The 144,179-nt window shown below is 43.3% G+C and overlaps 2 protein-coding genes and 1 pseudogene across 2 annotated transcripts; all 3 read right to left on the bottom strand.

Moving 5' to 3' along the window:
• Window positions 1-19,464: 19,464 nt before the first annotated feature.
• On the bottom strand, window positions 19,465-23,872 carry LOC121546933 (gastrotropin-like). Its single transcript, XM_041858098.1, has 4 exons — window positions 23,767-23,872; window positions 22,873-23,033; window positions 22,621-22,710; window positions 19,465-19,709 (listed from the first exon to the last, which is right to left on the bottom strand). Exons 1-4 carry the CDS (start codon window positions 23,831-23,833, stop codon window positions 19,650-19,652), a joined length of 378 nt encoding a protein of 125 aa, XP_041714032.1. The 5' UTR covers window positions 23,834-23,872; the 3' UTR covers window positions 19,465-19,649.
• A 26,335-nt stretch (window positions 23,873-50,207) lies between these two features.
• Window positions 50,208-56,403, bottom strand: LOC123481739 (alpha-1D adrenergic receptor-like). Its single transcript, XM_045206590.1, has 3 exons — window positions 56,385-56,403; window positions 52,274-52,307; window positions 50,208-52,012 (listed from the first exon to the last, which is right to left on the bottom strand). The coding sequence occupies exons 1-3, from the start codon at window positions 56,401-56,403 to the stop codon at window positions 51,586-51,588; spliced, it is 480 nt and encodes a 159-aa protein (XP_045062525.1). The 3' UTR covers window positions 50,208-51,585.
• Window positions 56,404-57,466: 1,063 nt separating this feature from the next.
• Window positions 57,467-114,116, bottom strand: LOC121544765 (annotated as a pseudogene).
• Window positions 114,117-144,179: the final 30,063 nt, after the last annotated feature.

Below are 144,179 nucleotides of genomic sequence, written 5' to 3'. Positions count from 1 at the left end.
ATGGAGAGGAGGATCTGATGGTTCACAGTATCAAAGGCAGCAGACAGGTCTAGAAGGACAAGAGCAGAGGAGAGAGAGTTAGCTTTAGCAGTGCAGAGAGCCTCCGTGACACAGAGAAGAGCAGTCTCAGTTGAATGACCAGTCTTGAAACCTGACTGGTTTGGATCAAGAAGGTCATTCTGAGAGAGATCGCAAGAGAGTTTTTTGAGAAGGGGTGCAACTCTCGCTCTCTTGAAGAAGGAAGAGACATAGCCAGCAGTCAAGGATGAGTTGATGAGCGAGGTGAGGTTAGGGAGAAGGTCACCGGAGATGGTCTGGAGAAGAGAGGAGGGGATAGGGTCAAGCGGGCAGGTTGTTGGGCGACCGGCCGTCATAAGTCGCAAGATTTTATCTGGAGAGAGAGGGGAGAAAGAAGTCAAAGCATAGGGTAGGGCAGTGTGAGCAGAACCAGCAGTGTCATTTGACTTAACAAACGGGGATCGGATGTCGTCAACCTTCTTTTCAAAATGGTTGACGAAGTCATCCACAGAGAGGGAGGAGGGGGGAGGAGGATTCAGCAGGGAGGAGAAGGTGGCAAAGAGCTTCCTAGGGTTAGAGGCAGATGCTTGGAATTTAGAGTGGTAGAAAGTGGCTTTAGCAGCAGAAACAGATGAAGAAAATGTAGAGAGGAGGGAGTGAAAAGATGCCAGGTCCGCAGGGAGTCTAGTTTTCCTCCATTTCCGCTCCGCTGCCCGGAGCCCTGTTCTGTGAGCTCGCAATGAGTCATCAAGCCACGGAACAGGAGGGGAGGACCGAGCCAGCCGGGAGGATAGGGGACATAGAGAGTCAAAGGATGCAGAAAGGGAGGAGAGGAGGGTTGAGGAGGCAGAATCAGGAGATTGGAGGGAGAAGGATTGAGCAGAGGGAAGAGATGATAGGATGGAAGAGGAGAGAGTAGCGGGAGAGAGAGAGCGAAGGTTGCGACGGCGCATTACCATCTGAGTAGGGGCAGAGTGAGTAGTGTTGGAGGAGAGCGAGAGAGAAAAGGATACAAAGTAGTGGTCGGAGACATGGAGGGGAGTTGCAGTGAGATTAGTAGAAGAACAGCATCTAGTAAAGATGAGGTCAAGCGTATTGCCTGCCTTGTGAGTAGGGGGGACGGTGAGAGGGTGAGGTCAAAAGAGGAGAGGAGTGGAAAGAAGGAGGCAGAGAGAAATGAGTCAAAGGTAGACGTAGGGAGGTTGAAGTCACCCAGAACTGTGAGGGGTGAGCCATCCTCAGGAAAGGAACTTATCAAGGCGTCAAGCTCATTGATGAACTCTCCAAGGGAACCTGGAGGGCGATAAATGACAAGGATGTTAAGCTTGAATGGGCTAGTGACTGTGACAGCATGGAATTCAAATGAGGAGATAGACAGATGGGTCAGGGGAAAAAGAGAGAATGTCCACTTGGGAGACATGAGGATTCCTGTGCCACCACCCCGCTGACCAGATGCTCTCGGGGTATGCGAGAACACATGGTCAGACGAGGAGAGAGCAGTAGGAGTAGCAGTATTTTCAGTGGTAATCCATGTTTCCGTCAGCGCCAAGAAGTCGAGGGACTGGAGGGTAGCATAGGCTGAGATGAACTCTGCCTTGTTGGCAGCAGAACGGCAGTTCCAGAGGCTGCCTGAGACCTGGAACTCCACGTGGGTGGTGCGTGAAGGGACCACCAGGTTAGAGAGGCAGCAGCCACGCGGTGTGAGGCGTTTGTATAGCCTGTGTGGAGAGGAGAGAACAGGGATAGACAGAGGCATAGATGACAGGCTACAGAAAATGGCTACAATAATGCAAAGGAGATCGGAATGAAATGAACTAAACATCTGGGAAAGGAGAGAGCGGTGCCTCCCTCACTTACGTTTCACTGAAACGCCCAAATATAACTCTCCCAACTTCCACCTCAGAAACTATAATTGTTGTAAACTACAGCGGTTCAATGTTTTCTAGGAATAGACTAACTTAGTTTATTCAGCTAGCTAACTTGGTACAGTATTCTTCCGTGAAAAATGTCCAGGGCACCTAGTCATATGACGCCACAGACAACTATCATGCCGGACTCCAACAACACGGTTTAGCACCAATACTCGGCCACAACAAACCACCAGTGTGTCAACACGCCAAGCAGATCATTCTTGTCCGTGTCTAACGTTGTGGGTTAGTCTCGACAGCTTGAGCGAGTCCGTCGTCAACTTATTCAACCACGGGGCTGCCCGTCAGGAAGTCCAGGTCCCAGTTGCACAGGGCGGGGTTCAGACCCAGGGCCTTGAGCTTAATGATGAGCTTGGAGAGTACTATGGTGTTGAATGCTGAGCTATAGTCAATGAACAGCATTCTTACATAGGTATTCCTCTTGTCCAGATGGGATAGGGCAGTGTGCAATGTGATAGCGATTGCATCGTCTATGGATCTATTGGGGCGGTAAGCAAATTGATATGGGTCTAGGGTGACAGGTAAGGTAGAGGTGATATGATCCTTGACTAGTCTCTCAAAGCACTTCATGATGACAGAGGTGAGTGCTACAGGGCGATAGTCATTTAGTTCAGTTACCTTTGCTTTCTTGGGTACAGGAACAATGATGGCCATCTTGAAGCATGTGGGAACAGCAGACTGGGAAAGGGAGAGATTGAATATGTCCATAAACACACCAGCCAGCTGGTCTGCGCATGCTCTGAGGACGCGGCTAGGGATGCCGTCTGGGCCGGCAGCCTTGCGGGGGTTAACATGCTTAAATGTCTTAATCACGTCGGCCAGGGAGAAAGAGAGGCCACAGTCCTTGGTAGTGGGCCTCGTCAATGGCACTGTGTTATCCTCAAAGCGGGCGAAGAAGGTGTTTAGCTTGTCTGGAAGCGAGACGTCGGTGTCGGCGACGTGGCTGGTTTTCCTTTTGTAGTCCGTGATTGTCTGTAGACCCTGCCACATACGTCTCGTGTCTGTGCCGTTGAATTGCGACTCCACTTTGTTTCTATACTGATGTTTTGCCAGTTTAATTGCCTTGCGGAGTGAGTAGCTACACTGTTTGTATTCTGCCATATTCACAGTCACCTTGCCATGGTTGAATGCGGTGGTTCACGCTTTCAGATTTGCGCGAATGCTGCCATCTATCCACGGTTTCTGGTTAGGGTACCGTTTCAGTGTATTCGTCTAAATTATTTTTGGAAGCTACCTGGAACATATCCCAGTCCGCGTGATCAAAACAATCTTGAAGCGTGGATTCCGATTGGTCAGACCAGCATTGAATAGTCCTAAGCACGGGTACTTCTTGTTTGAGTTTCTGCCTATAGGAAGGGAGAAGCAAAATGGAGTCAGGTCACATTTGCCGAAAGGAGAGTGGGGGAGGGCCTTATAACCATCCCGGAAGTTCAAATAGCAATGGTCGAGGATTTTGGCAGCGCGAGTACAACAGACGATATGTTGCTAGAACTTCGGCAACCTAGTCCTCAAATTTGCTTTGTTAAAATCCCCGGCTACAATAAATGCAGCCTCAGGATATGTGGTTTCCAGTTTGCATAAGGTCCAGTGAAGTTCTTTGAGGGCCGTTTTGGTATCGGCTTGAGGGGGGATATACACAGCCGTGACTATAACCGAAGAAAATTATCTTGGGAGATAATACGGTCGGCATTTGATTGTGAGATATTCTAGGTCGGGTGAACAGAAGGACTCGAGTTCCTGTATGTTACTACAATTACACCATGAGTCGTTAATCATGAAACACACACCTCCGCCCTTCTGCTTCCCGGAGAGATATTTATTCCTGTCAGCGCGATGAACTGAGAACCCATCTGGCTGGACCAATTTCGACAGAATATCCCAAGAGAGCCAAGTTTCCGTGAAACAGAGTACAGTATGTTACAGGCCTTGTCCAATTACCAATCCAGAGTAGATATGTTAGAGTGAGCATGTGTTAGGTACGTTTTATATTTAGGTTAGTGTATAATATTATAAAAGGACTAAAATGGAGAATATATTCAAAAATAGGATATACAGGCCCCTTAATTTGACATTGGTTTAACAGATGTTAAACTGTTCACTAGTCTATATGTTGATGACAAATCACCATGGCAGACACAAGCATCAGAGGCAAGGTTTTTGTGCTGCAGAACATGTCAAGTATATTTAACAAATCAGTTTAATGCAATTCTGACTCACCCGTTGAATATGGCCGGTGTAAGTAAACGTTGGCAAAAAAGCGTAATTAAATTGTTGCCAGCAGCACAGTTGGAGTCAACAACACTCTGGATAACATAAAAACAGCCTAACTAGCTCTGCTAGGGCAAGTAAAATGGTCAGAGTAAGCTGTTCCCTCATTTGTGTCTGGAAGTAGCTAGCAAGCTAGCCAACGTTAGCCAGTTAGCTTGGGTGCTTGACTGCTGTTGTTAGGTCAGAATGCTCGGATCAACCCTACTCCTCAGCCAGAGCGTCCAGTGTGCGCTCTGAACGCTCCGAGAGCAAAATGCTCTGAATTTAGGAACGGACAATCTGACAACGCTCTGAGTTTACAAATGCCCAGAGCACACTCTGAGCACACTCTGGCACTCCAGATTGAATTTACGAACACACCCGTAGTATAAACCAGCCTTTAGTCTTAAAATCTTTGGTTGTTTAGTACATGGCCTCACATGTGAATCCTTAAAGAGCTGGGTGGGGCTAAAGCTTAAGAGGGTGTGAACGATGATGAATGGGTGTAGACAAAGAAGAGCTCTCCAGTAGGTGTACCAAAACATTCAAGGGCCATTTTCTCAAAAGTGAAATTACAAGTTTATCAACTTTCAAAGCAAAATTATTTTCCCTTTGTTCCTCAGCTGTAGTGTATGATATGCCATTTTCAAGCTCTGAGTCTCTACTTTTATCCAATGTAAAAAACACAATTTCAAATGTTGCTGCATAAGACTGAATCGAGCCAGTCGGTCACAAATGGCTAACTGAGTGACTGTCAGTGACTGACCTAACAAGAGAAAAATTGCTTATGAAAAACCTAATTTAGAACTTGCACCTTGTGTAATCTACTATTCTAACTCTGAACAGTAAGTTGAGACTTCCTAAAAAAAAAGGGGGTTGGGGGCCCCCTAGCGGCCTGGGGCCCTAAGCGACTGCTGATGTCGCTTATGCCTGAAGCAGGCCCTGTGACTCACCACCCACCCATCCATCAGAGTACAGTGCATTTGGAAAGTATTCAGACCGCTTCCCTTTTTCCACATTCTGTTACGTTACAGCCTTATTCTAATATTGATTAAATAAATAAAAATTCCTCATCAATCTACACACAATACCCCATAATGACAAAGTGAAAACAGTTTTAGCACATTTATAAAAAATACAAAACAGAAATACCTTTAAACAAGTATCCAGATCCTTTGCTATGAGACTCGAAATTGAGCTCAGGTGCATCTTGTTTCCATTCATCATCCTTGAGATGTTTCTACACTTGATTGGAGTCCACCTGTGGTAAATTCAATTGATTGGGCATGATTTGGAAAGGCACACACCTGTCTTCAGTTGAAGTCGGAACTTTACATACACCTTAGCCAAATACATTTAAACTCAGTTTTTCACAATTCCTCACATTTAATCCTAGTAAAAATTCCCTGTCTTAGGTCAGTTAGGATCACCACTTTATTTTAAGAATGTAGAGAGAATGATTTCTTTCAGCTTTTATTTCTATCATCACATTCCCAGTGGGTCAGAAGTTTACATAAACTCAATTAGTATGTGGTAGCATTGCCTTTAAATTGTTTAACTTGGGTCAAACGCAGGGGCGGTGTGTTCAATAGGGCGATATGGGCGACGCACTGCCAAACGGGAAAAGGAAGGGATTTTTTTTCTAATCAATTATATCACGGCAACAGTAGTTATCAGTGTTGTAATCTAGACGTCTGATCTGCCACAGTGCCACTAAATGTCCAATCAGGCTAAAGTCGTGCTTCAAATGCCCCCCCCCCTTTTGGGGCGATTTCAGTCAGGTTGAAAATCGCCCAGAAGTCTGTCATAGACTCCCATGTAAAATCTATTTTTTTCAAATATCAGAGCTTTCAATACAATCTCTATGGGTTTCTGAGGGCTTGCACTTACGCGCTTTCGTCATACGTAACGTAACCATGAACGTAACTAAGAAAAGAGCGGGTAGCCTCATCAATCAATTCACGTACTACTATCAAGATGGCTATAGCGTTCAGTGCAACTCGATTGTCTCTTTGAAATAAGTTACTTTTTGTCGGCGAACAAATCAAGATAAATTGGCAACGAAACAATTAGGACCTCCCAGACCAAATGTAATAATTCAACAGGTTTCTACTAAAGGGGGGAAGTCCTACACCCGAGGATTTTCCAAAAATTGGTACGAACGAAAAACCTGGCTAGAAGGCTGCGATGTAGCTAATGCAGTCCTCTGCTACCCCCTGCTTACTCTTTCACCCTGAAGGCGGCACGGCAGACAGCACCGCTTGGACAGCGACTGGTGTGTAACGGACATGCACCATCTTTCAGGAAAGATTAAGAAACATGAGCTGTCAAAGACCCACATGGATAGCTGTTTGAGATTGTCTGCTTTGGGGAGAGTGAACATTCCCACTCAACTGGATGAGGGATACAGGCTAGCTGTCCGCCGCCACAACGATGAGGTTAGTGTTGATAATCACAAGTTTACTGGAGAACTGAAACTGACAAGGCTGACAAGATAGGACCCTTTTGTCCATTGTTATTGGATAGGAACATAACTTATAACCAGCTCCTGACCTAAATAGATCTTAGCACAACATTTTACTCAACATATCATATTCCATATTCACTATAACAAATATATTTACTACGACATTAGCAAGAACCGCCACATCCTCAGCCGGCTAATCCAGTGTGTGAAGTTTTGCGGAGTGTTTGAGTTAGCTTTGCGAGGCAAAGATGAAACTGAGGGCTCCACCAACCCTGGTAAGCCAACACTTTTGAGATCAGTCAATAAATGCTTCTGGTATTGACTTATATGCTGCCCCTGTCTTCATGTTGTTGCTGGACATATCTTTTTTAAAATGTGTGTAGGTCACCTAAATCATCAGAAAAATTGCCCCCCCTGAGAATTTTTTCAGGAGCCGCCACTGGTCAAACGTTTCGGGTAGCCTTCCACAAGCTTTCCACAATAACTTGGGTGAATTTTGGCCCATTACTCCTGACAGAGCTGGTGTAACTGAGTCAGGTTTGTAGGCCTCCTTGCTCACACACGCTTTTTCAGTTCTGCCCACAAATTTTCTATAGGATTGAGGTCAGGGCTTTGTGATGGCCACTCCAATACATTGACTTTGTTGTCCTTAAGCCATTTTTCCACAACTTTGGAAGTATGCTTGGGGTCATTGTCCATTTGGAAGACCCATTTGCGACCAAGCTTTAACTTCCTGACTGATGTCTTGAGATGTTGCTTCAATATATCCACATAATTTTTCTTCCTCATGATGCCATCTATTTTGTGAAGTGCACCAGTCCCTCCTGAAGCAAAGCACCCCCACAGCATGATGCTGCCTCCCCCGTGCTTCACGGTTGGGATGGTGTTCTTCGGCTTGCAAGGCACCCCCTTTTCCCCCAAAACATAACGATGATCATTATGGCCAAACAGTTCTATTTTTGTTTCATCAGACCAGAGGACATTTCTCCCAAAAGTACGATCTTTGTCCCCATGTGCAGTTGCAAACCGTAGTCTGGCTTTTTTATGGCGGTTTTGGAGCAGTGGCTTCTTCCTTGCTGAGCGGCCTTTCAGGTTATGTCGATATAGGACTCGTTATACTGTGGATATAGATACTTTTGTACATATTTCCTCCAGCATCTTCACAATGTCCTTTGCTGTTGTTCTGGGATTGATTTGCACTTTTCGCACCAAAGTACGTTCATCTCTAGGAGACAGAACGCGTCTCCTTCCTGAGCGGTATGCCGGCTGCGTGGTCCCATGGTGTTTATACTTGCGTACTATTGTTTGTACAGATGTACATGGTACCTTCAGGCGTTTGGAAATTGCTCCCAAGGATGAACCAGACTTGTGGAAGTCTATAATGTTTTTTCTGAGGTCTTGGCTAATTTCTTTTGATTTCCCCATTATGTTAAGAAAGAGGCACTGAGTTTGAAGGTAGGCCTTGAAATACATCCACAAGTACACCTCCAATTGACTCAAATGATGTCAATTATTGTCACGGTTTCGGCCGAGGCTGCCTCTCTCCCTTGTTCGGGCAGGCTTCGGCGTTCGTCGTCTCCGGAATTCTAGCTGCCACCGTTCTATGTTCTGTGTTTCCTGTTTGATTAGTTTTGTCTGTTAGCCACACCTGTTTTGTGTTAGGTCTCATTATGCACCCTATTTAGTTCCCTGTTTGTGTGTATAGTGTTGTGTGTAATTGTCGCTTGTCAGATGGTTGCGTAGCTGTGTTATTTTTCCAGTACGCCAGGATTAGTAGTGTCCTCCTCTGTTTAGGAGAGTTTTGCGCACTGTGTTTTCTTGCGATCGTGTGTTGACGCCTGTGCGCGTCTGTTTGGCCTCCTGCCGTTTGTGGATTATTTTTGCATAGTAAAGTCTTGTTGGACTGTACCTCTGCTTCTGCGCCTGATTCCCCACCACACCATCACTACATCGTTGACAATTATCCTATCAGAAGCTTCTAAAGCCATGACATCATTATCTGGAATTTTCCAAGCTGTTTAAAGGCATGGTCAACTTAGTGTATGTATACTTCTGACCCACTGGAATTGTGATACAGTAAATTATAAGTGAAATAATCTTTCTGTAAACAATTGTTGGAAAAATTACTTGTGTCATGCACAAAGTAGATGTCCTAACCGACTTGTCAAAACTATAGTTTGTTAAAAATAAATTTGTGGAGTGGTTGAAAAACGAGTTTTAATACATTTACATTTACATTTTAGTCATTTAGCAGACGCTCTTATCCAGAGCGACTTACAGGAGCAATTAGGGTTAAGTGCCTTGCTCAAGGGCACATTAACGTCATTTAGCAGACGCTCTTAGCCAGAGCGACTCACAAATTGGTGCGTTCACCCTATAGCCAGTGGGATAACCACTTTACAATTTGGGGGGGTTAGAAGGAATACTTTATCCTATCCCAGGTATTCCTTAAAGAGGTGGGGTTTCAAATGTCTCCGGAAGGTGGTGAGTGACTCCGCTGTCCTGGCGTCGTGAGGGAGCTTGTTCCACCATTGGGGTGCCAGAGCAGCGAACAGTTTTGACTGGGCTGAGCGGGAGCTATGCTTCCGCAGAGGAAGGGAGCCAGCAGGCCAGAGGTGGATGAACGCAATGCCCTCGTTTGGGTGTAGGGACTGATCAGAGCCTGAAGGTACAGAGGTGCCGTTCCCCTCACTGCTCCATAGGCAAGCACCATGGTCTTGTAGCGGATGCGAGCTTCAACTGGAAGCCAGTGGAGTGTGCGGAGGAGGGGGGTGACGTGAGAGAACTTGGGAAGGTTGAACACCAGACGGGCTGCGGCATTCTGGATGAGTTGTAGGGGTTTAATGGCACAGGCAGGGAGGCCAGCCAACAGCGAGTTGCAGTAGTCCAGACGGGAGATGACAAGTGCCTGGATTAGGACCTGTGCCGCTTCCTGTGTAAGGCAGGGTCGTACTCTCCGAATGTTGTAGAGCATGAACCTGCAGGAGCGGGTCACCGCCTTGATGTTGGCGGAGAACGACAGGGTGTTGTCCAGGGTCACGCCTAGGCTCTTCGCACTCTGGGAGGAGGACACAGCGGAGTTGTCAACCGTGATGGCGAGATCATGGAACGGGCAGTCCTTCCCCGGGGAGGAAGAGCAGCTCCGTCTTGCCAGGGGTTCAGCTTGAGGTGGTGATCCGTCATCCATACTGATATGTCTGCCAGACATGCAGAGATGCGATTCGCCACCTGGTTATCAGAAGGGGGAAAGGAGAAGATTAGTTGTGTATCGTCAGCGTAGCAATGATAGGAAAGGCCATGTGAGGATATGACAGAGCCAAGTGACTTGGTGTATAGGGAGAAAAGGAGAGGGCCTAGAACTGAGCCCTGGGGGACACCAGTGGTGAGAGCACGTGGTGCGGAGACAGCTTCTCGCCACGCCACTTGGTAGGAGCGACCGGTCAGGTAGGACGCAATCCAGGAGTGAGCCGCGCCGGAGATGCCCAGCTCGGAGAGGGTGGAGAGGGAGGATCTGATGGTTCACAGTATCAAAGGCAGCAGACAGGTCTAGAAGGACAAGAGCAGAGGAGAGAGAGTTAGCTTTAGCAGTGTGGAGAGTCTCCGTGACACAGAGAAGAGCAGTCTCAGTTGAATGACCAGTCCTGAAACCTGATTGGTTTGGATCAAGAAGGTCATTCTGAGAGAGATAGCAAGAGAGTTGGCTAAAGACGGCACGCTCAATAGTTTTGGAAAGAAAAGAAAGAAGGGATACTGGTCTGTAGTTGTTGACATCAGTGGGGTCGAGTGTTGGTTTTTTGAGAAGGGGAGCAACTCTCGCTCTCTTGAAGACGGAAGGGACATGGCCAGCGGTCAAGGATGAGTTGATCAGCGAGGTGAGGTAGGGGAGAAGGTCACCGGAGATGGTCTGGAGAAGGGAGGAGGGGATGGGGTCAAGCGGGCAGGTTGTTGGGCGGCCTGCAGTCACAAGTCGCAGGATTTTATCTGGAATGACTCCAACCTAAGTGTATGTAAAGTGTATGTAAACTTCCGACTTAAACTGTATATAAGGTTGACAGTGCATGTAAGAGCAATAACCAAACCATGAGGTCAAAGGAATTGTCCGTAGATCTCCGAGACGGGATTGTGTCGAGGCACAGATCTGGGGAAGGGTGCCACATCATTTCTGCAGCACTGAAGGTCCCCAAGAACTCAGTGGCCTCCATAATTCTTAAATGGAAGAATTTTGGAACCACCAATACTCTTCCTAATCCAAACTGAGCAATCGAGGGAGAAGGGCCTTGGTCAGGGAGGTGACCAAGATCCCGATGGTCACTCTGACAGAGCTCCAGAGTTCCTCTGTGGAGATGGAAGAACCTTCCAGAAGAACAACCCGTCTCTGCAGCACTCCAACAATCAGGCCTTTATGGTGGAGTGGCCAGACGGAAGCCACTCCTCAGTAAAAGGCAGAAGACAGCTGGCTTGGAGTTTGCCAAAAGGCACCTAAAGGACTTTCAGACCATGAGAAACAAGATTCACTGGTCTGATGAAACCAAGATTGAACTCTTTGGCCGGAATGCCAAGCATGGTGTGGGGATGTTTTTCAGCGGCAGGGACTGGGAGACCAGTCAGGATCGAGGGAAAGATGAACGGCGCAAAGTACAGAGAGATCCTTGATGAAAACCTGCTCCAGAGGACCTCAGAGGTCCTCAGACTGCTCAGGACCTCAGACTGGGGCGCCTGTTCACCTTCCAACAGGACAACGACCCTAAGCACACAGCCAAGACAATGCACAAGTGGCTTAGGAACAAGTCCATGAATGGCCTTGAGTAGCCCAGCCAGAGCCCGGACATAAACTTTTTACGGTCTCTTAACCAACTGTGCTATTTTGTGTGGTTTTTTTTGTACATAATGTTGCTGCAACCGTCTCTTATGACCAAAAATAGCTTCTGGATATCAGAACAGCGATTACTCAACTCAAACTGGATGAAGATTATTTCTTTAAAGAATCTGACGCGAAGGATATACTGCTTCTCTGAGACCAGGCCCAAATCCCTGTAATTCGCGTGAAGAAAATACAAAAATACAGGGGTTGAAATCGGGTGCCTTGTGAGAATTAGTCGGCGAGTGGGTAACCCGCCTCTACCATCCATTCTATTAGCCAATGTGCAATCACTGGAGAATAAACTGGATGATATCCTTTCGAGACTATCATACCAACGGGACATTAAAAACTGTTTCACGAGTCGTGGCTGAAAGATAACACAGATAATATACAGTGGGCTGGGTTTTCTGTGCATCTACAGAACAGAACAGATAGGTCTGGTAAGACGAGGGCTGGTGGTGTGTATCTATTTGTCAATAACAGCTGGTGTGCGATGTCTAATATTAAGGAGGTCTCTAGGTATTGCTCGCTGGAGTACCTCATGATAAGCTGTAGACCACATTATCTACCAAGAGAGTTTTCATCTGTATTTTTCGTAGCTGTCTATTTACCACCACAAACGGATGCTGGCACTAAGACCGCACTCAATGAGCTGTATAAGGCCTTAAGCAAACCAGCTCATCCAGAAGCGGTGCTCCTAGTGTCCGGGGAGTTTAATGCAGAAAAACTTAAATCAGTTTTACCTCATTTCTACCAGAATTTTTTATGCTCGCTTCGAGGCAAGCAACACTGAAGCATGCATGAGAGCACCAGCTGTTCCGGACGACTGTGTGATAACGCTCTCTGTAGCCGATGTGAGCAAGACCTTTAAACAGGTCAATATTCACAAGGCCGCGGGGCCAGATGGATTACCAGGACGTGTACTCTGAGCAAGCACGGCCAACTGGCAAGTGTCTTCACTTACATTTTCAACCTCTCCCTGACCGAGACTGTAATACGAACATGTTTCAAGCAGACCACCATAGTCCCTGTGCCCAAAAAAGCGAAGGTAACCTGCCTAAATGACTTCTGCCCCGTAGCACTCACGTCGGTAGCCATGAAGTGCTTTGAAAGGCTGGTCATGGCTCACATCAACACCATCATCCCGGAAACCCTAGACCCACTCCAATTTGCATACCGCCCCAACAGATCCACAGATTACACAATCTCAATCGCACTCCACACTTCCCTTTCCCACCTGGACAAAAGGAACACCTATGTGAGAATGCTGTTCATTGACTACAGCTCAGCGTTCAACACCATAGTGCCCACAAAGCTCATCACTAAGCTAAGGACCCTGGGACTAAACACCTTCTTCTGCAACTGGATCCTGGACTTCCTGACGGCCACCCCCAGGTGGTAAGGGTAGGCAACAACACATCGGCCACACTGATCCTCAACACGGGGGGGCCTCAGGGGTGCGTGCTTAGTCCCCTCCTGTACTCCCTGTTCACCCACAACTGCATGTTCAAGCACGACTCCAAACACCATCGATAAGTTTGCTGACGACACAACAGTGTTAGGCCTGATCACGGTCAACGATGAGACAGCCTATAGGGAGGAGGTCAGAGACCTGTCAGTGTGGTGCCAGGACAACAACCTCTCCCTCAACGTGAGCAAGACAAAGGAGCTGAGGGCCGAACACACTCCCATTCACATCGACGGGGCTGTAGTGGAGCAGGTCGAGAGTTTCAAGTTCCTGTGCGTCAACATCACCAACAAACTATCATGGTCCAAACACACCAAGACAGAGGGCACGACAACACCTTTTCCCCCTCAGGAGACTGAAAATACTTGGTATGGGTCCCCAGATCCTCAGAAAGTTCTACAGCTGCACAATCGAGAGCATCACCGCCTGGTATGGCAACTGCTCGGGATCCGACCATAAGGCACTACAGAGGGTAGTGCGTACGGCCCAGTAGAAGCCAAGCTTCCTGCCATCCAAGACCTATATAGTAGGTGGTGTCAGAGAACGACCCAAAAAATGGTCAAAGACTCCAATCACCCAAGTCATAGACTGTTCTCTCTGCTACCGCACGGCAAGCGGTAACGGAGCGCCAAGTCTAGGTCCAAAAGGCTCCTTAACAGCTTCTACCCCCAAGCCATAAGACTTTTGAGCAATTAATAAAATGGCCACCCGGACTATTTACATTGACCCCCCCTTTCTTTTTACACTGCTGCTACTCGCTTTTTATTATCTATGCATAGTCACTTTACCCCTACCTACATGTACAAATTACCTTGACTAACCTGTACCCCCGCACATTGACTCCATACCGGTACCCTCTGTAGCTCAGCTGGTTGAGCACGGCGCTTGTAACGCCAAGGTAGTGGGTTTGATCCCCGGGACCACCCATACACCCCAAAAAAATTATGCACGCATGACTGTAAGTCGCTTTGGATAAAAGCGTCTGCTAAATGGCATATTATTTATATAGCCGTGGTATTGTTATTTTATTGTGTTACTTTATATGTAATTTTTTACTTTTGTTTATTTAGTAAATATTTTCTTAACTCTATTTCTTGAACTGCATTGTTGGTTAAGGGCTTGTAAGTAAGCATTTCACGGTAAGGTCTACACCTGTTGTATTCGGCGCATGTGACCAATAACATTTTATTTTATTTTATTTGAACCCGATTGAACATCTCTGGAGAGACCTGGAAATAGCTGTTCAGCAACGCTCTCCATCCAACCTGACAGAGCTTGAGAGGATCTGCTGAGAAAAATGGGAGAAACTCCCCAAATACAGGTGCCAAGCTTGTAGCATCATACCCAAGAACACTGCCAAAGGTGCTTCAACAAAGTACTGAGTAAAGGGTCTGAATACTTTTGTAAATGTGATATTTCAGTTGTTTATTCTTTATAGATTTGCAAAATGTTTAAAAACGATTTAAACAATTTCAGAATAAGGTTGTAACGTAACAAAATATGGAAAAAGTCAAGGGGTCTGAATACTTTCCGAATGCACTGTATGTATGCACTAGCTTACATGAGACGTGACAGTTAGGGGTGTCACATTTACAACCCTTTCATGGTGCTCCTTGGTGGTAGCCATTTCTCAACTGATTTTGATCATATAGCTATGTAGATACATGTAGGCCTATATATGTAGTGGCACAGAACTAAAACATGAATCATCTGTTGCATTGTAAACTCCCTTTACTTCTTTCCGAATGGAGCATACTAACTTGACAACATGATCGTTTTCTAACGATGAACAAGGTATCTCAATTTGCCTCCAACACAGCCAAAGAAATCATGAAAATATGTTTGCTGTACAAAGAGGGGAACTGTTGTCTGGAAAGTCTTACAGGACCTTAGCCATGAGACATGGGTCTTGATGTTGTTGTTATTAGGTTTGGGTAGCTGAGGGTTGGTTCAGTAATTGTGTCTATAACAAAGTAAATCAGAAGGAACATAATTTGTTCATAGCTTGATTTAATTTGTATGAATACTGTGAGAAAATGAAAATAGGCTATAATTGACTTATCCAACTTCATTGTATCAATTGAATGCTGGTGATCAAAAAACTAATTTCAGTGGCAAATAGAGTTTGTTTTCTTCTTACTGTCTTTAAGTAATCTGGTAGCACTGTTTAGAGGATAAATTATTATTTATTTCATTTTGTAAAGGATCTCAGTTGTTTCAGTAGTAGAGGAACAGTGGCAGGATGTCTCCCCCTAGTGGTTATAAGGAGACATTACCGACCTGTCTCTAGCCAGAGGTTCTTGCCCAATCCCAAATCAACCCTTAATCCCTACACCCTATGCAGCTGTGGAGATCTGAGATTATTTGACGGGTGTAAGCAATATGGTAATAGCTCCACCTTAGGCCAAATGGAAGTTTCACCATGTTGTTTATACCAATCATATCCTCTCAGATCTCCACAAGGAGGAGAGGCCTGCTGGTTCGATTTAGGTGGCGCGCACACCACCCTCCGCGTCCAAGTATACTACTCGCTAATGTTCAGTCTTTGGATAACAAAGTCGACAAGCTCAGGGCAAAGATTTCTTTCTAAAGAGACATCAGGGCCTGTAACATACTTTGTTTCGCGGAAACATGGCTCTCTGGGGATATTCTGTCGACATCGGTCCAGCCGTGCTAAGGACTATTCAACGCTGGTCTGACCAATCAGAATCCACGCTTCAAGATTATTTTGATCACGCGTACTGGGATATGTTCCGGGTAGCTTGTGAAAATAATTTTGACGAATACACTGAAACGGTGACTGAGCTTATCAGGAAGTGTATAGGAGATGTTGTGCCCACTGTGACTATTAAAACCTACCCTAACCAGAAACCGTGGATAGATGGCAGCATTCGCGCAAAACTGAAAGCGCGAACCACCGCATTCAACCATGGCAAGGTGACTGGGAATATGGCAGAATACAAACAGTGTAGCTACTCACTCCGCAAGGCAATTAAACTGGCAAAACATCAATATAGAGACAAAGTGGAGTCGCAATTCAACAGCTCAGACACGAGACGTATGTGGTAGGGTCTACAGACAATCACAGACTACAAAAGGAAAACCAGCCACGTCGCCGACACCGACGTCTCGCTGCCGACAAGCTAAACACTTTCTTCACCCGCTTTGAGGATAACACAGTGCCACCGACGCGGCCCACTACCAAGGACTGTGGGCTCTCCTTCTCCGTGGCCGACATTTAAGCATGTGAACCCCCACAAGGCTGCTGGCCCAGACGGCATCCCTAGCCGCGTCCTCAGAGCATGCGCAGACCAGCTGGCTGGTGTGTTTACGGACATATTCAATCTCTCCATATCCCATTCTCCTGTCCCCACATGCTTCAAGATGGCCACCATTGTTCCTGTACCCATGAAAGCAAAGGTAACTGAACTAAATGACTATCGCCCCGTAGCACTCAACTCTGTCATCATGAAGTGCTTTGAGAGACTAGTCAAGGATCATATACTACCTTACCTGTCACCCTAGACCTATTTCAATTTGCTTACCGCCCCAATAGATCCACAGACGATGCAATCGCCATCACACTGCACACTGCCCTATCCCATCTGGAGAAGAGGAATACCTATGAAAGAATGCTGTTCATTGACTATAGCTCAGCATTCAACACCATAGTACTCTCCAAGCTCATCATTAAGCTCGAGGCCCTGGGTCTGAACCCCGCCCTGTGCAACTGGGTCCTGGACTTTCTGACGGGCTGCCCCCAGGTGGTGAAGATAGGAAACAACATCTCTACTTCGCTGATCCTCAACACTGGGGCCTGCAAGGGTGCGTGCTCAGCCCCCTCCTGTACACCCTGTTCACCCATGACTGCGTGGACAAGCACGCCTCCAACTCAATCATCAAGTTTGCAGACAACACAACAGTAGTAGGCTTGATTACCAACAATGACGAGACAGCCTACAGGGAGAAGGTGAGGGCTCTGAGAGTGTGGTGCCAGGAAAATAACCTCTCACTCAATGTCAACAAAACAAAGGAGATGATCGTGGACTTCAGGAAACAGCAGAGGGTGCACCCCCCTATCCACATCGACGGGACCGCAGTGGAGAAGGTGGAAAGCTTCAAGTTCCTTGGTGTACACATCACTGACAAACTGAAATGGTCCACCCACGCAGACAGTGTGGTGAAGAAGGCGCAACAGAGCCTATTCAACCTCAGGAGGCTGAAGAAATTTGGCTTGGCACCTAAAACCCTCACAAACAGATGCACAATTGAGAGCATCCTGTCGGGCTGTATCACCGCCTGGTACGGCAACTGCACCGCCCGCAACCGCAGGGCTCTCCAGCACCCGATGTCACAGGAAGGCCAAAAAGATAATCAAGGACATCAACCACCCGAGCCACTGCCTGTTCACCCCGCTATCATCCGGAAGGTGAGGTCAGTACAGGTGCATCAAAGCTGGAACCGAGAGAATGAAAAAACAGCTTCTATCTCAAGGCCATCAGACGGTTAAATAGCCATCACTAGCACATTAAAGGCTGCTGCTGCCTATTGAAATCACTGGCCACTTTAAGAAATGGAACACTAATTACTTATATATTCTTAAATTCCATTCCTTACTTCGATTTGTGTGTATTGGGTATATGTTGTGAAGTTGTTGGATATTACTTGTTAGATATTACTGCACTGTCGGCGCTAGAAGCACAAGCATTTCGCTACACCCGCAATAACATCTGCTAAACACGTGTATGTGACAAATAACATTTGATTTGATTTGATTTGAAGTGCATAGGGTTTAGGGGTCGGACTTGTCCAGTGAGTGGGCTCTGTAATGATGGAACAGTGTAAGGTCAGTTCTAGATCTTCTTGCTGATTTTCTTCATGGCCACACTATTCTTTCCATGGGTTGTGGTGTGCTGGAATGCATGAGAAGAATGAGAGAATGGACGAAATGAGAGTCAAATTAAAGTATCTCTCTCTCTCTCTCACCTCGATGAGCTTGTCTCCGATGACAGTGAGGACAATAAAATCACTTTGAATAAAGGCTATCAATTTTAATATCCTTTTTTAAACCTATTTGAGTTCTAGGAACAGAAGGTGCGACTAGGCGACCCTTATGATAGGAGGGAACGGGACAGGGGTGACTGTCAACAGGACTTAGGGTGGTGGTGGTGCTGTATTTAAGGTAGCAGGGTGGTACTCATCTTTACCTGTCTGCTCTCAGCAGCACCTCACCATAATCCTTGTCTACTCATCGCTCCACACCGCAGCACTGCCATGGCCTTCACCGGGACCTATGAGATGAAAGATGTTAGATTGCAAAGTACAACGTTTTATCTCATAGTAGAGAGAGAATACGTTTTGTCATTATTTTATTCCTCAGTAGATGTGTGTTTGTCCGTATATTATTGCATATAATAATCATAATAACTCAAAAAAAGAGATAATATGACAATATGAGTCGATAATTCTATAGAAATAGAAAATCAATAGAAAAATAGGAAATAGACCTATATGATGGTATATTACCTCTATCTTTCACAATGATTATCCAAGGAAATGGTTGAGGACATGGTTGAGAAAGGCTATGAGTTGAAGATTAGGACTGAAATGGAGCAGAATGGAGACGAGTTCACCTTGACCAAGGTCCTCCCCTACAAGACCTGGACCAAAAAGTTCACCCTCAGCAAGAAGAGCGAGATGGAGTCAAAGTCTTAAATTAAGAAACTGTTCTTGAGAAAATTGGAATTTTACTGTGTATGTTTCAAACAGGTTTGAACATTTTTGTTTAACCATTTTTTTTCTTTGTACATATTTTTGTCCTTCTTTGACCACCGTCACCATGGAAGGGGGCAAGATTAGGATCCAATATCCCCTGTATCTTTCTTTACACTGCTGAGGTGGATGGTGACAAGCTCATTGATGTGAGAGAGAGAAAGAGAAAGAGAGAGAGAGAGTTACTACCACAGATGTTACGATTCCCAAGAATATACATGATGAGATGGCATAGATCACTACTTACTTTGATCCTCTCTGCCTTGTGTCATGCCCTCCAGATCTCCACATCCGCGAAGAGAATCAGCAAGAGGGCCTAAAGCTACCCGTCTCTTCGCTGAGCCTCATTGAGCTAAAAACACATCTGCATCTCCTTTTAACCAGTAGGGGGAGACTGACTGCAACTGTTCCTCTGACAGCAACAACTGAGCTCAGGATTTAAATATAAATAAGTCTGGTTTCTCTTGCATTATTTATTTCGCTTTTATTTTACACAATCAGCTGGTACAAATAAATTGGGCATTACTTTATTCACAAAAAAGTTGATCATAGATACCAATTTGCCACTACAAACAGTGAATAGGTTGAATACCAGAAAGTTGCATCGATTGTAGTTGATATGTTTATTTTATTTTGTATAAAGATGGACAGAGGACTGTTGCTGGACATGTAGCCTACTGGAAGAGGCATCCAACAGATATGAGTCATCCAGGTCTCTCTGGACATGTAGCCTACTGGAAGAGGCATCCAACAGATATGAGTCATCCAGGTCTCTCTGGACATGCCAAGGTCAAACAGTATAATACGGGTAGTTTATGAGGTATTGGGAACATTTCCAGTTACAGTGCACACAGAAGACATCTGCATCAACACATTGGATGTTTGATTTCAGATCCTCTTGCTGATTCTCTTCATGGTCACACCCTTCTCTCCTGGGGTTGTACAGAGCTGTATATTAAAGAGAAAGGAGGATAGTTGAGAAAGGGTTTATCAGAGAGTATTGGAGCATCATCCTTTGGAATGAAGATGATACCAAAGGATGATACTCTGTACTAATAGTACAACATGCTATTTAATATGTACTGTTTAGTAAAAACATATGAAGTAAGCAACAAATATCAAAATACTACTCATCAATACTGATATGGCGTCATCTAATGAGCAATCGTGCCTGTTCCCCGCCATTCGTGAATATTTGTAGAGCGCATCCCCTATTCTGATTATCAGCTGTTGTCAAATACATATGGGTGCGAAAAGACGATTAATTGCCTCAATAGTGTGCAGCGAATTCTACTAGATGAAAAGCCTAAATGAGTATGACATCCAGGCATTTATGACATACTGTAGCGAATTTGGGGGTAGTCCCTACTCAAACCCGGGTCTAGCCAACAGCTTAACGCTAGAGTCCTTAATTGAAACACTAACTAAATTGTAACCCGCCTCTGTTTTGGTAAAAAGCTGTGTGATGGGAGAAATGTAACCACTCTCAAATTCGTAGACAGAGACATGGATGCAAGGACTGACCATCCATGATATCAAAAGTATAGTTTTAACCATGTTTTGAGGCTATATAGTGTTTGTTTACTTTTACATTGTTTACAAACATTGGAGTAAAACAAGCTTATATTTTGCGGTCTGATAGGGTATGACAGTTGAACTAAGCTCATGAGGCCTTCATAAGGTATATATAATTAATAAAAAGTCCAAAAATGTATGTAGCAACTAAGGATTCTAGCTTTAACCATTACGCCAAAAGGTCCAAACCTCTTGACCAGGTCTCTAGATGTTGAGTTAAGGTTGTTACATTACCCCCTTCATTCGGGAGAGCATGTCCCTCTATACCAAGTTCCTTGTGTGTACACGCCTCTCCGATGGCTTTACGGGCACCATCCCACTTCTGACACCAACTTAGCGAATGACGGGGAAGGAAAGCGAACCCTGGTCACTGGCGTGAAAGGCAAACACCCACTTGGTGGGAATTGTAACATCACTCATATAACCAGGATCGCTACAATACTATAAAACGTTATATTTTCAAATTCCCAAAAAGCCTACTATTTAGAATGCAATATGGGTATTCGGACACTTCTTCACTCTATATAAACTCAGCAAAAAAAGAAAAGTCCCTTTTTCAGGACCCTGTCTTTAAAAGAGAATTAGTAAAAATCCAAATAACTTCAAAGATCTTCATTGTAAAGGGTTTAAACACTGTTTCCCATGCTTGTTCAATGAACCATAAACAATTAATGAACATGCACCTGTGGAATGGTCGTTAAGACACTAACAGCTTACAGACGGTAGGCAATTAAGATCACAGTTATGAAAACTTAGGACACTAAAGAGGGCTTTCTACTGACTCTGAAAAACACCAAAAGAAAGATGCCCATGGTCCCTGCTCATCTGCGTGAACTTGCCTTAGGCATGCTGCAAGTAGGCATGAGGACTGCAGATGTGGCCAGGGCAATAAATTGCAATATCCGTACTGTGAGACGCCTAAGACAGCGATACAGGAAGACAGGATGGACAGCTGATCGTCCTCGCAGTGGCAGACCACGTGTAACAACACCTGCACAGGATCGGTACATCCGAACATCACACCTGCGGGACAGGTACAGGATGGCAACAACAACTGCCCAAGTTACACCTGGAACACACAATCCCTCCATCAGTGCGCAGACTGTCAGCAATAGGCTGAGAGAGGCTGGACTGAGGGCTTGTAGGCCTGTTGTAAGGCAGGTCCTCACCAGACATCACCGGCAACAACGCCGCCTGTGGGCACAAACCCACCGTCGCTGGACCAGACAGGACTGGCAAAAAGTGCTCTTCACTGATGAGTCGCGGTTTTGTCTCACCAGGGGTGATGGTCGGATTCGCGTTTATCGTCGAAGGAATGAGCGTTACACCGAGGCCTGTACTCTGGAGTGGGATCGATTTGGAGGTGGAGGGTCTGTAATGGTCTGGGGCGGTGTGTCACAGCATCATCGGACTGAGCTTGTTGTCATTGCAGGCAATCTCGAGTGGCGCAGCGGTCTAAGGCACTGCATCTCAGTGGTTGAGGCGTCACTACAGACCCCCTGGTTCGATTCCAGGCTGTATCATAACCGGCCGTGATTGGGAGTCCCATAGGGCGGCGCACAATTGGCCCAGCGTCGTCCGGGTTTGGCCGGTGTAGGCTGTCATTGTAAAATGAATTTTGTTCTTAACTGACTTGCCTAGTTAAATAAAGGTAAAATAAAAATCTCAACGCTGTGCGTTACAGGGAAGACATCCTCCTCCCTCATGTGGTACCCTTCCTGCAGGCTCATCCTGACTTGACCCTCCAGCATAACAATGCCACCAGCCATACTGCTCGTTCTGTGCGTGATTTTCTGCCATGGCCAGCGAAGAGCCCTGATCTCAATCCCATTGAGCACGTCAGGGATCGGAGGGTGAGGGCTAGGGCCATTCCCCCCAGAAATGTCTGGGAACTTGCAGGTGCCTTGGTGGAAGAGTGTGGTAACATCTCACAGCAAGAACTGGCAAATCTGGTGCAGTCCATGAGGAGGAGATGCACTGCAGTACTTAATGCAGCTGGTGGCCACACAAGATACTGACTGTTACTTTTGATTTTGTTCAGGGACACATTATTCAATTTCTGTTAGGCACATGTCTGTGGAACTTGTTCAGTTCATGTCTCAGTTGTTGAATGTTGTTATGTTCATACAAATATTTATACATGTTAAGTTTGCTGAAAATAAACGCAGTAGACAGTGAGAGGATGTTTCTTTTTTTTTTGCTGAGTTTATGTCTTTCATTTAATCTCTTTCTTACTTAGTCACTCTCCTCTTTCTTTCTCTCTACCTCGCTCACTTGCTCTTACCATGATAAGCTTCTCCCCACTGATCTCAGCAGTAAAATGGTACTGGGGGAACGGAATAGCAATCTTGCCTCCTTCCATAGTGACGGTGGTCTAAGAGGGACGTAAAGAGTTCAGCACATGAAACAAGTTCAGATGCAACATACATATGCTGTACATCTTTGAAATGACAACTTCTAGAATACTTTAGCTGATATTCGATGATTTTAATGAGCATATTCATTCGTTCACTCACTCATTCATTCATTCCCTCACCGTGAATTTGGAGCGTCTCATGGTCTCTAACTCACACTCCTTTCCAATGGTGAACTTGTTAGTCCAGGTCCAGTTTGGGATCATCTGAGACCAGGTGAAATCATCCCCCTCCTGAAGCACCTCTGTTATCACCTTGAAGTCTGTCTTGGCATTGGCAAAACCTATGGGAAGAGTACAGCAGGTGTGGGTTAGAATGTATCAATAATATCTATCTATCTATCTATCTATCTATCTATCTATCTATCTCTCTCTCTCGGTCGGTCGGTCGGTCGGTCGGTCGGTCGGTCGGTCGGTCTGTCTGTCTGTCTGTCTGTCTGTCTGTCTGTCTGTCTGTCTGTCTGTCTGTCTGTCTGTCTGTCTGTCTGTCGTCTGTCTGTCTGTCTGTCTGTCTGTCTGTCTGTCTGTCTGTCTGTCTCGTCTGTCTGTCTCGTCTGTCTGTCTGTCTGTCTGTCTGTCTGTCTGTCTGTCTGTCTGTCTGTCTGTCTGTCTGTCTGTCTGTCTGTCTGTCTGTCTGTCTGTCTGTCTGTCTGTCTGTCTGTCTGTCTGTCTGTCTGTCTGTGCTGTCTGTCTGTCTGTCTGTCTGTCTGTCTGTCTGTCTGTCTGTCTGTCTGTCTGTCTGTCTGTCTGTCTGTCTGTCTGTCTGTCTGTCTGTCTGTCTGTCTGTCTGTCTGTCTGTCTGTCTGTCTGTCTACTGTATCTGTCTGCCTGCCTGCCTGCCTGCCTGCCTGCCTGCCTGCCTGCCTGCCTGCCTGTCTAGGGTTCGGTTGGGCTAAGGTTTGGTAAGGTTATGTTTAGGGTTAGGGTTAGTTGGGAAATATTGATGATATTTTGACGTTAACAACAATGTTCTGTGCAATACCCTAATTCAAAATATTGTTGAGTGTTTTGACTTACCAATTGCCTCTAGAAACTCATCGTAGTTTTCCTGACTTTCGAGCTTGTACTTCCCAGAGAATGCCATGGTGTTGAAGCAATGTGGAACGGTGAAGAACTGAGAAGAGCCAGGTGAGACCTGACAGGAACTCTAGAGAGGTGTGGCATTCTCCTTGTTTTGAAAGAGCTGTATTTTTCCCTATCCAACGTTCAGTGGCTCACTGCCAAAAGAGCCTCATTCTCTTCCTCCACACATAGGCCTACCTGACAGCAGCACAGAAAGGCCCAAAGAAGAAGTATGTAGAATGCATGCCAGTGACGCCAACTTGACGTTCTATTGCCAATGCAATGACGGAAATGTTGTTGTATGCAGAAACAGTCAGGTACTCAAGTGTTGTGTTCAGAAATGTGGATTCCACCTATCCTATTCAGTATTGGGTTGCTGTTGCTTTAAAAAATGAGTGAGCTTGAGGTGTTGATATTATATGGGATGTGATTGAGTCATACAGAACAGAGCAAGTATTTGTGCAAGTTTGTGCAGTATGAGAGACAGAGGTTACTGCACATAGTGCTTATGTAACACCCCTATGGCGGTCTCTCCCGAACCATATATTTAATTTAGGGATCTGGTCCATGTTATTCCGTGGTAGGGTCCCAAGTCAGTATTGATGATAAAGATAACCTTGGTTTAGAAGCCGATATAAACACGTTGTTGAGATAAAAACAACAAAAGTTCAAGGTTTGATGACAATGCTGTACTGACGACTAGTTCCAGAGTCGTGCTTTTCAGTGAATATCCACCTGGTGGCGAATGTCACCACTGGTCGTCCTCAGCATACAGAACAAGCAAGGCAGCAGCATGCTCTGCAACTCCAGCTCCCTCCAACAACAGGCTAGCGTGGGCGAATTCAAACTGAATAGGTAAACTAGAGTGCTGTTGGGAGCTGTAGTTGTAAATATTGTAGGGTGAGCTGTAGTTCTAAATATGACCACCAAAATACACAACATGAAACATGCATGGTGATTGTTACAATCTTACAATCATCAGTATTTGAAGTCTCTGTGATGTGACAACCACTATGCTAGTCTACATCATTCACCACCCATCTGGGTTCAAAGCACCGTCATCTTCCAGATTGCCTTTATTTGCCTTTAATTAATAATGAAATAAGAGCGTTTTAAATGATAAGAGTGTGGGGTAGGTTTAAGGGAGTGTGGGGGATATAGGGGTGGGGTATCGGGGCCTTTTTTTTTTGGAAAATAGGAGGGGTTCATGGTGGGATGGGTCATATGGGAGTGGGGTAAAGGCAGCTTCTTTTTTTGGGGAAAACTCTTTCCGACTCATTTGTGTTGTCTGGGAATCTGAAAGTGGAAGAAACAGTACAGTTATTTCTATAGTTTCCATAGTAACAACATCACTACTTTGAGGTGGTTTATGCATCCAAACAAGACCTGGGGTCCATTCAGTCTCAGCTGTCCTATTGCTAATGTTAGTGAATAGTGTAAGTGGCTGTGGCCATAGAGGTACCTGTATTGTTATTCTATAAGTGTGGATCTCAGTCTCTCCTGGCCCATAGACTGCTGCCAACATAAGGACAAATCTGAGTGTTTAGCTCATCATTTCCTCCTCTTTTAATTTCTCCTCCTTAAAGCTTCTCTCCAACTCATCTCTCCTCTCCTCCACATCCTTTCTCATCCCATCCACCTCTTTCTCTCTCCTCCATCCTCTCCCTCACTCCTTCCAACTCTTCTCTCACTCTCTTGAGGTCCTCTCTTCTTTCCTCCAAGGACTCTTGTGGTCCTCTGTAGCTCAGCTGGTAGAGCACGGCGCTTGTAATGCCAAGGTAGTGGGTTCGATCCCTGGGACCACCCATACACAAAAAAATATATGTATGACTGTAAATTGCTTTGGATAAAAGCATCTGCTAAATGGCATATTATTATTATTTCCAAACTCTGTACCCACACTCTCAATCTCTGTATTCCACCTCTTCTTATACTCCTCCCTTGCCCTCTTCACATCTTCCTCTCTTTCCACCTCACCCATCATCTTTTGAATCATATAATCTCTCTCAGTTAACCTCTCCTTCAGTTATTTAATCTCAAATGTAACTAGTGATTTCGTCCTCCTTGCTCTCCGTCACCTATCTCATCAACTCCAACTTCTAACTTTCTTCTCCCACTTGGCCCTCTCGTCCTGAATCTCTTCCCCTCTCTTCACCTTCTCCTCTACCACTGTCATCTTCTCTTTCATTCCCTCCAACACCTCCCTCACTCTCTCCACATACTCCTTTTTGTTCTTACCCATCTCCAATGTGATATTCTCTATTTCCTCCTTGTGTTTCTGGTTAATTTCATTCATTATTTTCTCCACCTCATGCCTTCCATTCTACTCCATATCCAATGTTACTTGCTTCACCACCTCTTTTAGCACCACTCTCATTTGCTGCAATTCCTCCTTCATCTCCATCTTGATTTTTTCCTTTTCATCCTTGTGTTTGTGCTCAATGTCCATCTTTGTTTTCTGCAACTCCTCCCCTTTCAGTACCTCAATCTCCATCTTGATCTTTTCCATTTCCACCATATGTCTTTGCTCCATTTTCCGCAGCTCCATTCTTCCCTTCTCCTCCATCTCAGTTTTCACTTGCTCCATCTCATTCTCACACATCTTGATGACAGTTCCTGCTCTGTTGATCTCCTTCCTCATCGCCTCCATATCTTATTTTAACCTATTCACTATCTCCTCCTTCTTCTCCAACATCTCTCTCTCCTTTTCAAACTCTTTCTTTGTCATTTCCCTATGGGCTCCCGAGTGGCGCAGCGGTCTAAGGCACTGCATCTCAGTGCTTGAGATGTCACTACAGACCCCCTGGTTCGATTCCAGGCTGTATCACAACTGGCCGTGATTGGGAGTCCCATAGAGCGGCGCACAATTTGGCCGGTGTAGGCCGTCATTGTAAATAAGAATTTGTTCTTAACTGACCATAGGATTACTAGAATGGACCGGTGGCCGTATTGGGTGTACCACAGACATTTAGTATTCAATACAACTTTATTAACAACTAACTCAATTGATATTGGAATGTTTGGTAACACTTTACTGTAAGTGTCCTTATAAATGCATTCATAAAGCCTTTATAACATATATTTAGCACATTATAAAATGTGTCATAAGCTGTCATAAGTAATTTTAAATAGTTATGAGTCACCGCATAAGAGGTTATAAAAATTGTTATAATGGGTGTTAAAAATGACTGTTCATACTGTTGTCATATGCTCTAATGTCAATTGTTAATAAAAACTGCTATTAAACCGTCTGCATGACAACTTATGTCATATGTTATTACATGCTGCATAAGAGTCTACATACCAGATGTTATAACAGGTTGTTATGTATTTTACCAACCTCTGTGTCACATTATTACATTGAATGGAATGATGGGCATCATAACCATGTCATATGACCTTATAGAGTGTGCACAGACACCTTAAGTAAAGTGACAATAATTTGAAGTGTTATAAAACAGTTATGAACGTGCTTATACCACAGTATGAGTTGAGAGTATGAAAAACTTAACCATTCAAAGGATCTCCAAGAGACAATGGCAAATGGGAGCACAGATGTACTTAGGATTTGTATTTATTTTTAAAGAGGACACATTATAAAACCAACAACTTGCCAAGAAAACACAAACGTTGAAATGAAACTGACAACAAAATCAACATTGCTGGGGCACAACGGGATTTGTGACAGCTGTGAAAAAAGGAAGATGTGCAGGCTACTGTAACAATGACAGCTATATTATGAAAGAATTGCTAGTTAATCAGGTAAAAGTAGCTAGCTAGTTGATGTTGCAATACGGTATGAACGTACTTCCTACTTCCTGTTGCAAGTCCTGTACTGTTTTTGAAGGGCTTCAAGCTTATATAATCAAATTCATGAACATGTGGTCATAAATTATATTCGTATTCCTCTATTGATTTGCTCATACCCTATGCCTTTAATTTAAAAACATTTGATGCTCAAGAAGTAAGACACATTGCCGAAAGTTAGAACAATCTCAATTTAACTACATGCCAGAGCATGCCTGGACAGTAAGAACCCGTAACTTTTTTTTTTTACTGAACGTTGCCAGACAGCTGTCAAAATTGTATTTGTTCATGTGTGTAGTTTTGATTAAATTGATGTACGTTTTTGGTTTCGTGTTCTTCTTGGCCGTCAAATACATAGAAAATTGGCCTATGGTAAGTTAATTCGCTCGGAAACACTTATACAATTGAATATATATCTTAAATGGCCACGTTTTCATGACTTTGATGATGCAAATTTGAGGCTAATTCTAATTAACGAGTCACTTACACATCGTACTGCAACATTTATTTGGCCCACCGATGGCTAGCTGGCTATCTATCTAGCAATCTGTTAGCGCCAGCTAGCTAGCTAACGTCACTAGCTACAGGTGGTATTCAAAAATGAACTCTGGCACTCTTTTTTAGATTTAGTCTAGTCTTAGTCATTTGGACTAAAATATCATTCAGTTTTAGTCACATTTTTGTCATTTGAAAAAGGATGTAGTCTATGCCCTTTAATTTTAGTCACATTTTATTCACACCACCTTTGTATTGCCTCATTAACCCCCTAGAGCACCGGTGTGTCAATCTAAGTTACAGAACAAAACAATCCCCATCAAAATCCATCAGTTTAAGCTAGAAATATCTGTTTTCTTGCATTGGATACGTCTCAATCCACCACATCTGCATCCAGTGATGCCAACTTAGCATTTTGTTGCTAGATTTAGCAACTTTTCAGACTACCCTGGCAACTTTTTTTTCAAACAGCACCTAGCAACTTGAAAAAATGTATTGGCACACCTGTATTTGGGGAGTTTCTCCCATTCTTCTCTGCAGATCCCCTCAAGCTCTGTCAGAGATGTTCGATCGGGTTCAGGCTGGGCCACTCAAGGACATTCAGAGACCTGTCCCGAAGTCACTCCTGCATTGTCTTGGCTGTGTGCGTAGGGTCGTTGTCCTGTTGGTCGGTGAACCTTCGCCCCAGTCTGAGGTCCTGAGCACTCTGGAGCAGGTTTTCATCAAGGATCTCTCTGTACTTTGCTCGATTCATCTTTGCCTTGATCTTGACTAGTCTCCCAGTCCCTACCACTGAAAACCATCCCCACAGCATGATGCTTCCACAACCATGCTTCACCATAAGGATGGTGCCAGGTTTCCTCCAGATGTGACGCTTGGCATTCAGACCAAAGAGTTCAATCTTGGTTTCATCAGACCAGAGAATCTTGTTTCTCATGGTCTGAGAGTCTTTAGGTGGCTTTTGGCAAACTCCAAGCGGGCTGTCATGTGCCTTTTACTGAGGAGTGGCTTCCGTCTTGCCACTCTACCACAAAGGCCTGATTGGTGGAGTGCTGCAGAGATGGTTATCCTTCTGGAAGGTTCTCCCATCTCCACAGAGGAACTCTAGAGCTCTGTCAGAGTGAACATTGGGTTCTTGGTCACCTCCCTGACCAAGGCCCTTCTCCCCCGATTGCTCAGTTTGGCCGGGTGGCCAGCTCAAATTTTTATAAATTAGCAGAACTCTGCAAAAATATCCTCAGTGTACAATGTAAAACACCAAATAATGCATCCATATCAGAATTAGGGCGATACCCGCTAACTAGCAAATTCCAGAAAGGAGCTGTTAAATTCTATAACCACCTAAAAGGAAGTGATTCCCAAACCTTCCATAACAAAGCCATCACCTACAGAGAGATGAACCTGAAGAGTCCCCTAAGCAAGCTGGTCCTGGGGCTCTCTTCACAAATACAAACAGAGCCCCAGGACAGAAACTAAATTAGGCCCAACCAAATCATGAGAAAATACAAAGATTATTACTTGACATGTTGGAAAGAATTAACAAAAAAACTGAGCAAACTAGAATGCTATTTGGCCCTAAACAGAGAGTACACAGTGGCAGAATACCTGACCACTGTGACTGACCCAAAATTAAGGAAAGCTTTGACTATGTACAGACTCAGTGAGCATAGCCTTGCTATTGAGAAAGGCCGCCATAGGCAGATGTGTGCACACTGCCCACAAAATGAGGTGGAAACTGAGCTGCACTTCCTAACCTCCTGCCAAATGTATGACCACATTAGAGACGCATATTTCCCTCAGATTACACAGACCCACAAAGAATTCAAAAACGAATCAAATTTTGATAAACTCTCATATATATTGGGTGAAATATTACAGTGTGCTATCACAGCAGCAAGATTTGTCACCTGTTGCCACAAGAAAGGGCAACCAGTGAAGAACAAACACCATTGTAAATACAACCCATATTTATGTATATTTATTTTCCCTTTTGTACTTGAACTATTTGTGACTCATTTCAGGAAACTAGGCATATGTTGCAAAATGTGTTTTTTGGCAGAAATGCCTTCTGGAACATGTAAACTTTTATGTGCCTTAATAACAAACTTGTATGCCATCTGTAAATACGAATAAAATTGTTAAATTACGAGCCTAGTTGGTTTAGCCAAAGAGAAAGACAGCAACCTTCCCACTAGCCATGATTGGCTGAGATAATGAGTGGGCTGGACATGCCGAGAGAGGAGTATGGATTGTGCTGCCATATAGAAGGCTTCTGTCTATTTGAGCTGGTCAGTATGTGTAGGTAATCCTGTCTAATGTGGCTTTTTTTTTAATGTATCATGTAGTGGAGCTGCATAAGTGTTGCTCTCCACTTTCTGGAGGATATAGTTTTGAAATCAGTGGAATTAGAGATGATAGCTAAAGAGATGGAGAAAACAGCTCAAATGAAATGAAATCACATTTTATTTTCCACATGCGCCGAATACAACAGTGAAATGCTTTCTTACAAGCCCTTAACCAACAATGCAGTTTTAAGAAAAATAAGTGTTAAGTAAAAAATAGCTAAGTAATGAACTGGGCCGTACGCACTACCCTCTGTAGTGCCTTGCGGTCGGAGGCCGAGCAGTTGCTATACCAGGCAGTGCTTTCAGTGGTCGACCGTCCAACTGCTCCAACTGGAGAAGATTGTTGGCTTCCACCGAGGTAACCCTAGGAAGACAGAGAAAAATATCAGTGTTAGGGAAACTAAAACTAGCTTTAGGTTATTTTGTGTGCAAATGCAAATAGTTATTAACTGAGATTTTATATATTCACCTTAACAGATGGTGACCCCAGCTAGGAGCAAAAGAGCAGCGAGGTTTCCCAGGTCTCGCCTTCCTTTCATCCTTCTTCCAAAAGTAATTCGCCCGGATGTCGTAGCACATGTCCCCTTCTTGATTCTGCTCCGGTAGCTCTCCTTCTGTTTCTCCTGCGACTTGTCCTGTCACGGTTTCGGCCGAGGCTGCCTCTCTTCCTTGTTCGGGCAGGCTTCGGCGTGCGTTGTCTCCGGAATACTAGCTGCCACCGTTGTATGTTTCATGTTCGTTTGCTTTTGTCTGATTGTTTTCACACCTGTTATCATTTAGTGTCATTAGTGTCCTATTTAGTTCTCGTTGTGTTTGTCAGGTGTTGTGTGTTATTGTTTCGGTACTGTCGTATTTGCTGGTCGTTTGACTATTTCGCTCGGGTTGAGCTTACTACTCCACTGCGCTGGAGCGTATTTACGCACCTGTTTTCGTGCGCCTTTATTTTGGTCGCCTACGTGCGTCGTTCCGCTTTCGGGCGAGTTTTCCTGTTTGCCTTATTGGTAATTTTGACTAAAGTCTTTTGGATTATTGACTTCAGTGTCCTTGCGCTTGATTCCACCCATACACCCACCTACAGCCAACCTTGACAGAATAACACACCCCTAGTATGGAATCAGCAGGAGCCGCTGCAGCCCAGGCGACGCTGGAGGACAGGGTCCTCCAACAAGGCGACCAGATCCAGCAGATGGGGACCGCACTGCAGGAGGTGATCACTACCATCAGAGGCTGGGGAACGCCGCCACCACCACCCTCCCTGCCAGCACCATCGGCCAGTCAGCCCTCGAGGAGTCCGACTCTCGCTCCCGAGGGCTTACGATGGGACCGCGGCCGGGTGCCAGGGTTTCCTTCTCCAGGTGGAGCTGTACCTGGCCACCGTGCACCCGGCGCCCTCGGGACATGAGAGCGTGTCCGCCCTGATCTCCTGCCTGTCCGGGAAGGCGTTGGCATGGGCCAACGCGGAGTGGAGGAGGATCGACGCGGACACTATAACCTACGACGAGTTCTCCCGCCGCTTCAAGGCGGTATTTGACCATCCCCCGGAGGGGAAAGCGGCGGGGGAGCGTCTGGTCTTCCTCCGGCAGGGGAGGAGGAGTGCCCAGGAGTTCGCTCTCGAATTTCGTACTCTAGCGGCGGATGCAGGGTGGAATGATCGGGCTCTCGTCGATCACTACAGATGTAGTCTACGAGAGGACGTCCGTCGGGAGCTGGCCTGTAGGGACACCAGCCTCACGTTCGACCAGTTGGTCGACATGTCCATCAGGCTGGATAACCTGCTAGCTACCCGCGGACGTCCCGAGGGGGTCCGTCCATTTCACCCTCCAGCGCCTCCGAGCCGTGCCCCATGGAGCTCGGGGCGCTGGCGCCAGAGAGAGGAGGGGGTCGGCTTACTAGGGGGTCCATCCCCTGCACCAACTGTGGTCGGGGAGGACACACCGCGGCTAGGTGCTGGGGATGGCCTCCTAAGGGAGAGGACGACAGGTCCCGCACTGGGGATTCCTTCCAGGTGAGTAGGCGCCCACTCACCCAGAGCTCTCTGCTACACATTTCTGTATGCCTGTGAGTTTTCCACAGGTAGCACCTCATTCCCAGCATAAGGCGCTGGTAGATTCAGGCGCGGCTGGGAATTTTATTGATAAGAAGTTTTGTTTAGCTTTAGGGATTCCCCTTCTTCCTGTTGATGTCCCTTTCCCCGTTCATGCCCTAGATAGCCGTCCGTTGGGGGCGGGCTTGATCAGGGAGGTCACTGCGCCACTTAGGATGTGTGCGCAGGGGGGTCATCAGGAGATGATTCAGCTATTTCTGATTGCCTCTCCTGCGTATCCGGTGGTGCTGGGCCTGCCCTGGTTGAGTACCCATAACCCATCTATTTCGTGGCAGGAGAGGGCTCTGATGGAGTGGTCTGCCCAGTGTGTGGGTAGATGTTTAGGGCGTTTCCGTAGGGGCTACCTCGGTGGAGAGTCCAAACCAGGTGCCCGCATTGCACGTTCCCCTGAGTATGGGGATTTGGCTATTGCGTTTAGTAAGTCGAGGGCGACGCAGTTGCCGCCCCATAGGCAGGGAGATTGTGCGATAGACCTCCAGGCAGGAGCTGCGCTCCCGCGGAGTCATGTGTATCCTCTGTCTCAGGAGGAGAAGGTAGCTATGGAGACTTACATAGACGAATCTCTGAGACAAGGATACATACGGCCTTCCACTTCCCCTGCGTCCTCGAGTTTATTTTTTGTGAAGAAGAAGGATGGTGGTTTGCGCCCGTGCATCGATTACCGTGGTCTCAATCAGATCACGGTGAAGTATAGTTATCCACTCCCGCTGATTGCGACCATGACTGAGTCCTTGCATGGGGCGCGTTTCTTCACGAAATTAGATCTCAGGAGCGCGTACAACTTGGTGCGCATCGGGGGGGCGATGAATGGAAGACAGCCTTTAGTACCACCTCGGGCCATTACGAGTATCTTGTCATGCCATACGGGTTGATGAACGCTCCGTCAGTTTTCCAATCATTCGTGGATGAGATCTTCAGGGACATGCAGGGGCAGGGGGTCGTTGTGTACATTGATGACATTCTCGTGTACTCGCCTACCCGTGTCGAGCATGTGGCCCTGGTGCGTAGAGTGTTGCGGAGGCTGGTGGAGCACGACCTGTATGTTAAGGCAGAGAAGTGTCTGTTTTTCCAGGAGTCGGTCTCCTTTTTGGGGTATCAGTTGTCTGCGTCAGGGGTGAAGATGGAGGTAGACCGTGTGTCGGCCGTGGTAATTGGCAAACACCAACCACTGTGAAGGAGGTGCAGCAGTTTTTGGGGTTTGCGAATTACTACCGGAGGTTTATCCGGGGTTTTGGACAGGTGGCAGCTCCCATCACGTCTCTCTTGAAGGGGGTCCGGTGCGTCTGCAGTGGTCGGCCGAGGCGGACAGGGCGTTTGGGAGGCTGAAGGACCTGTTTACCCTCGGCTCCGTGCTGGCGCATCCGGATCCCTCTTTACCATTTCAGGTAGAGGTTGACGTGTCTGAGGCCGGTATAGGAGCCGTGCTTTCACAACGGTCAGGCGCGCCACCTAAACTCCGCCCCTGTGCTTTTTATTCAAAAAAGCTCAGTCCGGCGGAGCGAAACTATGACGTAGGGGACAGGGAGCTGTTAGCCGTGGTACAGGCCCTAAAGGTGTGGAGGCACTGGCTTGAGGGGGCTCAACACCCTTTCCTCATTTTGACGGACCACCGTAACCTGGAGTACATCCGGGCAGCGAGGAGGCTAAACCCTCGGCAGGCTAGATGGAGTATGTTTTTGACCCGGTTTACGTTTAAGATCACGTACATCCCTGGGTCCCAGAACGGTAAGGCAGATGCGCTGTCTCGGCGGTATGACACGAAGGAGAGGTCCGTGGAGCCCACTCCCCATACTGCCGGAGTCGTGTCTGGTGGCACCGGTAGTGTGGGAGGTCGATGCTGAGCTCGAGCGGGCGCTACGCACCGACCCTAGTCCGCCACAGTGCCCGGAGGGTCGGAAGTACGTTCCGCTCGAGGTTCGGGATCGATTGATCTATTGGGCTCACACGTCACCCTCCTCTGGACATCCGGTATCGGGCCGGACAGTGCACTGTCTTAGTACCAAGTACTGGTGGCCCACGTTGGCAAGGGATGTGAGGGTTTATGTTTCCTCCTGCTCGGTGTGCGCCTAGTGTAAGGCGCCTAGACATCTGCCTAGGGGTAAGTTACTACCCCGCCCGTGCCACAACGACCATGGTCCCACCTCTCGGGTGGATTTCCCTTACTGACCTTCCTCCGTCACAGGGGAATACCACTATACTGGTCGTTGTGGACCGGTTTTCTAAGGCCTGTCGTTTGCTCCCCATGCCGGGCCTTCCTACCGCCCTGCAAACTGCCGAAGCCTTATTCACCCATGTGTTCCGGCACTACGGGGTACCCGAGGATATTGTGTCTGATCGAGGTCCCCAATTTACCTCCAGAGTCTAGAGGGCCTTTATGGAGCGGTTGGGGGTCTCGGTGAGCCTCACCTCGGGTTACCACCCGGAGAGTAATGGGCAGGTGGAACGTGTAAACCAGGATGTGGGTAGGTTTCTAAGAACATACTGCCAGGACCGGCCGGAGGAGTGGGCAGATACGTTCCCTGGGCCGAAATGGCCCAGAATTCCCTACGCCATTCCTCCACTAACCTAACCCCCTTTCCAATGTGTGTTAGGTTACCAGCCGGTTCTGGCACCCTGGCAGCAGAGCCAGATCGAGGCTCCTGCGGTGGATGAGTGGGCGAGGCGCTCGGAGGAGACATGGAACGCTGCACACGTCCACCTGCAGCGGGCCCTCCGACGTCATAAGGCGAGCGCCGATCTCCACCGCAGTGAGGGACCGGTGTACGCACCTGGTGATCGAGTCTGGCTCTCTACCAGAAACCTGCCCCTCCGCCTGCCCTGTCGGAAACTGGGTCGGCGGTTTGTAGGGCCATTTAAAGTCCTGGGAAGGTTGAACGAGGTGTGTTATAAATTACAGCTACCTGTTGAATATAAAAGTATTAACCCCTCGTTCCATGTGTCCCTTCTCAGGCCGGTGGTAGCTGGCCCACTCCAGGAAAGTGAGATCAGGGAGACTCCTCCGCCCCATTGGACATCGAGGGGCACCGGCGTACTCCGTGAGGTCCATCTTGGATTCGAGACGTCGGATGGGGGTCTCCAGTATCTAGTGGAGTGGGAGGGGTACGGTCCGGAGGGAGCGGTGCTGGGTGCCGAGGAGAGACATTTTGGACCCGTTCTCCTGACGGAATTCCATCGTGGGCACCCGACGCACCCTGCTCCAGCGTCCTCCGGGCCGTCCCGAGGCCGAGTCGGCGCACGTCTGGAGCCGCGCGTCAAGGGGGGGGTACTGTCACGGTTTCGGCCGAGGCTGCCTCTCTTCCTTGTTCGGGCAGGCTTCGGCGTGCGTTGTCTCCGGAATACTAGCTGCCACCGTTGTATGTTTCATGTTCGTTTGCTTTTGTCTGATTGTTTTCACACCTGTTATCATTTAGTGTCATTAGTGTCCTATTTAGTTCTCGTTGTGTTTGTCAGGTGTTGTGTGTTATTGTTTCGTGTACTGTCGTATTTGCTGGTCGTTTGACTATTTCGGCTCGGTTGAGCTTACTACTCCACTGCGCTGGAGCGTATTTACGCACCTGTTTTCGTGCGCCTTTATTTTGGTCGCCTACGTGCGTCGTTCCGCCTTCGGGCGAGTTTTCCTGTTTGCCTTATTGGTAATTTTGACTAAAGTCTTTTGGATTATTGACTTCGGTGTCCTTGCGCTTGATTCCACCCATACACCCACCTACAGCCAACCTTGACATGTCCATGTTCAGTCTCACCTTGACTGATAATCTTGGTGGGCCAGAAAATAAATTAACAGCGGACAATCATTTTTACCTGGTCAAAAACCTCCACATCCTTCTCAGTCCGTGCCTGAAGGTTGTCCTCGAAGGCGTTCTGATCTGGCCCTCCAACAGTAATAGACAAACATCAACACTAAGTCAATTATGGGTGAACCATGGGTTGAAGATGTCCATCATCGCCTTGGAGGTGGCCTCGCCAGTCTCATCCTTGATGGGTATCATACAATACGAAAATCTATTTTTGGTTCCAAGCACCCTTTTTAATGGGTTACAGAAGGGAATTTAGAGTTAAGCACGTACTCTTCATTTACTGACCTTTAATGGATATTGCCTCCACCCACTTGGTAAAGTGATCGGTTGCCGTCAGACACCAGCTGTTGCCATTCCTGGATTTCGTGAAGGGTCCGATGAGGTCCACCCCTAACATTTAAAGTGGTCCGATAAGGTCCACCCCTAATATTTAAAGTGTTAGAGAGAAGATTACTTTATTCTTACCCGTATCTGTGTCAAACAGTATGCATATTTTCATATTTGTAAGGATACTGACACACATACACATTCTATAATATAGAACTCTGCTGTGGTCAAATAAAGCAACCATTACAAAACAACTTATCAGGGCAAAATTTGAATTGGGACACTTACCGATCATGTGCCATGGTGAAACAACTTTGATGGGCTTCAACTCCAGCGCCACAGTCTTCGCCCTATCAAACTTCTGGCAGGCTAGACAGGGTACTGACTGACCTTTTAAGCAAAAAGGGACAAATTAAAACATTGTGTGCTCTCTGATATGACATTCATTGAAATCATAATCATTTCAGATATAATAGAATGTGATTGATAAACATAAGGTTATTTCACTTGCCCAGCTGTCCACCTTGACAATTCCCCGTAAGAAGAACGTAGGTTGCTTCACTCCGAAATGGCCAGCATGCATCTCGGTCAGCACGGCCTCCTTCTCCTCCTCAGTAAAAATCATCCTTCCCCCGTAGGTACATACAGTGGGGAGAACAAGTATTTGATACACTGCCGATTTTGCAGGTTTTCCTACTTACAAAGCATGCAGAGGTCTGTAATTTTTATCATAGGTACACTTCAACTGTGAGAGACGGAATCTAAAACAAAAATCCAGAAAATCACATTGTATGATTTTTAAGTAATTAATTTGCATTTTATGGCATGACATAAGTATTTGATACATCAGAAAAGCAGAACTTAATATTTGGTACAGAAACCTTTGTTTGCAATTACAGAGATAATACGTTTCCTGTAGGTCTTTACCAGGTTTGCACACACTGCAGCAGGGATTTTGGCCCACTCCTCCATACTTCTCCAGATCCTTCAGGTTTCGGGGCTGTCGCTGGGCAATATGGACTTCCCTCCAAAGATTTTCTATTGGGTTCAGGTCTGGAGACTGGCTAGGCCACTCCAGGACCTTGAGATGCTTCTTACGGAGCCACTCCTTAGTTGCCCTGGCTGTGTGTTTCGGGTCGTTGTCATGCTGGAAGGCCCAACCACGACCCATCTTCAATGTTCTTACTGAGGGAAGGAGGTTGTTGGCCAAGATCTCGCGATACATGGCCCCATCCATCCTCCCCTCAATGCGGTGCAGTGGTCCTGTCCCCTTTGCAGAAAAGCATCCCCAAAGAATGATGTTTCCACCTCCATGTTTCACGGTTGGGATGATGTTCTTGGGGTTGTACTCATCCTTCTTCTTCCTCCAAACACGGCGAGTGGAGTTTAGACCAAAAAGCTATATTTTTGTCTCATCAGACCACATGACTTTCTCCCATTCCTCCTCTGGATCATCCAGATGGTCATTGGCAAACTTCAGACGGGCCTGGGCATGCGCTGGCTTGAGCAGGGGGACCTTGCGTGCGCTGCAGGATTTTAATCCATGACGGCGTAGTGTGTTACTAATGGTTTTCTTTGAGACTGTGGTCCCAGCTCTCTTCAGGTCATTGACCAGGTCCTGCCGTGTAGTTCTGGGCTGATCCCTCACCTTCCTCATGATCATTGATGCCCCACGAGGTGAGATCTTGCATGGAGCCCCCAGACCAAGGGTGATTGACCGTCATCTTGAACTTCTTCCATTTTCTAATAATTGCGCCAACAGTTGTTGCCTTCTCACCAAGCTGCTTGCCTATTGTCCTGTAGCCCATCCCAGCCTTGTGCAGGTCTACAATTTTATCCCTGATGTCCTTACACAGCTCTCTGGTCTTGGTCATTGAGCAGAGGTTGGAGTCTGTTTGATTGAGGTGTGGACAGGTGTCTTTTAAACAGGTAACGAGTTCAAACAGGTGCAGTTAATACAGGTAATGAGTGGAGAACAGGAGGGCTTCTTAAAGAAAAACTAACAGGTCTGTGAGAGCCGGAATTCTTACTGGTTGGTAGGTGATCAAATACTTATGTCATGCAATAAAATGCAAATTAATTACTTAAAAATCATACAATGTGATGTTCTTGATTTTTGTTTTAGATTCCGTCTCTCACAGTTGAAGTGTACCTATGATAAAAATTACAGACCTCTACATGCTTTGTAAGTAGGAAAACCTGCAAAATCGGCAGTGTATCAAATACTTGTTCTCCCCACTGTATGATTGCCTAACAAGAGAAGAGTTGTTGAAATACTCTAGTCTAAGTACATTTGCACTGCTGTCTTTCTCTCTCTGTTTCTCTCTCTCCGTCTGTCTTCCACTCTCTTCCCACCTCTCTCTACCTTTCTCACTTTCATGCTTTCTTTCTCACTTTCTTCCTCTCTCTCCCTCCCCCTCTCGCTCTCTGTGTCTGTCTAGCGAAGACACCTAGTTAAGGGCATTTGGAATTACCATAATTGCTTACACCTATCCATTTGATTGATCAGGATTAATTTATAGCTAGATACCTCAATATGACAGACATATACAGTGGGGAAAAAAAGTATTTAGTCAGCCACCAATTGTGCAAGTTCTCCCACTTAAAAAGATGAGAGAGGCCTGTAATTTTCATCATAGGTACACGTCAACTATGACAGACAAAATGAGAAAAAAAATTCCAGAAAATCACATTGTAGGAGTTTTAATGAATTTATTTGCAAATTATGGTGGAAAAAAACTATTTGGTCAATAACAAAAGTTTCTCAATACTTTGTTATATACCCTTTGTTGGCAATGACACAGGTCAAACATTTTCTGTAAGTCTTCACAAGGTTTTCACACACTGTTGCTGGTATTTTGGCCCATTCCTCCATGCAGATCTCCTCTAGAGCAGTGATGTTTTGGGGCTGTCGCTGGGCAACACGGACTTTCAACTCTCTCCAAAGATTTTCTATGGGGTTGAGATCTGGAGACTGGCTAGGCCACTCCAGGACCTTGAAATGCTTCTTACGAAGCCACTCCTTCATTGCCCGGGCGGTGTGTTTGGGATCATTGTCATGCTGAAAGACCCAGCCACGTTTCTTCTTCAATGCCCTTGCTGATGGAAGGAGGTTTTCACTCAAAATCTCACGATACATGGCCCCATTCATTCTTTCCTTTACACGGATCAGTCGTCCTGGTCCCTTTGCAGAAAAACAGCCCCAAAGCATGATGTTTCCACCCCCATGCTTCACAGTAGGTATGGTGTTCTTTGGATGCAACTCAGCATTCTTTGTCCTCCAAACACGACGAGTTGAGTTTTTACCAAAAAGTTCTATTTTGGTTTCATCTGACCATATGACATTCTCCCAATCCTCTTCTGGATCATCCAAATGCACCAGGGTTCTTCAATTCCGTTCCTGGAGGGCCGAAACACCTCTGTTTTTCATCCTCTCCTTCTAATCAGGGGCTAATTCAGACCTGGGACACCAGGTGAGTGCAATTAACTACCAGGTAGAAATAAAAAACAGAAGTGTTTCGGCCCTCCAGGACCGGAATTGAAGAACCCTGAAATGCACTCTAGCAAACTTCAGATGGGCCTGGACATGTACTGGCTTAAGCAGGGGGACACGTCTGGCACTGCAGTATTTGAGTCCCTGGCGGCGTAGTGTGTTACTGATGGTAGGCTTTGTTACTTTGGTCCCAGCTCTCTGCAGGTCATTCACTATGTCCCCCCGTGTGGTTCTGGGATTTTTGCTCACCGTTCTTGTGATCATTTTGACCCCACGGGGTGAGATCTTGCGTGGAGCCCCAGATCGAGGGAGATTATCAGTGGTCTTGTATGTCTTCCATTTCCTAATAATTGCTCCCACAGTTGATTTCTTCAAACCAAGCTGCTTACCTATTGCAGATTCAGTCTTCCCAGCCTGGTGCAGGTCTACAATTTTGTTTCTGGTGTCCTTTGACAGCTCTTTGGTCTTGGCCATAGTGGAGTTTGGAGTGTGACTGTTTGAGGTTGTGGACAGGTGTCTTTTATACTGATAACAAGTTCAAACAGGTGCCATTAATACAGGTAACGAGTGGAGGACAGAGGAGCCTCTTAAAGAAGAAGTTACAGGTCTGTGAGAGCCAGAAATCTTGCTTGTTTGTAGGTGACCAAATACTTATTTTCCACCATAATTTGCAAATAAATTCATTAAAAATCCTACAATGTGATTTGCTGGATTTTTTTTCCCTCAATTTGTCTGTCATAGTTGACGTGTACCTATGATGGAAATTACAGGCCTCTCTCATCTTTTTAAGTGGGAGAACTTGCACAATTGGTGGCTGACTAAATACTTTTTTTCCCCACTGTAACTATATCAGTGGAGGCTGCTGAGAGGAGGACGGCTCATAATAATGTCTGGAATGGAGTCAATGGAATGGTATCAACCACATTGAAACCACGTGTTTGATACCATTGCATTTACTCCATACCAGACATTATTATGAGCCATCCTCACCTCAGCAGCCTCCACTGAACTATATGTATAGCTAGCAACATGTAGATGACCAACTAGCTAGATGGAAAATGGTTGTTGAAAAATGGTTGTACATCCAGTTATCTAATAGAAGTTAACTGCTTAACGTTACCCTGAATTGTGAATTTCTCTGAATGTTGCGCCTCTTGTCGAGATCAGTGGTGCCTTCAAAGTACTTTGCCTGGTTGGAAAGATAGAAGAAAATCTCCTCGAGGGATACCATTGAAGTGCAAGCTACAGTTGAAGTCGGAAGTTTACATACACTCAGGTTGGAGTCATTAAAGCTTGTTTTTCAACGAGCATGACACAAGTAATTTTTCCAACAATTGTTTACAGACAGATTATGTCACTTATAATTCACTGTATCACAATTCCAGTGGGTCAGAAGTTTACATACACTAAGTTGACTGTGCCTTTAAACAGCTTGGAAAATTCCAGAAAATGATGTCATGGCTTTAGAAGCTTCTGATAGGCTAATTGACATCATTTGAATCAATTGGCAGTGTACCTGTGGATGTATTTCAAGGCCTACCTTCAAACTCAGTGCCTCTTTGCTTGACATCATGGGAAAATCAATTGATATCAGCCAAGACCTTTTTTGTAGACCTCCACAAGTCTGGTTCATCCTTGGGAGCAATTTCCAAATGCCTGAAGGTACCACGTTCATCTGTACAAAGAATAGTACGCAAGTTTAAACACCATGGGACCATTCAGCCGTCATACCGCTCAGGAAGGAGACGCGTTCTGTCTCCTAGAGATGAACGTACTTTGGTGCGAAAAGTGCAAATCAATCCCAGAACAACAGCAAAGGACCTTGTGAAGATGCTGGAGGAAACAGGTACAAAAGTATATATATCCACAGTAAAACTAGTCCTATATCGATATATATATCGGGGGGACAGCCCCCTCCTGTACTCCCTGTTCACCCATGACTACGTGGCCACGCACACCTCAAACTTAATCATCAAGTTTGCAGACGACACAAAAATAGTAGGCCTGATCACCAACAATGACGAGACAGCCTACAGGGAGGAGGTGAGGGCCCTGGCGGCATGGTGCCAGGAAAATAACCTCTCCCTCAACGTAAAACAAAACGAAGGAGCTGATCGTGGACTTCAGGAGACAGCAGAGGGAGCATGCCCCTATCCACATCGACGGGACAGCAGTGGAGAAGGTGAAAAGCTTCAAGTTCCTCGGAGCACACATCACTGACAATCTGAAATGGTCCACCCACACAGACAATGTGGTGTAGAACCTCAGGAGGCTGAAGAAATGTGGCTTGGCTCCTAAGACCCTCACAAACTTTTACAGATGTGCAATTAAAAGCATCCTGTCGGGCTGTATCACCGCCTGGTACGGCAACTGCACATCCCGCAACCGCAGGGCTCTCCAGAGGGTGTTGCGGTCTGCCCAACACATCACCGGGAGCACACTGCCTGCCCTCCAGGACACCTACAGCACCCGATGTCACAGGAAGGCCAAAGAGATCATCAAGGACATCAACCACCCGAGCCACTGCCTGTTCACCCCGCTATCATCCAGAAGGCGAGGTCAGTACAGGTGCATCAAATCTGGGACAGAGAGACTGAAAAACAGCTTCTATCTCAAGGCCATCAGACAGTTAAATAGCCATCACTAGCCGGCTCTCACCCAGTTACTCAACCCTGCTCCCGAGTGGCGCAGTGGTCTAAGGCACTGCATCTCAGTGCTTGAGGCGTCACTACAGACCCCCTGGTTCGATTCCAGGCTGTATCACAACTAGCCGTGATTGGGAGTCCCATAGGGCGGCGCACAATTGGCCCAGCGTCGTCCGGGTTTGGCCGGTGTAGGCCGTCATTGTAAATAAGAATTTGTTCTTAACTGACTTGCCTAGTTAAATAAAGGTAAAATAAAAATAAAAAATAAAATAAAAAAGAGGCTGCTGCCCTATGTATATAGACATGGAATCACTGGTCACTTTAATAAAAAAAATAATAATAAAAATAATGCAAGCAACCCCCTTTTTCCTCCAAACATAATGATGGTCATTATGGCCAAACAGTTCTATTTTTGTTTCATCAGACCAGAGGACATTTCTCCAAAAAGTACGATCTTTGTCCCCATGTGCAGTTGCAAACCGTAGTCTGGCTTTTTTATGGCGGTTTTGGAGCAGTGGCTTCTTCCTTGCTGAGCGGCCTTTCAGGTTATGTCGATATAGAACTCGTTTTACTGTGGATATAGATACTTTTGTACCTGTTTCCTCTGTTTAAAGGCACAGTCATTTTCCAAGCTGTTTAAAGGCACAGTCAACTTAGTGTATGTAAACTTCTGACCCACTGGAATCGTGATACAGTGAATTATAAGTGAAATAATCTGTCTGTAAACAATTGTTGGAAAAATGACTTGTGTCATTCACAAAGTAGATGTCCTAACCGACTTGCCAAACTATAGTTTGTTAACAAGAAATGTGTGGCTCCAACCTAAGTGTATGTAAACTTCTGACTTGGGGTATGTCTCTATAAGCTTGGCACATCTAGCCACTGGGATTTTTGCCCATTCGTCAGGGCAAAACTGCTCCAGCTCCTTCAAGTTGGATGGGTTCCGCTGGTGTATAGCAATCTTTAAGTCATACCACAGATTCTCAATTGGATTGGGGTCTGGGCTTTGACTAGGCCATTCCAAGGCATTTAAATGTTTGCCCTTAAATCACTTGAGTGTTGCTTTAGCAGTATGCTTAGGGTCATTGTCCAGCTGGAATGTGAACCTCCATCCCAGTCTCAAATCTCTGGAAGACTGAAACAGGTTTCCCTCAAGAATTTCCCTGTTTTTAGCGCCATCCATCATTCCTTCAATTCTGACCAGTTTCCCGGTCCCTGATGAAAAACATCCCCACAGCATGATGCTGCCACCACCATGCTTCACTGTGGGGATGGTGTTCTCAGGGTGATGAGAGGTGTTGGGTTTGCGCCAGACATAGCGTTTTCCTTGATGGCTAAAAAGCTCAATTTTAGTCTCATCTGACCACAGTACGTTCTTCCATATTTTATGGGAGTCTCCCACATGCGTTTTGGTGAACACCATATTGCTTATTCTTGTCTTTAAGCAATGGCTTTTTTCTGGCCACTCTTCCGTAAAGCCCAGCTCTGTGGAGTGTACGGCTTAAAGTGGTCCTATGGACAGATACTCCAATCTCCACTGTGGAGCTTTGCAGCTCCTTCAGGGTTATCTTTGGTCTCTTTGTTGCTTCTCTGATTAATGCCCTCCTTGCCTGGTCCGTGAGTTTTGGTGGGCGGCCCGCTCTTGGCAGGTTTGTTTTGGTGCCATATTCTTTCCATTTTTTAATAATGGATTTAATGGTGCTCTGTGGGAAGTTTTGGATATTTTTTTATAACCCAACCCTGATCTGTACTTCTCCACAACTTTGTCACTGACCTGTTTGGAGAGCTCCTTGGTCTTCATGGTGCCGCTTGCTTGGTGGTGCCCCTTGCTTAGTGGCGTTGCAGACTCTGGGGGCTTTCAGAACAGGTGTATATATATACTGAGATCATGTGACAGATCATGTGACACTTAGATTGCACACATGTGGACTTTATTTAACTAATTATGTGACTTCTGAAGGTAATTGGTTGCACCAGATCTTATTTAGGGCCTTCATAGCAAAGGGGGTGAATACATATGCACGCACCACCTTTCTGTTATTTATTTTTTTGAATTTTTTGAAACAAGTTATTTTTTTCATTCCACTTCACCAATTTGGACAATTTTGTGTAAATAAAAATCCATTTAAATTACAGGTTGTTATGCAAAAAAATAGGATAAACACCAAGGGGGATGAATACTTTTGCAAGGCACTGTACATACAGTATCTATCTGAAATACCTCGTACCTCTGCACATTGATCTGGTACTGGTACTCCCTTCATATAGCTCCATTCTTGTGTATTTTATGTTATTCCTCTTGTGTTACTATTTAATTTTAATGATAAACTCTGCATCGTTGGGAAGGGCTCATTAGCAAGCATTTCACGGTGTCTGCATCACTTCCAATCCCCCATGTTTTTTATATATATACTCCCCTTTATTACTTTTCAACCCCGCCATCCTTTCCCTACTTGGAGTAAATTAGTGAACAACAATGCCCAGGCCTCTACTTCCGGTCTATACTTACTATCTACTACACCTTATGGACACAGTTAATTTTACAATAATTCTATTATATATATATATATATACAGTGGGGAGAACAAGTATTTGATACACTGCCGATTTTGCAGGTTTTCCTACTTACAAAGCATGTAGAGGTCTGTAATTTTTATCATAGGTACACTTCAACTGTGAGAGACAGAATCTAAAACAAAAATCCAGAATATCACATTGTATGATTTTTAAGTAATTAATTTGCATTTTATTGCGTGACATAAGTATTTGATCACCTACCAACCAGTAAGAATTCCGGCTCTCACAGACCTGTTCGTTTTTCTTTAAGAAGCCCTCCTGTTCTCCACTCATTACCTGTATTAACTGCACCTGTTTTGAACTCGTTACCTGTATAAAAGACACCTGTCCACACACTCAATCAAACAGACTCCAACCTCTCCACAATGGCCAAGACCAGAGAGCTGTGTAAGGACATCAGGGATAAAATTGTAGACCTGCACAAGGCTGGGATGGGCTACAGGACAATAGGCAAGCAGCTTGGTGAGAAGGCAACAACTGTTGGCGCAATTACTAGAAAATGGAAGAAGTTCAAGATGACGGTCAATCACCCTCGGTCTGGGGCTCCATGCAAGATCTCACCTCGTGGGGCATCAATGATCATGAGGAAGGTGAGGGATCAACCCAGAACTACACGGTCAATGACCTGAAGAGAGCTGGGACCACAGTCTCAAAGAAAACCATTAGTAACACACTACGCCGCCATGGATTAAAATCCTGCAGCGCACGCAAGGTCCCCCTGCTCAAGCCAGCGCATGTCCAGGCCCGTCTGAAGTTTGCCAATGACCATCTGGATGATCCAGAGGAGGAATGGGAGAAGGTCATGTGGTCTGATGAGACAAAAATATAGCTTTTTGGTCTAACCTCCACTCGCCGTGTTTGGAGGAAGAAGAAGGATGAGTACAACCCCAAGAACACCATCCCAACCGTGAAGCATGGAGGTGGAAACATCATTCTTTGGGGATGCTTTTCTGCAAAGGGGACAGGACGACTGCACCGTATTGAGGGGAGGATGGATGGGGCCATGTATCGTGAGATCTTGGCCAACAACCTCCTTCCCTCAGTAAGAGCATTGAAGATGGGTCGTGGCTGGGTCTTCCAGCATGACAATGACCCGAAACACACAGCCAGGGCAACTAAGGAGTGGCTCTGTAGAAGCATCTCAAGGTCCTGGAGTGGCCTAGCCAGTCTCCAGACCTGAACCCAATAGAAAATATTTGGAGGGAGCTGAAAGTCCGTATTGCCCAGCGTCAGCCCCGAAACCTGAAGGATCTGGAGAAGGTCTGTATGGAGGAGTGGGCCAAAATCCCTGCTGCAGTGTGTGCAAACCTGGTCAAGACCTACAAGGTTTCTGTACCAAATATTAAGTTCTGATTTTCTGATGTATCAAATACTTATGTCATGCAATAAAATGCAAATGAATTACTTAAAAATCATACAATGTGATTTTCTGGATTTTTGTTTTAGATTCCGTCTCTCACAGTTGAAGTGTACCTATGATAAAAATTACAGACCTCTACATGCTTTGTAAGTAGGAAACCTTCAAAATCGGCAGTGTATCAAATACTTGTTCTCCCCACTGTATATATATATATTATTTTTTTTGCTCCTGAACTTCTTCTACTCTCAACCTCTCCGATCATTTTCATGCTGTCCATCCGGTTTGCTTCTATATGCCATATATTTCTAACTGTGCTCTTTCCCAAAAGCTCCCAACATACAACCTATATACTTATTATGGACACAGTATGCTTACATTATTAGCTATCTTTGTTATTATTTGTTGTTATTTGTTATTAGTCCCATCCTTCAACTCTATTTAATACCTCCCATCTATCTCTTAACACCATCCATATAGGATTTCTATTTGCCATACAGTGGGGGAAAAAAGTATTTAGTCAGCCACCAATTGTGCAAGTTCTCCCACTTAAAAAGATGAGAGAGGCCTGTAATTTTCATCATAGGTACACGTCAACTATGACAGAAAAAAAGAGAATTTTTTTTTCCACAAAATCACATTGTAGGATTTTTAATGAATTTATTTGCAAATTATGGTGGAAAATAAGTATTTGGTCAATAACAAATAACAAATACTTTGTTATATACCCTTTGTTGGCAATGACACAGGTCAAACGTTTTCTGTAAGTCTTCACAAGGTTTTCACACACTGTTGCTGGTATTTTGGCCCATTCCTCCATGCAGATCTCCTCTAGAGCAGTGATGTTTTGGGGCTGTCGCTGGGCAACACGGACTTTCAACTCCCTCCAAAGATTTTCTTATGGGGTTGAGATCTGGAGACTGGCTAGGCCACTCCAGGACCTTGAAATGGTTCTTACGAAGCCACTCCTTCGTTGCCCGGGCGGTGTGTTTGGGATCATTGTCATGCTGAAAGACCCAGCCACGTTTCATCTTCAATGCCCTTGCTGATGGAAGGAGGTTTTCACTCAAAATCTCACGATACATGGCCCCATTCATTCTTTCCTTTACACGGATCAGTCGTCCTGGTCCCTTTGCAGAAAAAACAGCCCCAAAGCATGATGTTTCCACCCCCCATGCTTCACAGTAGGTATGGTGTTCTTTGGATGCAACTCAGCATTCTTTGTCCTCCAAACACGACGAGTTGAGTTTTTACCAGAAAGTTCTATTTTGGTTTCATCTGACCATATGACATTCTCCCAATCCTCTTCTGGATCATCCAAATGCACTCTAGCAAACTTCAGACGGGCCTGGACATGTACTGGCTTAAGCAGGGGTACACGTCTGCACTGCAGGATTTGAGTCCCTGGCGGCGTAGTGTGTTACTGATGGTAGGCTTTGTTATTTTGGTCCCAGCTCTCTTCAGGTCATTCACTAGGTCCCCCTGTGTGGTTCTGGGATTTTTGCTCACCGTTCTTGTGATCATTTTGACCCCACGGGGTGAGATCTTGCGTGGAGCCCCAGATCGAGGGAGATTATCAGTGGTCTTGTATGTCTTCCATTTCTTAATAATTGCTCCCACAGTTGATTTCTTCAAACCAAGCTGCTTACCTATTGCAGATTCAGTCTTCCCAGCCTGGTGCAGGTCTACAATTTTGTTTCTGGTGTCCTTTGACAGCTCTTTGGTCTTGGCCATAGTGGAGTTTGGAGTGTGACTGTTTGAGGTTGTGGACAGGTGTCTTTTACACTGATAACATGTTCAAACAGGTGCCATTAATACAGGTAACGAGTGGAGGACAGAGGAGCCTCTTAAAGGAGAAGTTACAGGTCTGTGAGAGCCAGAAATCTTGCTTGTTTGTAGGTGACCAAATACTTATTTTCCACCATAATGTGCAAATAAATTCATTAAAAATCCTTCAATGTGATTTTCTGGAAATTTTTTTCTCATTTTGTCTGTCATAGTTGACGTGTACCTATGATGAAGATTACAGGCCTCTCTCATCTTTTTAAGTGGGAGAACTTGCACAATTGGTGGCTGACTAAATACTTTTTTTCACCTCTGTATATATATTTTAACCGTACTGTGATGTTTTACAAAAGTTCTGAACCTTTCTATTCTCATTGCTTCTACAGATTGTGAATTAAAAATAAACATTTTTGCTAAAAGTATTATTATATTATTGATCGATTGACTATGACTTTTCAGATCACCCAGTAATGCTATCTGCAAGGTTAGCTCCAGGTAAATATTGCAATCCTTTAGCCATTCCTGGACCTGTGTCCAAAAACAAGCTACAAATGGACAGAACCAAAACAAATTATCTAATCATTCTGTCTCTTCACAGCAAAACCTGCAGAGCTGGGAAGATTGTATCCCCATATATATAACATTCTATTGGTAGCAAGAATTGTATATAATAATTTAAATTGAAAGATTCTAATTTTTTGAATCCGGTGTCGTTTTGCGTGTGTTACTTGGGCCATTCTTGCAAAGATTGAACAATTGTGCAAAGAAGTTTTGCAAACATGCAGAAGAGGTTCACATTTATTGGAGTAATTTGTATCAGCTGTGAGCAAATGTTTTAATTTTGGTTGACTTGATTTACTCAACTGACTTTTGCATCTTTTTGAGAGTTGTGTTTACTGTTTTGCAAAACAGTGCTTAGCATTTGCATTGTGTGAAAGCAATGAGTAAATAATACTGTTGTCCTCATTAGGTTGTGATGGAGATCAAGTGGACCCCAGTTTCATTAAAATTGTCTTAGCAATCGAGAAAAACTATAACACCTCCCAGGAAACTTTCAGGAAACAATAGTAAAATGTTCTCAGAACCTCCTGCAACCAAAAAATGTACGTTCCCAGAACAGGCGGAATGTCCACTTAAATTCTCAGAACGTTAAAAAAATATATCTGTTTTACTGGTCAGAAAACGTATGGCTTCGTTCCCAGACCGAATGGGAAACCAAAAAGGTATGTTCCCACAACTTTCAAGGAACTAAATGTGCTAGCTGGGAAGTTGATAGCATAATGGCAGTTACCATGGCAATTCATCAAGCATTCCAAAAGGGCCTACACAATATGGCCAAAGGAATAATAAATAAACTAAATGTTTATTATTAGCGGCACCCCTCCCTTACGGCGGTAAATCATTGGAAATTAATCATTTGATTCAATGCAATTCCCCCCTCCTGCAGATCCCACATCTGTTTTTTGGTCTCTGGCTACCAATATTCTCAACTCCGGAACATTAAAAAAACTCCCATATTTCCCGTGGGATCATGCGCTTGCTTTCTCCTTAAAATTCAATTGTGATAGGCCTACCATGAACCCATGTTATCCATAGATAAAAAACAGTATAGGCACACAGACACACATATTGTACAATATGGACATTTGTTTTATTTATTTGCTAAATCAAACATCAGTGGTCATTGGCATATGACAGTTCAAGTGTTAAGGGCTCGATTCAATCCGTACCGCGATAGATCTGCGCTGTAGTGCAATTGACATTTAAAGGCAACGTTACCGCGCTCGCAAGACTGCATTCACGGTAAACGCTGCAAATGTCGGCTCAATCGGAAATTACCTTAAATGTCAAGCGGCTACAACACAGTTCTTCCACGCCACGGATTGAATCAAGCCCTTAATCTAAGTACGCTATATACAGTATCTTATCTTTGACATATGAATGACAGTTGGGGTAATATTTGAAAAAACATTTATTTATGGAGTGTATCACATTTTTCATAGATGGGTTAGTGCGTGTAACCATAGCAGTGGTTTTATAATCTCCTCTTAAATCAAAGCACACCTCAATGTTCCCGTTACACTTCTTTTTTTTTTTTTTACCCACTATATTTATGATGAGTACACTGAATAACCAGGTTATACTTTATTTACAAAAACATTCAATAAAGATATTGAGTGACCGTAACAGAAAAATTATCATCAGCTCTTTACATGTAACACAAACCTATTCTCTGACTGACCACAGACCCAGCAGAGAAGAGGCATTCACAGATCAGGCAAACTGAAAGAGAATTGATGACAGCTTAGGGTGCAGTTCCACACGTAGTCCCAATGTGGCATGAATTTGTCTCTGTCAAATCCATAGTGTACAGTTTATGTGGTTTATCACATTACTTCACTATTGCCCTTGATCATCTCTTTGAGAAATACAGTACAGCCTTATCTGTCGTCGTTTTCCTCTGACAGTGAGAGTTCCATTGAACAGATGCTGGACTGATCCTGATGCTCAGTAATGCCGGCTAACATACAGCAGAGGGCAACTTAAACCATTTCTCATGCCAACAATACAAAACCATTGACCGTTCAAGGATCATTTGACTTGACTTGAACCATTGACAGCGAATGGAACCATATATCACTCCCCTGGATTGATCCTGATGCTCAGTAAAGCCGGCTAACATACAGCAGAGGGCAACTTAAACCATTTCTCATGCCAACAATACAAAACCATTGACCGTTCAAGGATCATTTGACTTGACTTGAACCATTGACAGCGAATGGAACCATATATCACTCCCCTGGATTGATCCTGATGCTCAGTAAAGCCGGCTAACATACAGCAGAGGGCAACTTAATTTATTTCTCATGCCAACAATACGAAACCATTGAACATTCGAGGATAATTTGACTTGACTTGACTTGACCCACTGACAGTGAATGGAACCATACATCACTCCCCATTCAGTCAGGGACTGAACATGATTCAAATCCCCATCAAGAATCATTCAACAACAACTCATGAGTCTGTAAGATTCCCAGACAGTCACACCTTATCCTCAGGTATGTCCCCTCCACACTCCCGGTTCTGCCCCCCACAGGGGAACGAGAACACCCCCTGACCGGACTCCCTGTGAGACATCACGCCATGGGTCCCTCCACTCCTCACACCCCCCTCCAGTGTCTCCAGCTGGCAGCCAGCAGGACTCACAGGCAGCAGGGAGGGGGACCTGGAGGCGGCGGAGGCCCAGCAGGTGTAGAGGGTCTCCCCCTCGGGGCAAGCCAGCAGGTAGCTCGGGCTGGGGCTGGCTGAGGAGGACAGGGTGTGCTGGCTCCCGTTGAGACAGGCAGAGTTCTTCTGTGAGTGGCTAGACTCAGCAGAGTTCTTTCGTGAGTGGCTGGAGGAGTTGAAGTGGGAGGTACGGTAGTTGTAGGCCCGCCAGCCTGGGCGTCTCCTACGGTGGCACTGGCATCTGAAGATGGGGAGGTGGGGGAAGGATTAAGTCCAAATTAAAACACTTTATTGTCCATTAAGGTTTAACATGGAGATTTGGATTTGGCTTATACATGGCTCAGATCAACAACCACAACGTACAGAACTTTAGACACACAAAAGGCTACTACGAATAATACTTGGCCACTCTCGGAGTAAATCGTAATACAAAAGGCCAATCGGAAGATGCAGAGGAATGAAGGAGTACTGTAATATGACAGGTAGTAAGTAATAGACAAACCTGAGGATGCGTATGAAGGCCAGTTTGAACTCGGCTGTAGCAGGGGTAGATGATGGGGTTGAGACAGGAGTTGAAGTAGCCCAGCCAGAAGATCACCTTGAACAGTGTCTCAGGAGGGCGGAAGTCTGGGTTGAAAGACCCTGGGGGGACAATAACAGATAAAGGTTATACATTTTTATATTCCTTTAAAAATATTATTTTCAAAAGAAATCTAAAATTATTTTACAATAAAGAGTAAAAGCAGGTGAGCTGGTTGTAATGTTTTGGGCCATTTTCTGGTGTTCTGTGGTGGAAAACTGAGCGTAACACTTCAACCCTGTTACCCAGACAGGCTAGGAAATGTTTTAACAGCTTGTCTTCAATTGCCACTCCCTGTTAAACACAGCAAGTTTCCACTCCCCTCTGATTTATGGCTAATTTAAGAAGAAATTGTCAACCCTGTTACAGTAAACCCTGTTACTTTATTTGGCACTTATTAGGCACTTACCATAATATTTTTTTATTTAACCTCTTGAGATAACAAAACATGTTTTTTATGAGGTTGAACGTGTGCTATTTATGACAGAATGTTAAAATTAAGCAGACTTTATACAGAGTCAGTGCCATTACCACATTTCTATGTGCAGGGCTGCTGGAGTATTTGAGGTAGATATGGACATGTAGGCGGGGATTAGGAGAAGGTGACTGGTAGCAGGATAAATAATAATAATAATAATAATAATAATAATAATAATAATAATAATAATAGTAAACAGTACTGCGGCAGCATAAGTGGTGGGTGGATTTGAGCTTGGTGGTGGGTGTGTGTATGTAAGTGTAAGTGTGTAGGTGTTAGTGGGTGTGAGTGTGTGTGCCATAGTGATAGTGTAGGTGTGATAGGCGGATATACATGTAAACAGGGCTGAAAAGTGACTGGTAGCAGGAATATACACATACTTATGGTAATATACTAGTAGTAATATATACAGTACATGTAAACAGGAGTAATAGTGACCAGTAGCATGATAAATAGATATATACTAATATATACATGTAAACAGGGCTGAAAAGTGACTGGTAGCAGGGATATATACAGTGGGGAAAAAAGTATTTAGTCAGCCACCAATTGTGCAAGTTCTCCCACTTAAAAAGATGAGAGAGGCCTGTAATTTTCATCATAGGTACACGTCAACTATGACAGACAAAATGAGAAAAGAAAATCCAGAAAATCACATTGTAGGATTTTTAATGAATTTATTTGCAAAATATGGTGGAAAATAAGTATTTGGTCAATAACAAAAGTTTCTCAATACTTTGTTATATACCCTTTGTTGGCAATGACACAGGTCAAACGTTTTCTGTAAGTCTTCACAAGGTTTTCACACACTGTTGCTGGTATTTTAGCCCATTCCTCCATGCAGATCTCCTCTAGAGCAGTGATGTTTTGGGGCTGTCGCTAGGCAACACGGACTTTCAACTCCCTCCAAAGATTTTCTATGGGGTTGAGATCTGGAGACTGGCTAGGCCACTCCAGGACATTGACATTATTCTTACGAAGCCACTCCTTCGTTGCCCGGGCGGTGTGTTTGGGATCATTGTCATGCTGAAAGACCCAGCCACATTTCATCTTCAATGCCCTTGCTGATGGAAGGAGGTTTTCACATTCTTTCCTTTACACGGATCAATCGTCCTGGTCCCTTTGCAGAAAAACAGCCCCAAAGCATGATGTTTCCACCCCCATGCTTCACAGTAGGTATGGTGTTCTTTGGATGCAACTCAGCATTCTTTGTCCTCCAAACACGACGAGTTGAGTTTTTACCAAAAAAGTTCTATTTTGGTTTCATCTGACCATATGACATTCTCCCAATCCTCTTCTGGATCATCCAAATGCACACTAGCAAACTTCAGACGGGCCTGGACATGTACTGGCTTAAGCAGGGGGACACGTCTGGCACTGCAGGATTTGAGTCCCTGGCAGGCGTAGTGTGTTACTGATGGTAGGCTTTGTTACTTTGGTCCCAGCTCTCTGCAGGTCATTCACTAGGTCCCCCGTGTGGTTCTGGGATTTTTGCTCACCGTTCTTGTGATCATTTTGACCCCCATGGGGTGAGATCTTGTGTGGAGCCCCAGATCGAGGGAGATTATCAGTGGTCTTGTATGTCTTCCATTTCCTAATAATTGCTCCCACAGTTGATTTCTTCATACCAAGCTGCTTACCTATTGCAGATTCAGTCTTCCCAGCCTGGTGCAGGTCTACAATTTTGTTTCTGGTGTCCTTTGACAGCTCTTTGGTCTTGGCCATAGTGGAGTTTGGAGTGTGACTGTTTGAGGTTGTGGACAGGTGTCTTTTACACTGATAACATGTTCAAACAGGTGCCATTAATACAGGTAACGAGTGGAGGACAGAGGAGCCTCTTAAAGGAGAAGTTACAGGTCTGTGAGAGCCAGAAATCTTGCTTGTTTGTAGGTGACCAAATACTTATTTTCCACCATAATGTGCAAATAAATTCATTAAAAATCCTTCAATGTGATTTTCTGAAATTTTTTTCTCATTTTGTCTGTCGTAGTTGACGTGTACCTATGATGAAGATTACAGGCCTCTCTCATCTTTTTTAAGTGGGAGAACTTGCACAATTGGTGGCTGACTAAATACTTTTTTTTCACCTCTGTATATATATTTTAACCGTACTGTGATGTTTTTACAAAAGTTCTGAACCTTTCTATTCTCATTGCTTCTACAGATTGTGAATTAAAAATAAACATTTTTGCTAAAAGTATTATTATATTATTGATCGATTGACTATGACTTTTCAGATCACCCAGTAATGCTATCTGCAAGGTTAGCTCCAGGTAAATATTGCAATCCTTTAGCCATTCCTGGACCTGTGTCCAAAAACAAGCTACAAATGGACAGAACCAAAACAAATTATCTAATCATTCTGTCTCTTCACAGCAAAACCTGCAGAGCTGGGAAGATTGTATCCCCCCATATATATAACATTCTATTGGTAGCAAGAATTGTATATAATAATTTAAATTGAAAGATTCTAATTTTTGAATCCGGTGTCGTTTTGCGTGTGTTACTTGGGCCATTCTTGCAAAGATTGAACAATTGTGCAAAGAAGTTTTGCAAACATGCAGAAGAGGTTCACATTTATTGGAGTAATTTGTATCAGCTGTGAGCAAATGTTTTAATTTTGGTTGACTTGATTTACTCAACTGACTTTTGCATCTTTTGAGAGTTGTGTTTACTGTTTTGCAAAACAGTGCTTAGCATTTGCATTGTGTGAAAGCAATGAGTAAATAATACTGTTGTCCTCATTAGGTTGTGATGGAGATCAAGTGGACCCCAGTTTCATTAAAATTGTCTTAGCAATCGAGAAAAACTATAACACCTCCCAGGAAACTTTCAGGAAACAATAGTAAAATGTTCTCAGAACCTCCTGCAACTCAAAAATGTACGTTCCCAGAACAGGCGGAATGTCCACTTAAATTCTCAGAACGTTAAAAAAATATATCTGTTTTACTGGTCAGAAAACGTATGGCTTCGTTCCCAGACCGAATGGGAAACCAAAAAGGTATGTTCCCACAACTTTCAAGGAACTAAATGTGCTAGCTGGGAAGTTGATAGCATAATGGCAGTTACCATGGCAATTCATCAAGCATTCCAAAAGGGCCTACACAATATGGCCAAAGGAATAATAAATAAACTAAATGTCTATTATTAGCGGCACCCTCCCTTACGGGCGGTAAATCATTGGAAATTAATCATTTGATTCAATGCAATTCCCCCTCCTGCAGATCCCACATCTGTTTTTTGGTCTCTGGCTACCAATATTCTCAACTCCGGAACATTAAAAAAACTCCCATATTTCCCGTGGGATCATGCGCTGCTTTCTCCTTAAAATTCAATTGTGATAGGCCTACCATGAACCCATGTTATCCATAGATAAAAAACAGTATAGGCACACAGACACACATATTGTACAATATGGACATTTGTTTTATTTATTTGCTAAATCAAACATCAGTGGTCATTGGCATATGACAGTTCAAGTGTTAAGGGCTCGATTCAATCCGTACCGCGATAGATCTGCGCTGTAGTGCAATTGACATTTAAAGGCAACGTTACCGCGCTCGCAAGACTGCATTCACGGTAAACGCTGCAAATGTCGGCTCAATCGGAAATTACCTTAAATGTCAAGCGCGCTACAACACAGTTCTTCCACGCTACGGATTGAATCAAGCCCTTAATCTAAGTACGCTATATACAGTATCTTATCTTTGACATATGAATGACAGTTGGGGTAATATTTGAAAAAACATTTATTTATGGAGTGTATCACATTTTTCATAGATGGGTTAGTGCGTGTAACCATAGCAGTGGTTTTATAATCTCCTCTTAAATCAAAGCACACCTCAATGTTCCCGTTACACTTCTTTTTTTTTTTACCCACTATATTTATGATGAGTACACTGAATAACCAGGTTATACTTTATTTACAAAAACATTCAATAAAGATATTGAGTGACCGTAACAGAAAAAATTATCATCAGCTCTTTACATGTAACACAAACCTATTCTCTGACTGACCACAGACCCAGCAGAGAAGAGGCATTCACAGATCAGGCAAACTGAAAGAGAATTGATGACAGCTTAGGGTGCAGTTCCACACGTAGTCCCAATGTGGCATGAATTTGTCTCTGTCAAATCCATAGTGTACAGTTTATGTGGTTTATCACATTACTTCACTATTGCCCTTGATCATCTCTTTGAGAAATACAGTACAGCCTTATCTGTCGTCGTTTTCCTCTGACAGTGAGAGTTCCATTGAACAGATGCTGGACTGATCCTGATGCTCAGTAATGCCGGCTAACATACAGCAGAGGGCAACTTAAACCATTTCTCATGCCAACAATACAAAACCATTGACCGTTCAAGGATCATTTGACTTGACTTGAACCATTGACAGCGAATGGAACCATATATCACTCCCTGGATTGATCCTGATGCTCAGTAAAGCCGGCTAACATACAGCAGAGGGCAACTTAAACCATTTCTCATGCCAACAATACAAAACCATTGACCGTTCAAGGATCATTTGACTTGACTTGAACCATTGACAGCGAATGGAACCATATATCACTCCCCTGGATTGATCCTGATGCTCAGTAAAGCCGGCTAACATACAGCAGAGGGCAACAATTTATTTCTCATGCCAACAATACGAAACCATTGAACATTCGAGGATAATTTGACTTGACTTGACTTGACCCACTGACAGTGAATGGAACCATACATCACTCCCCATTCAGTCAGGGACTGAACATGATTCAAATCCCCATCAAGAATCATTCAACAACAACTCATGAGTCTGTAAGATTCCCAGACAGTCACACCTTATCCTCAGGTATGTCCCCTCCACACTCCCGGTTCTGCCCCCCCACAGGGGAACGAGAACACCCCCTGACCGGACTCCCTGTGAGACATCACGCCATGGGTCCCTCCACTCCTCACACCCCCCTCCAGTGTCTCCAGCTGGCAGCCAGCAGGACTCACAGGCAGCAGGGAGGGGGACCTGGAGGCGGCGGAGGCCCAGCAGGTGTAGAGGGTCTCCCCCCTCGGGGCAAGCCAGCAGGTAGCTCGGGCTGGGGCTGGCTGAGGAGGACAGGGTGTGCTGGCTCCCGTTGAGACAGGCAGAGTTCTTCTGTGAGTGGCTAGACTCAGCAGAGTTCTTTCGTGAGTGGCTGGAGGAGTTGAAGTGGGAGGTACGGTAGTTGTAGGCCCGCCAGCCTGGGCGTCTCCTACGGTGGCACTGGCATCTGAAGATGGGGAGGTGGGGGAAGGATTAAGTCCAAATTAAAACACTTTATTGTCCATTAAGGTTTAACATGGAGATTTGGATTTGGCTTATACATGGCTCAGATCAACAACCACAACGTACAGAACTTTAGACACACAAAAGGCTACTACGAATAATACTTGGCCACTCTCGGAGTAAATCGTAATACAAAAGGCCAATCGGAAGATGCAGAGGAATGAAGGAGTACTGTAATATGACAGGTAGTAAGTAATAGACAAACCTGAGGATGCGTATGAAGGCCAGTTTGAACTCGGCTGTAGCAGGGGTAGATGATGGGGTTGAGACAGGAGTTGAAGTAGCCCAGCCAGAAGATCACCTTGAACAGTGTCTCAGGAGGGCGGAAGTCTGGGTTGAAAGACCCTGGGGGACAATAACAGATAAAGGTTATACATTTTTATATTCCTTTAAAAATATTATTTTCAAAAGAAATCTAAAATTATTTTACAATAAAGAGTAAAAGCAGGTGAGCTGGTTGTAATGTTTTGGGCCATTTTCTGGTGTTCTGTGGTGGAAAACTGAGCGTAACACTTCAACCCTGTTACCCAGACAGGCTAGAAATGTTTTAACAGCTTGTCTTCAATTGCCACTCCCTGTTAAACACAGCAAGTTTCCACTCCCCTCTGATTTATGGCTAATTTAAGAAGAAATTGTCAACCCTGTTACAGTAAACCCTGTTACTTTATTTGGCACTTATTAGGCACTTACCATAATATTTTTTTATTTAACCTCTTGAGATAACAAAACATGTTTTTTATGAGGTTGAACGTGTGCTATTTATGACAGAATGTTAAAATTAAGCAGACTTTATACAGAGTCAGTGCCATTACCACATTTCTATGTGCAGGGCTGCTGGAGTATTTGAGGTAGATATGGACATGTAGGCGGGGATTAGGAGAAGGTGACTGGTAGCAGGATAAATAATAATAATAATAATAATAATAATAATAATAATAATAATAATAGTAAACAGTACTGCGGCAGCATAAGTGGTGGGTGGATTTGAGCTTGGTGGTGGGTGTGTGTATGTAAGTGTAAGTGTGTAGGTGTTAGTGGGTGTGAGTGTGTGTGCCATAGTGATAGTGTAGGTGTGATAGGCGGATATACATGTAAACAGGGCTGAAAAGTGACTGGTAGCAGGAATATACACATACTTATGGTAATATACTAGTAGTAATATATACAGTACATGTAAACAGGAGTAATAGTGACCAGTAGCATGATAAATAGATATATACTAATATATACATGTAAACAGGGCTGAAAAGTGACTGGTAGCAGGGATATATACAGTGGGGAAAAAAGTATTTAGTCAGCCACCAATTGTGCAAGTTCTCCCACTTAAAAAAGATGAGAGAGGCCTGTAATTTTCATCATAGGTACACGTCAACTATGACAGACAAAATGAGAAAAGAAAATCCAGAAAATCACATTGTAGGATTTTTAATGAATTTATTTGCAAAATATGGTGGAAAATAAGTATTTGGTCAATAACAAAAGTTTCTCAATACTTTGTTATATACCCTTTGTTGGCAATGACACAGGTCAAACGTTTTCTGTAAGTCTTCACAAGGTTTTCACACACTGTTGCTGGTATTTTAGCCCATTCCTCCATGCAGATCTCCTCTAGAGCAGTGATGTTTTGGGGCTGTCGCTAGGCAACACGGACTTTCAACTCCTCCAAAGATTTTCTATGGGGTTGAGATCTGGAGACTGGCTAGGCCACTCCAGGACATTGACATTATTCTTACGGCCACTCCTTCGTTGCCCGGGCGGTGTGTTTGGGATCATTGTCATGCTGAAAGACCCAGCCACATTTCATCTTCAATGCCCTTGCTGATGGAAGGAGGTTTTCACATTCTTTCCTTTACACGGATCAATCGTCCTGGTCCCTTTGCAGAAAAACAGCCCCAAAGCATGATGTTTCCACCCCCATGCTTCACAGTAGGTATGGTGTTCTTTGGATGCAACTCAGCATTCTTTGTCCTCCAAACACGACGAGTTGAGTTTTTACCAAAAAGTTCTATTTTGGTTTCATCTGACCATATGACATTCTCCCAATCCTCTTCTGGATCATCCAAATGCACACTAGCAAACTTCAGACGGGCCTGGACATGTACTGGCTTAAGCAGGGGACACGTCTGGCACTGCAGGATTTGAGTCCCTGGCAGGCGTAGTGTGTTACTGATGGTAGGCTTTGTTACTTTGGTCCCAGCTCTCTGCAGGTCATTCACTAGGTCCCCCCGTGTGGTTCTGGGATTTTTGCTCACCGTTCTTGTGATCATTTTGACCCCATGGGGTGAGATCTTGTGTGGAGCCCCAGATCGAGGGAGATTATCAGTGGTCTTGTATGTCTTCCATTTCCTAATAATTGCTCCCACAGTTGATTTCTTCATACCAAGCTGCTTACCTATTGCAGATTCAGTCTTCCCAGCCTGGTGCAGGTCTACAATTTTGTTTCTGGTGTCCTTTGACAGCTCTTTGGTCTTGGCCATAGTGGGAGTTTGGAGTGTGACTGTTTGAGGTTGTGGACAGGTGTCTTTTACACTGATAACATGTTCAAACAGGTGCCATTAATACAGGTAACGAGTGGAGGACAGAGGAGCCTCTTAAAGGAGAAGTTACAGGTCTGTGAGAGCCAGAAATCTTGCTTGTTTGTAGGTGACCAAATACTTATTTTCCACCATAATGTGCAAATAAATTCATTAAAAATCCTTCAATGTGATTTTCTGGAAATTTTTTTTCTCATTTTGTCTGTCATAGTTGACGTGTACCTATGATGAAGATTACAGGCCTCTCTCATCTTTTTAAGTGGGAGAACTTGCACAATTGGTGGCTGACTAAATACTTTTTTTCACCTCTGTATATATATTTTAACCGTACTGTGATGTTTTACAAAAGTTCTGAACCTTTCTATTCTCATTGCTTCTACAGATTGTGAATTAAAAATAAACATTTTTGCTAAAAGTATTATTATATTATTGATCGATTGACTATGACTTTTCAGATCACCCAGTAATGCTATCTGCAAGGTTAGCTCCAGGTAAATATTGCAATCCTTTAGCCATTCCTGGACCTGTGTCCAAAAACAAGCTACAAATGGACAGAACCAAAACAAATTATCTAATCATTCTGTCTCTTCACAGCAAAACCTGCAGAGCTGGGAAGATTGTATCCCCCATATATATAACATTCTATTGGTAGCAAGAATTGTATATAATAATTTAAATTGAAAGATTCTAATTTTTGAATCCGGTGTCGTTTTGCGTGTGTTACTTGGGCCATTCTTGCAAAGATTGAACAATTGTGCAAAGAAGTTTTGCAAACATGCAGAAGAGGTTCACATTTATTGGAGTAATTTGTATCAGCTGTGAGCAAATGTTTTAATTTTGGTTGACTTGATTTACTCAACTGACTTTTGCATCTTTTGAGAGTTGTGTTTACTGTTTTGCAAAACAGTGCTTAGCATTTGCATTGTGTGAAAGCAATGAGTAAATAATACTGTTGTCCTCATTAGGTTGTGATGGAGATCAAGTGGACCCCAGTTTCATTAAAATTGTCTTAGCAATCGAGAAAAACTATAACACCTCCCAGGAAACTTTCAGGAAACAATAGTAAAATGTTCTCAGAACCTCCTGCAACCAAAAAATGTACGTTCCCAGAACAGGCGGAATGTCCACTTAAATTCTCAGAACGTTAAAAAAAATATATCTGTTTTACTGGTCAGAAAACGTGGCTTCGCTTCCCAGACCGAATGGGAAACCAAAAAGGTATGTTCCCACAACTTTCAAGGAACTAAATGTGCTAGCTGGGAAGTTGATAGCATAATGGCAGTTACCATGGCAATTCATCAAGCATTCCAAAAGGGCCTACACAATATGGCCAAAGGAATAATAAATAAACTAAATGTTTATTATTAGCGGCACCCCTCCCTTACGGCGGTAAATCATTGGAAATTAATCATTTGATTCAATGCAATTCCCCCTCCTGCAGATCCCACATCTGTTTTTTTGGTCTCTGGCTACCAATATTCTCAACTCCGGAACATTAAAAAAACTCCCATATTTCCCGTGGGATCATGCGCTTGCTTTCTCCTTAAAATTCAATTGTGATAGGCCTACCATGAACCCATGTTATCCATAGATAAAAAACAGTATAGGCACACAGACACACATATTGTACAATATGGACATTTGTTTTATTTATTTGCTAAATCAAACATCAGTGGTCATTGGCATATGACAGTTCAAGTGTTAAGGGCTCGATTCAATCCGTACCGCGATAGATCTGCGCTGTAGTGCAATTGACATTTAAAGGCAACGTTACCGCGCTCGCAAGACTGCATTCACGGTAAACGCTGCAAATGTCGGCTCAATCGGAAATTACCTTAAATGTCAAGCGCGCTACAACACAGTTCTTCCACGCTACGGATTGAATCAAGCCCTTAATCTAAGTACGCTATATACAGTATCTTATCTTTGACATATGAATGACAGTTGGGGTAATATTTGAAAAAACATTTATTTATGGAGTGTATCACATTTTTCATAGATGGGTTAGTGCGTGTAACCATAGCAGTGGTTTTATAATCTCCTCTTAAATCAAAGCACACCTCAATGTTCCCGTTACACTTCTTTTTTTTTTTACCCACTATATTTATGATGAGTACACTGAATAACCAGGTTATACTTTATTTACAAAAACATTCAATAAAGATATTGAGTGACCGTAACAGAAAAATTATCATCAGCTCTTTACATGTAACACAAACCTATTCTCTGACTGACCACAGACCCAGCAGAGAAGAGGCATTCACAGATCAGGCAAACTGAAAGAGAATTGATGACAGCTTAGGGTGCAGTTCCACACGTAGTCCCAATGTGGCATGAATTTGTCTCTGTCAAATCCATAGTGTACAGTTTATGTGGTTTATCACATTACTTCACTATTGCCCTTGATCATCTCTTTGAGAAATACAGTACAGCCTTATCTGTCGTCGTTTTCCTCTGACAGTGAGAGTTCCATTGAACAGATGCTGGACTGATCCTGATGCTCAGTAATGCCGGGCTAACATACAGCAGAGGGCAACTTAAACCATTTCTCATGCCAACAATACAAAACCATTGACCGTTCAAGGATCATTTGACTTGACTTGAACCATTGACAGCGAATGGAACCATATATCACTCCCCTGGATTGATCCTGATGCTCAGTAAAGCCCGGCTAACATACAGCAGAGGGCAACTTAAACCATTTCTCATGCCAACAATACAAAACCATTGACCGTTCAAGGATCATTTGACTTGACTTGAACCATTGACAGCGAATGGAACCATATATCACTCCCCTGGATTGATCCTGATGCTCAGTAAAGCCGGCTAACATACAGCAGAGGGCAACTTAATTTATTTCTCATGCCAACAATACGAAACCATTGAACATTCGAGGATAATTTGACTTGACTTGACTTGACCCACTGACAGTGAATGGAACCATACATCACTCCCCATTCAGTCAGGGACTGAACATGATTCAAATCCCCATCAAGAATCATTCAACAACAACTCATGAGTCTGTAAGATTCCCAGACAGTCACACCTTATCCTCAGGTATGTCCCCTCCACACTCCCGGTTCTGCCCCCCACAGGGGAACGAGAACACCCCTGACCGGACTCCCTGTGAGACATCACGCCATGGGTCCCTCCACTCCTCACACCCCCTCCAGTGTCTCCAGCTGGCAGCCAGCAGGACTCACAGGCAGCAGGGAGGGGGACCTGGAGGCGGCGGAGGCCCAGCAGGTGTAGAGGGTCTCCCCTCGGGGCAAGCCAGCAGGTAGCTCGGGCTGGGGCTGGCTGAGGAGGACAGGGTGTGCTGGCTCCCGTTGAGACAGGCAGAGTTCTTCTGTGAGTGGCTAGACTCAGCAGAGTTCTTTCGTGAGTGGCTGGAGGAGTTGAAGTGGGAGGTACGGTAGTTGTAGGCCCGCCAGCCTGGGCGTCTCCTACGGTGGCACTGGCATCTGAAGATGGGGAGGTGGGGGAAGGATTAAGTCCAAATTAAAACACTTTATTGTCCATTAAGGTTTAACATGGAGATTTGGATTTGGCTTATACATGGCTCAGATCAACAACCACAACGTACAGAACTTTAGACACACAAAAGGCTACTACGAATAATACTTGGCCACTCTCGGAGTAAATCGTAATACAAAAGGCCAATCGGAAGATGCAGAGGAATGAAGGAGTACTGTAATATGACAGGTAGTAAGTAATAGACAAACCTGAGGATGCGTATGAAGGCCAGTTTGAACTCTCGGCTGTAGCAGGGGTAGATGATGGGGTTGAGACAGGAGTTGAAGTAGCCCAGCCAGAAGATCACCTTGAACAGTGTCTCAGGAGGGCGGAAGTCTGGGTTGAAAGACCCTGGGGGGGGGACAATAACAGATAAAGGTTATACATTTTTATATTCCTTTAAAAATATTATTTTCAAAAGAAATCTAAAATTATTTTACAATAAAGAGTAAAAGCAGGTGAGCTGGTTGTAATGTTTTGGGCCATTTTCTGGTGTTCTGTGGTGGAAAACTGAGCGTAACACTTCAACCCTGTTACCCAGACAGGCTAGAAATGTTTTAACAGCTTGTCTTCAATTGCCACTCCCTGTTAAACACAGCAAGTTTCCACTCCCCTCTGATTTATGGCTAATTTAAGAAGAAATTGTCAACCCTGTTACAGTAAACCCTGTTACTTTATTTGGCACTTATTAGGCACTTACCATAATATTTTTTTATTTAACCTCTTGAGATAACAAAACATGTTTTTTATGAGGTTGAACGTGTGCTATTTATGACAGAATGTTAAAATTAAGCAGACTTTATACAGAGTCAGTGCCATTACCACATTTCTATGTGCAGGGCTGCTGGAGTATTTGAGGTAGATATGGACATGTAGGCGGGGATTAGGAGAAGGTGACTGGTAGCAGGATAAATAATAATAATAATAATAATAATAATAATAATAATAATAATAATAATAGTAAACAGTACTGCGGCAGCATAAGTGGTGGGTGGATTTGAGCTTGGTGGTGGGTGTGTGTATGTAAGTGTAAGTGTGTAGGTGTTAGTGGGTGTGAGTGTGTGTGCCATAGTGATAGTGTAGGTGTGATAGGCGGATATACATGTAAACAGGGCTGAAAAGTGACTGGTAGCAGGAATATACACATACTTATGGTAATATACTAGTAGTAATATATACAGTACATGTAAACAGGAGTAATAGTGACCAGTAGCATGATAAATAGATATATACTAATATATACATGTAAACAGGGCTGAAAAGTGACTGGTAGCAGGGATATATACAGTGGGGAAAAAAGTATTTAGTCAGCCACCAATTGTGCAAGTTCTCCCACTTAAAAAGATGAGAGAGGCCTGTAATTTTCATCATAGGTACACGTCAACTATGACAGACAAAATGAGAAAAGAAAATCCAGAAAATCACATTGTAGGATTTTTAATGAATTTATTTGCAAAATATGGTGGAAAATAAGTATTTGGTCAATAACAAAAGTTTCTCAATACTTTGTTATATACCCTTTGTTGGCAATGACACAGGTCAAACGTTTTCTGTAAGTCTTCACAAGGTTTTCACACACTGTTGCTGGTATTTTAGCCCATTCCTCCATGCAGATCTCCTCTAGAGCAGTGATGTTTTGGGGCTGTCGCTAGGCAACACGGACTTTCAACTCCCTCCAAAGATTTTCTATGGGGTTGAGATCTGGAGACTGGCTAGGCCACTCCAGGACATTGACATTATTCTTACGAAGCCACTCCTTCGTTGCCCGGGCGGTGTGTTTGGGATCATTGTCATGCTGAAAGACCCAGCCACATTTCATCTTCAATGCCCTTGCTGATGGAAGGAGGTTTTCACATTCTTTCCTTTACACGGATCAATCGTCCTGGTCCCTTTGCAGAAAAACAGCCCCAAAGCATGATGTTTCCACCCCCATGCTTCACAGTAGGTATGGTGTTCTTTGGATGCAACTCAGCATTCTTTGTCCTCCAAACACGACGAGTTGAGTTTTTACCAAAAAGTTCTATTTTGGTTTCATCTGACCATATGACATTCTCCCAATCCTCTTCTGGATCATCCAAATGCACACTAGCAAACTTCAGACGGGCCTGGACATGTACTGGCTTAAGCAGGGGGACACGTCTGGCACTGCAGGATTTGAGTCCCTGGCAGGCGTAGTGTGTTACTGATGGTAGGCTTTGTTACTTTGGTCCCAGCTCTCTGCAGGTCATTCACTAGGTCCCCCCGTGTGGTTCTGGGATTTTTGCTCACCGTTCTTGTGATCATTTTGACCCCATGGGGTGAGATCTTGTGTGGAGCCCCAGATCGAGGGAGATTATCAGTGGTCTTGTATGTCTTCCATTTCCTAATAATTGCTCCCACAGTTGATTTCTTCATACCAAGCTGCTTACCTATTGCAGATTCAGTCTTCCCAGCCTGGTGCAGGTCTACAATTTTGTTTCTGGTGTCCTTTGACAGCTCTTTGGTCTTGGCCATAGTGGAGTTTGGAGTGTGACTGTTTGAGGTTGTGGACAGGTGTCTTTTATACTGATAACAAGTTCAAACAGGTGCCATTAATACAGGTAACGAGTGGAGGAAAGAGGAGCCTCTTAAAGAAGAAGTTACAGGTCTGTGACAGCCAGAAATCTTGCTTGTTTGTAGGTGACCAAATACTTATTTTCCACCATAATTTGCAAATAAATTCATAAAAAAATCCTACAATGTGATTTTCTGGATTTTTTTTCCTCAATTTGTCTGGCATAGTTGACGTGTACCTATGATGAAGATTACAGGCCTCTCACATCTTTTTAAGTGGGAGAACTTGCACAATTGGTGGCTGACTAAATACTTTTTTTCCCCACTGTACAAACTTATGGTAATATACTAGTAGTAATATATACAGTGCAGTGGCGGTCAGTGCCGTTTATGAAAAGGGAGGACGATAATTTTTTTTCATGAGCATGGCCTTATTTCTATTACAGCATGTTCGATGACTGACATTCATATTCCATTCACCCAGTTCAATGTAACATCGATAGGTTTAGGCTACTACATGATACTCTAATTTTCCCTATAACCATCATGAGGTTGCTACAACCTAGCCTAAGAATGAAAGTTTACAACGTAGGTGCACACAGGTCGAGAGAAAAATATGAGGTGACAGACAGTGACACATGGACAGACATTGACACATTCAATACCGCCTTTCACACTCTTGCCTGCATCTAGCTTATCTAGGGTGTAATTATTAGTCCAACAGTTGCAAACAAGAGTTTCTATTGAACAAATTCAGGTATTTTTATCCCCGTTTCTTTTGCTTCTGTTTAATAAAGGTTTTTCAACAGAATCGGCAGAATGAATACACCCTTGATCGTTTGTGGACTTCAATGCACAACACATCAGCTGTATGTGACCAGGACCATAATCCTCAGTGAATTTCAGAAACATTTAAATAGTGAAACATTTAAAAAGTTATCCTTTTTAGATAAAACTATACAAATATATTCACGTGTTAGGTTCTGACAAAAAGAGTAAAAAACTCACGGACAACAAGTGAAAGCTCAAACCAAGATTATTGACCCACTGGGTCAAACAGCTGTAAAAGGCAAAGACATGTTTACACAAGCACATATATTCACCTCCTTGCACATCTAGATAGCCAACACATCTCTGTTGCTAGTCAGGAATTTAATTGGTTCCTCTCACTGGTGTAATCATGGCCCCGCTTCCTGCTAGAACCTTCGTGGACATGTAAGTATATGTGTGTGTAACAGGACTGTTCCTTCTCACTTCATCTGACCTGAACTCGGGCCGAATTCCTCACTGCTCCCTAATCCACAGCTGTCCTACCTTATCAGTGACTGAAACCAGACTGTTGCCCTTTGCCTCCCTCCATAGGATCCATGAGATTTAACAATAACATGTTCGACAGAATGTAAACGTTCTAGTAAGGTAACATGAATAAGTGTATTGCAAGCTAGAATCCAACACATCACCAAATAATTGATTAAAACACACTGTTTTGCAATGAAGGACTACAGTAGCCTCAGCAGCAATCTGTAGGGTAGCACCATGTTGTAGCCGGAGGACAGCTAGCTTCCGTCCTCCTCTTGGTACATTGACTTCAATACAAAACCTAGGAGGCTCTTGGTTCTCACCCAATTCATTAAACTAACACAGTAATCATGATAACTTCCGGAGGACATACTCCAAATTATCAGAGCTATTGTGGCATGAACTGACATGTTGTCCACCCAATCAAAGGATCAGATAATGAATCTAGTACTGAAAGAATAATCTACAGCATTGCAGTGCATAAAATGTGGTGAGTAGTCGACTCAAAGAGAGAGAAAGACAATAGTTGAACAGTTTTGAACACATTAATTTATTCAAAAATGAAGGAGAAGTGTGCGCGAGAGAGAGAGCTAGCTATATTTTGTATTTTTATCACTTTCACTTACTTAGCTAGTGAATGTAGCTACCTAGTTTAGCCTACTCAAACAGAGAGGGATGCTATGTTAGCTAGCTGCCTATGGCTATCCAACACTGGAACTCCTCCAAGTCAAGGTAAGCTTTAACTGCTAAACGCCTTGCTGACTGTACACTGTACTGCATTGCTGTAGTGGGTTTACTAACGCATTAGTTCTAGTAGCTACAGTGCCTTGCAAAAGTATTCATCCCCCCCTGGCGTTTTTCCTATGTTGTTGCATTACAACCTGTAATTTAAAATGGATTTTTATTTGGATTTCATGTAATGGACATACACAAAATAGTCAAAATTGGTGAAGTGAAATGAAAAAAATAACTTGTTTCAAAAAATTCAAATAAATAAATAATGGAAAAGTGGTGCGTGCATATGTATTCACCCCCTTTGCTATGAAGCCCCTAAATAACATCTGGTGCAACCAATTACCTTCAGAAGTCACATAATTAGTTAAATAAAGCACCATTAAATCCATTATTAACAAATTGAATGAATATGGCACCACAAAAAACCTGCCAAGTGACTCATGGACCAGGCAAGGAGGGCATTAATCAGAGAGGCAACAAAGAGACCAAAGATAATCCTGAAGGAGCTGCAAAGCTCCACAGTGGAGATTGGAGTATCTGTCCATAGGACCACTTTAAGCCGTACAATCCACAGAGCTGGGCTTTACGGAAGAGTGGCCAGAAAAAAGCCATTGCTTAAAGAAAAAAATAAGCAAACACGTTTGGTGTTCACCAAAAGCCATGTGGGAGACTCCCCAAACATATGGAAGAATGTACTCTGGTCAGATGAGACTAAAATTGAGCTTTTTGGCCATCAAGAAAAACACTACGTCTGGCGCAAACCCAACACCTCTCATTACCCCGAGAACACCATCCCCACAGTGAAGCATGGTGGTGGCAGCATCATGCTGTGGGGATGTTTTTCATCGGCAGGGACTGGGAAACTGGTCAGAATTGAAGGAATGATGGATGGCGCTAAATACAGGGAAATTCTTGAGGGAAACCTGTTTCAGACTTCCAGAGATTTGAGACTGGCACGGAGGTTCACCATGACCCTAAGCATACTGCTAAAGCAACATGAGTGGTTTAAGGGGAAACATTTAAATGTCTTGGAATGGCCTAGTCAAAGCCCAGACCTCAATCCAATTGAGAATCTGTGGTATGACTTAAAGATTGCTGTACACCAGCGGAACCCATCCAACTTGAAGGAGCTGGAGCAGTTTTGCCTTGAAGAATGGGCAAAGATCCCAGTGGCTAGATGTGCCAAGCTTATAGAGACATACCCCAAGAGACTTGCAGCTGTAATTGCTGCAAAGGTGGCTCTACAAAGTATTGACTTTGGGGGGTTGAATAGTAATGCACGCTCAAGTTTTCTGTTTTTTTGTCTTATTTCTTGTTTGTTTCACAATAAAAAATATTTTGCAGGATTTTTCACCTGGTCACAGACAGCTGATGTATTGTGCACTGAACTCCGCAAGCAAAGTCAAAACTTTGAGAGGAGGAGAGCGTTTAGATGTGAGAAGAAATTATACAACGATTAAAGGCATCATGCTGTATGTATGTGGCTGCTATGAAAGTGAACCGCGTTTGCATGTGATCAGGGGTGTATTCATTCCACCGATTCTGTAGAAAAAAAGTATTAAAAATGGAAGCAAACGCAACGAAATGGGGAAAAACATACCTGAATTTGTCCAATAGAAACTCTCGTTTGCAACTGTTGGACTAGTGATTACACAGTCAATGTCTGTCACCTTTATTACTAAAATGTATTTCATTCATTCATAGGCTAGATTGTAGCATCCTCATAATGAGTATAGGTAGGGCTGTGGCGGTCATGACATTTTGTCAGCCGGGGATTGTCAAGCAAATAACTGCCGGTGTCACAGTAATTGACCGTTAATTAACATAAACACATTTAGCATCTCTTAGCTTCCACGCATAGCCTACAAGCCACTGATGCAAACCTTTGGAACATCTACATTTTAGTCGAATTAGTCCATGTAATATAGCCAACACCATCACAATAAATCCATTATTTATTTTAGACAGTTCTAAAGAAACATGATATGAAGAAAATGTAGTCTATTTCAGAAGAACAGAATAGCATACTCTGAGTTGTCCTTATGCTAGGCCCTGATCTGGCTATGCCATATGGCTGTGGGCTACACTCATTAATTTAGCAAACAAGATTTGCTTAGAATTCCGTGGCATTATTTTATATTATTTTATAGTATGAAGAATACAATTGAAAATAGCTGAATAAAATAGAAAGAATATCTTCTCCAAACGATTTGAGGGAGTGTGCACATGTGGCTACAAAAAACAGGACCTCCCATATGCTTAATTTAGAGTTATTTATGCAAATGTAGCTGTGATACAAACATTGGGCTATATGTTTTTATTTTGAATACATTCTAAGGCTGCATGATCATCTAATGATGATTTGAAAAAAGTTGCATGAAAGCCATGAGCTCTGCTTTGTTTTTTTGCGGAGGCTGCACACACTTCATCACTCTCATTCACAATTTTACAAGCACTTGATAATGCCTCGAATTTCACGGCGACATCCCCTTTGTGTGGCCGTAATGCCCCCTAAAATAATCCATGCCTTTTGCGGCCAGTGGCTGTTGTGCCCTTGGGCTGAGTATAATAATTATAATTCCTTTCTCCCGGCTGCGTGCTCCGAAGCACCTCTCAATCAAATAGCTCTCTCAGATAGCGCAATTCTTAGTAGCCAATGCCTGTCGCGTGATTGGGTCTTTCTCACAGGCTACAAGTGAAAACAGACACATTGGGGACGCAACTGCACGCGTCCTTATCCAATTCCGAGGCGCATATTGAAGATATTGGAATAACTTTTCGTCAGCCAACAAGATCAGCAGGCCTAACAAACAGCAAAAGCACTATCATATGTCAATCTACTATCCTCCATAGTACAAAAGTTGACCTATTCTATTTGAGAAATAAATATTCCAAACATAGTCTGGGACAGTTGTGGGATGCGATAGATCCCAAATTAATATAATCACTAGCAAAAGAAAAACGCTTTTAAGCAATGATGTTGGCGTAACAGATCAGAACGTTTAGCTTAAAATGTTGATAAACTATTGGGCTATTTCTTCACATTATAAGCGCAGCAATGCACACACGGCAGTAGGCTATAAGCACGAATGTTCCAAAATGGGAAAACACCATTTTAAAAAGTGACAAACGTGATTATGCATGTAATGCTTTTTTGTAAAGGTGCATTATTATGGTGAAAATTATCTTCCCCAAACGTAAAACTCGCGCGCTGTGTATGTATGCCAGTTAGACTCTGCACCCATTGTAAAGCAGATTAATATGCTTAATTTTAAGAAGTTATTTGGCCACTTTAGTTGTGATACAAAGGAAAAAAAAGTATGTGTCATCTATGCACTTAAATAGCGAAGACACAATGTGATTAATATTAGGAAAGTTGAAAGATAAATATAGTAGGCCTAGCCTATAGAAAGCTGATGGGATCCTCCTCTTTTTAATAGAGGCCATCAAAACTCTGTTTTCTCACACAATTGCATAGCCTATAGTTTGTTGCGCAACATGAAGTGATTGATTAGATTTCAGGTACATTTGCATTGATGTCAGAGTGATTAGAGGGACAATAGAGTGCTGAGTACCAGGCAGTTAGCAAGTTTGGTAGGCTACTAATGACCATCAGCAGCATCAGAGCTTGGAGAAGCCTAGTTATCGTGACTAAACTGTCATGTGGAATTTGACTGCGGTCATAACTCGTGACTGCTGGTGTGGCTGTAATACGGTCACCGTAACCGCCCTAGCTGTAACACAACAAAATGTGGAAAAAGTAAAGGGGTGTGAATACTTTCTGAAGGCACTGTACATGTAAACAGGAGTAATAGTGACCAGTAGCAGGATAATTAGATAGGTACTAATGGTAATGGCAATCAATAATCAACAGCAGCATAGTGGTAGTAATACATCTAATCAATAATAATTTTAGCAGCAGCATAGGTGTGAGGGGGAGCAGTATTTGTTAGCCATTTAACACTAACAGTCTTATGGCCAGGGGAAATAAGCTATTTTGGAGTTTTGGTTTGAGCCTTGATGCACCAGTACCGTCTGCTGGACGGGAGCATGGAGAACAGTCCATGTATCGGGTGGCTGGAGTCTTTGGCAATGTTTCGGGCCTTTCTCTGACACCACCTGGCATGTACATGGGAGCTCACCCCCAGTGATCTGCCGGGCCGTCTGCACCACCCTCTGTAGGGCCTTCCGGTCGAAGGCGGTGCAGTTGCCATACCAGACGGTGATACAACCAGTCAGGATGCTCTCGATGGAGTAGATGTAAAAGTTCCTAAGGATCTGAGGGGCCATGCCAAATTGTTTCAGCCTCCTGAGGGAGAAGAGGCACAACCGTGCCTTCTTCACGACTGTGCTGGTGTGAGAGGACAATGATAAGTCCTCATGTATGTGGACACAGAGGAATATCAAGCTCTCTTAACTCTTAAACTAACCCTCAAATCCTTTCAAATAATGCTGTCCATCAAGCAAGGTAGGCCTATATATTGTGTCAAATAAGCACTAGGCCTAAAGCATAGGCAGCAAACGTGAGCTAGTAGACAAACTTGAGAGTTGGAGATTAGCTGGTCACGTCGCTCAAAACGTTCTATTTGTGGGGCAGCTAAAACCATGATTTAGTCAAACAGCAGCATCCTGATCCTGCATGAAAGTGTTTGCCCTGCCCGTTTGTCACTGTGCGCTCCAAGTAGCCTAGATGGAGAGAAGGGGAGGAAAAGAAAAATGCTTTCTTATTGCGCAAATTTCAAAATGCAATAGCACAAAACAACAGTAGGCTGTTGTGGTTTTGGTTTCGAGTTTCCCCTTCCTCAGTGATTAGCCCATTGATATTTGTACACAACAAGATGTAAGAAAATTAATCTCTATGAAACGAAATAAATCTGCAATTCTGGAACCCTAATTTGACAGTAAAATTATAGCAACAATAGCCTAATTGTCAACCCAAAATGTACTGGTTTAGATGTTGCACATCAAAATATCTTTATCAAGCATTCCTGCTTGGAAATGTTAGATGAAACAACTTATTTCTTGAATCATAACATCTCAATAGCACTGTGAATGACTTTACACTTAGAAACCAAGGTGCTACCTAGAACCTAAAAGGGTCCTTCGTCTGTCCCCATAAGATAACCCTTTTTGGTTCCAGGTAAATCCGTTTTTGGTTCCAGTAAGAACCCTTTTGGATTCCATTTAGAAACCGTTCCACAGAGGGTTCTACATGGAACCAAAAAGGGTTCTACCTGGAACCAAAAAGGCTTATCTTATGGGGACAGCCGGAGAACCCTTTTGGAACCCTTTTTTCTAAGAGTGTATAACATTATTACTACCGTGTAGCTCGGTTGGTAGAGCATGGCGCTTGCAACGCCAGGGTTGTGGATTCGATTCCCAAGGGGGGCCAGTATGAAAAAAATATAAAAAATAACTCACCAACTGTAAGTCGCTCTGGATAAGAGCGTCTGCTAAATGACTAAAATGTAAATGTAAATTGTTCTATTGTGTGATGCTTTGGTGTAACCGAATCATGGGCTGGTGCCACCATCTGAAAATGTTAATGGCACCAGTGCCACCAGGGGGAAAAGTTAGTGTGGAGCCCACATATACAGTTTTTTAATGGATAACATGGGTTGATGTTAGGCCAATCATAACATTGAATTTTAAAAAGAAACAAGTGCCATGATCCCACGGGAAATAGGCCTATGGGAGTTTTTTAAATGCTTCGGAATTGAGAATATGAGTATATCCAAAGACCAAAAGCTGAACAGATAAACACCTTTTTGATTTGCAGGAGAGTATAATTGTATTGAATCAAATTATTTGTTTCCAATTACTTAAGATTGGCGTACTGCTCGACTTTCATTTATCCTGACAACGACCCCACACTATTCCCAGGTATGTGACTAGCAGCCCTGGCTGGTGGACATTGTCTTAGCCACTTGGAACAGACACATAACAACACTACGAGGGCGTGGGATGACCCAACATTCCGAGGGAAGACAGATGCGTTCTGGACGAGATGCAACTCTTCAAAAATAGTAATTGGTATGTGCCCTAGGCTACATAACCTCACAAACTTCTTAGCCTTGCTCCTGGATCCAGTCATGCCTACCAGGGGTGGCTCTCTCTGCCCAAAGAGTGCTTCCACTTGAGATAGCAAATCTGCACTGTCTCAGGTTGTTGTCAGTACCAGTACACTAAACCTAGAAGATTCCAGCACTGGTGGGAACAAAACAAGAAGAAGAAGAAGAAGAAGAAGAAGAAGAAGAAGAAGAAGAAGAAGAAGAAGAAGAAGACCGCATGCATTTCCTTACTAAATGCCAAAAACCTGGACTCATCAATTATAAACATTTAACGTTCCATTCATTCCAACACCTAGCTGGACAACAAGATTAGCATGGATTCTCATCAAACACTTTTTTATGTAAGCTAATGAGTGCAGCTGGTCTGTGTTATGTTGTGTCACACTCCCCACTGTGCACTGGCGTGCTACAGACGACTATATCGGTCCACTAATACAGGACTAGTAAAGGCCCAGTGCACAACTTTAGTGAGAATTATTATTGGGGGTGCTGCAGCCCCCTCAGCACCCCGACTTCACGCGGCTATGAGCTATGCCTTAGGAATGAAAACACTGAGTTACGAAACACAGACAGGAAGGTATGGAATAGCTGGGCTGTGTATTTGTTATATATTTGTGTGTGTGTGTGTGTGTGTGTGTGTGTGTGTGTGTGTGTGTGTGTGTGTGTGGTGTGTGCGCGTGCGTGCGTGTGCACGTGCGCCTGTGTTTGTGTGTGTGTGAGCATGTGTGTTTGTATGTAAGCCACACTTGGCCTCTAAGTAGAAGAATGGCCCAAATTAGTATCACATTCCTGCCGAGATTGTGTATGCTCTATAATCCCAGGCAATCGTGTGTGAAATTACCTCTGTTAGGATATAATATCTGACAGGCCAGATAGAGACTTCTGTTCCTAGAGAGCAATTTAGGGTCACCTCTTCCGGGACACCACACTGTAAAACAAATAATCTAGTTGTTTCAACTAATTATTATTAAGTAACTGGTTCCACAGCCTTTTTTTTGTTTACTCAAATTTTCGGTCCAAGTGTTACCTGAACAAAAAAAAATAGCTGGCCCAAACTTACAGTTGCAAGTCGGAAGTTTACATACACTTAGGTTGGAGTCATTAACATTTGTTTTTCAACCACTCCACACATTTCTTGTTAACAAACTATCGTTTTGGCAAGTTGGTTAGGACATCTACTTTGTGCATGACACAAGTAATTTTTCCAACAATTGTTTACAGACAGATTATTTCACTTATAATTCACTGTATCACAATTCCAGAAAATGATGTCATGGCTTTAGAAGCTTCTGATAGGCTAATTGGCATAATTTAGTCAATTGGAAGTGTACCTGTGATGTATTTCAAGGCCTACCTTCAAACTCAGTGCCTCTTTGCTTGACATCATGGGAAAATCAAAATAAATCAGCCAAGACCTCAGAAAAAAAATGTCAGACCTCCACATGTCTGGTTCATCCTGGGAAGCAATTTCCAAACGCCTGAAGGTACCATGTTCATCTGTACAAACAATAGTATGCAAGTATAAACACCATGGGACCACGCAGCCGTTATACCGCTCAGGAAGGAGACGCGTTCTGTCTCCTAGAGATGAACGTACTTTGGTGTAAAAAGTGCAAATCAATCCCAGAACAAGAGCAAAGGACCTTGTGAAGGTGCTGGAGGAAACAGGTAAAACAGTATCTATATCCACAGTAAAAAGAGTCCTATATTGACATAAACTGAAAGGCCGCTCAGCAAGGAAGAAGCCACTGCTCCAAAATCGCCATAAAAAAGACAGACTACGGTTTGCAACTGCACATGGGGACAAAGATCATACTTTTTGGAGAAATGTCCTCTGGTCTGATGAAACAAACATAGAACTGTTTGGCCATAATGACCATCGTTATTTTTGGAGGAAAAAGGGGGGACTTGCAAGCCGAAGAACACCATCCCAACTGTGAAGCACGAGGGTGGCAGCATCATGCTGTGGGGGTGCTTTGCTGCAGGAGGGACTGGTGCACTTCACAAAATAGATGGCATCATGAGGAAGGAAAAATTATGTGGATATATTGAAGCAACATATCAAGACATCAGTCAGGAAGTTAAAGCTTGGTCGCAAATGGGTCTTCCAAATGGACAATGACCCCAAGCATACTTCCAAAGTTGTGGCAAAATGGCTTAAGGACAACAAAGTCAAGGTATTGGAGTGGCCATCACAAAGCCCTGACCTCAATCATAGAGAACATTTTGTGGGCAGAACTGAAAAAGCGTGTTCGAGCAAGGAGGCCTACAAACCTGACTCAGTTACACCAGCTCTGTCAGGAGGAATGGGCCAAAATTCACCCAACTTATTGTAGGAAGCTTGTGGAAGGCTATCCGAAACGTTTGACCCAAGTTAAATAATTTAAAGGCAATGCTACCAAATACTAATTGAGTGTGTGTAAACTTCTGACCCACTGGGAATGTGATGAAATAAATAAAAGTTGAAATAAATCATTCTCTCTACTATTATTCTGACATTTCACATTCTTAAAATAAAGTGGTGATCCTAATTGACCTAAGACAGGGAATTTTTACTAGGATTAAATGTCAGGAATTGTGAAAAACTGAGTTTAAATGTATTTGGCTAAGATGTATGTAAACTTCCGACTTCAACTGTAGCTAGAACTTCAGAAACTCAGTCAATTTAAAATGATGTGTTTGCTCAACTTGTCTCATATGTTCATTCCACTATAAATTATTAATTGGTTATCTTAAGAAAAAAGTCTGTGCAACTAGTTACACACACAAAAACAGTGCTTTTAACATACAATTCTTTTAAGATACATATTTGACACAAGTTTCCATTGTTCATCTTCATTTATACAGTAATTATTCAACATGGTTTGACCTCACAACCTCTTGGCCTATGGACCTCCGATCTTCCTGCTACGCCACCATGTCTGTGTCATTTACCAGTTCATCTGACTATTCTCTTATCATTGATTTCTTTTACTTATTTTAGCAATTTGAGGATTTTCTGTATAGTTGTCTAATGTTGGTGGGGCATATTATTCTGTTTTAACATCACTCCTTATTCACTATGATAAATAAAATAGTTTTTCTTCAGTGTACTTTTAACAGGGCTAAGATGAATATTAAGTGCTGTATAAATTAACATGAACAACGCTATCATGTACACTGAGTATATCAAACATTAGGAACACCTTCCTAATATTGAGTTGCAAGCCCCCCCCCCTCCCCTCAGAACAATCTCAGTTCAACAGGGCATGGACTTTACAAGGTGCCGAAAGCGTTCCACAGGGATGCTGGCCCATGTTGACTCCAATGTTTCCCACAGTTGTGTCAAGTTGGCTGGATGTCCTTTGGGTGGTGGACCATTCTTGATACACACGGTAAACTGTTGAGCGTGAAAAACCCAGCAGCGTTGCAGTTCTTGACACAAACAGGTGCGCCTGGCACCTACTACCATACCCCATTTAAAGGCATTTAAATGTTTTGTCTTTAACCTGTCTCCTTCCCTTCATCTAAACTGATTGAAGTGGATTTAACAAGTGACATCAACAATGGATTATAGCTTTCACCTGGATTCACCTTTCCATGTCATGGAAAGAAAAGGTGTTCTTAATGTTTTGTATACTCAGTGTATGTCAACATGTGTCAAATATGTACAGTGGCTTGCGAAAGTATTCACCCCCCTTGGCATTTTTCCTATTTTGTTGCCTTACAACCTGGAATTAAAATTGATTTTTTGGGGGGTTTTGTATCATTTGATTTACACAACATGCCTACCACTTTGAAGATGCAAAATATTTTATATTGTGAAACAAACAAGAAATAAGACAATAAAAACAGAAAACTTGAGCGTGCAAAACTATTCACCCCCCCAAAGTCAATACTTTGTAGAGCCACATTTTGCAGCAATTGCAGGGTATGTCTCTATAAGCTTGGCACATCTAGCCACAGGTCCTGCTCCTTCAAGTTGGATGGGTTCTGCATTTAAATGTTTCCCCTTAAACCACTCGAGTGTTGCTTTAGCAGTATGCTTAGGGTCATTGTCCTGCTGGAAGGTGAACCGCCGTCCCAGTCTCAAATATCTGGAAGACTGAAACAGGTTTCCCTCAAGAATTTCCCTGTATTTAGCACCATCCATCATTCCTTCAATTCTGACCAGTTTCCCAGTCCCTGCCGATGAAAAACATCCCCACAGCATGATGCTGCCACCACCATGCTTCACTGTGGGGATAGTGTTCTCGGGGTGATGAGAGGTGCTGGGTTTGCGCTGAACATAGCGTTTTCCTTGATTGCCAAAAAGCTCAATTTTAGTCTAATCTGACCAGAGTACCTTCTTCCATATGTTTGGGGAGACTCCCACATGGCTTTTTTCTTTAAGCAATGGCTTTTTTCTGGCCACTCGTCCGTAAAGCCCAGCTCTGTGGAGTGTACGGCTTAAAGTGGTCCTATGGACAGATATTCCAATCTCCGCTGTGGAGCTTTGCAGCTCCTTCAGGGTTATCTTTGGTCTCTTTGTTGCCTCTCTGATTAATGCCTTCCTTGCCTGGTCCGTGAGTTTTGGTGGGCGGCCCTCTCTTGGCAGGTTTGTTGTGGTGCCATATTCTTTCAATTTTTTAATAATGGATTTAATGGTGCTCCGTGGGATGTTCAACGTTTCGGATATTTTTTTATAACCCAACCCTGATCTGTACTTCTCCACAACTTTGTCCCTGACCTGTTTGGAGAGCTCCTTGGTCTTCATGGTGCCGCTTGCTTGGTGGTGCCCCTTGCTTAGTGGTGTTGCAGACTCTGGGGCCTTTCAGAACAGGTGTATATATACTGAGATCATGTGACAGATCATGTGACACTTAGACTGCACACAGGTGGACTTTATTTAACTAATTATGTGACTTCTGAAGGTAATTGGTTGCACTAGATGTTATTTAGGGGCTTCATAGCAAAGGGGGTGAATACATATGCACGCACCACTTTTCCGTTATTTATTTTTTAGAATTTTTTGAAACAAGTTATTTTTTTCATTTCACTTCACCAATTTGGACTATTTTGTTTATGTCCATTACATGAAATTCTAATAAAAATACATTTAAATTACAGGTTGTAATGCAACAAAATAGGAAAAATTCCAAGGGGGGGGTGAATACTTTTGCAAGGCACTGTAAGTTGAAAACATTGTATGTTAAAAGCACTGTGTGTGTGTGTGTAACTAGTTCCACAGCCTAGTTAATATTAATTTATAGTTAAACATATGATACAATTCGAGCAAACACATTTGACGTTTTCTCAAGTTGGAACTAAGTTTGGGCCAACTTTTATTTTTGAGTTTAGGTAACCACTTACTTAATAATAATTAGTTAAAACAACTAGATTTTTTTTTTTACAGTGCATTATCAAGGCAAAGGCATCTGTTAGTGGTAACACTTGTCTTCGAACCACAACTGAGTAATGCATTCAGAGTATAGTTACACATAATTCTACCACTCCATAGTGCATGACACAGCTATGAAAACATAAGCATGGTTTATAGATTGTGTTACCAAACATTTAAGTCAAGCTGAGGATTGTTTCAACAAGGTTAGCAACACTAACACATAGGTACCCTCTAGGATCTGGACTGTGAGAAAGTGCACAGTGGTAGGACCCAATTCATATTTTACCCCAGACTGGACCCTGTCAAGGGGATTCAGTCCAACTCTTACCCCAGATCCGACTTTGGGCCCTGTCCAGGAGTCAGACATAATGTCTGTTTCCATAGTACTGTACTCTCCCAGTCACAGACACATGGCATCCACAACACAATCAGCTCTGAGTGGTATTAGTCTGGGAGCAGGGCTCCTGGGAGCAGGAGATCGATGAAGAGAGAGAGAGAGATTAAATCCCAACCTATTCTGCACCTCAAGCAGTCCTACTCTGCATCCATTCTAGGTTACGTAATCCCATTTACAGTTGACATCTAGGGGTGAAAATAGCATGTGAAAATACCAACCACTAAGCGTTGGGCCATTAATCTACTGTACAGGAGGCCAAGACACGTACAGATAACATTATCCCTCTACCATCTCTCTTTCCCTCTCTCGATCTTGCAGTCTGTCAGACCAAAACCCACACGTAGGGACATTACCTTAATTGCAAATGCATTGTGCCACCTGCGACTCAAGCCTCACTGTAAACACTGCAGCCATGCTATCCTTGCCACACAGAGAGAATTGCTGATGGCTGGTCTATCTCTCCCTCTCGTTCTCTCCAGCCCTCTCTCTCTGTGCCACCTTGGCCTGAGCTAAAGGTTTTGTGCCAAATGAAAGGAGCAGTGTACTGGGACTGAGAGGGGGACCAGTGTGTACTGGGAAGCTTTGCTTCCTGCACAAAGCCTCAGAGGGGCCGTAAAGCTGGCATGAGCTCGGGCCAACACAGCTGTGTGCCTGTCTGCCTCTCCCTCAGGACTGGGCTCTACACACACAGAGAGGCCCCTGGGGGCCATGATAATGGGTCAGTGCCTGGACCAATACACACAGACACTGTGTCAACCCAACACACACACACACACAAACACACAAACATCATACAGACAAGCATGCATGTACAGTGGGGAGAACAAGTATTTGATACACTGCCGATTTTGCAGGTTTTCCTACTTACAAAGCATGTAGATGTCTGTAATTTTTTATCATAGGTACACTTCAATTGTGAGAGATGGAATCTAAAACAAAAATCCAGAAAATCACATTGTATGATTTTTAAGTAATTAATTTGCATTTTATTGCATGACATAAGTATTTGATACATCACAAAAGCAGAACTTAATATTTGGTACAGAAACCTTTGTTTGCAATTACAGAGATCATACGTTTCCTGTAGGTCTTGACCAGGTTTGCACATACTGCAGCAGGGATTTTCGCCCTCTCCTCCATACAGACCTTCTCCAGATCCTTCAGGTTTCGGGGCTGTCGCTGGGCAATACGGACTTTCAGCTCCCTCCAAAGATGTTCTATTGGGTTCAGGTCTGGAGACTGGCTAGGCCACTCCAGGACCTTGACATGCTTCTTACAGAGCCACTCCTTAGTTGCCCTGGCTGTGTGTTTCGGGTCGTTGTCATGCTGGAAGACCCAGCCACGACCCATCTTCAATGCTCTTACTGAGGGAAGGAGGTTGTTGGCCAAGATCTCGCGATACATGGCCCCATCCATCCTCCCCTCAATACGGTGCAGTCGTCCTGTCCCCTTTGCAGAAAAGCATCCCCAAAGAATGATGTTTCCACCTCCATGCTTCACGGTTGGGATGGTGTTCTTGGGGTTGTTCTCATCCTTCTTCTTCCTCCAAACACAGCGAGTGGAGTTTAGACCAAAAAGCTATATTTTTGTCTCATCAGACCACATGACCTTCTCCCATTCCTCCTCTGGATCATCCAGATGGTCATTGGCAAACTTCAGACGGGCCTGGACATGCGCTGGCTTGAGCAGGGGGATTTTAATCCATGACGGCGTAGTGTGTTACTAATGGTTTTCTTTGAGACTGTGGTCCCAGCTCTCTTCAGGTCATTGACCAGGTCCTGCCGTGTAGTTCTGGGCTGATCCCTCACCTTCCACATGATCATTGATGCCCCACGAGGTGAGATCTTGCATGGAGCCCCAGACCGAGGGTGATTGACCGTCATCTTGAACTTCTTCCATTTTCTAATAATTGCGCCAACAGTTGTTGCCTTCTCACCAAGCTGCTTGCTTATTGTCCTGTAGCCCATCCCAGCCTTGTGCAGGTCTACAATTTTATCCCTGATGTCCTTACACAGCTCTCTGGTCTTGGCCATTGTGGAGAGGTTGGAGTCTGTTTGATTGAGTGTGTGGACAGGTGTCTTTTATACAGGTAACGAGTTCAAACAGGTGCAGTTAATACAGGTAATGAGTGGAGAATAGGAGGGCTTCTTAAAGAAAAACTAACAGGTCTGTGAGAGCCGGAATTCTTACTGGTTGGTAGGTGATCAAATACTTATGTCATGCAATAAAATGCAAATTAATTACTTAAAAATCATACAATGTGATTTTCTGGATTTTTGTTTTAGATTCCGTCTCTCACAGTTGAAGTGTACCTATGATAAAAATTACAGACCTCTACATGCTTTGTAAGTAGGAAAACCTGCAAAATCGGCAGTGTATCAAATCTTGTTCTCCCCACTGTATGTGAGCGCACACACACACATAGGCACATGCACACACACGCATGCACACACACACACACATGCGCACACACACACACACACACACACACACACACAGGCATACACACACACATGCACAAACACACACAAATACACAGCCCAGTTATTCCATACTTCCTGTCTGTGATTCGTAACTCAGTGTTTTCATTCCTAAGGGGTAGCTCCTAGCGTCCACTCTCACCTCATTAGCCTATGAGCTTCCCTCTCACCAGCGATGCTTGACAGTAGCAGGAGGGAGTGCACAGTGGGGAGTATGACACAACATAACACAGACCAGCTGCACTCATTAGCTTACAAAATAAAAGTGTTTGATGAGAATCCATGCTAATCTTGTTGTCCAGCTAGGTGTTGGAATGAATAAAACATTCAATATTTGTAATTGATGAATCCAGGTTTCAGGAATTTGTGATCTTTAGCTTTAAAGGGACATTTCACCCTGGCTCTGCCACTGCATATAGTCATTACTATACTAACAATTATCCACACCACAAGCTAGAACGAGTGCATTTTAATTTCACTTGTAGAATCAGGAAGTTTCGACTTCCTGTGTATTCGTCTGCTCATAGTGAATCACAAAGTCTGGCATTCATAGCGAATGCAGATACCGCCCTACTAGGTAGATGGGGTGTACCCACAAACTTGGATTTAGATGGCTAACCAGCTTGCTGCTATCAAGAATTATGCTTACAGTGACTAAAGATTATCAAAGGGATTTTAGGCTGAACTGATGTGGAATCCATTTTGACGCCAGCTGAGAAGTGATGCGATACCATCGTTTTTTTCCCTTTACAACAAAATGGATAATTCTCTATTAGAGGTAACCTAACGTTAGCTAGATTTCTAGCCTAGATGGACTAGATAGTTACAGTCCTGTATTGAACTCTGAAAGTCATCAACTAAATCATATAGCTATCTTTTTGATACACACTGTCAATCAATTTCGCCTATGCCATGGTAGTAACTTTTAGACTGGTAGCTAGCTTCAGCAGAGTAAACATGTTTGTTTGTTCTATCTTTGACTAACGTTAGCTAACATAAGCTAGATAATGTTAGCAAATAAGAGTAGCTCAATCTGGTAGCTATCTATTCCAGCCTTGCCTTGAAAACACTCTGCTACTAAAAATAGAATGGCTGATAAAGCTAACTAACTCTCTGTTTGCGTGTTGGTAGCAATGATTAATTTGTTTAAATCATCTATGGTTGGTTAGTTGGTTCTCAGTTGGCTAGCAATCTTGCTAACAGCAAGCTGACAAAATTAAAATGTCCATGTTAAGTGTGCTAAGCTAGCCAGTCTAATAGAGATCAATTCCATGGTGGTTAAATTGTGTATTGTTGTGTATTTTGTTGTAGGCGCAGTGGCGACCCGTCTGAGCCCCACCTGTTTTGAGCCCCACATGTTTTGGGGGTTGCCTGTTTTGCATGTTATTTTGGCTCAGTGTTCTGTCACTCATGGGACACTACATCACTGCCGAATCTAAGGGCAGAGCTCGAAAATGCAAGCCCCTTGGGTGCTGCCATAGAGGTACATTAGAAGTGCCCATCCAAGAAGGCTCAAGGTCATTGGCCACAGATAAAATTATGTAAAATCACGTTATATCTACAATAGCTTTGATTGGACTGATCATGTCAACATCATACTTTCAAAGTCTTAGCTAGTAGTCATCATCATAAATCAAGTCGACAATCTGCTGGCAAATCCTTTTTAATCCTTGTCATATCAAGAGAAATAATGAAGAGAAATTATAGATAAAACGTATCAGTGCACATTGGCCATTGGACAAACATTACACAACAAGTTGGAAATCGCAAATTCAACAATGAGTGGTTTGGAAGGAATCAGTGGATAAATGCAAGCATTGGAAAGCAATCACTAGCCTGCTATTCAGTGGAGTGGGTGTGTGGTCCCAATTCTCGGTTTAAGGGTCTCTTTTCCAAGCGTAAAATTATAAATCCAGCATGATTTCTGTCACGCTCAAAACATCTGTTAACTCAGAACTGGGAAATCTGACTTCAGTGAGTTCAAGACAACTAGGAACTCTGGAAAAAAAAACTAGCTCCGACTGGGAAAATACGTTTTGAACGGTCATCCAACTCGGAATTGTAAGTCAGGAACTCTGCCCTTTTTCTAGAGTTACAACCTGAAGATCACTGACGTCATGTTTCGACCTTGTTTTTTTCAGAGTTCCCAGTTGTCTTGAAAGCACCATAAATCCAGAGAATGGCAGACTTTAATGACAAAGTTTGATGACAATATTTGCCCACGAAGGACCGCCGCGCCACCTTCCTGTTCAAGTGAGCACAGCACAACAAGTCGAGTCCAAAAATGTATTGTATGCTGCTGAATAAATGATGTAATATGCCAGGGAGATATGTATACTGTAGCTAAGAAAGTTGCTAAGTTTATGTTGTGTAGTAAGCTGTTTGTAGCCCATGTGCCTGACCCTAATAATTTGGGTCTATTTTCCCCTCTTAATTTAGCCTACTGTTCTGACTTGGTGGTGCACATGTAGCCTAAAACCTGTTTTAGAGAAATGTAATCATCAAATATTGTAAGAGCTTTCATTGTCTGCTTATATGCCCCCTTTATTTATCCTACGGTTCTGACTTGGTGTCCAGGGAGAACACTGTAAGAACGGCCCATGTTCTGAATTCTGTTGCTGTACATTTCAAAAGTGCTGAACAAATAGTTATGACTACTTCTGTCCTAGCTCACTCAATAATGTCTTAATCGAAATTACGGATTGCCTCTTATCCGCTTGTCATCCCCTTCTGCCATAGTTTGTACATCTCAATTGTCAGTAGAAACCACATTTGTTAAAGCAAGTCAGCCATATCAGCTATGTTTTTTTTAAAGGCAGTAAATGAGGCTGAATAAACTGTTTCGCTGCCAGACAAGGCTCCGCTGATAGCCAGGTGTAGCAGTGGAAAGGTGTTGGGACTGCTATTGGGACTTTGCTGTTGCGACAGCTATATGTAGGCCCTAACAGTTTGTGGGCACCGTTTGTCATCGTTATAGTGCAATTAATGTACTGTTTAGTGTTGTGTAGTCTAGTGGCTTTGCTGGCATGCATCCCCAATTGTTTTTATTTTTTGCCCCACCAAGATTTACATGCTAAAATTGCCACTGTGTAGGCGGTACATAATCTTATTCCACCAGCATACAAGGTGAAGGTAAGTTGGCAAAAATATTTACGACCTGACAGCTAAGATAGCTCAATTTACATGGCATAAACATGAATTGGGTAGTGTTTGTACGGGTTTGTGTTTGTGTTATGGGGTTACAGGTGGTTAGAGGTAGCCTGAGGATCACAGAGTACCTTCCAGACCATGTAATTAATTTAGTCTACCCCTTTTCTCATTTTACCTTTTCTCTTTGTAAAACTTTATCTGGAGTCCTTCCACAGTGCCCTGCTGAAATATACCCTAAAGGGGCTGTATTTTAGGTACACACGCATGAGGGAGCGGACACACCTTGCCGTTATGGAGCACAACAAGAATGTGGGACAGAAACCAGCAAGGGATACCGAAAGGTATAAAATCAAGACTACAACAGTAATGACACAACCACCTCATCATTCTCTCTGCAGATTCTCAAAACACAATACAAAGACTGCCCAGGGCTACTATTGACAAGAATGATCTGTCAATTGGCTAAGGGAGGTTTACAGACAGGTCTTTGGGATGAGGGAGGTTTAGGTTGTGCAGGATTGTGTTTAAAGAGAGCGATTGAGAGGTGACATTTCTCCCATACACAACAATACATACTGGGATTTATTTTAACAAACCTAACACAATGGTAAATCTTAGCGCTGGTGGTAGCGTTATAAGTTCGGGGGTGTCTCAGAAATATTTTTGCTATTTTCACAACTGAAATTATGGGCGCAGTAGCTGGCAGTGGCGAAAGGGCTGGGTTTTCATGAATAAACAAGTTGTGGTTGTGTCGAGGCTTGGCACCTCACTGGCCAATCAGAACATGCTCCATGGCTAAATATGTGGTTGCTTCAAGTTGCGTATTTACAGTCTTTAATGTATTGCAATGTCATCAACTCTAATTCGAATGTTAGTCCATTATAGCCTAGTTGGTTAAATAGCCTGCACAATATTTGCTAAATATGTTGAACATGTTTGCAGTCCACATTGTTCTAATTGCATTGCTTCAATATAGAAATACATTGTTAAACATAAACTACAGCATTCCTACTAATATAGGGGCCAGGCCTACTGTAAATTGCACTCTGGATATGGACATGCCAAACGTAGTCTATAAGCAAGATTAAATTCACTTGGCCTAAAAAGACTGGGCCACCAGTATTTTTGGGCTAGAGAATGCAGGGTGTGCGTAATACCAGAGTGCCCTGCCGTAAGGGTGGTGTGGGCCCAGATCAGCAGGCGGTCACGGACACTGGTGGGTACATACACGCGCCCCGGAGGGGCGTTAACAGGCGCTGGGTCCTCCTGAGCCGCCAGGCGGATGTCTTCGTCCACATCCCAAACGACAGGTGCAACGATGAGAGACGAGGGCAGGATAGGACCCCCCAGATCCTTCCTTTCTCCGGTATGGTGCATCCTGGAGAGTGCGTCGGCCTTCACATTCTGGGATCCTGGTCGGTAGGACAGAATGAATTGGAAGTGCGTGAGAAATTGGGCCCACCTGGCTTGACGAGAGTTCATCCGTTTCGCTGCCCGTATGTGCTCCAAATTCCGGTGGTCAGTAAGAATCTGGAATGGATGGACTGCGCCCTCCAGCCAGTGTCTCCATTCCTCCAGAGCGAGGACCACCGCCAACAGCTCCCTGTTTCCAACTCCATAGTTCCTCTCTGCGGGGGTAAGCTTTTTAGAGAAAAAGGCACAGGGATACATTTTCTCTGGCTTACTGTGCCGCTGGGAGAGGACCGCACCCACGCCCTCCTCCGATGCGTCCACCTCTAGGATGAAAGGACGAGATGGATCTGGGTGTTTTAGGATGGGCGCTGTGGTGAACCTCTCCTACAGCCTCTTGATGGCAGCGTCAGCCTCAGGGTTCCAGGCCAGCTTCTGAGGCCCACCCTTAAGGAGAGAGGTGAGCGGGGCGGCTATGGAGCTGAAGGACCTGATGAAACGCCGGTTGAAATTAGCGAAGCTCAGGAAGCACTGTAGGCCCTTGATGGTGGTGCGAACTGGCCATGACCTGACGGCGTCCGTCTTCACTCCTTCCATGAACACCCCCTGAGGACTGATCCGGTATCCCAGGAAGGAGATGGCCTGTTGGTGAAATTTGCATTTCTCCCCCTTCACCAACATGCTTTGTTCCCGGAGGCAGAGCAGGACAGCTCGGACGTCCCTGACATGCTCCTCGAACGTAGCCGAGTAGATCAGGATATCGTCGATGTACACCACCACCTGTCTACTCAGCATGTCCCGGAACACGTCATTGACGAAGGACTGGAACACAGAAGGTGCGTTGGCGAGGCCGTAGGGCATGGCGCGGTATTCATAGTGGCCTGAGGTAGTGCTGAATACCGTCTTCCACTCGTCTCCTTCCCGGATTCGGATCAGGTTGTAGGTACTCTTCTGGTCCAACTTGGTAAAGTACCGGGCCCCTCGTAGCTGCTCGATGGCCATCGGAACCAGAGGGAGGGGGTACCGGTACTTGGTGGTGAATGCATTCAGCCCCCTGTAGTCAATGCATGGTCTCAGTCCTCCGTCCTTTTTGGCCATGAAGAAGAAGCTGGCGGAGGCAGGAGAGTTAGAGCGTCTGATGAACCCCTGTTTCAGGGTCTCCGCCACATACTTCTTCATGGCCTCAGTCTCCGCCATGGAAAGGGGGTAAATGCGACTCTTCGGGGGGTGTTGTCCCTCCAGCAGGTCAATAGCGCAGTCCCAGGGCCTATGAGGAGGGAGACACGTAGCCTTTACTGAAGAGAAGACATCAGAGAGATCTGCATACTCACGTGGAATGTTGGGCTGGAGGGCGCACCCTGGACTCTCCACTGACGTGGAACAACAAACTACCGGCAGGCAGGTCTTCCGGTATGAGGTAGACCAGGCTGTGATCCTCTTGGTGCTCCAATTGATGGTGGGGTTGTGTAGTCTGAGCCAGGGCAATCCCAAGACGATCCGGTGAAGGGGTGATGTGACGATGTGGAAGGACAGCTCCTCGTGGTGCTCCGGTAGTGTGGGAATGGTGATGGTGATGGGGAGAGTGACGTGCGTAATAGTGCCTGATCCAAGGGGTTTATTGTCCAGTGAGGTGACGTGTAGCGGAGATGGCAGTGGCACGGTGGGCAACCCCCATTCAGAGACCAGCTCCCTATCGATAAGGTTCCCCGCTGATCCGGAATCTATCATTGCAGTAGAAATGGAAGAAAAGGAATAACCAGACACCGTTATGGGAACTAAAAACAATGGTTTTGTGATAGGAGCTGACGTAACACTCACGGAGCGGCGACGGGAGTCATACCGCCTAGATAGATCTGTGGTCCGTGGTGGTGTAGGGGGTGCTGCCAACCTCCATGGGTGAGGACTCGGAAGCAGGGCGGCTTCCATAGCTCAGATGGGGTGAGCGTCGAGACTCCGGGAGGTGTTGGGAATGCCGTCTCTCTCTCAACATGTCGTCAAGACGGATGGACGTGGTGATGAGGGCATCAAGGTCCATCTCGTCGTCCCGACATGCGAGTTCCGTCTTGATGTCCTCCTGTAAGCCTCTCCTGAAGGCTGTGCGCAGAGCACGCTCATTCTAGCTGGAAGACACTGCCACCGTGCAAAAGCTCAGAGCGTACTCTTACGCGGGCCCCTCTCTCTGTTGTAGATGGAGGACACGCTCACCCCCGTCCTTTCCCCCCGTGGGATGATCAAACACCGCCCTGAACCAAGCGAGGAAGGTGGGGTAGGGTAGTGCCACTGCCTCCTCTCCTTCCCAGACTGCCGTGACCCACTCCAGCGCCTTCCCTTTCAGTAGCGAAATCACCAGCGCTATCCTGGCTTGGTCAGATGGATATGCCCCAGGCTGACGCGCCAGATAAAGTGAAACCTGTAGCAGGAAGCCGCTACATTTATTCATTTTACCGTCAAAGCGCTCCGGTAGGGCGAGGGTTCCCGCAGAAGTGGGTGATAGCCCGGGAACATGTGGATTGGGGGCACTCGCCGCTCCCTGAGGTGGAACCGGAGCGCTGGGCAGATTATGCAGAGTTTGGAGCACTTCCTGCATGGCGGCGTTCAACTGGGAAAGCTGCTGATGGTGCTGGTCGAGGCACTGGGAAACTCCTGCTGCATCCATTTTCGTTTGGTGTGTGATTCTGTGACGAGTACTGAGTATACGAAGAGGCAGGACGCAGACGCAGGAATCAACAAGGTCAATGTTTACTTCAACAATGACAAAGAGAAATAACAAAGATAGAGTACACGACACGAAGCTAAACAATCACACACGACATCATAAGGAACAGTCCAGGGCTAAATAGGGGTGGTGATGAGATGATGAGGTGCAGGTGCGCTGGAGGTGATTAGGGTGCATTGGGTTTCCATTCCGGTGTTGCCGAGGTGGTGCGCTCAGACCGGTGGCTCAGTAGACCGGCAAATCAGAGCGCCGGAGGGGAGCAACGGGAGGAGACGTGACAGACAGTGCATGTCCAAGGAACTGTCCCTAGAACTCCGAGATATAATTGTGATGAGGCACACAATGAAAGTATTCACACCGCTTGACTTTTTCCACATTTTGTTGTGTTACAGCCTGAAGTTGTTAATTATTGTGTCACTGGCCTACACACAATACCCCATAATGTCAAAGTGGAATTATGTTTTTAGAAATATGTTTAAAAAAAAATAATGAAAAGCTGAATTGTCTTGTGTCAATTAGTATTCAACTCCTTTGTTATGGCAGGCATAAGTAAGTTCAGTAGTAAACATAAGTTGCACGGAATAAAAGTGTTTAACATGATTTTTGAATGACTGTATCCCACAAATACAATTATCTGTAAGGTCACTCAAATCGAGCAGTGAATTTCAAAGTAAGATTAAACCACAAAGACCAGGGAGGTTTTCCAATGCCTCGCAAAGAAGGGCACCTATTGGTAGATAAAAAAAAAAAATGACATTGAATATTCCTTTGAGCATCGCGAAGTTGTTAATTAAACTTTGGATGGTGTATCAATACACCCAGTATCGACAAAGATACAGGCATCCTTCCTAACTCAGTTGCCGGAGAGGAAGGAAACCGCTCAGGGATTTCACCATGAGACCAATGGTGACTTTAAAACAGAGTTTAATGGCTGAGATAGGAGGAAAATTAGGATACATCAACAACATTGTAGTTACTCCACAATACTAACCTAAAAAAGGATGCCTGTACAGAATAAAAAATATCCTGTTTTCAATAAGAAACTAAAGTAAAACTGCAAGAAATGTGGCTAAGAAATTAACTTTATGTCCTGAATACAGAACGTTATGTTTGGGGCAAATCCAACACAACAAATCACTGAGTACCCCTTTTCATATTTTCAAGTATGTTGGTGGCTACATCATGTAATGGGTATGCTCGTCACCGGCAAGGACTAGGGAAGTTTTGGGGATAAAAAGAAACGGAATAGAGCTAAGCACAAGCAAAATCCTAGAGGAAAACCTTGTTCAGTCTGCTTTCCAACAGACACTGGGAGAGAAATTCACCTTTCAGCAGGACAATGACTGAAAATACAAGGCCAAATATACACTGGAGTTGCTTACCAAGACAACATTGAATGTTCCTGAGTGGCCTAGTTACAGTTTTGACTTAAATTGGCTTGAAAATCTATGGCAAGACTTGAAAATGACTGTCTAGCAATGATCAACAACCAACTTGACAGAGCTCAAATAACTTTTTTAAAGAAAATTTACAAATATTGTACAGAACTACAGAGTTCCTTGACTGAGGTGGGAGAACCTGCCAGAAGGACAACAGTCTCTACAGCACTTCGCCAATATGGGCTTTATGGGAGAGTGGTCAGACGAAAGCCACTCCTGAGTAAAAGGCACATGATAACATGACTGGATTTTGCAAAAATACATTGTGATGTCACGAGAGGCTGTGTCCTGGAGGGACGTTACATCCCCCTGAGATGGCTGCAAACCCAGACAGCTATGGCTCCATCTGCTGGTATGGTCGGGAACTCCAACCCTCTATGGCCAATCTTCCCACGCAGCTGAAACCAATCAGGAGCTGATGAGCTGAAGGTTTGTTGAAGGGAAGAGACACGGTCTCCAAACTGGGCTCTCTTGAGGACAAGAGTGCTGCACGTCCACTTCCATGAGGAATATAAGGATTTGGAGATACTTACCTTTGGGAAATACTCACCTTTGGATATATGCACCTGTGGAAATACGTGAGAGACATTTGGAAGGACTTTTTTGCTGGGTTGGCCACTAGCTGCAACGTGGACTACAGTAAGGCTGGGGAAAAGTTATCTGAGCGAGTGAGAGTTATGACTTTGGATGTGGAAGAGACATCCCTGAACTGTTAACCCTTAAAGAGCCACAAGAGAACAGAATTTTGTTATATTTTCGTTAATTTCCCAAGACCTATAATAAAATCCTTGTTTTGTTTGAACCTTGTCTCCTTGCACTACTTGAGCAATCCCGCTGAAAGCCGTGTAGCCTCTCGTGACGTCACAGATGGTGGAGAATACGGGCACGCTCAAGCGTTAATAGTGCATGTCAGAGGAGGATACCGAAGGTTTGATCACCCAGTTTTCCAAGTTGGCCGTAGGCTCCCCGCCGACTGAAATGGAGGACATATTGAAAGCCCTTGTTGCTGGCCAGCAAGCCCAGATGCAAGCAACCGTGGCTCTCTTGGAGGAGCAAAAGACAGCCAACCTTCTGAAGGCAGAGGAATTGCAGTTGCAGAGACAGATGGTTGTCCAAAATACCCGCCCAATAAAGGCAAGTGACTTTATATCTAAGATGGGAGCTACCGATGACATTGAGGCATACCTGCATGCATTTGAGGCCACGGCCACTAGGGAAGCCTGGCCCAAGCAACAGTGGGTTGGTCTGTTAGCCCCCTTTCTAACCGGAGAATCGCTGAATGCTGTCCGGGACCTGGGCCCTGACCAGGTTACTGACTATGATGCCCTGAAGTCTGAGATCCTCAGCAGATATGGACTCACAAAGTTTGGTATGGCCCAGCGCTTTCACAGCTGGACCTTCCAACCAGACCAACCTCCTCGGGCGCAGATGCATGAACTTGTCCGAATCGCAAGGAAATGGCTGGATCCGCAGAGGAATACAGCAGCGGCGGTGGTGGAGGCCGTTGTGGTGGATCGTTACCTACGCGCCCTGCCTTATGAGGCAAAACGGTTCATCAGTCAACAGGCCTTGACCACGGCTGATCTGACCGTGGAAGCTGTGGAAAAGTACCAGGCCACAGCGGAGATGCTGAATGCTTCCCGAAAAGACCCCAGGAGGGCGGCCCCACCACAAATGGGAAGAACCCGTCCAAAGGACCCCAAGGTCTCGAACCCAGCCACGTCAGGACTTATCCCGGCTCCAGGGGGAGCCAGAAACCAGGCGGGTCCAAGAAGAGTACACCAGGAGGGGGAAACTCGACAGTGTTACCGGTGTGGGGAGATGGGACATATCTCCTGGCAGTGTGGGAAACCAGCCGATGAACCTATGCCCACTGCGGAGTCCTCCAGCTCAGCACCCACACACCGTTTTGCCTCGCTCTTGGGAGTCGTAGATGGCGGCCCAGATCGACCCCCACCTGCCCAGTAACTGTGAATCACCATGATGTGGAGGCCTTACTGGATTCTGGTAGCCGGGCCACCCTGGTGCGTAAGGATTTGGTGGGCCCAACGTGTCTGACCCCGGGGAAAGTCCTCCCAGTTTCCTGTGTCCATGGGGACACCAGAGAATACCCCATTACTGAACTTACAATGACCAGCACACGGGGAACCATACACACGACGGCGGGGGTGGTTGATTCCCTCCCCGTCCCTGTCCTAATTGGACGAGACTGCCCAGCCTTTTACCCACTCTGGAGAGAGTCTCAGGAGAGGATAACCCGAGTACCTCGGAAACGGAGAGGCAAGACTCATCCTGGGAAGGCTCCGGTGCAATCCTCCGAGTTACTCACTCCCGCCCCGGGCTCTGATAGGGATGGCAGGTGCCCAGACCGACACAGAGACGGAGCTACAGAATCTGGACAAAGAACTGTCTGGTCTGAAGGGGACCGCTGAGAGGTATCGTTTGTTAAAGCAACAGTTAGACATGAAGACAGAAGAGTTAGATATCCTCCAGGCTAAACTCCAACAGAGCTCCTTCCCTAAGCAACAGGAGGAGCTGGAGATGCTGCGCAGGACCATCGAGAGTGTGAGGAGACCCTGCGCAGTAGTAAGGAGGTCCAGAAGAAGGCAGAGGAGAAGTACAAGGTGTTGGAGAACAAGATGAAGAATGCGGAGGCAGAGAGAGAGAAGGAACTGAAAGCTGCTCAACAGAAGCTAAACTCTGCTAAAACCAAGGCTGATGCGTTCAGTAAGAAACTCAAGGAGAGACCCCAGAGACCGGCACTGTACAACACAGCACCAACTCACCGGATGGAGTGGAAACAGCCGAGGGCTGGCAAGCACCACGGCAATGCGGACGCCCTCTCCGGCGTGATGCCTTCTTCGCTGCCTTTACCCCGACGAGGACGTCGGTCCCGAGGAGGGGGATGTGTGATGTCACGAGAGGCTGTGTCCTGGAGGGACGTTACATCCCCCTGAGATGGCTGCAAACCCAGACAGCTATGGCTCCATCTGCTGGTATGGTCGGGAACTCCAACCCTCTATGGCCAATCTTCCCACGCAGCTGAAACCAATCAGGAGCTGATGAGCTGAAGGTTTGTTGAAGGGAAGAGACACGGTCTCCAAACTGGGCTCTCTGGAGGACAAGAGTGCTGCACGTCCACTTCCATGAGGAATATAAGGATTTGGAGATACTTACCTTTGGGAAATACTCACCTTTGGATATATGCACCTGTGGAAATACGTGAGAGACATTTGGAAGGACTTTTTGCTGGGTTGGCCACTAGCTGCAACGTGGACTACAGTAAGGCTGGGGAAAAGTTATCTGAGCGAGTGAGAGTTATGACTTTGGATGTGGAAGAGACATCCCTGAACTGTTAACCCTTAAAGAGCCACAAGAGAACAGAATTTTGTTATATTTTCGTTAATTTCCCAAGACCTATAATAAAATCCTTGTTTTGTTTGAACCTTGTCTCCTTGCACTACTTGAGCAATCCCGCTGAAAGCTGTGTAGCCTCTCGTGACGTCACAACATGTAAATGACTCAGAGCATAAACCAAAGTAATCTGTAGTCTGATGAAACAAAAATGTAACTCTTTGGCCTGACTCATCACACATCTAACACCATCCCTACCATGAAGCATGGTGGTGGTAGCGTCATGCAATGGGGAAGATTTTCAGCGGCAGGGACTCTGAGACTGGTAAGGATAGAGGGATCAATTAATGGAGCTAAATAAAGGAAAATCCTTGACGTTTGCTCTGGTCCAACGTTAAACCAACTCGGAAGTTCAAAGACATTCAAAGTTCCTCCATAGAAGCCGCTCCTCCGTAGGTATAATTCTGTGGGCCTAATTCAGATAATGCATGTCATAACAAGATGCCCAGGGCTTCAATGCAAGCTTCCTCCATACTCTCTCCTCACCCGCAAATTTTCAGTTGCATCTCACGCCCTACACTGTGACTATATATTCTATCCACATACTGTCCATAATGTCTATACAATGTCCCATCACATATATATATATTATATATATATACACTGAACAAAAATACAAACGCAACATGTAAAGTGTTGGTCCCATGTTTCATGAGCTGAAATAAAACATTCCCGAAATGTTCCATACTCACAAGAAGCTAATTTCTCTCAAATTATGTGCACAAATTAGTTTACATCTCCTTTGCCAAGATAATCCATCCACCTGACAGGTGTGGCATATCAAGCAACTGATTTAACATCACAACCATTACACAGGTGCTTCTTGTGTTGGGGACAATAAAAGGACACTCTAAAATATGCAGTTTTGTCACACAACACAATGCCACAGATGTCTCAAGTTTTGAGGGAGCGTGCAATTGGCATGCTGACTACAGGAATGTCCACCAGAGCTGTTGCCAGATAATTTAATGTTCATTTCTCAACCATAAGTCGCCTACAACGTCTTTTTAGAGAATTTGGCAGTATGTTCAATCGGCCTCACAGACCATGTGTATGGCGTCGTGTGGGCGAGCCGATGTCAATGTTGTGAACAGAGTGCCCCATGGTGGCGGTGGGGTTATGGTATGGGCAGGCATAAGCTACGGACAATGAACACAATTGCATTTTATCGATGGCAATTTGAATGCGCAACATTACCGTGACGAGATCCTGAGGCCCATTGTGAGGCCCATTTATTTAAAGGTATCTGTGACCAACAGATGCATATCTGTATCCCCAGTCATGTGAAATCCATAGATTAGGGCCTAATTTATTTATTTCAATTGACTGATTTCCTTATATGAACTGTAACTCAGTAAAATCAATGAAATTGTTGCATGTTGCGTTTATATTTTTGTTTGCTATATAAATTTATACTCCGGACTCTGACATTGCTTGTCCTAATATTTCTATGTTTCTTAATTCCATTCTTTTACTTTTTGATTTGTGTTTATTGTTGCGTATTGTTAGATATTACTACACTGTTGGAGCTAGGAACACAAGCATTTAGTTACACCCACAATAACATCTGCTAAACATGTGTATGCGACCAATACAATTTGATTTGATTTGTTTTGACTGGCAGCACAGTGTGTTTGTCTTTCATAATGATTAAACCATGCTGTTACGGTAAAATACTATTTGCTCTTAATGACTTTCCTATACAGATGAAATCTCTCACCCACTTCATAGCAAACTTCTCTATCCACACTGATATTGGTGAAGTAATTTAATGTCGAGCTAAATACAAATAAAAACATTAATTTCAGAGGTTTCAAAAGGAACAGAAATGAACGATATAAACCGGTACTTTTTTTGGGTTCGAACCAGTTCAGAACATTATTTTGCTGGTTGGAACAGTGGAACGGAACAAAAAAAAAGTATGGTTCCGTTCAGAACGAAACGATTGGAAAATGATTTATGTTCCAACCCCTGCTCATGCCATTCGATTTTTTCCTGTTAACGTAACGACCGCTGAAACGTTTGTAATGACCTGACATACACAATGAACGCCAACGCTGCTTCGGGGATTTAACGCACCGTCTCGACAGTTACATCACAAGAAAGAGTTAAAATAACTTTATTTTGATGGGTATTGTTTTTTTGTACAATTGAAAAAAGTTATGATTTAATACCGTTAGATAATACATTAGATTAATGTATTAATGTATGCAAAAACACTCAGTGTATATTATGCAAATTAAGCACATATCATTTTCTTTATTTTATGAAAGTATTAAAAAAATACCTGATATACTAAGAAAATGTGTATATAAGAAAAAAAGTACAATTTTACAATAAATTGAATACCTGAATTCCCACCAAAATGACTGAACTCCATTCATTACTTGCCCATGCCAGTACAATCATATGTGCCATAATTCAGTCAATATCTGAAAGATTTTTTTTTTTTACTTTGAGTGTATTCATCCATTGACCAACTGTTGAATTTATTAGGGGTTCACAGAAAACCAAATAACTCAAGCATAGATTGGTAAACATTTTTCTAATTTGGCAGACAGAAACTAGAGGCAATGAATAACTTGGTCAAAAAGAATGGCACCGATTGGCCTATAGGTGGCGCTGTTATGTGTAGTCTCACTTAAACCCTCATATCCTCCGCCCCATTTGACCTAGAGACTTGAAACTTTGTACAGTGCCTTGCAAACTGTAATTTAAATTGATTTTTATTTGGATTTCATGTAATGGACATACACAAAATAGTCCAAATTGGTGAAGTCAAAAGAAAAATATAACTTGTTTCAAAAAATTCTAAAAAATAAATAACGGAAAAGTGGTTTGTGCATATCTATTAACCCCCTTTGCTATGAAGCCCCTAAGCAAGATCTGGAGCAACCAATTACCTTCAGAAGTCACATAATTAGTTAAATAAAGTCCACCTGTGTGCAATCTAAATGTCACATGATCTGTCAAATGATCTCAGTATATATACAGTGAGGGAAAAAAGTATTTGATCCCCTGCTGATGTACGTTTGCCCATTGACAAAGACATGATCAGTCTATAATTTTAATGGTAGGTTTATTTGAACAGTGAGAGACAGAATAACAACAAAAAAATCCAGAAAAACCCATGTCAACATTTTTATAAATTGATTTGCATTTTATTGAGGGAAATAAGTATTTGACCCCCTCTCAATGAGAAAGATTTCTGGCTCCCAGGTGTCTTTTATACAGGTAATGAGCTGAGATTAGGAGCACACTCTTAAACATGACTTAGTACTTGGTGGCAAAACCCTTGTTGGCAATCACAGAGGTCAGACGTTTCTTGTAGTAGTTGGCCACCAGGTTTGCACACATCTCAGGAGGGATTTTGTCCTACTCCTCTTTGCAGATCTTCTCCTAGTCATTAAGGTTTCGATGCTGATGTTTGGCAACTCGAACCTTCAGCTCCCTCCACAGATTTTCTATGGGATTAAGGTCTGGAGACTGGCTAGGCCACTCCAGGACCTTAATGTGCTTCTTCTTGAGCCACTCCTTTGTTGCCTTGGCCGTGTGTTTTGGTTCATTGTCATGCTGGAATACCCATCCATGACCCATTTTCAATGCCCTGGCTGAGGGAAGGAGGTTCTCACCCAAGATTTGACGGTACATGGCCCCGTCCATCGTCCCTTTGATGCGGTGAAGTTGTCCTGTCCCCTTAGCAGAAAAACATCCCCAAAGCATAATGTTTACACCTCCATATTTGACGGTGGGGATGGTGTTCTTGGGGTCATAGGCAGCATTCCTCCTCCTCCAAACACGGCGAGTTGAGTTGATGCCAAAGAGCTCGATTTTGGTCTCATCTGACCACAACATTTTCACCCAGTTCTCCTCTGAATCATTCAGATGTTCATTGGCAAACTTCAGACGGGCATGTATATGTGCTTTCTTGAGCAGGGGGACCTTGCGGGCGCTGAAGGATTTCAGTCCTTCACAGCGTAGTGTGTTACCAATTGTTTTCTTGGTGACTATGGTCCCAGCTGCCTTGAGATCATTGACAAGATCCTCCTGTGTAGTTCTGGGCTGATTCCTCACCGTTCTCATGATCATTGCAATTCCATGAGGTGAGATCTTGCATGGAGCCCCAGGCCGAGGGAGATGGACAGTTATTTTGTGTTTCTTCCATTTGTGAATAATCGCACCAACTGTTGTCACCTTCTCACCAAGCTGCTTGGCGATGGTCTTGTAGCCCATTCCAGCCTTGTGTAGGTCTACAATCTTGTCCCTGACATCCTTGGAGAGCTCTTTGGTCTTGGCCATGGTGGAGAGTTTGGAATCTGATTGATTGATTGCTTCTGTGGACAGGTGTCTTTTATACAGGTAACAAGCTGAGATTAGGAGCACTCCCTTTAAGAGTGTGCTCTTAATCTCAGCTCGTTACCTGTATAAAAGACACCTGGGAGCCAGAAATCTTTCTGATTGAGAGGGGGTCAAATACTTATTTCCCTCATTAAAATGCAAATCAATTTATAACATTTTTGACGTGTTTTTCTGGATTTTTTGTTGTTATTCATTATGTCCTCTTTCCTCTCAAATAAACCTACCATTAAAATTATAGACTGATCATTCTGGCTCTCACTTCAAATAAACCTACCATTCAAATAAACCTACCATTAAAATTATAGACTGATCATTCTGGCTCTCACTTCAAATAAACCTACCATTAAAATTATAGACTGATCATTTCTTTGTCAGTGGGCAAACCTACAAAATCAGCAGGGGATCAAATACTTTTTTCCCTTCACTGTACACCTGTTCTGAAAGGCCCCAGAGTCTGCAACACCACTAAGCAAGGGGCACCACCAAGCAAGCGGAGATTGGAGTATCTGTCGATAGGACCACTTTAAGCCGTACACTCCACAGAGCTGGGCTTTACGGAAGAGTGGCCAGAAAAAAGCCATTGCTTAAAGAAGAAATTAAGCAAAGATATGGAAGAAGGTACTCTGGTCAGATGAGACTAAAATTGAGCTTTTTGGCCATCAAGGAAAACGCTATGTCTGGTGCAAACCCAACACCTCATCACCCCGAGAACACCATCCCCACAGTGAAGCATGGTGGTGGCAGCATCATGCTGTGGGGATGTTTTTCCATCGGCAGGGACTGGGAAACTGGTCAGAATTGAAGGAATGATGGATGGCGCTAAATACAGGGAAATTCTTGAGGGAAACCTGTTTCAGACTTCCAGAGATTTGAGACTGGGACAGAGGTTCACCTTCATGACCCTAAGCATATTGCTAAAGCAACACTCAAGTGGTTTAAGGGGAAACATTTAAATGTCTTGGAATGGCCTAGTCAAAGCCCAGACCTCAATCCAATTGAGAATCTGTGGTTTGACTTAAAGATTGCTATACACCAGCGGAACCCATCCAACTTGAAGGAGCTGGATCAGTTTTGCCTTGAAGAATGGGCAAGAATCCCAGTGGCTAGATGTGCCAAGCTTATAGAGACATACCCCAAGAGACTTGCAGCTGTAATTGCTGCAAAAGGTGGCTCTACAAAGTATTGACTTTAGCGGGGTGAATAGTTATGCACGCTCAAATTCTGTTTTTTTTGTCTTATTTCTTGTTTGTTTCACGATAACAAATATTGTGCATCTTCAAAGTGGTAGGCATGTTGTGTAAATCAAATTATACAAACCCCCCAAAAATCTATTTTAATTCCAGGTTGTAAGGCAACAAAATAGGAAAAATGCCAAGCGGGGTGAATACTTTCTCAAGCCACTGTATGTAGGTGTCTTTCTTTATGCTGAACACATTTGCCTCAAGGACCCATAAGGTCCGCCAGGATAGATTTTCCTTTTGGAAAACCTTTGAAAAAATTATTCTCATGAACCATAAGTACAAATAACACAAAATTCGGTATGTAGGCCCATGGTACAGCTCGTAACTTACCATCTGAGTAAAGCTAAGGGATTAGTTAAGAGATGGTCGAGTTGTAATGGCCGAGTTGTAAATCCACTTCACAATGGCCTATCAATTTCACCCTGCCACTGCATATAGTCATTACTATATTAACAACGTTACCTTTTTGTCATAAACATCACAATTATCCACACCACAAGCTAGAACGAGCGCAGAGCTAGAACAGACTTCCTGTGTATTTGTATGCTCATAGTAAACCACAAAGTTTGGCTTGATAGCAAATGCAGATACTGCCCCGCTAGGTAGATGAGGCGTGCCCACAAACTTGGATTTTGATGGCATTGTTTACTTCAAATGAACAACACACAGTATTCTCAGAACTTCTCTAGGCATTTTTTAAACGTTTGTTTTAATGTTTGTCATCATGCCTGTGTGGTGTTTTGTGCCTGGCTGTGTTAATTACAAACAAGTGCAAAAATGAGTTATCTTTCACTGTTCTACATACCGGGGATTTACCCCGATGTGACCAAAGATTACTAGAGGGATTTTCAGGCTGAACTGATGGGGAATCCATTTTGATGCCAGCTGAGAAGTGATACCGTCACATTTTTTCTTCACAATAAAACAGAAGATTCTCGATTAGAGGTAGCCTTACGTTAGCTAGCTTGCTAGCATAGCTGGACTAAGTTAGCCAGCTACAGTCCTGTATTCCACTCTGAAATTCTTTTGGATACAGACTGTCAATCAATTTCAACTATGTCATGGTCACTTCTAGTCTGGTATCTACCTTCAGCAGAGTAGACATGTTTTTTGTTCCATCTTTGACTAACATTAGCTAACATAAGCTAGTTAACGTTAGCAAATAAGAGTAGCTGAATGTGGTAGCCATCTATTCCACTGTTGTCTGGAAATCACACCATTACTAAAACATAAAATCGCAGATATAGCTAACTCACTCTGTGTGTTGATAGCAATGATGGTTGGTTAATTCTCAGCTGGCTAGCAATCTTGCTGCCAATTTAGTGACGCTAGCTATCTAAAAGAAAGCTGACAATATTGAAATGTCCATGTTAGGTGTGATAAGCTAGCCAGTCTAACAGATATAAATTGGTTAAATTGTGTATTGTTGTGTATTTTGTTGTAGGTGGTACAGAATCTGATTCCACCAGCATGAGCTTTCAACCCCTAGCTCTGCACAAGGTGAGGGTAAGTTGGCAAAAATATTTGCAAGCTGACGGCTAAGACGGCTCAATTTACAGTAAGCATAGTATAAACATGAATTGGGTAGTGTTTGTACGGGTTTGTGTTTGTGTTATGGGGTTACAGGTGGTTAGAGGTAGCCTGAGGATCACAGAGTACCTTCCAGACCATGTAATCAATTTAGTCTACCCCTTTTCTCATTTTACCTTTTCTCTTTGTAAAAATACACGCACATCAGGGAGCAGACACACCTTGCAGTTGTGGGGCTGAAACTAGCAAAGGACACTGAAAGGTATAAAATCAAGACTACAACAGTAATGACACAACCACCTCATTATTCTCTCTGCAGTCTCAAAACATACAGTACCAGCAAATCTTCTGCAAGAGGTTCAGGCAGTTGGTGGTTAAGAAGGTCTACGAGCCCTGCACTCACCACTTCCATCAGAGTCTTATCCAGCTGGCCGTTCACCACAGACAGGACAAGACCATTCGCCACAAGCACAAAGAGTCTCAGCTTCCCCTGCCCACAATGCTAAACACCATTGCCAGTGTACCGAAGCCAGATAAAGGACAGTGTGGCTCAACATAAGACCATGCAGAACCACCATAAAATCAATATGGATATTTTATATCAAAAACAGAACTACATATTCAACAAGAATGTTATATGGTAAAAGTAACATACAAAACAAATACAGTACTGAAGTGTAGTACAGTTCAGTGTGTCTGAGAGTGTCTCAGGTGTAGTAAAGTGCAGAGAACTAGTGATCAGCAGAATGGGAGAGGTGGTCATGATGAAATTGTCATTCACAAAGAAACATACAGTAAGACAATAGAGTATGATCCACGTATTAAAGTTCAGGGAATACGTTGTGTGTGAGTGTGTCTGAGGTGTAAAGTACAGACATCTGTGTTGTCATGATCTAACTGCCATTCAGCTCCTCTTGAGTCATCTAGGCCTGCTGCTTGAAATCCAGCATAATGTTCAATTCATCGAGAGGGATACAGTGCACAGGATACAGTTCTGCTTCAATGACAAACACAGGCAAATGAATTATGTTTCTCTCCATCTAGAATCCACTCCAGGAAGAACCCCAGGCTCCACATGGTATTGTCTCTAAGACGAAAAAGATACTCAATTATACTCTATAATACAGTTTGAACTACAGTTGAACTGTGCCAGCATAACATCAACATTAGTGTAGGTTAATTGAACATGCATACATGTGCACAGGCACAGAGATTATATTTAGACCAATATTTAGCCTAATAGAAATAACTTTTTCACAGTGACCAGACCGTACAAATTTACCTAGGTAGGCAGACAGTACCTAGCTACAACCATGTCTAACAATCAAATGTTATAAAGCCCTTTTTACATCAGCAGATGTCACAACGTGCTATATAGAAACCCAGCCTAAAACCCCAAACAGCAAGCAATGCAGATGTAGAAGCACGGGCATGCTTAGGCAAATATGTTTATAGTTAAACCAACTAATTCGTTTTAGAGATTTACAACACTAAATTGTTGTATTATTGTTTCTCCTCACTGTTAGTAAACTTAGCTAGCTAGCTAGCTAGCTTGCTGGATAGCCAATAATTGTTATTTGCATCTTTTTGGAATCCTATCTTGCGTCATGCCTGTAATGTTGTTAGAATGAAATGCATCCACTGTCATTACCATAACCAATGTCAACCTTCGTAAAATGTAGTTACATAGCTAGCTTGAGAGTAAAATTATTTACAGTTGCTGATTTTACACGTTTGCTAAAACGTTTATAGGTTTTACAATCAAGATTGGCGCAGTGGTCTAAGGCTGTGCCACTAGCTGTGCCACTAGAGATCCTGGTTCGAATCCAGGCTCTGTCGTAGCCGGCCGCGACAGGGAGACCCATGGGGCGGCGCACAATTGGCCCAGCGTCGTCCAGGGTAGGGGATGGAATGGCCGGCAGTGATGTAGTTCAGTTGGTAGAGCATGGCGTTTGCAACGCCAGGGTTGTGGGTTCGATTCCCACGGGGGCCAGTATGATTTAAAAAAATATATATATATAAAAAAAAAGTTACAAAATAAAATTCCTAATAATAATAATAATGTATGTACTAACTGTATGTCGCTCTGGATAAGAGCGTCTCCGATTGTAAAACATATTATTTTGTTTGTCATATAGATGTCTACCGGTAGCTGTTTAGCTAACTTTATCCATTTTTTTGTCATTTAGCAGACGCTTTTATCCAGAGTGACTTACAGGAGCAATTAGGGATACGTTTCTTGCTCAGGGGCACAGACAGATTTTTCACCTAGTCGGCTCGGGGATTCGAATCAGCATCCTTTCGTTTACTGGCCCAACGCTCTTAACCGCTAACCTACCTTCCGCAATACACATACACAATATGGGTTTCAGTAGATAAACTAAAGTTAGCTAGCTACCGTATTTGTCATCATCTCCCCTTTGGGTGCTGGCATCGGCTGTAGCTCAGTTCTAGCCAAATTCAAAGCTTTGTTTCGAATCCTCTTCGCTATATTCCGGTTGAAACATACATGGTTGAATGTCACCATGTTGCTAGCTAGTAGAACATCAAACAAACAAAAAAAGTCGAATTCGTGTTGATGAGAGGATTCACTTGAAGTTATTGCGGTCTGGTCAGTTCTTTCAGTTTTGCCCAGAGGATTTTGTTTTGTGTCCGCCTCTATTTCAAAAAAGCCCACTTTTGGCAGATACTGGGTCAGAGCAGGAAGCACCGCCCCACACGAGTTGTAGTATTTCAGAGACTGGAAAGAATGTGTCACCTTGTATACTTAGCAATGACTCCGCCGATAGGAACATCGCTGAAAGACATCCAATGGCTCTATCAAACAAGGACAACCATATCTACACACAAAAAAACGTATAGTGCTTAGCGAAATGCCACAAAGCAGGACTACATTTATTTTCAGATCACGTAACTCCCCCTCAATACATGGCCAATTATGTGTGAAACACATCTCACTGACCTAGAAATCCCTCAGACATGATCAAAACAAACCCAGGGTCCCCCCGGGTGAAGTTCCCCTTTAAGTTTGGTATTGATACCTTAAAAAATGAGGAAACTATTAACAATTCACTTAAAAATCTTCTTCTCATGGACTAAAAGTACCCGGAGGCAAAGTCATTAATATCCGTCGGGTGATTTGTTGAGGATTCTTCGGTGAGTGACGTCACTCCGAGTCCTTACCAAAACACAAATAATGGTGGACAGTTTCTCTCGCCTAAGATCTGAAAGCCGTAGTAACCACCAACTTCAATGACAGTTCAAATAAAATATAAAATAAAACATACCCAATAACATTGCCGCAGAGAAGGGCTTGCTATCCAGCTACAGTGTTTGAGTCATCTCTGATGTTTTCTTGCAAAACAGCTCAGCTAGCTAGCAAAATGCAAATGTACGACCCTAGCTAGCTAACGCGATAGCTAGACTACTTCTAGACTCAGGAACTCATGGGGGCTTCAGGAGCCAGCGGGTTAGATGATTCCACTATGGGCATCAACAACTGGCTTCTAGAACTGAACCGATGGACATCGGGCCATGAAATGTGGTATGTAAATCTTATGTAGCTATATGTCCTTAGAAGCTGTGTGCATATAAAGTCACTACAACCTTAGATTGCTGCACCAGACCAGTTGGTGCCACTCTAGATGTCATTGGCACCAGTGGCACCATAGAAAACTAGGGCAATAAAGCTGTGTTCGCAACCAAGTGGGAGGTGTGAATTTGTGGGAGTTGTGAAGTCGTAAATACCAACTGGTTGCATTCATGTGATTTGAACTCGTCGAGAAACGCTGATTGGCTAATGGCCAACAAGCTGCGTAAACCATAAACTAAAAGTAGATGTTTGTAAACAAATGATAGTGTTCAGAAAACATATGCATACATTTATTTTTATAAATGATGTTTTGTTGTTGCATTTAACTGCCAAAAATGCTGTTATCTAGGTAATTTCCTTAGTAGGTGACGTCAGAGGTCAGCATGTGGGAGAAGTGGGAGCTCAGGATGATAGACGAGTCAGAGACGGAAGAGGAAGCCAGACACTCCACTCGCTATTTTTTTCTGGTTCAATGAAAGTCAATTAACTAAGTAGACCAGACCCAGCTGCTATTGCATTGGTGTCTATGGGAGACCCACCCCGTTAAGTAGACTGGAACTGACAATTATTTTCAATGGTAAACGGCCTAAGTGAACCATCTTCATTTATCCACAATCTTTGGACGAGATTCCCACTAGTAATTACCAGTTGGAGGGCCGTTCAAGTGGATTTGTCCCAGTCGTATGTGGTAAATTCTCACTTGGTTAAAGGGATACTTCGGGATTTTGAAAAGGAGGCCATTTAACTACTTCCCCTGAGTCAGATTAACTCAAGGATACAACTTTTTTGTCTCTGTGTCCAGTATGAAGGAAGTTAGAGGTAGTTTCGCAAGCCAATGCTAACTAGCTTTAGCGCAATGACTGGAAGTAATAGCACTAACACTAGTTAGCAATTGCGCTAGCACTAGTTAGCAACGTCCTTCAAACTGCACACAGAGTCATACAAATGCTATCCAACAAGTTCATCTGACTCTGAGGAAGTAGAAAAAGGGCCTCATTGCCAAAATCCCGAAGTATCCCTTTAAGAATGCAGCATAACTATTGATCAAGTGGACTTTGTCTTATGCAAAATTAATGTTAGATTTAAATTATGTACACGAACAATGTAAAATATTGTGATTAGTATAATCACATTTTTGCCCTATTATGTGGTCTGAACGTAGTGAAAAATCAGTGCAGTCAGCGTATAACAGCTGCTAGAGTGTATTGATGTAATTTGGAACGCTAATGTAGAGTATATCAACAAATTTAAATCAACATGGTAAGGCTTTCACTGATTGCAAATAAAGGAAAATAGTTCCTACATAATAGAGTGCTTGCTTTGTTATTTGTTATCAAACTGAATGCACTCAAGACACAAGCTCAATGCACTAAGACATAACATTGGGCAGATACTGTATGCGTTGGGGAGATGAATGAGTGAAATGAGCGGCTCACAGGAAATCCCCCTCAGTGGGTTGATGGAGGCTGAAGAAGGATGTGGGAGCAGAGCTGGGCTGGGAGGGAGAGGATGTGTGTGTGTGCGTGCATCCGTGCGGTGTGTGCATGCGTGTCTGTCTGCTCCAATCAGGCTCCTATTACTAGGGCTTATACATTGAGCCAATGAGCAAGACATTTAAGCAGGGCTCAGAAAAGCAGGAGCTTATTCTTTTATTTTTTTAAACGACAACCCATCCCTTAACCCTTCATTTACAGACTATGGGATAGGAAGAATAGATGAAGCATGGGTAAGGAAAAGCCTATGGGATTGTCATAATATACTGGATATTACATTTTTTTGTGTGGGTATGTAAACAATATGGATGTATATGGTCCACTGTTCGAACTGTATGTGTGACCGACCACCTCTATTCGGTCTTATGTTGCAACATTTGAAATGGTGTTTTTTACATTGGATAAAAGTAGAGACTCAGAGCTACAAAATGGTATATCATGCACTGCAGTTGAGTAACAATGGGAAAGTAATTATGCTTTGAAAGTTGATAAACTTGTAACCCCACTTTTGAGAAAATGTCCCTTGAATGTTTTGGTACACCTACTGGAGAGCACTTATTTTTCTACACCTATTCAGCGTCGTTCTCTTAAGCCTTAGCCCAACCCATCTCTTTAAGGATTCACGTGAGGCCATGTGCTAAAACAGAGTGAATAAGGTAATGTAGTAAACAAGATTTCAAGACTAAAAGTGGTGAAAGTAGTAGTCTACACTAAGGAAAAAGTCCAGGTAAAAATACACTATCTAGTCCTTGGCCTATATCCTAATCTGAATTTGGTGCAGGTCATGTTGTTCTTCACATTGCAGTCTCTGGTAAACACACACAACATTAAATTAAATCTAAATGTATTTGTCACATGCACAGGATACAGAACGTGTAAACGGTACAGTGAAATGGTTAAATAGTAGCAATATAAAAAATGGAAAGTATCCATAAAAAATATTGTATTCATATTTTATAATTATTAGATGATGCTTACCCAGACACACTTGTCTAAATTGATGGGTCATGTGAAAGAAATGCTATAACCACCCCCCCCCCAGCCACATCTAGCTAAGTGGATGGGTCACTATTGTCCAGACATGTAAACAAGTTCATGAAATACAATAGATGGCCGTAATCACCCCCAGACACACCTGGCTAACTTGATGGGTCATGAAATCATCTGGCGAAGTGGAGTCTTTTGTTTAGCTAGCTAAACAATGAAGCATAAACCCAACCCATACAGCCACCATGCATGAAATACTGTAGTATGAATCTGCAGGTAGCTAAAGCTAACCAACTAGGTTAAATGTTAACTAGCTAGCTAACATCAGGCTATAACTAACAATGCAAATGGTTTTCTGAGACACCAATAATATTGCTACACAGATTATACACGTAACGTTAGCTAGCGAGCCAGCTAAAGTTCGCTAGCTAGCTAACAGTAAGCTTTAACTTGCAATGAAAACGACTTTCTGACAAAATTAGAAACGTTTAATATCTGAAAAGCTAACTTGTAGCGTTCTATCACTTGCAACTACGTAGATGATTTTAATTGGCTGATGCAGATTGAGACATAAAACATTTTTCAAGAGTTCGCAAGTATCACTTGCAACTACGTAGATGATTTTAATTGGCTGATGCAGATTTTGAGACATAAAATGTTTTTCAAGAGTTCGCAAGTATGAACCCTTGGTTTTCTGTTGATTGGTCTTAAATAAACAGAGTCCAGAGCCATCCTCATTCTCACATCCTCCTCCTCCCCCAAAGAACCCTGAGGATCAACGGAATACAACGCCAGAATGTTCCAAGAATGTTCCCAGAGTTCCATGGTTCTGCTATCTAATTTAACTTTCCTTGGGAGTGATTGGAGGAAGCTCCTGCTGTCCGATCTTGCCTGGATAGGAATGCATGCTATGCAAATTCATAATAATAACCTGGACTTATAGAGAAAGAGAGTGTGTGTGTGTGTGCATGCACCTGCCTGCCTGCCTGTGTATGTTTCTGAGTGTGTGTTTGTGTGTGGTGCCCGCGTGTGTGTGTAGTGGCGAGGGGTGGCCTAAGACCAGGGCCTGTCACCAAGCACGTTCCCACATGGCTGCTGTAAACAGGTCCCACACAGTCATCCTATTTCCCAAGTAAAAGTAGCCTTTGAATGACCAAAACATCACTCATAATATTTTTACGCTATTAAAATGTTCCGGATTCAATACACTTGACCTTATCTCTCATCTCTAACTATCAGGAAGCCTGAAAGAACAGGCTGAGTGGGCGGGGAGCTTTTATTTATGAGCTCACCTTAACTGACAGCTCTTTGAAACGCCCTTGTGGTCATTGCCAGGTAACAAGGTAAACAATGGGCCACATGTCATTCTGAGCCTAAATAGCATGCCTCAACCCATTTTATCTGCAAAATGCTCTCATGGTCAACAGATCTGTTCGTGGACTGTTGGATATCAGACAAACATTTCTATTGTTTTGTAACTAATTACAGAATACAGTTCCCTGATACACTTCTTCACCAGACTTAGTAAAGCCTGAATCACCTTAGAAGCTTAGACATTAGTGAATGTACACGAAAACTGCATACAATAAGTGTACCGGACAATTAGCATTAGCATTAGAAATTACAATATGTTTGTAATTGTGTGTATTGATCAGACATTTATTTGATATTTTACGATAGGCCAGCATATCCAAAATATTGATCAACATGAACACTCATGAGAAATAAAGGTGAGAAATAATTTGACATAAAAAAATGTTTTTTAGCCATAAGCCTAATATAGGTACCCGGCCACCCTACAGTGTCCCAGGACCCATTGATTCATACAATTTGTAACACTCATCTCCCGTCCGAATGTTTGAATAAAAAAACTATACAAAGTAACAATGTGATATCATACAGTATCACGTAAAAGGGAATTACTTTGGCTTTAGGAAATGCAACCAACTACAGAGACTGATGGGGAGGGGAGGGGAGCGGAGGGGGACCCATGTACCCCATTTCAATCAAGCAGGTGTCAGTCACCCACTTGGCTTCAGTCACCCCCAAGATTGAAGCAGGAGACATATCCAGCTATTTCCTCCTAGTCAGGCCTCTCATTCTGGGCAGACAGGGGTCCTGGGATGGACAGCTCGCACAGCTTCCACACATACGTCGCTGGAGCATTTTACTGTTGGTCTACACCTGATGTTTATGAAGCATGGGACAAATTAAATGTGTTTTGATTTTATCAAGGGTGACCTCGTTGAAGAGGAGATCCAGGAACCTGTCTACGTAGCCTGTAACATTTTTGAAAAGGGAAATGTTTGTTAAATGGGTAGTGAATTTAATGTTATTTTATTTACTGTTCTGAGTTATGATGCTATCAATTCATTAATGTTGTGATCTACTCATTCTACAATGTGTTTTCTGGTGTTTTTGATGTATGCAATATTTTGTTATGCACTTGTTTGTGAATGTTTTCAATGTTTCTAATTGGATTTTTTTTGTGCCTGAAATTCTCAATTAATGCAGATTTGAAATGAATAACTATGACTTACAGTATGTTGGGTCTGTCTTCACAGGCTTCACAGCATATCGCCCCTTCTTTGCCTTGGGAAAGATTATATTGTATCACATAATTCCTGCTGCAGTTGCCTGGGAAGCTTTATGTAGATTTTTCTAAAATGTCTATCACTACAGCTTGATGATATTTGAATGACAAAAGGAGATGGAAAGTGAAATAATATTACCCCTCATCATCATGATTAGTCCCAATGACACAAGCCTCATCAACTGTAAAAAATTAAATTAAAATAAATACATTTAAAAACGACACAATGGAATGGCAAAATATGATTTTCAGGGGTCAATTACAAATACTACACACAATCCCCTTTTGTGGACAACATTACTGGATAAGAGCGTATGCTAAATGCTAAAATGTAAAATGTGTCAGCTATGTACTGGCAGTTCTAAGACTCAATGTAGGGGGTTTAGGGATGAAGGAACAAAAACCATATAGTGACTATCAGGTGTGTTACAGAAAATATAGAGTTCACAAGTCAAAGCAGTCACAGCCACAGTTGCATTATCTAACGTTAGCCCCCTGGTCCCACCCAAAATGTTGGCTACCGTATCAAACTCTGATACTTACATTATGGTCAGTGCTTGCAAGATCCACTGTCAATGACGCATCCGTCTTCAGGATTAGTTTCCTGGCAAGACCCATCGAATGTTCTCCCCAATTGATAAAGCAACTTCACTCGAAATGTGCACTGCACACGCGTGACATGATCGTAATTTTCAGTCAGTCCTTCCACAGAAAGCTAGCTACGAAATGAAAAGCAACCCTTGCTGTCTTCATTCTTTGGAAAATAGTGTAAGGTTAATTTTACACTATGGCATCCAGTCACGACACAGTGTGCTTTTGCCAGCATGCTGGTATGTAGCTTGCTAGCTAACAGTCATACCACAGATGAAAGGTTACCAGTATCTTTGGTCGTACCTTCTGCTTGAGCTAGCTACTAGGTTTGTAAACAAAGCCAAAGCAAGGTGTAGGGGCACGTGATGACGGTTTGAAGGTAGTACATATTTAAATTAGTTCAGGTAAGATGCTACCATTGGCGTATTGCATTTCCGGCTTTATGTGATGTTGCATAAAGCCGGAAGGAAATCCTTGATAATGCCTGCCTCCTAAATCCAAGTCTTTGACACTGGGGAGGGGACCAGCAACTTTCTGATCAATCTTTATCAATGTACAGTACCAGCTACAGTAATTTTTCATATTTGGGTCACCCTATATAAATATCATCCAATGTAATGTTTTCTTAGCCTCCCTCATCGGTCTGCACTGCTCTGTCCCTCACCACAACGTGCCCGCAGCACGAGTCCCCTCTCCACAACATATTTTGTTTCATTTCCTTTGAGATGTTTTCTCTACAGCCGTGGCGGTGGGCACTGAATGGGTGAATATTATATCATATATGTCACTGCCTGTATCAGTGCCAACTGTCTGGAGATGGAATTTATGGAAATGGGACCACTTAGATTTACTTCCAGATATGAATGAAAAAGCTTCTCAGACATGTTTCAGCAGTTGGTAAATAAAATACATTTCCATCTGACTGGAAGTGTGCTGAGACTTTCTCCAGTTTTATATTTTGCCTCCAGCACCTTCACTATTCCGTTTTGGGTGTGGGTAGATTATGGTTTGTGCCTATTATGGCTTGTGAAATTGAATATGGCACCAAAATGTATATTAATTTACCATTATATTTTATCATGTGTCTTATCACATATTGAGGGTTGTTTTAATTGTTGATTATATTATCAAATTAATAGGCTTACTATCGTTTTTTCATTAAAACTGCTGGCCTGCTGTGTCTTGGATATTCGTTTGGAAAGGGATCAATAAAATATGTTTACAAAATATATATATATATATATACCTACCAATGGGTAACGCTAGGAAGAACGGCAGCCAACAAAGCGTAAACATGCCAACCACGACTCCCAACGTTTTAGCTGCTTTCTTCTCCCGGGAGAATTTCAGAAGTTTCACTGTCAGTGAGCTCCTTGCCTGGTTTGCACGGCCCTTCCCAGTGCTGCTGCTGTCATCCTGTACCTGAGATCCCTTGTGGATCCTGAGCGTGAGCTCACTCGTGTTCATCCTCTCCCTCATCACCCCGGCCTCCAAGTTCTTGGTGGTCCGTTTGGCGACTACATAAACCCTAAAATACATGGACAAGATAACCACCAGCGGTATATAGAAGGAACCGAGGGAGGAAAACAGTGCGTAAAACGGTTCCTCGGTGATGAGACACACCGTGTTGTCCGGCGACGGAGGCTGCTTCCACCCGAGGAGGGGTCCAATGGAGATGACCACCGAGAGCACCCAAACCCCAAGCATGGCCAGCAGTGCCCGCTTCTCGGTCACTATGCTCGGGTACTGCAGCGGGTGGCTCACCCCGATGTAACGGTCGATAGAAATTACGCACAGGCTCATGATGGACGCTGTGCAGCACAGAACATCCACAGCCGCCCAGATGTCACAGAAGATCCGGCCGAACACCCAGTAGTTAAGGATCTCCAGGGTGGCAGACACCGGCAGCACTGTGGTTCCCAGCAGCAGGTCAGCGATGGCCAGGTTTATAATGAAGTAGTTGGTCGGGGTCCGCAGGTGCCTATTGGTCACCACAGCCAGGATGACGAGGATGTTGCCCACAATGGCGAACACGATGAAAGCCCCCAGGACGAAGCCGAGCGGGATGGCATGGGTAAGGTCCACTTCACCAGGCGACTCTGACAACCACGGTGTCCCCACTGTCCCGTCATATTGTTCCAATAAGGAACCATTTCCCCATAAGTTTGCCGCATCGTCAGTGGTCAGATTCATTTTGACTAAAGAGGTTCTCCATAGCAGGTTTCTAATCACATGGAGCTGTAGCACACGAAAACGAGCAACACCATGTCAAAATACATTTACTCAGTTAGGCCAAGTGTTGTTAGGCTACATGATTATTGGAGAAGTTATCAAGGATTAAAATTCCATTTGCAAAAAGGTGCGTTTTCTTAACGTTCCACTCAATTATGAAACCAATTGGGTGAAATTGTATCATAACGAATTTTGTCACATCCGTCCACTTGCAGTGCAGTCTCGCTTTCTCGTTGTCTCTCTGTTTTCCCCCTAAACTGTCTGCTTTAAAAGTACGGAGGGGGCGGGCAGAAGTACCCCTGTGTGCTCCTGTCAAACCTCACTGCTCGGCGCGCAATGCTGTATAGGCCACAGCTGCTCTCTCCTAAACACAGCTTGACTGTATAAATTGGCTGATATACGGGAACACAAAAATACGTATATAACTCAATAGCTCAAGAATAACGTACTAGGAAAATCGTTCTGGCACCGCAGAAAACGCATGGATTTCTGTGTTGGTTTTGTGGTGAGGTTTATGCATGCAACGTTTCAGGGCTGCCCCCCACCCCTTTGGATAATGACGAAATGACTTGGTAAAAAATATATAGAGAGATGTTATATAGACAATAACCTCCTTATGTGACTGTATATTACTGCCTCTGCCAAGAGGTCTGGAGTTTCATGGCACATGTGGTAGTGCATTTGCACCATAATTACAGTGTTGCTGGTTCAAGCTCTGCTCTGGCTGTTCCCTCTCAGTAGTAACACACACTTTTTAATTTCCTTTTGGGTGGATAGGCTTAAATTCATTCACAAATTTGGCCCAATATGAGTAGAGGGTACAAAACAAAAGTAAGCTTTCACTCAAGGGTAAACCTAAAACCAAACAATTACCACTTTATGTCCATAATGGGCTTTAATAAGAGCAGATGCTGTTTTTTTCAAACTATTGACCATGCATCTTATGTGTTGGACGACAGACCATTTTGTGAGGAATAGCTGTCTGATCTAAAAATGGTTTAGTACGGATTATTCCCTCAATATATGTATCTGCCAAGAAACCCCACAATATTCAGGTAATATTAACAATGTTGAGAAATAAATAATCTAAAAGTCTATCACTACATATCCTAAACTGCATTTTAGTGGTGGGCTTTAGCAGATTGAATATTTTGGGCTTTAAAAACAGTGAAGGTTTGTCTGCTTTAGAACACTGAGCGTTGCCAAGTGGAAAGCGCCTCAGGTGAGAACATGGGAGGAAAATGTCATATATTTCCTCCAAAGATTAACTTTTTAATAAGGGTTTAATAGAGCACTGCATGTGCCTCTTGATCTGTCATTTAGTTAAATGGAGTGGAGACATTGTCAAGAGTTGAAGAGGATCAATGGCTGAATTTGGCCTGTGTTTGAACCCATAGAATACATGTATGCAATGCATAGATGTAAAAATAAATCCCATCAAGACTGATTGATATCCTTGCTCATCATTAACAGAAGCTGAATATATTTTTCAAACTGGTGGTGCAGTAGACTGTAGGGTGGCATAATGCAAGTGATGGACTATCATGCATTTGCAGAAAAATAGATGTTCTTGTCCAATTTTTGCTGATCAGGCATTTCAATTATTGCTTTGGCACGGGCAGGATTTCTCTTGTAGGATAGTTATGCAGCCATACATAATAAACACTATCTATGTACTGCATCCTCCCTTCATACTGTCACTGCCCGAAACCAAACTACCGTGAGTGCATATAGAAAGAAAAGTCCTAAACTATGCAGCACACATTGGTGGATTGAGGTGTTTTTTATTTTGACAAAACTTATGGCTGATGCGTAGGCTTAGGTAAGGGAATTCAAATAAAATTAATAATAATTCATTTTCTTTTCTGGAGAGTGTCCAGCGGAGCGCTAAACCAGAGCTGCTGCGATGGGAAGAACAAGGGTTGGATGTTGTAACCTATGACGATGTTGATAACCCAAGAGGTTGAAAGGTGAGGGAGCAAGTGCTCTGGGATACATTCCCCCTTAGAGTGCTTATTCACTAGTCATGTTAATGCTACACCACATTCATTCATATGTTCTGTGTGTTCCGGTCCAGCAAGGGCAACAAATCAATTTAACAAGGGAGAACTAATGTTAACATTGTAAGGGGCTGACCTGCAAACCTCAAAAGAAATAGTTTAGTACACCATGAAGTTGGTATTCAGGTGTCTAGGTCCGGAAGCTTTCAACACTTACAGGACTGATGCTGCGGTGCTTCCCCTTAAGTCAACATTGAGATATCGTTCATTAAAGTCAATTTATGCTTTATCCGACAATGTGGTCCGGAGGCTCCGTACGGAGGTTGTGACGCAATTGTGGACCCTACGGAGGCTTGCGGTGGCCAAATCGACCTCCGTACAGCGATGCGGTGCGCTTCCCAAATGTTGTAACAATGCGGAGGGCTCCACATAGCTCTGTATAGCTCCGCATTGACATGATTGGTTGACTGTAGGTGCATCCTGCAGAAACACAAACTAACTATGTTGAGGTAAAAATTGGAGTATAATGCTTGTATGGATGTCAACCCCAATACATGTTCATGTCATCATCATCAATCAACTGCATTGCAGTTAAAAACTACTTTTGACTACCACCACCGATTTCTGTATGATAGCTATGCTACCAGCTTATCCGAATTATGGGAGTTAGCATTAACTTTTTTTATATATATATTTTTTGTTGTATTTTATCCCCCTTTTTCTCCCCAATTTTGTGATATCCAATTATAATCTTGTATCATCGCTGCAACTCCCCAACAGGCTTGGGAGAGGCGAAGGTCGAGTCATGCGTCCTCTGAAACAAGGCCCGCCAAACCGCGCTTCTTAACACCTGCCCACTTAACCCAGAAGCCAGCTGAACCAATGTGTCGGAGAAAACACTGTTTAATTTATGACCGAAGTCAGCCTGCAGGCTTCCGGCCCGCCACAAGGAGTCGCTAGAGCACGATGAGAAAAGTAAAGCCCACCCTGCCAAACCCTCCCCTAATCTGTACGACGCTGGGCCAATTGTGCGCCGCCCTATGGGACTCCCGGTCACGGCCGGTTGTGACACAGCCTGAGATCGAACCCGGGTCTGTAGTGACGCCTCAAGCACTGTGATGCAGTGCCTTAGACCACTGCACACTTTTCCTAAACCTGATAAGGGACAACTTCTAAATGTTATTCAGCAAAAACAGCCAAATATATCCAAATCGGATTTTAGTAACCACATTGTGGGCATGTTATTTCATGTTAGCTCAATTTGGCCTCCGCAAGCCTCCGGACCAGAGCCTCTGGACCGCATTGACGGATCTAGCATAAATTGTCTTTTAAACAGTAGATGGGGTGGCCAAGCTGCATTACGGACCTTTTCATGCATATGTTTGCTATCCATAAACAAGGCACCAAGACTAATTGCTATGGCTGTCAGTCAGTCAGTCTGGAAACACTTTGAGCTGAACCAAAAACACAAGAACGATCTGTTCTCTCATTACTGTTTGTTTTTTAGAGAACCACCCCTAGAGTAAGGGTGTTGATGTTTTCATCCAGATGATTGGCACATGCCAGAGGAAGCACATGTGGCTTATCCCACACGCAGCCCTAGTCCAGTCCAATATACGGGCGGCAGGTAGCTTAGTGGTTAAGAGCGTTGTACCAGTAACCGAAAGGTCGCAGGTTCTAATCCCCGAGCTGACTAGGTGAAAAATCTGTCGCACTTAACCCTAATTGCTCTGGATAAGTGCATCTGCTAAATAACGGAAATGTAAAATGATTACATTTGTACCAGTCTGCCCTCCATTCAGAGTGGTCTTCCGATGTCTGATTCTGCATAGAGTCTGTCCCTGCCCATATATGGTTCATCTGTAGAACTAAGACCACTTTTTTTAGTTGCATGTGAGACTTATTTATATAATATGTTTTTGACACCACAGCAAAGCAAGTACTCACTCATAATCAATCAGGAGGCAAAAATATATTCTCTCTCTCTCTCTCTCTCTCTCTCTCTCTCTCTCTCTCTCTCTCTCTCTCTCTCTCTCTCTCTCTCTCTCTCTCTCTCTCTCTCTCTCTCTCTCTCTCTCTCTCTCTCTCTCTCTCTCTCTCTCTCTCTCTCTCTCTATTTCTCAAACTCTCTCGCTTTCTCTCTCTGCGCTATTTCCATTGAACTATCGTGTGTCGATAGAAACAGCTGGATGTAATGATGTCACCCCCAAAAAAACAAATTGCGACAGAAACCTGGGTCAATGGGAAAATACCTAGTGTCACCCTATGTTTACATATTATGCTATGGATTTCGTACAGAAAAATTATTTTTTTGCAAATGCAACTGAGGCCATGACATCACGTGCCCCCAAAATTATTCGGCAATCAACATTGATTCGATAAACACTGTTTCCATCAGGGGCGTCATGCACCCCAAAAATCTGAGGGGGCACAAAATACATGAGGATGGCTGGGGGGTGGTCCAGAGGGGGGCTAGGGGGCTTATGCTTTTATTCTATGTCAAAAATATGTCTATTGTTCAGCATGTCTAAACATACCTCTTGAGCTGTGTGCATCCTCCTGACTGGTAGTTCTTTTTTTAATTGAACTAAATATGCATTGCTGCTAAAATCGGGGTCTTATTCAGTAAATGTAGTTATTGCTTGCTTTTCTGAAGTCTACCAACCTTGCCAGCAGGCATGCCAGCTAAGATAGTTAGACAAGCTAGCTAATGTAACTTGACTGATAGCCTGCAATGGCATCTTGGTAGCTAGTTATGAGGTTGGGAACCTATCTGAGCTAGCTAAAGCCAACTTCATAAAATTGCTAGGTGACTAGCAGTATTACAGAGAAACAACAAAAACATTTACTTAGAAAATTAGGGGGCGGGGCACGCGTAGACAAGATGGCGTAATGAATAGAAAGCGGTACAAAACACCTCAAGATAAAAACATAATATTAAAAATCAGTAAGCTAGACTAAATATTAGCATTTCATATATTCGCAGTTAATATAATTCAATCTGGATAATAACACAAAACAGATCATAAGGCTAGAGAAATATATCGACAAATATTACAACAACACGCAACACCCAAACATGACTGAAGACAAGCGTGGAGAGCCAATCCCCAAAAGGAAACGCGACTCATCGACTGATACAGATGATATATGCTTTTCACCACTGGGTATGGTAAGTGTGGAAAGCGACCTGTTGAAGTCGATAAATGACAAATTGGGCATACTAGAATTGGTCAGTAAAGACGTAAAAGAGTTGAAAGCGAGTCTTCAAATGAGTGACGAAAAAGCTTTGGTAATGGAGAAAGAAACCAAAACATTAAAAGTGACAGTCTCTAAAATGGAAACGGACGTTAGGGAACTAAAAAAGGAGACCAACCTTCTGAGAGAAGCCTTACTAGACATCCAAACTAGATCGATGAGGGAAAATCTAGTATTTACGGGTATTCAGGAAAAGGAGGGAGAAATAACAGAGAATATTATGAAGGACTTCCTGCATACAGCGCTACAAATCCCACTCGAGGCTGTCGATAAAATCCAACTCGAACGTGTACACCATTTCGGAAAAAGAGGACAGAAATATGAGCGCCCAATCATTGCCAAATTTGCTTTTTTTAAAGATAAAGCTTTGGTGAAAAGCCTAGGAAAAAGACTTGCTGGCACGAAAATAGGCATGAATGATCAGTTCCCGAGGGAGATTGTAGAAAGGCGCAAAGTTCTGTATCCAATCTTCAAGGAAAACAGATTAAAAGGGAAACGTGTTGCACTCGTGGTGGATAAACTATATATTGACAACCAAATGTTCAGAGACACAAAGACTACTCCATGGCTATTCTGGAAGTTGTAATAGAGGAGTCGAATATTGGAGCACCTGATACTAGCAATGATAGGGATTGTAATATTAAATAACATTTATAGTAAGTATAGTATTTTATAAAAGGATAAAACGACATAACAAGCAGAATAATACATCTTTAAATACAAATAATTAGAACATGGCTTTTTTGGCGGGAGGTTGTTGTTTTGGCGGATGGTTGTTGTGGTTGGTCCTGTGTTCTCTCTGGCGTCCTTTCCCCCTTGCGGCAGATGTGGATGCGGGTGCGTTTGCACGCTCGGCCCATTTCTTCCACCGTCAACCATGTGGTGTGCATTTTTGTGTTTGAAAAGGTGCGGCGTTAAGTGAGTGAGAGGGGAAATGGTTGCATATCCCAGAGCCGACCGGGGGTCTATGAGCAGGGGTAGTGAGAGAGAGCTTTCAATTTTGTGTAGATGAGGGATATACTTTTTTAAATATAGTATACATCTAATCTAATTTTTCATTGTCCTATCATGATGGAAAGATCCCTAACCCTATAACCTGGACACCCACCTGAGCGACCCATACACCAAAGAGAAGTTCCCATCTCTTTTATGGACCTGCTGTGAGTATGCAGCCTAAACAGAGAAATAAATGCGGTCAAAGACCTACTTGAGCAGCACCGCCCCCTCAAGATTCTGAGCCTGCCTGGCAGGGTTGGTCCTACAAAGCCAGAGCCCCCTGATGGGAGAGCAAAATATACAAGGAAATTCTCAAAGCTGCTAATGAGAACCTTGACGACCTTTTACCTAGCCGGTGGGGATTCCGGTGGGGTACGCCCACCCAGGTAGTGGCAGTGCTGGCAACACTGGCTGCAGTAGCCCATGGGGAGGGGGTCACACTCGGACAATCAGAGAGGGGGTTTATCATTGTGGCCCAGGTGGCACAAAATAATCAAAGGTCTGACCGCACGGAGATGCTTGGGAAAATGGTTACAACAGGGTATCAGAGTGTTTGTGTCTCAGGTGAAGAGGGTGGATCTGATCTCCATCACCTAGGACTTGACATATATTAAGTAGATTAATCAAATCTCACATTGTTATCAATTTCTGTTCAATCTGCATGCTTTCTCAATCAGCTTTAACTGTATGTGCACTCGTAAATCAAGTTATTTCTCGAGTTGGGCTCTGGGATATAACAGCCGTTGAGTATCTGATTTTATGGTGGATTGTGGAGGAGGGGGGTTGAGTGTGTTGGAGTATGTGAGTATGTGCGTGTGTGCTTGTCTGGCATCCGTTGTGGGGGGGGTGGGGATGTTGGGGGGGAGGGGGGGGGGTATGGGATGGACCACGGGAATTATTTGCTAGGATAATAATTGCTTGTCAATGAATTAAATGTAATACAATGGCAATCCGGGTTATATGTTAGAATCCTACGCGTGAACTGCCGACATTATTACGCATATTAATTGATAATGATGGAAAATAGGATATGCATATTTTTTTTAAAATAGTTATATAGATATATATATAGAGAGGTGAAAGCATTGGAAATGCTTTTGGCGGTTAATCTGCTTCTGTTTTGTGGGTGGCACTGTGTGCTGTTTTCGATGGATGGGTCCTGGCCTCTCGGGGCCTTAGGGATCCGGAGGGACGTGGGTGGGATGCTGATCACTGGGATGACGGCTCAACTTGGGATGGGGAGGGGCTTTAGCGGGGGAATTAGTGGAGAACAATTGAAGGGTTACTCCGTAGCAATGCAAATATTACGGTACAGCTATATGGACACTCAATCATTACGGTATTTTTTATTGGTAAATTTACAAACATATATAATGATAAATAGACTTGAAACTTGTATCTCATTATGGTGTATGGTGAAATAAGTATAGCCAGTTATAATTGTAATGGCTTAGCTGATAATAACAAAAGAATAACAATATTTACATGGCTCAAAGAGAAGGAATATAATATCTATTGTATACAGGAAACTCATTCAACAATTCGAGATGAAGTAGCGTGGAAAAAAGAATGGGGGGGAATATACTTCTCCCATGGGCAAAGAAATTCAAAAGGGGTGATGATATTAATAAATAGTAATTTCGATCCGAATGTGCAAATTGTCAAAATAGATACGCAAGGTAGATGGATTATTTTAAATATGTTATTGGACCATAAACAGATATGGCTCATTAACCTTTACGGACCAAATAATGATGATCCACAATTCTTTGACAATATATATAATAAATTATCAAGCCTGCAAGCAATTCAAGACAATATTATTATGGTGGGGGATTATAATACTGTTTTAAATAGCTCAATGGACCATAAAGGAAATCACACCACAAACAATCACCCACATGCTCTTAAGGAAATTGTGAATGTCATGGATACATTAGAACTAGTAGATATATGGAGGCTTAAATATACTGATCTAGTGAGATATACATGGCGGAGACTGAATCAAGCTAGTCGTCTTGACTTCTTTCTTATCTCATTCTCGTTGGCACCAAAAGTAAAAAAAAGTGTTGATGGGGACAGAATGCGGTCAGACCATCATATAATAGGCATATACAGTGGGGAAAAAAAGTATTTAGTCAGCCACCAATTGTGCAAGTTCTCCCACGTAAAAAGATGAGAGAGGCCTGTAATTTTTATCATAGGTACACGTCAACTATGACTGACAAAATGAGGAAAAAAAATCCAGAAAATCACATTGTAGGATTTTTTATGAATTTATTTGCAAATTATGGTGGAAAATAAGTATTTGGTCAATAACAAAAGTTTCTCAATACTTTGTTATATACCCTTTGTTGGCAATGACACAGGTCAAACGTTTTCTGTAAGTCTTCACAAGGTTTTCACACACTGTTGCTGGTATTTTGGCCCATTCCTCCATGCAGATCTCCTCTAGAGCAGTGATGTTTTGGGGCTGTCGCTGGGCAACACAGACTTTCAACTCCCTCCAAAGATTTTCTATGGGGTTGAGATCTGGAGACTGGCTAGGCCACTCCAGGACCTTGAAATGCTTCTTACGAAGCCACTCCTTCGCTGCCCGGGCGGTGTGTTTGGGATCATTGTCATGCTGAAAGACCCAGCCACGTTTCATCTTCAATGCCCTTGCTGATGGAAGGAGGTTTTCACTCAAAATCTCACGATACATGGCCCCATTCATTCTTTCCCTTTACATGGATCAGTCGTCCTGGTCCCTTTGCAGAAAAACAGCCCCAAAGCATGATGTTTCCACCCCCATGCTTCACAGTAGGTATGGTGTTCTTTGGATGCAACTCAGCATTCTTTGTCCTCCAAACACGACGAGTTGAGTTTTTACCAAAAAGTTCTATTTTGGTTTCATCTGACATTCTCCCAATCCTCTTCTGGATCATCCAAATGCACTCTAGCAAACTTCAGACAGGCCTGGACATGTACTGGCTTAAGCAGGGGGACACGTCTTGCACTGCAGGATTTGAGTCCCTGGCGGCGTAGTGTGTTACTGATGGTAGGCTTTGTTACTTTGGTCCCAGCTCTCTGCAGGTCATTCACTAGGTCCCCCCGTGTGGTTCTGGGATTTTTGCTCACCGTTCTTGTGATCATTTTGACCCCACAGGGTGAGATCTTGCGTGGAGCCCCAGATCGAGGGAGATTATCAGTGGTCTTGTATGTCTTCCATTTCCTAATAATTGCTCCCACAGTTGATTTCTTCAAACCAAGCTGCTTACCTATTGCAGATTCAGTCTTCCCTGCCTGGTGCAGGTCTACAATATTGTTTCTGGTGTCCTTTGACAACTCTTTGGTCTTGGCCATAGTGGAGTTTGGAGTGTGACTGTTTGAGGTTGTGGACAGGTGTCTTTTATACTGATAACAAGTTCAAACAGGTGCCATTAATACAGGTAACGAGTGGAGGACAGAGGAGCCTCTTAAAGAAGAAGTTACAGGTCTGTGAGAGCCAGAAATCTTGCTTGTTTGTAGGTGACCAAATACTTATTTTCCACCATAATTTGCAAATAAATTCATAAAAAATCCTACAATGTGATTTTCTGGATTTTTCTTTCTCAATTTGTCTGTCATTGTTGACGTGTACCTATGATGAAAATTACAGGCCTCTCTCATCCTTTTAAGTGGGAGAACTTGCACAATTGGTGGCTGACTAAATACTTTTTTTCCCCACTGTACATTACTCTTACTGAATTTCCACGTGGGCGAGGATATTGGAAATTTAATCAAAGCCTATTGGATGATAATTTATTTATAATTAGAACAAAGGAATTTATAACAGACTTTTTCCAACATAACATAGGTACAGCGAATCCCCTTATTGTGTGGGACACCTTTAAATGTGCCTTTAGAGGCCATGCAATTCAGTACTCATCTCGAAAACAAAAGCAAAAGAGTTTATACTAAGAAAGGAAATAGAAAGTCTAACAGAACAGATAGATGGCAATAAAAACTGTAACATAGAGGCTCAGAATAAATTAGAGGAAAAACAAAAAGAAATGGAGAAACTTATTCAAGAAAGATCAAGTGTAATATATTATAAAAATAAAGCTAACTGGATGGAATATGGGGAAAAATGCACAAAATTCTTTTTTAATCTTCAACATAGGAATGCTACCAAAAAGAACTTAATGAAACTGGTTACAATTGACGGAGTCACCCATAATTCACCAAATAATATTTTGAAGGAAGAAACAAAGTACTTTAAGCACATGTTTTCTTTTCAGTCGCCTCCATCTCCTCTAACTGAAGCTAATTGTAGAGATTTTTTTCTATTGATAATGTCAAATTAACAGCCACACAGAAAGACTCATGTGAAGGTGAAATTACAGAGGAGGAACTTCTGGATGCAATTAAAGACTTTAAGTCTGGGAAAACTCCAGGGTTGGATGGCATACCAGTCGAGGTATACCAAACCTTTTTTGATATACTAAGAGGACCGTTATTAGCATGTTTTAACCACTCCTATGTAAATGTTGGATTATCTGACACTTAAGAAGAAGATCTCATTATTACTGAAACAGGATACAAGTGGAAAATATAAAGATCCAGTCCATTTACAAAATTGGAGGCCCCTTACACTTCAGTGTTGTGATGCAAAAATCCTAGCAAAATGTATAGTGCATAGAATTAAAAAGGTATTGTCGGATATTATTCATTCTAATCAGACAGGTTTTTTACATGGAAGATACATTGGAGATAATATAAGGCAAGTATTGGAAACAATAGAACACTATGGAAAATATGGGAAACCAGGCCTGCTATTCATAGCAGACTTCGAAAAGGCATTTGATAAAGTTTGACTGGGGTTTATATATAAATGCCTGGAGCATTTCAATTTAGGAGAATCTCTTATAAAATGGGTCAAAATCATGTATAGTAACCCTAGGTGTAAAATAGTAAATAATGGCTATTTCTCAGAAAGTTTTAAACTGTCAAGAGGAGTGAAACAAGGTTGTCCACTATCGGCATATCTATTTATTGTGGCCATCGAGATGTTAGCTATTAAAATCAGATCCAATAATAATATCAGAGGATGAGAAATACAGGGCTTAAAAACAAAGGTGTCATTGTACGCTGATGATTCATGTTTTCTTTTAAATCCACAACTAGAATCCCTCCACAGCCTCATAGAGGATCTAGATACATTTTCTAACCTCTCTGGATTACAACCAAATTATGACAAATGTACTATATTACGTATTGGATCACTAAAAAAAAACAATTTTTACATTACCATGTAGTTTACCAATAAAATGGTCTGATGGTGATGTGGATATACTCGGAATACATATCCCAAAGGAAATAAATGATCTCACTTTAATACATTTTAATAGAAAGTTAGCAAAAATAGATAAGATCTTACTACCATGGAATGGAAAATACCTGTCAATTTGTGGAAAAATCACCCTGATTAACTCTTTAATATTATCCCAGTTTACCTATTTGCTTATGGTCTTGCCTACGCCTAGCGAACAGTTTTTTAAATTATATGAGAAAAAAAATATTCAATTTTATTTGGAACGGCAAGCCAGACAAAATTAAAAGGGCATATTTATATAATGAATATGAATTCGGAGGACATAAATTATTAAATATTAAAGCATTAGACCTATCACTAAAAGCTTCAGTCATACAAAAGTTATACTTAAATCCAAACTGGTTCTCGAGCAAATTAGTAAGATTGTCTCACCCAATGTTCAAGAAAGGCCTTTTTCCCTTTATTCAGATTACAACAACTCATTTGCAGTTATTTGAAAAGGAAATCATCTCCCAAATATCACTATTTCTAAAACAAGCCATAGAAAGTTGGTTGCAATTTCAATTTAATCCTCCAGAAACGACAGAACAAATAATGCAACAAATATTGTGGTTAAATTCAAATATACAGTGGGGGAAAAAAGTATTTATTCAGCCACCAATTGTGCAAGTTCTCCCACTTAAAAAGATGAGAGAGGCCTGTAATTTTCATCATAGGTACACGTCAACTATGACAGACAAATTGAGAAAATTAAATCCAGAAAATCACATTGTAGGATTTGTAATGAATTTATTTGCAAATTATGGTGGAAAATAAGTATTTGGTCACCTACAAACAAGCATTTCTGGCTCTCACAGACCTGTAACTTCTTCTTTAAGAGGCTCCTCTGTCCTCCACTCGTTACCTGTATTAATGGCACCTGTTTGAACTTGTTATCAGTATAAAAGACACCTGTCCACAACCTCAAACAGTCACACTCCAAACTCCACTATGGCCAAGACCAAAGAGCTGTCAAAGGACACCAGAAACAAAATTGTAGACCTGCACCAGGCTGGGAAGACTGAATCTGCAATAGGTAAGCAGCTTGGTTTGAAGAAATCAGCTGTGGGAGCAATTATTAGGAAATGGAAGACATAAAAGACAACTGATAATCTCCCTCGATCTAGTGCTCCACGCAAGATCTCACCCTGTGGGGTCAAAATGATCACAAGAACGGTGAGCAAAAATCCCAGAACCACACGGGGGGACCTAGTGAATGACCTGCAGAGAGCTGGGACCAAAGTAACAAAGTTTACCATCAGTAACACACTACGCTGCCAGGGACTCAAATCCTGCAGTGCCAGACGTGTCCCCCTGCTTAAGCCAGTACATGTCCAGGCCCGTCTGAAGTTTGCTAGAGTGCATTTGGATGATCCAGAAGAGGATTGGGAGAATGTCATATGGTCAGATGAAACCAAAATATAACTTTTTGGTAAAAACTCAACTCGTCGTGTTTGGAGGACAAAGAATGCTGAGTTGCATCCAAAGGATACCATACCTACTGTGAAGCATGGGGGTGGAAACATCATTCTTTGGGGCTGTTTTTCTGCTAAGGGACCAGGACGACTGATCTGTGTAAAGGAAAGAATGAATGGGGCCATGTATCGTGAGATTATGAGTGAAAACCTCCTTCCATCAGCAAGGGCATTGAAGATGAAACGTGGCTGGGTCTTTCAGCATGACAATGATCCTAAACACACCGCCCGGGCAACGAAGGAGTGGCTTCGTAAGAAGCATTTCAAGGTCCTGGAGTGGCCTAGCCAGTCTCCAGATCTCAACCCCATAGAAAATCTTTGGAGGGAGTTGAAAGTCTGTGTTGCCCAGCGACAGCCCCAAAACATCACTGCTCTAGAGGAGATCTGCATGGAGGAATGGGCCAAAATACCAGCAACAGTGTGTGAAAACCTTGTGAAGACTTACAGAAAACGTTTGACCTGTGTCATTGCCAACAAAGGGTATATAACAAAGTATTGAGAAACTTTTGTTATTGACCAAATACTTATTTTCCACCATAATTTGCAAATAAATTCATTAAAAATCCTACAATGTGATTTTCTGGATTTTTTTTCTCATTTTGTCTGTCATAGTTGACGTGTACCTATGATGAAAATTACAGGCCTCTCTCATCTTTTTAAGTGGTAGAACTTGCACAATTGGTGGCTGACTAAATACTTTTTTTCCCCACTGTACTAATTGACAAAAAACCTTAATTTTTTTACAGAATGTTTAAAAAAGGTATAATCTTCGTAAATGATATCATCGGTAGGACTGGTGGAGTTATGTCGCACATGTAGCTAACAAAAACATATGGAAATGTCTGCTCCACCCAAAATTACAACCAAATAATTGCAGCCTTACCGCAAAAGTGGAAGAGGAAAGTGGAGAAAGTAAGGAACTTGTCTGTCGGCCTTGCATTAAAGAACATAATTGGTTAAGATAAACTGTGATAAATAAAAAAAGTATATCAGTTTCACTTAAGGACCAAAGGATTGACAGCCGTCCCATATAGATTGCAAAATAGTTGGGAAGAGATCTTTGACGTACCGATCCCATGGCATAGTGTTTATGAACTGACACGCAAAATGACACCGGATTCAAAAATTAGAATCTTTCAATTTAAATTATTATGTAAAATTCTTGCTACCAATAGAATGTTATTTATATGGGGGATACAATCTTCCCAGCTCTGCAGATTTTTCTGTGAAGAGACAGAATCATTAGATCATTTGTTTTGGTTCTGTCCATTTGTAGCTTGTTTTTGGACACAGGTCCAGGAATGGCTAAAGGATTGCAATATGTACCTGGAGCTAACCTTGCAGATACCATTACTGGGTGATCTGAAAAGTCATAGTCAATCGATCAATAATATAATAATACTTTTAGCAAAAATGTTTATTTTTAATTCAAAATCTGTAGAAGCAATGAGAATTGAAAGGTTCAGAACTTTTGTAAAACATCACAGTACGGTTGAAATATATATGGCAAATAGAAATCCTATATGGATGGTGTTAAGAGATAGATGGGAGGTATTGAATAGAGTTGAAGGATGGGACTAATAACGAATAACAACAAATAATAACAAAGATAGCTAATAATGTAAGCATACTGTGTCCATAATAAGTATATAGGTTGTATGTTGGGAGCTTTTGGGAAAGAGCACAGTTAGAAAGAAATGGCATATAGAAGCAAACCGGATGGACATCATGAAAATGATCGGAGAGGTTGAGAGTAGAAGAAGTTCAGGAGCAAAAAAAAAAAAAAAAATATATATATATATATATAATAGAATTATTGTAAAATTAACTGTGTCCATAAGGTGTAGATAGTAAGTATAGACCGGAAGTAGAGGCCTGGGCATTGTTGTTCACTAATTTACTCCAAGTAGGGAAAGGATGGCGGGGTTGAAAAGTAATAAAGGGGAGTATATATATAAAAAACATGGGGGATTGGAAGTGATGCAGACAATTACATTGATAGAAGATACAATCTATCTGCAATATTTAAAAAAAATGTTTTAATAAAAATAAAATGTTTAAAGAAGATCTGAGGGGGCTCTTGCCCCTGTGCCCCCAATGGGCATGACGACTCTGGTTTCCATCATCATTTGTAGCAATAAGGAAAGTTTGACAAAATAAAAATCCACCCCTGTCGTACGGATACACATTTTGTCGATCTTTAGAAAATGTATCCTATATCTGCCGTTTCCATTACACATGCCACAATGTAAAAGTACTCTATAAAAGTCAGTAAAACAACCTCTTAGATGTAAAGTCCCACTGTAGATCAAAATGGCTTGCATTGAGTGGTAGCCCTGTGTCTGACACCACTTGAAGCTGGGCTGTCCCTCCTACCATTTCATTTGCTCTTCCGACTGTCCATCAACTCCAGGCTGAACCCCACAGCCACTGTCAAAGCACATGCCTGCAATCCTTACATCGTAGCGCAGCAGACTCTAGAACATTCAGAAATCGATTCATAGCCAACTTTATCAAAGTAATCTAAAATGTTTAATAGATTTGAAACACAAACCACTTTCTGTTTGTCATAGATGGACAAGATTAATATGAGGTGAAAGATGAGTTCCTTACGAGTTCAGGAAGCCAAGCTAGAGCTGATGTTCACAGCGGTGGGGGCAGACGTTTTGATCAAGAGAGACCTTTAAAAAATATGCACATTTTCTCTAACACTGAACATACAAATATATATTTTACAGTTATAAGGAAGGTGAAATCTTATAGTTAGTCGTTTTATACACTGAACAAAAATATAAACGCAACATTTGTGTTTCATAAACTGAAATAAAAGATCCCAGAAATGTTTCCATACGTACAAAAAGCGTATTTCTCTCAAATTTTGTGCACACATTTGTTTACATCCCTGTTAGTGAGCATTTCTCCTTTGCCAAGATAATCCATCCACCTGACAGGTGTGGCATATCAAGAAGCTGATTAAACAGCATGATCAATACACGGGTGCACCTTAAGGCCACTCTAAATGTGCAGTTTTGTCACACAACACAATGCCACAGATGTCTCAAGTTTTGAGGGAGCGTGCAATTGGCATGTTGACTGCAGGAATGTCCACCAGAGCTGTTGGCAGATAATTCATTGTTCATTTCTCTACCATAAGCCGCCCCCAACGTCGTTCTAGAGAATGTGGCAGTACGTCCAACCGGCCTCACAACCGCACACCATGTGTATGGCGTTGTGTGGGCAAGCGGTTTGCTGATGTCAACATTGTGAACAGTGTCCCATGGTGGCGGTGGGGTTATGGTAAGGGCAGGCATAAGCTACGGACAACGAACAGAATTGCATTTGATCGATTGGCAATTTGAAAAATACCACGACGAGATCCTGAGGCGCATTGTGAGGCCCATTTATTTTAAGGTGTCTGTAATCGACAGATGCATATATGTATTCCCAGTCATGTGAATATTTAGAAAGAATATGTCATTTCAAGCATTATTCATACAGTTTGTTGACATAAAATAGTTCATATTTTTATCATAGTTGTATTGTGCACTGGAGCCCTCAAGAGTGACTACACCTCAGCAATTTATAACTATTTTCACCATGATCTCTTCAGAAACATGTAAGTGATATTGACTTGCCGAAAGAGCTTTAGCACACTTCCATATCTCGAAGAGCACCCTAACCTCAATCGTATGAATAGTCTTTGTTAATTTATTTAATTTAATTTTACTAGGCAAGTCAGTTAAGAACAAATTCTTATTTACAATGACGGCCTACACCGGCCAAACTCGGATGACGCTGGGCCAATTGTGCGCCGCCCTATGGGATTCCCAATCACGGCCGGTTGTGATACAGCCTGGAATCGAACCCGGGTGTCTGTAGTGGCACCTCAAGCACTGAGATGCAGTGCCTTAGACCACTGTGCCACCTGTCTTTGTTTAGGGAAGACAAAACCCTTTAAAACAAGCTAAACAATTTTGTGATTATGTTGCTTGGCCACAGGCCTCTTCACAGTACTACGTTTTTATTATGATTATTTCTCCCTCTCTGATTCTGCTAGTCTTCTGTAGCGGACTGACTGAGTCCCTGGAGATTGTGATTGAGCATCAAGTGATGAGAGCCATATGTGTGAGATGGCATGCATTGACGAGTGAGAGAGAGAGAGAGAGAGAAAGAGAGCTCTAAGTTCTCACTCATCACCCAGCTTTGCGCACCACACATACTGTAGCTCTCTCCATAAACCCTCCTCCAATAGCACGCAACAACAATCACAACCCTGCACCACTCACCACGCTCATGTATTGTACATCAGAACACAGTCGACGGAATACCAGGAAGCGTTCTCAGAGCATGTGCTGACCAGCTGGCAAGTGTCTTTACTGACATTTTCAACCTATCTCTAATAAACTTGTTTCAAGCAGAACACCATAGTATCCATGGCCAAGAATGCCAAGGTAACCTGCCTATCGCTCCGTAGCACTCACATCTATAGTCTTGAAATGCTTTGAAAGGCTGGTCATGGCTCACATCAACACCATCATCCCAGATACCCTGAACCCACTCCAATTCACATACCGCCATAACAGATCCACAGACGACGCAGTCTCTATTGCACTCCACACTGCCCTCACCCACGTGGACAAAAATAATACCTGTGTAAGAATGCTGTTCATTGACTACAGCTCAGCATTCAACACCATAGTCCCCTCCAAGCTCATCACCAAGCTCAGGATCCTGGGACTGAACACCTCCCTCTGCAACTGGATCGTTGGCTTCGTAACGGGCTTCACCCAGGTGGTGAGGGTAGGCAACAGCACATCCGCCATGCTGACCGTCAACACAGGGGCCCTTCAGGAGTGTGTGCTTAGTCCCTTCCTGTAAATGTGCTTAGTCCCCCCACTGTTCAAATACTGATTTCCCTCATTAAAATGCAAATCAATTTATAAAATTTTTGACATGCGTTTTTCTGAATTTCTTTGTTGTTATTCTGTCTCTCACTGTTCAAATACACCTACCATTAAAAGTATAGACTGATCATGTCTTTGTCAGTGGGCAAACGTACAAAATCAGCAGGGGATCAAATACTTAATTCCCTCACTGTAGTTGCACTATTGAGAGCATCTTGACTGGCTGCATCACCACTTGGTATGGTAGCTGCAAGGCACCCGAACGCAAGGCGCTACAGAGGGTAGTGCGTACAACCCAGTACATCACTGGGGCCGAGCTCCCTGCCATCCAGGACCTCTACATCAGGCGTTCAGAGGAAGGCCCAAAATAATTGCCAGACTCCAGCCACCCAAACCATAGACCAGGGGTCTCCAACCTTTTCTAGCATGAGAGCATCTTTTAGATGATGAAACTTGTCACGAGCTACTGAGCTTTCAAATAGGCACTTTCCGGAATTATGTTTTCTTGGTTAGATTTTTTCCTGGTTTTGGTGTTTTTCACTCAAAATTACAATTATTCATAGAGAAACAAAGACATCTGATGTTCTGAGTCCATGGCAATGCTTAAATCATATCAGCAGACCATTTTTGAGAGTTGAAAAAAAAAGCCCACCCGATTGATACAAATAATCATGATATAATTCTTCCAGGTCAGCCTACTTTACAGTTAACATTTAATTGAGAATGTTTTGGGGAAAGTCTTTCTGTCTGTCAACCCATAAGTCCCTAAATGCCTAAATGAATGCCTACATGAACTGAATTATAGACAAACACAGACATACTGCTGGAAATTAATTGGCAGATATTGTGTTACGTTTGGCTTTTTAAGCCAATTGTGGCCAACCAGGGATGGGATAATGTCAATGTGGATTTGATTGGATAGTAGCCGGGAACTTGAGGTATCTGATACTTGTGAGATTTGTTTATGAAAGTTTGCATTTTGAGAATTGTTTGGTGAGCTACTCATAAGTGGGCTGCGAGCTCCTGGTAGCTAGTGATCGACCTGTTGGAGAACCCTGCCATAGACTGTTCTCTCTGCTACCACAGGGCAAGACGTACCAGTGCACTAAGTCTGGAACCAACAGGACCCTGAACAGCTTCTACCCCAAAGCCATAAGACTGCTAAACAAGACTGCTAAATAGCTAATAAAATAGCTACCCGGACTACCTGCATTGACCATTTTTTGCACTAACTCTCTTGCACTGACTCGAAGCATGTAACAAATAAAATTTGATTTGATTTGATGGAAGTTGGATACATAGTTGGTGCTCTCCAGGGATAGACATTGTGGGTCCTGTTGACTGTTTCTGTGTTATACGATGACTCAAGGTGACATATTATATGTTGGGAGGGAAATGAGAATGACTCACTCTGCCTCTTGAGAGGCACTTTAAATGGGAACTAAATTGAGGCAGTCATTCACAGCTTTGATTTGAAATAATTTCACAGGCGCAGAGAGAATAGCACTAGAGAGAATAATCGCTTGAATGGTTACATGATGATGATATTTCACCATCGTTACGACATTTTTAGTTTCTTATAATACAGAGCAGTTGGCATTGTTTCATGTCCCTGAAAGAAACAGCTCTGTATAACTAAATGGCTTTCATTTAGGGAATAATGTTTAATTTTTATTTTTAAAAAATTATGCAGATATTTATGTCTAGCATTTGCAGCTTGAAAATGTCTTCTAAATATACCTCCCCAGTAATTGAGCACTGGAATGAGATGGAATAGCTGTAACACCATTTACAGAGACAGTCATACAATAAGTATTTCAGCTAAAATGTTATGGTCCGTAGTGAATAGAACACATTTTCCCTCTTCATAACGCAAAATGCATATTTCAGTTGGTTAATGTGGTCTGTAAGAGTTCAGCTTAATCAGCATTGCTGTTGCATTTTCATGGATATTCTGATGAATGTGGAAGTACCCCTGGAGATAGTATACAATAATACCAATACAGAGATTCTAAACTCTGGTGGGTTGGTTTACCATTCTTGAGTTATATTGCCTTACTCTCTTCAAAGGTTTTCCAAACAGTTTGGTACAGCATGTTGTGAGAAAATGGCTAAAGTATATCTCAGCAGTCTTGCATACTGTAGTTCTTTATCCTTGTACTCTTTTGTTTCCTGATTAGAGATCCAAAACGTCTTCAGGGATTGTCGGGGCTTACTCCTTACCCTGACCTATTCCCGACAGGATCGGTGGTCATGCAGGAAAGGAGATAAGGAAAGAAAACCGGTTATGAGAATTGGCACCAAGCCAAAGCTCTCTTAACGTATTGACATTGGTCTTTCCCTAGATTGCCAGTTTAATATTGATTCTAGACCTGTCAATCACAGATGTTTTAGGCGTTTTAAAGTCCAGAGAGGCGTCTCAGGTTTCTGTCCCTAGATTAGTAGTTAAGACCTTTCTCACATTAACAGAGGCTGCTTTCCAAATGGCACCCTTTATAGTGCATTACTTTTGACCAGAGCCCTATAGGCCTCGGTCAAAAGTAGCGTGCTATAAAGGGAATACGGTGCCATTTGGGTGCAGACAGGACATTCTCATCACATTAATAACTCCACATTAACTTCCTCGCCGAGGCCCTGTTGTTGCCACTTTTCAGAACAGAGGGAATACCATCATCTCTAGCTTCTCTGTCTGCTCATCAAGCACACTTCAGGGAGACAATAATTACTCCCTCCCTCTGTCTGTCTTGCTCTCTTTGTCCCTTTTTCCAACTCTATCATTTGCTCATTTTGTCTTTCACTGAGTTTATCTAAGATTATATGTCTATTTAACAATTAGAACTACTTGTATTTGTTTTTATTTGTTCCTAGGCAGAGTCCACTAGTACTGAACTGTTGTTGACCGCTGTGAAGATATGTGTTGAAAACAACTATGGGACCTGCTGCGGGGTGGAGGGTTAGCTGGGACCAGTGCCTTGGATCAAATTAAAGACAGCCTTGTCCTACTGATTTCATCATGGCTTTAGGGAATCCGAGGCTAAGAATAATGAAGGTGGTTAACCAGGAAAATAAGTTAAATCATGTTGTTTTCTTACCACTGTGCCAGAGAGGGCTGAAAGGACACAGTAATATTTTGGCTGCTGAGGAATATGGATGAATAGCTTTTGAAATTGGTAATGGGGCTTAGATAGCATTCAGCTCTGATGACCAAAAGGGGAGGAGAGATACTGTGAAACCCTGTCTCCCTGCCTATTCTTGTGTCTGACTATCCTTCTTTGTCTCTCTGATGCACACAAACACAATGTTCCTCTCTCCTCCTCTCCCGCCTTCTCTCTGTCCATCCGGGATAAGTTATCACGGCAGCCCACATGGTGACAGTCACAGCCCATACAGTTCTATACTGTACATCATGCAACCGGCTATTTACTACCGCACATCAATATGAAGCCCCCTAGCCACTGGGTGATTTCTGCCCCTCCAGAATCAAAATGCAAGGCTGGCACTTTCTGAAGCGCCATTTATACTTGGGGGGGGGGGGAGGCCCAGCCACTCAAATTTGCTAAAGGCCCAGTTTGCTCCCTGAGAGAAAGCCACTCTGTGTGTTGTAAATGTGATGGTGTCTATCAGGGTGAAAGCCTGCATGTGCATGGGCTGGCTGATGGCTGGGGGGGTTGTTGGATGAAGGGCTCTGTCTGGCAGGACAACAAACCGCTCACAGCAGGCTCCTGAGCTGGATGCTTTAGCTCGGAGTCTGACCATTAGATGATTGACTTCCTGGCTTTCTGACGAGAGTAGGGCTTGTTATCTATTCTCTGTTGGGTCACGGTGATTAAAGCTCTGACCTCAGGGTCCATAACTGTGTCTTATGTGTTCTATAAAATAGGCCAGGTTCAATGACACTGTGTTTACTGAAAACATCCACATACCATACGGCAGCTACATTCCTTCTGGTAGACTGCTCTTAATATGGCAGTCCCCCGCACCTCTCTGATTCAGAGGGGTTGGGTTAAATGCGGAAGACACATTTCAGTTGAATGCAATCAGTTGTACAATTGACTAGGTATCCCCCTTTCCCCTTTCTCATAGACACACATCAAGCATGTAGCATATTGACTGCTATAAGCCAATATAGAGTTGGTCTAAGATGAAGAGGTGATTTTCCATAGACAGAGAAAAGAGCAATGGTAAGGTGGTAGTACATTTAAGTTATCTATGATTAACAATATCGACCATGATTTTATGGTTTTTATTCGGATTCCCATTAGCTGTTGAAGAAGCAGCAGCTATTCTTCCTGGGATCCACACAAAACATAGAAAAAATTAAATTAAATTAAATGTATTGGTCACATACACATGGTTAGCAGATGTTATTTGTGAGTGTAGCGAAATGTTTGTGCTTCTAGTTCCGACAGTGCAGCAATATCTAGTAAGTCATATCTAACAGTTCTACAACAAAAACCTAATACACGCTAATCTAAGTAAAGGAATAAGAGTATATAAATATATGGATGAGCAATGTCATTATCATTATCAGAGTGGCATAGTCTAAGATGCAATAGATAGTATAAAATACAGTATATACATATGAGAAGGGTAATGCAAGACATGTAAACATTATTAAAATAGTATAGAATACAGTATATACAGTGGGGGAAAAAAGTATTTAGTCAGCCACCAATTGTGCAAGTTCTCCCACTTAAAAAGATGAGAGAGGCCTGTAATTTTCATCATAGGTACACGTCAACTATGACAGACAAAATGAGAAAAAAAATCCAGAAAATCACATTGTAGGATTTGTAATGAATTTATTTGCAAATTATGGTGGAAAATAAGTATTTGGTCAATAACAAAAGTTTCTCAATACTTTGTTATATACCCTTTGTTGACAATGACACAGGTCAAACGTTTTCTGTAAGTCTTCACAAGGTTTTCACACACTGTTGCTGGTATTTTGGCCCATTCCTCCATGCAGATATCCTCTAGAGCAGTGATGTTTTGGGGCTGTCGCTGGGCAACACAGACTTTCAACTCCCTCCAAAGATTTTCTATGGGGTTGAGATCTGGAGACTGGCTAGGCCACTCCAGGACCTTGAAATGCTTCTTACGAAGCCACTCCTTCATTGCCCGGGCGGTGTGTTTGGGATCATTGTCATGCTGAAAGACCCAGCCACGTTTCATCTTCAATGCCCTTGCTGATGGAAGGAGGTTTTCACTCAAAATCTCACGATACATGGCCCCATTCATTCTTTCCTTTACACGGATCAGTCGTCCTGGTCCCTTTGCAGAAAAACAGCCCCAAAGCATGATGTTTCCACCCCCATGCTTCACAGTAGGTATGGTGTTCTTTGGATGCAACTAGGCATTCTTTGTCCTCCAAGCACGACGAGTTGAGTTTTTACCAAAAAGTTATATTTTGGTTTCATCTGACCATATGACATTCTCCCAATCCTCTTCTGGATCATCCAAATGCAATCTAGCAAACTTCAGACGGGCCTGGACATGTACTGGCTTAAGCAGGGGGACACGTCTGGCACTGCAGGATTTGAGTCCCTGGCGGCGTAGTGTGTTTCTGATGGTAGGCTTTGTTACTTTGGTCCCAGCTCTCTGCAGGTCATTCACTAGGTCCCCCCGTGTGGTTCTGGGATTTTTGCTCACCGTTCTTGTGATCATTTTGACCCCACGGGGTGAGATCTTGCGTGGAGCCCCAGATCGAGGGAGATTATCAGTGGTCTTGTATGTCTTCCATTTCCTAATAATTGCTCCCACAGTTGATTTCTTCAAACCAAGCTGCTTACCTATTGCAGATTCAGTCTTCCCAGCCTGGTGCAGGTCTACAATTTTGTTTCTGGTGTCCTTTGACAGCTCTTTGGTCTTGGCCATAGTGGAGTTTGGAGTGTGACTGTTTGAGGTTGTGGACAGGTGTCTTTTATACTGATAACAAGTTCAAACAGGTGCCATTAATACAGGTAACGAGTGGAGGACAGAGGAGCCTCTTAAAGAAGAAGTTACAGGTCTGTGAGAGCCAGAAATCTTGCTTGTTTGTAGGTGACCAAATACTTATTTTCCACCATAATTTGCAAATAAATTCATTACAAATCCTACAATGTGATTTTCTGGATTTTTTTTCTCATTTTGTCTGTCATAGTTGACGTGTACCTATGATGAAAATTACAGGCCTCTCTCATCTTTTTAAGTGGGAGAACTTGCACAATTGGTGGTTGACTAAATACTTTTTTTCCCCACTGTACATATGATGGGTAATGCAAGACATGTAAACATTAAAGTGACTAGTGTTCCATTTATTAAAGTGGCCAGTGATTTTCAAGTCTGTATGTAGGCAGCAGCCTCTGTGCTAGTGATGGCTGTTTAACAGTCTGATTGCCTTGAGATAGAAGCTGTTTTTCAGTCTCTCGGTCCCAGCTTTGATGCACCTGTACTGTCCTCGCCTTCTGGATGATAGCGGGGTGAACAGGCAGTGGCTCGGGTGGTAGTTGTCCTTGAATATCTTTTTGGCCTTCCTGTGACATCGGGTGCTGGCTGTAGGTGTCCTGGAGGGCAGGTAGTTTGCCCCCGGTGATGCGTTGTGCAGAACGCACCACCCTCTGGAGAGCCCTGCGGTTGTGGGCTGTGCAGTTGCCATACCAGGCGGTGATACAGCCCGACAGGATGCTCTCAATTGTGCATCTGTAAAAGTTTGTGAGGGTTTTAGGTGACAGGCCACATTTCTTCAGCCTCCTGAGGTCGAAGAGACGCTTTTGTGCCTTCTTCACCACACTGTCTGTGTGGGTGGACCATTTCAGTTTGTCAGTGATATGTGCGCAGAGGAACTTAAAACTTTCCACCTTCTCCACTGCTGTTCCGTCGATGTGGATAGGGGGGTACTCCCTCTGCTGTTTCCTGAAGTCCACGATCATCTCCTTTGTTTTTTTATGTTGAGTGAGAGGTTATTTTCCTGACACCACACTCCGAGAGCCCTCACCTCCTCCCTGTAGGCTGTCTCATCGTTGTTGGTAATCAAGCCTACTACTGTTGTGTCGTCTGCAAACTTGATGATTGAGTTGGAGGAGTGCATGGCTACGCAGTCATGGGTGAACAGGGAGTACAGGAGGGGGCTGAGCACGCAACCTTGTGAGGCCCCAGTGTGAGGATCAGCGAAGTGGAGAAGTTGTTTCCTACCTTCAACAACTCTTTGGTAGCGGAATGACTTTGGCTTCCCTCCAGGCCTGAGGACAAAGACTTTCCTCTAGGCTCAGATTAAAGATATGACAGATAGGAGTGTGTCACGGATTCAGCCGAGGCTGCTCCTCCTCCTTGCTCGGGCAGGCTTCGGCGTTCGTCGTCCCCGGAATACTAGCTGCTGCCGATCTATGTTTCGGTGTTTGTCTTGTTTGGTCTTTATTGTTTACACCTGTTTCCCATTATGTTGGATTGTATTCCCTATATTAACCCCTGTCTGTCATTTGGTTATTTTGTGTGTGATTGTTCGTTTGTCATTCCGGCAGTTTCTCGTATGTACGGGTCTTTGTGTTTTCCTCCCTGTTTTGGAGGTTTGTTGTTTTGTATGTTTATTTTACTGTGTTCAGTAAAGTACGTTGCCAGCCGCTCTGTGTCCTGCATTTGACTTCGCTAACCGCATACACGTCGCTTGACAGAGTGGCTATAGAGTCAGCTACCATCCTCAGTAGCTTTCCATCTAATGCCAGGAGGTTTGTCATTGTTGATCGATAACAATAATTGTTCCACCTCTCCCACACTACCTTTACAAAATTCAAACTCGCAATGCTTTTCTTTCATTATTTGTTTTTTTATGCATGAATACAATGGCTCACTGTTCATTGTTGCCATTTCCTGCCTAAGTTTGCCCACTTTGCCAATGATGTAATCATTAAAATAATTGGCAACATGAAATGGTTTTGTGATGAATAAGCCATCTGATTCGATGAAAGATGGAGTTCAATTTGTCTTTCTGCCCATAATTTCATTTAAAGTAATACTTTTTTATATCATTGATCTTGTCATCATAATACAGTTTCTTCTTTTTTTTGTTGAGTTTAGTCACATTATTTCTCAATTTGCAGTAAGTCAACCAGTCAGATGTGCAGCCAGACTTATTAGCCACTACTTTTGCCCCATCTCTTTCAACCATACAGTTTTTCAATTCCTCATCAATCCATGGAGCCTTAACAGTTCTAACGGTCAGTTTCCTAACAGGTGCGTGTTTATCAATAACTGGAAGAAGCAATTTAATAAATTAATCAAGTGCAGCGTCTGGATGCTCCTTATTAATCACATCAGACCAACACATTTGTTTTACATCATCCACATATGAGTCACAGCAAAATCTTTTGTATGATCTCTTATATGTGGTGAAGAGCATGGGACCACATGGTGTTCATGAAATTAGGAATGATCGATATGTTCCATACATAATGAAAGTTAAATCAAATTCAAGTTTTCCTAAAATTAATTGAGTGAACAGGGTTGGTGTTGAGCTCGACCACCTCAGTCAAAGAGGATAAAACAAGTATAAAGAGACCAAAAAGAGACACAAGAATGTCTTCCTTTTCCACCATGCTGTTCGGAGGACCCAAAGATGTCACCTACTGTGAATCATTTAACTTAGTGGAATGGTCCATTATTTTAAAGGGGTAAATTGTTTGCATAACAGGGTTGACCTTAAAATGACTGACAGAAACGCAAATGAACCACTAATTAATATAAATATAAATAATAATCTTCAGAAATGACTTGTCAAAGCAGTGAAATAAGTAGGCCTTTACAATGATGGTAAAACTTGGAGAAATTTTTTGAATTAAGTGTAGTTGAAATCTTCTTGGAAGTGGCATAGGCTTGATGGAGGGACATGTCAAAATGCTGAATTTTGGCACTTTAGCAAGCCTTTTTTCATATTAAAATCTGATTTATTGAATTCTCCATGTGGTCTATATTAAAGTGCACTTCATTTAATATGAGGCTTTTAAAATTCAATATTCGTGCATAATTTCTTCTTAAAATATCAAAAGGCACAGAACTAAAAAGAGTAGTAAAAAATAACCCTTCATGCACACACACACACACACACACACACACACACACACACACACACACGGAATCATACGCACACAGGCAGGCAAGCGCACACGCTCTTCTTTCCTCCAGAGATTACAGCACATTTTTTGTGTGATTAATATTTTTATCGCTTTGGTATTATTTTCACAAGTATGTGGTACATTTTCACAACTCTCAATACAAAACTCCAAACTGGTCACATTTGTAACGCAGCCAGTCTTTCATTCAAAACCTGTCATTGTGAAACGTAATGAGAACATTGGTTTAACCACCAAGACACAACATAATGATATCTTTTCAATTTAGTAATTTTAACTTCCAGTTAAATCAATAGCAACCAGTGCAAGATATGTGTTTCAAATCGCCCTTAGAAGTGCTTAAAGCAATATGCTACAGTACTGTAAATTACAGTACATTTCACAGTTTTCACATTAGGCAATACACTTACATTACCCAACAAAATTGACAGAAAATCTATAATATCTATCCAATGTTTAATCAAAGGTGTGATCAATGAAGACATCCTCTACAATCATTCATGCAATAGAAAATAAATTACTAAAATATATAATTGCAACATAGGTGTACTGACTGTAATCAAATGTAAGAAATTAAATGAATGAAAATAAAACATAACGCTTAGCACGCATTAATTTGCATCAAGCCTCTCTTGAGCATTTGGCCTTAAATTCTCATCCACTTCACAGTGAATGTCCTCATTGTTCATGCACTGCGGGAAAAAACTTTTGGCATGGTGAATCCAAGCTTGACACTGGTCTGCATTGATGTCGTTGCATGCCTCATCCATGGCCAGAAGGAGGAAGGCACGCTTATGGGGATGGTGATCGTACACCTTTCACCTCCATGCTGAAAGAAAATCCTCAATAGGGTTGAGAAAAGGAGAGTATGGGGGCAGGTATAGGGTCACGAATCGGGGATGGGTCCGAAACCATGCCTGAACCACCTCTGCATGGTGGAACCTGACATTGTCCCACACATTGACATAAGTGACCCCTTCACCTTTACAGGCCTACTCAATTTCATTGAGAAACACAATGAGGTGTGCAGAGTTGTAGGATCCAAGTAATGACCTACGTCCTACCACACCATCTTCAGAGATACACTACATGGTATGTGGACATGTCATTCCAAAATCATGGGCATTAATATGGAGTTGGTCCCCCCTTTGCTACTATAACAGCTTCCACTCTTCTGGGAAGGCTTTCCACTAGATGTTGGAAAATTGCCACAGGGACTTGCTACCATTCAGCCACAAGAGCATTAGTGAGGTAGGCCACTGATGTTGGGCGATTAGGCCTGGCTCGCAGTCGGCGCTCCAATTCATCCCGAAAGTGTTCGATGGGGTTGAAGTCAGGGCTCTGTGCAAGCCAGTCAAGTTCTTCCACACCGATCTCCACAAACCATTTCTGTATGGACCTCGCTTTGTGCACGGGGCATTGTCATGCTGAAACAGGAAAGGGCCTTCCCCAAACTGTTGCCACAATGTCCAAAGTTAAATCTAGAATCGGCTTCCTATTTCGCAACAAAGCCTCCTTCACTCATGCTGCCAAACATGCCCTCGTAAAACTGACTATCCTACCGATCCTTGACTTCGGCGATGTCATTTACAAAATAGCCTCCAACACTCTACTCAGCAAATTGGATGTAGTCTATCACAGTGCCATCCGTTTTGTCTCCAAAGCCCCATATACTACCCACCACTGTGACCTGTACGCTCTTGTTGGCTGGTCCTCACTACATGTTCGTCGTCAAACTCACTGGCTCCAGGCTATCTATAAATCACTGCTAGGCAAATCCCCGCCTTATCTTAGCTCATTGGTCACCATAGCAGCACCCACCCGTAGTCTGCGCTCCAGCGGGTATATCTCACTGGTCATTCCCAAAGCCAACACCTCCTTTGGCCGCCATTCCTTCCAGTTCTCTGCTGCCAATGACTGGAACGAATTGCAAAAATCTCTGAAGCTGGAGACTCTTATCTCCCTCACTAACTTTAAGCATCAGTTGTCAGAGCACCTTACCGATCACTGCACCTGTACACAGCCCATCTGAAATTAGCCCACCCAACTACCTCATCCCTATATTGTTATTTATTTTGCTCTTTTGCACCCCAGTATCTCTATTTGCACATAATCTCTTGCACATCTAGCATTCCAGTGTTAATACTAATTGTAATTATTTTGCACTATAGCCTATTTATTGCCTTACCTCCATAACTTGCTACATTTGCACACACTGTATATATATTTTCTGTTGTATTTTTTTGACTTTATGTTTTTTTACCCCATATGTAACTCTGTGTTGTTGTTTTTATCGCACTACTATGCTTTATCTTGGCCAGGTCGCAGTTGTAAATGAGAACTTGTTCTCAACTGGCTTACCTGGTTAAATAAAGGTGAAATAAAAAAAATAATTTAAAAAAATGTCTGAAGCACAGAATCGTCTAGAATGTCATTGTATGCTGTAGCGTATTTCCCTTCACTGGAACTAAGGGGCTTGGCCCGAACCATGAAAAACAGCTCCAGACAATTATTCCTCCTCCACCAAACTTTACAGTTGCCACTATGCATTCGGGCAGGTAGTGTTCTCCTGGCATCCACCAAACCCAGATCCATCCGTCGGACTGCCAGAGAATGCGTCGAGCTTTACACTAGTCCAGCCGACGCTTGACATTGCACATGGTGGTCTTATGCTTGTGTGCGACTGCTCGGCCATGGAAACCCATTTCATGAAACTCCCGACGAACAGTTCTTGTGCTGACATTGCTTCCAGATGCAATTTGGAACTCGGTAGTGAGTGTTGCAACTTAGGACAGACAATCTTTACGCACTATGCTTCCAGATGCAATTTGGAACTCGGTAGTGAGTGTTGCAACTGAGGACAGATGATTTTTACGCAGTACGCGCTTCAGCACTCAGCGGTCCCATTCTGTAAGCTTGTGTGGCCTACCACTCCGTTGTTGCTCCTAGGCATTTCCACTTCACAATAACAGCACTTACAGTTGACCGGGGAAGCTCTAGCAGGGCAGAAATTTGACAAAATGACTTGTTGGAAAGGTAGCATCCTATGACGGTGCCATGTTGAAAGTCACTGAGCTCTTTAGTACGGGCCATTCTACTGCCAATGTTTGTCTATGGAGATTGCATGGCGGTGTGCTCAATTTTATACACCTGTCAACAACGGGTGTGGCTGAAATACAGTGAGGGAAAAAAGTATTTGATCCCCTGCTGATTTTGTAAGTTTGCCCACTGACAAAGAAATGATCAGTCTATAATTTTAATGGTAGGTTTATTTGAACAGTGAGAGACAGAATAACAACAAAA

This window comes from Coregonus clupeaformis, chromosome 3, assembly GCF_020615455.1.
Source record: "Coregonus clupeaformis isolate EN_2021a chromosome 3, ASM2061545v1, whole genome shotgun sequence".
NCBI classification, from domain to species: domain Eukaryota; kingdom Metazoa; phylum Chordata; class Actinopteri; order Salmoniformes; family Salmonidae; genus Coregonus; species Coregonus clupeaformis.
Note: the sequence above shows the minus strand (reverse complement) of the source record. Positions and strands in the feature narration are given on the sequence as shown.

What these genes read in the sequence shown, in the direction of transcription:
- LOC121546933 (XM_041858098.1), bottom strand. Translation starts at nt 23,833, where the DNA reads ATGGCATTCTCTGGGAAGTACAAGCTCGAAAGTCAGGAAAACTACGAT. An exon ending in TGAGTTTCTAGAGGCAATTG is followed by an intron (nt 23,034 to 23,766) that starts GTAAGTCAAAAC and finishes CTCTTCCCATAG; the next exon opens with GTTTTGCCAATGCCAAGACA. An exon ending in GTGGGGAGAAGCTTATCATG is followed by an intron (nt 19,710 to 22,620) that starts GTAAGAGCAAGT and finishes TTTAATATACAG; the next exon opens with CTCTGTACAACCCCAGGAGA.
- LOC123481739 (XM_045206590.1), bottom strand. An exon ending in GCCTTCATACGCATCCTCAG is followed by an intron (nt 52,013 to 52,273) that starts GTTTGTCTATTA and finishes CCCCATCTTCAG; the next exon opens with ATGCCAGTGCCACCGTAGGA.